The 144179-nt window shown below is 44.7% G+C and overlaps 3 protein-coding genes across 7 annotated transcripts in view; all 3 read right to left on the bottom strand.

Annotated features, from left to right (window-relative positions):
• LOC129822460 (rho guanine nucleotide exchange factor 17-like) overlaps positions 1 to 325 on the bottom strand; it is a 112297-nt gene extending 111972 nt beyond the window's left edge. Inside the window, exon 1 of one of the 2 annotated variants that reach the window (XM_055880754.1) lies at positions 1 to 325. This exon is cut by the window's left edge and continues 5119 nt beyond it. The gene's annotated coding sequence lies outside the window, so the exon portion shown is untranslated. The other variant, XM_055880752.1, reaches the window with a different exon arrangement.
• Positions 326 to 4730: 4405 nt separating this feature from the next.
• On the bottom strand, positions 4731 to 8279 carry LOC129822459 (P2Y purinoceptor 3-like). The gene is made up of 2 exons (XM_055880751.1): positions 7845 to 8279; positions 4731 to 7643 (listed from the first exon to the last, which is right to left on the bottom strand). The coding sequence occupies exons 1-2, from the start codon at positions 8264 to 8266 to the stop codon at positions 6929 to 6931; spliced, it is 1137 nt and encodes a 378-aa protein (XP_055736726.1). The 5' UTR covers positions 8267 to 8279; the 3' UTR covers positions 4731 to 6928.
• A 26535-nt stretch (positions 8280 to 34814) lies between these two features.
• Positions 34815 to 90496, bottom strand: LOC129822457 (protein FAM168A-like). 4 transcript variants are annotated; one of them, XM_055880748.1, is made up of 9 exons: positions 90321 to 90496; positions 61903 to 62010; positions 60630 to 60721; positions 50214 to 50294; positions 36067 to 36248; positions 35785 to 35829; positions 35509 to 35689; positions 35100 to 35231; positions 34815 to 35005 (listed from the first exon to the last, which is right to left on the bottom strand). In XM_055880748.1, the coding sequence occupies exons 2-8, from the start codon at positions 61962 to 61964 to the stop codon at positions 35116 to 35118; spliced, it is 759 nt and encodes a 252-aa protein (XP_055736723.1). In that variant the 5' UTR covers positions 61965 to 62010; positions 90321 to 90496; the 3' UTR covers positions 34815 to 35005; positions 35100 to 35115. The 4 variants fall into 4 exon arrangements, with proteins under 4 accessions (XP_055736723.1, XP_055736722.1, XP_055736724.1 ...); XM_055880747.1 differs by having other exon boundaries at positions 34815 to 34969; positions 90321 to 90495; XM_055880749.1 differs by lacking the exon at positions 35785 to 35829 and having other exon boundaries at positions 34815 to 34969; positions 90321 to 90495.
• Positions 90497 to 144179: the final 53683 nt, after the last annotated feature.

The following is a 144179-nucleotide window of genomic DNA, read 5'->3' as shown; positions in this document are numbered from 1 at the left end:
ACAATGAATTACACTACAACGCCAGTGAATTAAACAACGTGAGAGAGAACTCTCCTGCATTCTGACCTTACATGTCTTCTCGAATCGCATCCATGCACGAAGAAAAAGTGCTAAAGTTTCTCCAAACTTTTCTCCTTCAACTTGTTCAACTCTGCAGCTTTTCCATAGATTCCCCCATATTCCAGACTCTTTCCCATCGTTTTAGTCACGCGGTTTGCCCTAAACTCATAATTCACTAGAATCCCGAACTGTTGCTGTATTCCTTATTTTGACAGAATGTAGTTTTCTGTGATTTATGTTTTTACATGCAAATGCCTGAGAACGAGATAGACCAGGCGTGGGCGGGACTAGTCGGGGTATAAGTGCTGTCATAGCCCCTCGGGAATGGGCATAAAAAGCATTTCCTTTTCGATGGGAGAACACTGATATCGAGGACAGAAATATATAATTATAGCTCAGGGCCGTGTAAACCATTGGCGCGCTGAGAAATGTTACTTTTCACAAAGTTAAACAAGAACATGTAACAGTGTTTCCATTGCCAGTGTATTTAATGAAGCTACTATTAGTGCTGTCTCACACGGGGTTGTGTTTGTGAATTATGTGTCAACGTTAATTAAAGCATTTTCTCTCATGCAAAATGACTCTTGTGGTTTTTCCCATGACTGTCTGGTTATGTAGCTCTTTGTTCCAGCACGGATATTATCACACTGACCTCTGGGCGACAGAATGCTGACGGCAGCGCCATCTTACGGGCAATATATAAAAGGGCTTTATTGTTTTTGCTCAAAGGGTCGAGGCTATTGAAGAATTTGCATACTCCTTGCCTGGGCCGGTCCGCTCATTAGGCAGGATTAGGCAGCCGTATATGGAGGCAGATTGACGAGGGCGGCATTTTCTGAGATAAAATGACTAAAACGCACCTCCAACAACCTAACATAATAAATATAAAACCTAACATAATTCTGCCCAAAAACAATGAAACTTTCTCTCAACCGGTGGGATATAGGCTGTTTAGGTGAGCGCTGATGCCGCCCTGTGATAAGCAATGCCCACTTTGTTTAAGGCAGGGACACAAAATATTGATATTTTCCATTCTCAGTGCGACTCTCCAGGGTGCTGTTGGAGATACGCATCGCTGCGGCGCTCACCAACATTCCATCAAAAAAATGATCTAACATAAATCGTGGCTCCCGAGTGGCGCAGCGGTCTAAGGCACTGCACCTCAGTGCTAGAGGCGTCACTACAGACCCTTGTTCGATTCCCTGCTGTATCACAACCAGCTGTGATTGAGAATCTCATAGGGCGGCGCACAATTGGCCCAGTATCGTTAGGGTTTGGCCGGGGTAGTCCGTCATTGTAAATAAGAATTTGTTCTTAACTGACTTGCCCAGTTAAAAAGCGGAAATAAAATACTTCTGCATTTCCCGCTTTGTAAACACATTGCAAATAGGCTCAGGATAAATCCTGATCAAGTTGGGTAGCTGATATTCAGAACTTAAATAGCCAAATGTATTAGTCACAGGAATCAGGACTAATAAAACCAATGCAAAGGCCTTTTTTTTTTTACAAACGGTGGGACTACAAAATGAATGGGCATTCATCAAATTAAATTTCAGGAGACACTGTAGGCTATACCTCAGTATGCAGTATGCCGGACTGGATGTCTTTTTTGGTGCAGTCCTGCTTTGATTTCCACGTCTACTGACGTTGGTTTTTGGTCCGGTGCAGACCAAATCTGAACCAGTCATAGACGTCTATGTATGGTTCAGATTTTGTCCAGTCTGGACCAGCCTTGATTTGTCCCAAACATAGACATCTATAAATTACGTCTTTTCAACTTTCTTTCAGAACCCGAAAATGTACCTGATTTCAACGTCAGAAAAATATGTATTTTTCAAATTTAAATCAGAACCTAAATTGAGCCTAACTTCAACGTGTGGAAAATACGTATTTTTTCAAAGTAATTTTGCTTACTGGGACTGTTCTAGTCGGGTGGCAAGTTCAGAGGGGAAGGACCTCTGCCCTTCTCATCCAATGGGTTTTGAGGAGGTGGTGAGGAGAGAGGAGGTGGTGAGGAGAGAGGAGATAGGAGGTGGTGAGGAGAGAGGAGGTCTTTGTAGATGATGGGCGGTGTATGCGAGAACATTTTCTGGTAATATATTGCATTTATACCAGAATAAATACATTTCATTTTTATTGACAACTGACAATAGGCAGAGGTTCTTCCCCTCTGAACTTCTCCTCCAATGGGTTTTGAGAAGGAGGCAAGGAGAAAGGATGGCCACAAGGCACTACAGAGGGTAGTGTGTACGGCCCAGTACATCACCGGGGCCAAGCTTCCTGCCATCCATACAGAGGGTAGTGTGTACGGCCCAGTACATCACCGGGGCCAAGCTTCCTGCAATCCATACAGAGGGTAGTGTGTACGGCCCAGTACATCACCGGGGCCAAGCTTCCTGCCATCCATACAGAGGGTAGTGCGTACGGCCCAGTACATCACCGGGGCCAAGCTTCCTGCCATCCATACAGAGGGTAGTGTGTACGGCCCAGTACATCACCGGGGCCAAGCTTCCTGCCATCCATACAGAGGGTAGTGTGTACGGCCCAGTACATCACCGGGGCCAAGCTTCCTGCCATCAAACAGAGGGTAGTGCGTACGGCCCAGTACATCACCGGGGCCAAGCTTCCTGCCATCCATACAGAGGGTAGTGCGTACGGCCCAGTACATCACCGGGGCCAAGCTTCCTGCCATCCATACAGAGGGTAGTGTGTACGGCCCAGTACATCACCGGGGCCAAGCTTCCTGCCATCCATACAGAGGGTAGTGCGTACGGCCCAGTACATCACCGGGGCCAAGCTTCCTGCCATCCAGAACTTCTACACCAGGAGGTGTCAAAAATGGTCAAAGACTCCAGACTGTTCTCTCTGCTACCGCACGGCAAGCGGTACCGGAGCACCAAGTCTAGGTCCAAGAAGCTTCTAAACAGCTTCTACTCCCAAACCATAATACTCCTATACATCTAATCAAATGGCTTCCCAGACTATTTGCATTGCCCCCCCACATTCTTTTACGTCGCTGCTACTCTCTGTTGTTATCATCTATGCATAGCCACTTTAATAACTCTACCTACATGTACATATTACCTCAATTACCTCGACTAACCGGTGCCCCTGTACATTGACTCTGTACTGGTACCCCCCTGTATATAGTCTTGCTATTGTTATTTTACTGCTGCTCTTTAATTACTTGTAACTTTTATTTCTTATTCTTATTCATATTTTTTTAAACTGCATTGTTGGTTAGGGGCTCGTGAGTAAGCATTTCACTGTAAGGTCTACTACACCTGTTGTATTCGGCGCATGTGACTAATAACATTTGATTTGATTTGAATAGCAAGTTTATTACAGTGTCGACAGTCTCCTTAATTGGAGAGAAGGTAGGCAGAGGTAACTATGGACATGCATGAGTATGTATAAAACAGTACAACCTGTAAATGCATTTATACACAACTAATGAATTAAAACTAATTTATAACCAAAATATAATTCAGTTCTCTCCATGTTATAAAAATAAGTTGAACTGTAAAAAATGATATATTGACACAGAAACGTATCCGCTGCAACTAGAGCGGCTGGTGGCTACAGTGCCCTCCTTAATTATTGGGACAGTGGAGCATTTAGAAATGAATGGTAAATAATGTAGTGTCATTTTGGAGTCACTTTTATTGTAAATAAGAATATAATATCTTTCTAAACACTTCTACATTAATCAGGTACATTTTTGGTTCTGAACAAATACATTATTTACCATTAATTCATATTGGGCACAAAATAATCTGAAACACAACAAAAACAAACAGAAAATGCATCCAACAAGTTTGTAGAGTCACAAGCTTGATGTAATCATTGCGTACTAGGTATATGGGACCAACCACTAAACGTTAGGACTACTTTCATCCACATTTAAGTGAATTGGTCCCAATACTTTTGGTTCTCTAAAATGGGGAACTATGTACAAAAAGGTCTGTAATTTCTAAACGGTCCACCCGATACGGATTAAAATAACCTCAAATTAAAAGCTGTCAGTCTTCACTCTAACCTCCTAGTCATTGTATCATTTCAAAGTGCTGGAGAACAGAGCCAAAACAACAACAGCAACATTGCCAGTATCCCAATACTTCTGGATCTCACTGTATTTTGGCTCCTATCAGACATGTGCACACATATTAACCTTCATGTTATCACTTCATTAAGGACCTTAAGCTAAGGCAGAGGTTAAACATACACAAACACACACTCAGGCACACACAATCACACACACACACTCACTCAGGCGCACACAATCACACACACACACACACACACACACACACACACACACACACACACACACACACACACACACACACACACACACACACACACACACACACACACACACACACACACACACACACACAGGCACACACAGGCACACACAGGCACACACACCACATTCCCGGCAGATTTGGGAACAGAAACATCAGATGTCACACACATTTGACCAAAACAAGCCAATAATTTGTGTTATTGAGCAATCCAATCGTCTGCAGCTGATACACATTGGGACAACAGCAGATCTGTAAATCCAGGCCGATAGGTTTGGTGTGAGGAACTAGTCCTGTGATATTCTCTTGGAGACTTATGTATTTACAAGGACGTGGTTTGGGGGGGGGGGGGGGGGGGGTGGACAAACAAACCAAAAAAATACAACTATACCTTATTTTGTAATGGCAAAATAATAATATTCACATCACAGCCAAAACATCACAGCCAAAACATCACAGCCAAAACCCCACAGCCAAAACCCCACAGCCAAAACACCACAGTCAAAACACCACAGTCAAAACACCACAGCCAAAACACCACAGCCAAAACACCACAGCCAAAACACCACAGCCAAAACACCACAGCCAAAACACCACAGCCAAAACACCACAGCCAAAACATCACAGCCAAAACACCACAGCCAAAACACCACAGCCAAAACACCACAGCCAAAACAGACACAAGTCAATTTACAGTTTTTCTCGATTGCTTAAACACAAAAACTGGTACCTGTAGCACAAAAACCCATAACCTTAGGTCATTCCCAAAAACACACATTTCCCATAACCGTAAACACTATTCACCTGTTTCCACGTTTCAATATTCAAAACTCTTTCTGAAAAACCTTCACAAAAGTGGCCAAATAAATCATTCATTGCACTATATATTCATTCAGCAAACACATGCTCTCAATATAGTTAACTCAAGTCATCACAACCTAAACTCAAAGAGCATACCTTTCTCCATGTGCAAACACTAAGCCTCAAAACTGTTAACACACCAATCAGAATTGACGGATCAATAAATAGGGCCTAGAGGCATGTCCATGTGCTTGGATCCTAACAATGCCAAAGTTGCAAGACAAAAGAGAGGACGAGGACAACAACAAAGACAAGTAATCTCAGGTGAAACCCGTGCCACCCTAGTTCATCATGTGCTCATACATGGGAGGTCTATGAGAGAAGCTGGACAGCTGGTGCAACCCAACCAAAGCCGTTACACGGTTGCATCCATTGTCCGTACTTTCAGAAGGGAAAACAGGTCATTTGTCTTGTTTCTGTGATACATGTAATGTTGTAGTGGATGCCCATAGGTCAGTAATGGTCAAAATCAATTTCTGCAGAACTGAGAGGGGGCCATCTATTGGAGGTAGGCAGAGACTTCTCACAGCTGAGCAGGAGACTGCCCTGGTGAATATAGTGATTGCCAATAATGCCATCTGTCTGATGGCAGCTGTACCTCGTGCCTTTTGAAAGGAATTCAAACAGAGTTAAGGAGCAATGATTCCAATATGTTCAGGTAATTGCTGTACTGTACTGTATCGTCACTGTATATAGTGTGTTTTCTCCTTCAAGTATCATATGGCAATACTGTGTCTGTGGGAAACGTGGGAAAAAGTATACATTGCCATAGCAACATCCTCTGCTCTCGCTTGGTGAGAGAGCCTCCTAAATTGATAATGCAGTTTGTTTAGGTGATTTTTAAAGCTAGCTAGCTATTTTGCATGCTGATATTGATTTGGCTATTGTGTGTAGTTACGTTTTACAGATAGCCAGCCCAGAAAGAGCGCATCGCATTGTGGGTTTTCTAACGTTAGTTAACTTGAGCTGCAACAGATTTCCACAACGATTTTCAAACGTTGCTACCAACCTTGTTATAACGACAAAATGAAACGTGTTCACAAATATTGTTTTAACATATTTGTGTTATTTAACACTGTTATTATCAGGAATTAGTGGTTTGGGGTGGATTATCCCGCTAATGGATAATTTGCTACTATGCTGTGTTGTCATGTGTTGCTGCTATGCTATTGTAATGAAACAGCAGGGAGCAGGTCTCTAACCCTCGACCTTCTAGCCCGAAGTCCAGCGCGCTATCGACTGTGCCCCAAAAGCACGCTCGTGCGGCTGAGTCGATTTCCGCGCTTTGCCTTTTGATAGGCTTGTAAATAGGAATTTGTTCATAACTGACTTGCCTAGTTAAATAAAGGTTAAATAACAATAAATAAGGCCATGGGATATGTAGGTAATACACGCCACCTAGTGGCTCATATAGAAAACAACTAGCAGTGTGCTTGGACATACAGGATACATTACATAATACTATGGCAACCAAAAGCAGTGTTATGGCTGACTACTTCATGCATTTTAGTATACAGTCACAAGCAGACACAGTAGCAAACACACTGACTTGTTGCCATGCTGGCAGAGCAGAAGTCAATGAGGGTTCTGCATCGGTTCTAGCTACCCAGAACCCATGTATCTAGGTGTAATACAACTGTGGACTATGGTTGTTTTATATACTCCTTGGTTCCTTTGTCTCAAAGCGAGTTGACCCTTGATTAAACATGGGATCTAAATACTCTATGTGTTTTCAATTCCTCACACCTGGGTTCCCTGTCTCTGAGAGTGGTGATCTTGGTAATCAGTATTCTGGTGCTCCTGCGGAACCGTGGCTGTGTGAAGTAGAACAGTATAGGATCTAGAACACTGTTCATGCTGGCGAACGGCCTGGTGCACTTGTAGATCACGGAGAACAGGTTCCGTGTAGCACACGGAGCACCCGGTAAGGTTCGTACCAACAGGTACATGGTCTTAGTAAGGTGGAACGGCAGGAAGCTCACAGCGAACACCGTCACCACGATGACTATCATCTTCACCGCCTTGTCCCGTTTCTCCATTGAGGCTGCCATGGTAGCGCCCTGATAGGATGGCGGGCGGCAGAGGAGGCGACCCATGCGACAGTAGCACACCACGATGCCCATAAAAGGCAACAGGAAGCCCAGGCAGGTCAGAGCCATCCCATAGGGGTAGTAGTCAGCCGAGTGCTCCGGTCGACTCAGGTCGTAACAGACGGTGCGGTTACGCTGTGTTCCTGTGGAGGCGTAGTGGAAAGTGGGGGCACAGAGGAGGGCGACCACCAGCCACACACCCCCACAGACCACCCGTGCCAGCCTGCGACCCCCCTGCTTGTGCCAGCCGGCCATAGGCTGGCAGATGCCCACATAGCGCTGGAGGCTGATACAGGTCAGGAACAGGATACTGCCATGCAGGTTACTGTGGAAACAATAAATAACATCACTGATGTTATAATGACAGGTTTTTCTCTCTACAATCCACTCAAAGATCTGTCCACAGAAAGGTAACATTCAATATATGAGTTATTCCCTGTAGGACTGTAAGTATATGAGTTTGAGTATTTTAAGTAATCTATAGAACTATGCTATGAATATGTCAGTTAATGAGTAGCTATACTACCTGTAGAATTGAAAGCGGACCAGTTTGCAGGCCAGCTCTCCAAAGGGCCAGTAGTCATGACTGGCGTAGTTGTAGATGAGCAGAGGTAGTGACATCACATACAGGAAGTCAGCCGTGGCCAGATTGAGCATGTAGACGTTGCTCCGGGTCAAGTTGGGTCGTGACCTCCAGATCTTCAAGATGACTGCCCCATTCAGAGGCAGACCAATCAGGAAAACCACACTGTAGACGGCAGGAAGTAGGAAGCGTTTAAAATCCTCCTTATAAGTGCAGACTGGCCATGTGACATTGTTGTTGCCCACGGCGATGAGGTATTCCTCCGAGTGGGGTTCTGTGTAATGTCCAGAGGAGGAACCTTCTGCTGTGAACATTCCAATGAGGAAAGGTTCCGTAGAGAACACTTCTAGAGAGGATATCGACATGGCAACAGCTTCACATTCTGAAACAGAGAAGAGAGGAAATGTTGTATTTTTTTGGTTATTTAACAACTAATTGACTGACATCGGTTCAATTACTTGATTTCCATGTATTTCTTTGTTTTTGTGGTGTGAGACCAACGCTCTAGAGAGAAATCAAATAATTCACGAGAGAAATCAAGTCAAGAACTATGTGGGACGCTGGGCTGAAGGGAGTTGTAGTTTTCATTCTTGTTCAGTGCAGAAATGTGGTAAATAACTACAATGACCATAATCCATTGCGCCTGTTCTTTCTGGGTCGGACAGAGATGGATACGTTTTTACGCTTGCTACACACAGACCCAGGGGCATTATACACCCTGGAAATCTGGGAGAGCACAAAGTACGTGAGGATGGCTGGGGGTGGTTGGCTAGGCGCCCTGTCCGTAAATTGGAGAATTTCGCATTTTCAAACACCTGAAACACCCCTTTCCTGCAATCTAGAGCCATAATCATTATGCTTAGCTAATTCTATGTAAAATACATTTTATTTAAGCATACCTCTTGAGCTGTCTGTATCCTCCTGACTGGTGGTTATTTTGTTAAAGAAACGTAATATGTGAGAATGCTGTTCATTGACTACAGCTCAGCATTTAACACCATATAGTTACCTCAAAGCTCATCACTAAGCTAAGGACCCAGGGACTAAACACCTCCCTCTGCAACTGGATCCTGGACTTCCTGACGGCCGCCCCCAGGTGGTAAGGGTAGGCAGCAACACATGTGCTACGCTGATCCTCAACACAGGGGTCCCTCAGGGGTGTGTGCTTATTCCCCTCCTGTACTCCCTGTTCACCCACGACTGCGTGGCCAAACACGACTCCAACATCATCATTAAGTTTGCTGACAACACAATGGTGGGACAGCCTATAGGGAGGTCAGAGACCTGGCAATGTGGTGCCAGGACAACAACCTCTACCTCAACGCGAGCAAGACAAATGAGCTGATTGTGGACTACAGGAAAAGGAGGGCCATACTCGCTCCCATTCTCATCGTCGGGGTTGTAGTGGAGCGGGTTGAGAGCTTCAAGTTCCTTGGCGTCCACATCAACAACAAACTATCATGGTCCAAACACACCAAGACAGTCTTGAGGGCACAACAATGCCTATTCCCCCTCAGGAGACTGAAAAGTTTTGGCATGGGTCCTCAGATCCTCAAAAATTTCTACAGCTGCACCATCGAGAGCATACTGACCAGTTGCATCACCACCTAGTATGACAACTGCTCGGCACTCGACCGCAAGGTGCTACAGAGTTTAGTGCGTACGGCCCAGTATATCACTGGGGCCAAGCTTCCTGCCATCCAAGACTTTGATACCAGGCGGTGTCAGAGGAAGGCCCTAAAAATTGTCATAGACTCCAGCCACCCAAGTCATATAGACTGTTCTCTCTCCTACCGCACGGAAAGCGGTACCAGAGTACCAAGTCGGACTATTTGTATTGACCCCCTTTTTTACGCTGTTGCTACTCGCTGCTTATTATCTATGCAGAGTCACTTTACCCCTACCTACATGTACATATGACCTCAATTACCTCGACTAACCCGTACCCCCTGTATATAGCCTCGTTATTGTTATTTTAATGTGTTATTTATTTTCAATAATAAAAAAAGAAGTATATATGTAGGCTTTTCTTGCTATGCATTGTTGGTTAAGGGCTTGTAAGTAAGCATTTTTAACGTAAGATCTCGGGCACAGATCACGTGACAAATAAAAATGGATTTGATAATATGCTTCTCTGCATCTCTGCTCAAATCTGGGTAAGATTGAAAGGAATGTGAGTCTTAATCAGTACATTTAGTAAATGTTTGAATATTAGTAAATGTTTGAATATTTTTTAACTGAACAGACCTCAAAAAGCACTAATCGCTCAGCACTACCCCCCCCCCCCCCCCCCTCTACCGTCTATCCTCTTCATCTCAGTCTACCAGTACTCTCCACCAGGTGAGGTAGGAGAATAGAATGTTTTCATAGTAACTTGGTTTAACTATCTCTCATTTCTGGCTGTGTCCTACGGGACCATCCATACGTACAAAATGTATGCATGCATGTCTGTAAGTTGCTTTGGATGAAGTGTCTGCTAAATTGCATGTATATATTAGTGTACTGGTCCAAACCTGTGGACCAAACGCAGCCAAAAGTACAGTATTTTAGGAGTGGGAATGCCTGTCTCTCTGTCAGCCCCCCACTACCCACTCTGCGGTTGGACGTCTGTGGTTCAAGATGTTGCGTCATCAACATCAGTCTCTTATCATAGCTCCTTCATCATCAACATCAATCTCTTATCCTAGCCCCTTCATCATCAGTCTCTTATCATAGCCCCTTCTTCATCAACATCAGTCTAATATCATAGCCCCGTCATCATCAACATCAGTCTAATATCATAGCCCATTCATCATCAGTCTCTTATCCCAGCCCCTTCATCATCAGTCTCTTATCATAGCCCCTTCATCATCAACATCAGTCTCTAATCCCAGCCCCTTCATCATCAGTCTCTTATCCCAGCCCCTTCATGATCAACATCAGTCTCTTATCATAGCCCCTTCATCATCAACATCAGTCTCTTATCCTAGCTCCTTCATCATCAACATCAGTCTCTTATCCTAGCCCCTTCATCATCAACATCAGTCTCTTATCCTAGCCCCTTCATCATCAACATCAGTCTCTTATCCTAGCTCCTTCATCATCAACATCAGTCTCTTATCCTAGCCCCTTCATCATCAACATCAGTCTCTTATCATAGCTCCTTCATCATCATCAACATCAGTCTCTTATCCTAGCTCCTTCATCATCAACATCAGTCTCTTATCCTAGCCCCTTCATCATCAACATCAGTCTCTTATCATAGCTCCTTCATCATCATCAACATCAGTCTCTTATCCTAGCTCCTTCATCATCAACATCAATCTCTTATCCTAGCTCCTTCATCATCAACATCAGCCCCTTCATCATCAGTCTCTTATCATAGCCCCTTCATCATCAGTCTCTTATCCTATCCCCTTCATCATCAACATCAGTCTCTTATCCTAGCCCCTTCATCATCAACATCAGTCTCTTATCATAGCCCCTTCATCATCAACATCATGATCATAATTATCCGTCACGTCTCGCTGTCCAAACCACACGTCGGCGAGTATTAGATCGCTAGAGCTGACTTCCAAAGCCAATCTCCAACGCATACTAGGGCTCTATTGTCTGAACAGTGACGCATGGTTTCACAACACTTCATACCAGGAATGACTAAGTGAGGGGGAAGGAAAGGGAGTGCCAATATGCCATATCACTCTGTGTGTGTGTGTGTGTGTGTGTGTGTGTGTGTGTGTGTGTGTGTGTGTGTGTGTGTGTGTGTGTGTGTGTGTGTGTGTGTGTGTGTGTGTGTGTGTGTGTGTGTGTGTGCCTGTGTGCCTGTGTGCCTGTGTGTGCCTGTGTGTGTCTGTGTGCCTGTGTGTGTCTGTTTGTGTGTGTAAGATGGCTGAAGTACCAGTTTCCTGGCAGCTGATTAACCTCCACCCCCCCTTTCTCTTCCCCCATCTCTCTCTCCCCCAAGTCTCCCCCCATCTCTCTCTTCCCCATCTATTCCTGCTATTCCAGTTTCAACTGTTTCTGCCTGCGGTTACGAAACCCCTACCTGTCCCAGACCTGCTGTTTTCAACTCTTAATGATCGGCTATGAAAAGCCAACTGAGATTTATTCCTGATTATTATTTGACCATGTTTGTCATTTATGAACATTTTGAAAATCTTGGCTCTCTCTAATTTTCTCCTTCTCTCTTTCTCTCGGAGGACCTGAGCCCTAGGACCATACGTCGGGACTACCGGCCGTGGTGACTCCTTGCTGCCCCCAGTCCGCCTGGCCTTGCTGCTATTCCAGTTTCAACTCTTCTGCCTGCGGTTATGGAACCCCTACCTGTCCCAGACCTGCTGTTTTCAACTCTTAATGATCGGCTATGAAAAGCCAACTGAGATTTATTCCTGATTATTATTTGACCATGCTTGTCATTTATGAACATTTTGAAAATCTTGGCTCTCTCTAATTTTCTCCTTCTCTCTTTCTTTCTCTCGGAGGACCTGGGCCCTAGGACCATGCGTCGGGACTGCCGCCCGTGGTGACTCCTTGCTGTTCCCAGTCCGCCTGGCCTTGCTGCTATTCCAGTTTCAGCTGTTCTGCCTGCGGTTATGGAACCGCCACCTGTCCCAGACCTGTTGTTTTTCAACTCTTAATGATCAGCTATGAAAAGCCAACTGAAAATTATTCATGATTATTATTTGACCATGCTTGTCACTTATGAACATTTTTGAACATCTTGGCATAGTTCTGTTATAATCTCCACCCGGCACAGCCAGAAGAGGACTGGCCACCCCTCATAGCCTGGTTCCTCTCTAGGTTTCTTCCTAGGTTTTGGCCTTTCTAGGGAGTTTTTCCTAGCCACCGTGCTTCTACACCTGCATTCTAGCTGTTTGGGGTTTTAGGCTGGGTTTCTGTACAGCACTTCGAGATATTATCTGATGTACGAAGGGCTATATAAAATAAAATTGATTGATTGATTGATTGATCTACCTTCTCCCCCCTCTCTCTTTCTCTCCACCCCAATCTCTCTCCCTCGCACTCTGTGAATGTCTGTGATGTGTGTGTCATCACCAGAACCCTAAAGGGCTGCCATGGCCTTTAGGTGAAGTGTTTACACAAAGCCTCTCATTTTAATGGAAACATCCCTAGTTGTGAGCATTTGTAATAAAAAGCTCCAGATTTCCCAGCCAATGTGTGTGTGTTTCAGTGACTTCTCCTTCCAGCTCTCATGTACCCCACCAGACGTGCCACCAACAGTCTTTTCACAGTCCCCAGGTCCAGAGCAAATTCAAGGAAACGTACAGCATTATACAGAGCCGTGCATGGACCTCGCTTCCATATTATATAGCGCAAGTGGACAGAAAACCTGGTTTCATAAAACACATAAAGCAACACCTCACGGCACAACGCCTCTCCCCCATGTGACCTACTTGTTGTGTGTAGGTACTGACATGTACGTGGAGCTGATAGATGCACACACACTGTACATGTTAATGTCTGTAATGTATTTTTCGTTATGTGTCAGACCTCAGTAAGACTAGCTGTTGCCAGCTAATGGGGATCCTAATCAAGTTTAAGCCTTAGCTCCAATTTTTTAAGGTAATGGTTAACTTCAGGTGTTAACTTCAAATTCTTAAGGTTAGTCATTAACTCTGAAAGGTTAAAGTAAGGATCAGTGTTTGGGACAAGCTTACATTTTTTTTAATCAAAAACAACTTTCTATTGCTGGATTCAAACTTGCAACCTTTGGAATCCAAGGCAGATGCTTACGCCCTAGCAAAACCCAAACCTACTTGAAGGTAACAGCACACACCGTTGTCCCTAGTGGCCGGTTTTCACGTCATCTACCGACGTCCTCAGAGATGGATGGATGTCGAATACTGACTTGTATCCCGGGTGACCTGGCTGGAATTCTCAGCAAGCAGAGACAGGTGCAAACTCACACACAGTAGTAGCTGACACACACACACACACACACACACACACACACACACACACACACACACACACACACACACACACACACACACACACACACACACACACACACACAGCTGGGCAATGAGAGAGAGTTCTTCACATCACGTGTGTGTGTGTGTGTGCATGCCAAGATTACATGCTATCGCACAGGCAGTGTAACACACTTATTTATAAACCCCATGATCACATGACCCGAACCGGACACATCAGATAGTTCAACATATCATTAGCCTGCTCTTTCTCATGCACAGTGATTACACACACACACATCCCTTCCTTCCAGTCAAGTTTCATTACCAACCCACAACCACGGTCATTAGATTGTAGGAGAGAAAGCAGAGCCTGTTGAATTGAATGACACACACACACACACACACACACACACACACACACACTTGACATTTAAAGCCAAGGCCATATCTCATTCAATTAATTGAAATCATCAATCACTCTGGAGACAGACTTTGCAGCAATAGAAACAGCCCCCATCAATCAATCTCAAGACAGTCAAGGTATAACTCTAAAATATACATATGACATATGGGAAAAGTGGAAGATGCCAGGGTTTATTTTTAACCCAAATCTGACCCTCACCTAACCTAGCGGGGACACCAACGTTTCAAGATAACAAGTTGCTTCTAGATTTCTGTATGCTACAGTGGGTCAATGTTACAACAACACACATTATCCACCATTACAGATCACTGTCTTCAGAGCTGGCTTCTCCCCCAAGGGTGACACAGTTAGGGAACAGTTAAGAGAACGTAGAGTAACTGGAAAGAGGCTAAAAGCAGATCTGATGCAGACGGAGGCAGTACTTTGCCTGAGTGTCCTGGGACACAGGTCTGCTCTGCTAAGTGCAACATCAAGCTATAATGACTATCTGATGTCATGACGAGTAGACCAGCTTATTCAGCATGTAGCTCAATATCAATTCTTCAAACAACTTATTTTTGTCTCCGAAACCTTCAGTCTTACAGCTACGGATTTTCCGTTACACCCAAAAGGAGATCCTACAGTGGCGTTTAGGCACTTAAAGAACCCCCACTCTTGTGCATTGTTAAAGGGTTTGTATAGATACCTCTGTCACCGAGAAAGAAGTTGTCATGGTTTTGCAAGGCGAGGAGGAAGAAAATGTGCAGCTGTTGAAAGGGCCGTCGGTAAACTACAGAGACATGCAGGACAGTTCACAGCTGTTGAAAGGACCGTTGGTAAACTACAGAGACATGCAGGACAGTTCACAGCTGTTGAAAGGACCGTAGGTAAACTACAGAGACATGCAGGACAGTTCACAGCTGTTGAAAGGACCGTTGGTAAACTACAGAGACATGCAGGACAGTTCACAGCTGTTGAAAGGACCGTCGGTAAACTACAGAGACATGCAGGACAGTTCACAGCTGTTGAAAGGACCGTTGGTAAACTACAGAGACATGCAGGACAGTTCACAGCTGTTGAAAGGACCGTTGGTAAACTACAGAGACATGCAGCACAGTTCACGGCTGTTGAAAGGACCGTAGGTAAACTACAGAGACATGCAGGACAGTTCACAGCTGTTGAAAGGACCGTTGGTAAACTACAGAGACATGCAGGACAGTTCACAGCTGTTGAAAGGACCGTTGGTAAACTACAGAGACATGCAGGACAGTTCACAGCTGTTGAAAGGACCGTAGGTAAACTACAGAGACATGCAGGACAGTTCACAGCTGTTGAAAGGACCGTTGGTAAACTACAGAGACATGCAGGACAGTTCACAGCTGTTGAAAGGACCGTTGGTAAACTACAGAGACAGGCAGGACAGTTCACAGCTGTTGAAAGGACCGTTGGTAAACTACAGAGACATGCAGGACAGTTCACAGCTGTTGAAAGGACCGTTGGTAAACTACAGAGACATGCAGGACAGTTCACAGCTGTTGAAAGGACCGTTGGTAAACTACAGAGACATGCAGGACAGTTCACAGCTGTTGAAAGGACCGTTGGTAAACTACAGAGACATGCAGGACAGTTCACAGCTGTTGAAAGGACCGTAGGTAAACTACAGAGACATGCAGGACAGTTCACCCTGGACACTAAGAGACAATGTTAATTAATTGTATTTATATTCATCACCAGGTCTCAAAGCACTTTAATCTGTAGGTGAGGAACTCTCCAGATCCACCATCTGTAGCAATGGCACCAACCTGTATAGTCTGTCCATCCCTGACTTAACGTTAACCCTATCAGACCAGGAGAGAGTTAACATAGAATACACACTGCTTCTCAACCTCCCTCCATCCTCTATGTCAACTATATCTGTGCCAGTGGACCCAGAGAAAGCACCCACAGGACCCTGACTAATGTCTGGTGTGGTCCGACCCAACAGGACCTTTACTGCTGTAGTCACTATACACATATTGTGCTTTCCATCACAAAAGATGCACACACAGGTACACACTAACAGACACAGACACAGACACACTCTTTTGCTGCAGTGAGGTGTGAAGTAATTGTTATAGAGAACACTGCAATAATAATAGCAGCAACTGTATATCATTCATCAGCCATGTGTTTTATTCATAATTAAGTGTTTCTCCTAGGATTTATTTCAGCAGCGGTGGCAGAGTTAGCAGGGATCCACGACAAATGTCACTGCTAAATGCATATAGGGGAAATGGGAAACACTGAGTAGCCTAAACATGTCTCGGACAGAAGTTAGAGCTAGGGTGCTGGGGAGAACAGGCTCGTGGTAATGGCTGGAGGGAATTAGTGGATATGTATCAAATACATGTGTTTGATGCCATTGCATTCGCGCCATTCGGAGCCGTCCTCCACTCAGCAGCCTCCACTGAGCTAGAGGTATGGAGAACTGTAAAACGGACTGTTAAAACTGTGTTTATCTTGAGTGGGTTCTGCATGTCTCTGAGACACGCTATCGGGGTCGGTACAGCCACCTGGTTTCTTCACGCATCGCGCCGACAGAAACAAGCATCTTTCTGGTAAGAAAAGGGGCGGGGGTGTATGCCTTATGATTAACGAGACGTGGTGTGATCATAACAACATACAGGAACTCAAGTCCTTCTGTTCACCTGACTTAGAATTCCTCACAACCAATGTCGACCGCATTATCTACCAAGAGAATTCTCTTCGATTATAATCACAGCCGCATATATTCCCCCCAAAGCAGACACATCGATGACCCTGAACGAACTTCATTTGACTCTATGTAAACTGGAAACCACATATCCTGAGGCTGCATTCATTGTAGCTGGGGATTTTAACAAGGCTAATCTGACAACAAGACTCCCTAAATTCTATCAGAATATCGATTGTGCTACCAGGGCTGGTAAAACCCTGGATCATTGTTATACTAACTTCCGCGATGCATATAAGGCCCTCCCCCGCCCTCCTCTCGGAAGAGCTGACCACGACTCCATTTTGTTGCTCCCTGCCTATAGACAGAGACTAAAACAGGAAGCTCCCGCGCTCAGGTCTGTTCAACGCTGGTCCGACCAATCTGATTCCACGCTTCAAGATTGCTTCGGTCACGTGGATTGGGATATGTTCCGCATTGCGTCAAATAACAACATTGACGAATATGCTGATTCGGTGAGCCAGTTTATTAACAAGTGTATCGGCGAGGTCGTACCCACAGCAACTATTAAAACATTCCCAAACCAGAAACCGTGGATTGATGGCAGCATTCGTGCGAAACTGAAAGCGCGAACCACTGCTTTTAACCAGGGCAAGGTGACCGGAAACATACAAACAGTGAAGCTATTCCCTCCGCAAGGCAATCAAACAAGCTAAGCGTCAGTATAGAGACAAAGTAGAGTCGCAATTCAACGGCTCAGACACAAGAGGTATGTGGCAGGGTCTACAGTCAATCACGGATTACAAAAAGAACACCAGCCCCGTCGCGGACCAGTATGTCTTGCTCCCAGTCAGACTAAACAACTTCTTTGCTCGCTTTGAGGACAATACAGTGCCACTGACACGGCCCGCTACCAAAATCTGCGGACTCTCCTTCACTGCAGTCGATGTGAGTAAAACATTTAAACGTGTTAACCCTCGCAAGGCTGCAGGTCCAGACGGCATCCCCAGCCGCGTCCTCAGAGCATGCGCAGACCAGCTGGCTGGTGTGTTTATGGACATATTCAATCAACCCTTATCCCAGTCTGCTGTTCCCACATGCTTCAAGAGGGCCACCATTGTTCCTGTTCCCAAAAAAGCTAAGGTAACTGAGCTAAACGACTACCGCCCCGTAGCACTCACTTGCGTCATCATGAAGTGCTTTGAGAGACTAGTCAAAGACCATATCACCTCCACCCTACCTGACACCCTAGACCCACTCCAATTTGCTTACCGCCCCAATAGGTCCACAGACGACGCAATCGCAACCACACTGCACACTGTCTTAACCCATCTGGACAAGAGGAATACCTATGTGAGAATGCTGTTCATCGACTACAGCTCAGTATTTAACACCATAGTACCCTCTAAACTCGTCATCAAGCTCAAGACCATGGGTCTCGCTCCGCCCTGTGCAACTGGGTACTGGACTTCCTGACGGGCCGCCCCCAGGTGGTGAGGGTAGGTAACAACATCTCCACCCGCTGATCCTCAACACTGTGGCCCCACAAGGGTGCGTTCTGAGCCCTCTCCTGTACTCCCTGTTCACCCACGACTGCGTGGCCATGCACGCCTCCAACTCAATCATCAAGTTTGCAGACGACACTACAGTGGTAGGCTTGATGACCAACAACGACGAGACGGCCTACAGGGAGGAGGTGAGGGCCCTCGGAGTGTGGTGTCAGGAAAATAACCTCACACTCAACGTCAACAAAACAAAGGAGATGATTGTGGACTTCAGGAAACAGCAGAGGGAGCACCCCCCTATCCACATCGACGGGACAGTAGTGGAGAGGGTAGTAAGTTTTAAGTTCCTCGGCGTACACATCACGGACAAACTGAATTGGTCCACCCACACAGACAGCGTGGTGAAAAAGGCGCAGCAGCGCCTCTTCAACCTCAGGAGGCTGAAGAAATTCGGCTTGTCACCAAAAGCACTCACAAACTTTTACAGATGCACAGTCGAGAGCATCCTGTCGGGCTGTATCAACGCTTGGTACGTCAACTGCTCCGCCCACATCCGTAAGGCTCTCCAGAGGGTAGTGAGGTCTGCACAATGCATCACCGGGGGCAAACTACCTGCCCTCCAGGACACCTACACCACCCGATGTCACAGGAAGGCCATAAAGATCATCAAGGACAACAACCACCCGAGCCACTGCCTGTTCACCACGCTATCATCCAGAAGGCGAGGTCAGTACAGGTGCATCAAAACAGGGACCGAGAGACTGAAAAACAGCTTCTATCTCAAGGCCATCAGACTGTTAAACAGCCACCACTAACATTGAGTGGCTGGTGCCAACATACTGACTCAACTCCAGCTCACTTTAATAATGGAAAACTGTATGTTAAAAAAATGTTTCACTAGCCACTTTAAACAATGACACTTAATATAATGTTTACATACCCTACATTACTCATCTCATATGTATATACTGTACTCTATACCATCTACTGCATCTTGCCATCTTTATGTAATACATGTATCACTAGCCACTTTAAACAATGCCACTTTTATATGTTTACATAACCTACATTACTCATCTCATATGTTTATACTGTACTCAACACCATCTACTGCATCTTGCATCTGCTAACCATGTGTATGTGACAAATAAAATTTGATTTGATTTGATACTCCATATGTGTAACCGATGTGAAATGGCTAGCTAGTTAGCGGTGGTGCGTGCTAACAGGTTTTCAATCGGTGACGTCACTTGCTCTGAGACCTTGAAGTAGTTGTTCCCCTTGCTCTGCGGCTTTTGTGACGTGATGGGTAACGATGCTTCGTGGGTGTCAGTTGTCTGTGTGCAGAGGGTCACTGTTTCAAGCCCAGGTAGGGGCGTAGGAGAGGAACGGAAGCACGACATAGTTATTGAATCTCACACACGGTGTGTTCTTGAGAAAAGAGCAACTCGTGGGTTGGCTTCATCAATGTGCTGCTCTAAAGTGCACCACCAAAACAGTATTTACTGGTGATCAGAATTACAACAATAGGAGTACAAATTCCCCACCATTCATCATAGACTACTTCATGTTGTTGACAGGTTTAGACAGGTTAAAATAGCTGTGGTTTAAAGGAGGAATCAAACAGTAACATCGGAGACAGGTATGACAGTTGAACTAAACTGACGAGGCAGCTATAAATTATATTCTTCAAGAATCATTGGGTATATATCGTTAATTGAAACGTTTTTTTTATTTTTTTATCTACTACCTACGCATCGTAGAATTCTCCTTTAAGGTAGTTAACTAATACTATGCACCCTGCGCATTTAATTCGGAGGGCCATTGCCAAAATGATTATATATTCTATGGAAACATGTCCAGATTACTATGGTATAAAGACTATACATTGTGCCAATGAGGTTGTTTCGAGTCGTCTGCGTATAAAGTACAATTGTAAGACTGTTTTTTACCTCTGTGGCTGCGACAAAATAATGACTTTCTCTGCTGCTGTAAACAAGTGGGAGATCCAAACCTGCCTCGTGTTTTACCAGGCAGTCGCCTAGTAAGTAGCCCAAACAAATGAGTACTTTAGTGAGAAAAATCAGTAAACCAATCAATGGAGATCCTTCATAAAGTCCAACTGATTTGGATATGTTTTTTGGAGCACCAGAGCGCATGATATCGAAGATATTGGGCGGGTTCGATTATGCTGAGCCGCGGGGCACCGGTTTATGGCCGGTGACGTGAAAAGAGAGGAGCGCCCATCTCAAATCGAACAGCCTAATCTGCGCTGCTTGGTCATGTTGTCAACAAGGCAGCATGGTGAATCTTCCAGAAATATATAACATCTCTTTTCCATAAAATAAATGTTTGAATTTTCAAACGAGTTTTTATTGGAAAGGCAGATAAAGCGTTTTGTTTTATATATATTTTTTAAATCAAAAGCAATCATTACTCCACGTGCTAATTAGGTTGACTGGTGAGCTTAATGTGGCTCATTACAAAGTGGTTTCAGAGTCCTGCAATAAGAGCTTTGATGCTAATATGTGTATAAACTCTTTATTTGTGTTCTGTTGGTGTCACTGGGTAGAGACTGATACCCCATTTAATAGGTGCACACTAGAGGTGAGCAGGTCAGCTGTTTGTTCACCTGCATCTGCCTGCAATTTGCTAATCGACTGTGATAATGTGAAAATCGACTGTGATAATGTGAAAATCGACTGTGATAATGTGAAAATCGACTGTGATAATGTGAAAATCGACTGTGATAATGTGAAAATCGACTGTGATAATGTGAGGCCGGCACCCAACCCTAACCTGCATATTAACATGTGCTATAGGCTACCGTCAAAGACTGCAGAAAGATGTTTTGACAGGGGGTGCAGGATTTTGCTGCTGCCTGATTTAGTTATGTTTCTGCTTATCATTTCTGACATTTTGGTAGGCTATTTGTTAGTCAACTTGTCTATAATTAGATACATGCAGCTTCTCTTCTGTCATTATATGTTGACGTAGCAGACTAAATAAACCCTTGCTCAACAGAATAATGTCATACATGACAGAATGAATTCTTCAATCTATTTGACATCAAATTAAATCAAATTGTATTTCAAGGCCTACCTTCAAACTCAGTGCCTCTTTGCTTGACATCATGGGAAAATCAAAAGAAATCAGACAAGGCCTCAGAAAAAAAATTGTAGACCTCCACAAGTCTGGTTCATCCTTGGGAGCAAATTCAAAACGCCTGAAGGTACCACATTCATCTGGTCAAACAATAGTACGCAAGTATAAACACCATGGGACCACGCAGCCGCCATACCGCTCAGGAAGGAGACGTGTTCTGTCTCCTGGAGATAAACGTACTTTGGTGCGAAAAGTGCAAAACAACCCCAGAACAACAGCAAAGGACCTTGTGAAGATGCTGGATAAACAGGTACAAAAGTATCTATATCCACCGTCAAACAAGTCCTATATCGACATAACCTGAAAGGCCGCTCAGCAAGGAGGAAGCCACTGCTCCAAAACCGCCATAAAAAAGCCAGACTACGGTTTGCAACTGCACATGGGGACAAAGATCATACTTTTTGGAGAAATGTCCTGTGGTTTGATGAAACAAAAATAGAACTGTTTGGCCATAATGACCATCGTTATGTTTGGAGGAAAAAGGGGGAGGCTTGCAAGCCGAAGAACACCATCCCAACCGTGAAGCACGGGGCGGCAGCATCATGTTGTAGGATTGCTTTGCTGCAGGAGGGACTGGTGCAATTCACAAAATAGATGGTATCATGAGGGTGGAAAATGATGTGGATATATTGAAGCAACATCTCAAGACATCAGTCAGGAAGTTAAAGCTTAGTCTCAAATGGGTCTTCCAAATGGACAATGACCCCAAGCATACTTCCAAAGTTGTGGCAAAATGGCTTAAGGACTACAAAGTCAAGGTATTGGAGTGGGCATCACAAAGCCCCGACCTCAATTCTATTGAAAATTTGTGGGCAGAACTGAAAAAGCGTGTGCGAGCAAGGAGGCCCACAAACCTGACTCAGCTACACCAGCTCTGTCAGTAGGAATGGGCCAAGATTCACCCAACGTATTGTGGGAAGCTTGTGGAAGGCTACCTGAAAAGTTTGACTCAAGTTAAACAATTTAAAGGCAATGCTACCAAATACTAATTGAGTGTACGTAAACTTCTGACCCACTGGGAATTTGATGAAAGAAATAAAAGCTGAAATAAATAATTCTCTTTACATGACATTTCACATTCTTAAAATAAAGTGGTGATCCTAACTGACCTAAGACAGGGGATGTTTACCAGGATTAAATGTCAGGAATTGTGAAAAACTGAGTTTAAATGTATTTGGCTAACGTGTACGTAAACTTCCGACTTCAGCTGTAGTACAGTCACTGTGGGGATGACGTCATCGATGCACTTATTGATGAAGCCTGTGACTGATGTGGTGTACTCAATGCCATCGGAGGAATCCCGGAACATTTTCCAGTCTGTGCTAGCAAAACAGTCCTGTAGTTTAGCTTCTGCTTCATCTGACCACTTTTTTATTGACCGAGTCACTGGTGCTTCCTGCTTCAAAGTGTTTTCTGTCATCTTCTTTCACGATGTTTATGGACTGGGGAGAAAAGGCAATTAATGTTTATTGTCGAATAATTAATTATTGTATTTTTTTTGTAAGTGATATAAAAACATTCCGACCTTGTTAAGCATAATTTAGTCCAAATATGGCATTATTCCACTATTTGTATCTGTTTGGATCAGTTTTAATGCGTAACTTTTATTTTAAAGGCCAACAGCAAATTCCACTATTGTGTCTAATCCTTTTTGTGGCTAGCTTCACACAGGTGTGCTCTGCTTGTATCAAATTCTCCCGGTGAACGCGTATGTTTTACGTACACGCGCCCTTGTTCTCGCCGAATTAGAGACAAGAGGGTTCGCGCGTAAGGAGGGGGAGGGCCGCCATTTGGGGCCTCACCTGTGACACAGTAAAATATAATATATGTATTTTACAACGTTAATGCTGTAGATTGCACTGCAGACATTCTGCTGCCAGTATAATGCAGTACATTTACAGTACAGGATATGCTGGTTTACGATGATTGATATTCTTCATCCTGTTCTCTCCAGAGGGAAAAAACATTTAAATAATGAAACACGCCCCAGGCTCTGTCTCAACTTGTTTAGCCTTTTTATTGAATCTGTCAATACTGCAGCCTGCCTGCTGTTCAGGATCTGGTGGCCTTGAAAACAACATGTCCTCAACTGAAATATAGCTTAACCTATGTCCTCAATTAACACCATTCTGCGTCAAATCACATAATGTTTGAATAAAATGCACATTTCATGTCAGATAAATTAATGAAGGAATAATAAATAAATAAACAAACAAATGAATACATGAATACATACAGCATATTTTTTATTTAATGGTTTGCACCTACAATGGCATCAAGTCCGGCAAACCGTGAGTTATGGGAAAACACCTCGATAGAGATGGTTACAAATCAACTCAATGAGTCTGGTTCTGAGATGGATTTATTTTGTGCAATAGCTGCCTTGCATCAAGTGTGTGTGTGTGTTGAAGAATGCAATATCACCCAATATTGCTTGAGCAATGATGACTGTTAGTCAGAATGAAAACAAGAAGTTCCAAGGACTTGCTGCCTGCTTTGTGTTCCAGTTTACTGATTAAGGAATTGAGTATCTTAAATAATCCTACAAGACCCCCCTTGCACCCCCCACCCCACAAATAAATAAATCATAAGAAAAACTAAAACTTGCCCTTCGAGTGGAAAAATGTCCTTACTATGACTCTGGATCAGACCCCTTTTTTCAATTTTCGCCTAAAATTACACCCAAATCTAACTGCTCAGGACCTGAAGCAAGGATATAAATATTCTTGATACTATTAGAAAGGAAACACTTTGAAGTTTGTGGAAATGGGAAATGAATGTAGGAGAATATAACACATTAGATCTGGTAAAAGGTAATACAAAGAAAAGTAGTTTTCTATGATTTTTTTTTGTTCCATCATCTTTGAAATGCAAGAGAAAGGCCAATATATCGCTTAGGAGTCTAGGCGCAATTTAGATTTTGGCCACTAGATGGCAGCAGTGTATGTGCAAAGTTTTAGACTGATCCAAGGAACCATTGCATTACTGTTCAACATTTGTATCAAATGTGCCAAATTGGTCAGTTGATACATTTTCAAGTACATAACTATAGAGAACATACAAAAATTATATGGTATTAAAAAAAACAAGTTTACACACTCCCAGGAATGTCATCAAATATGAATAATTAGCTTCCCTACAGAAAATACACTAACCTTCACACATGTAGATGGGGAAGGAGGGGGGGGGGGGGGGTTCAAACTAGGGGTTCAAACTGTAGGGCCCAGTTCCTACATTTGAATAAAAAAATTGATTTTATCAAACATAACTATGCTACATTTTATCTCTGGGACCCTCAGGATGACAAATTAGAGCAAGATTACTGAATGTAAGGACATTATTTACCTTCAGAGGTGAATGTATCAAACCAGTTGCTATGATACAAGTGTTTTGTTGTTGTGCACTCTCCTCAAACACTCTCCTCAAACAATAGCACGGTATTTTTTTCACTGTTATAGCTACTGTAGATAGCTATTAGATAGTGCAGTTAGATTAACAAGAATTTAAGCTTTCTGCCCATATAAGACATGTCTATGTCCTGGGAAATGTTCTTGTTTCTTGTTACTTACAACGTCAGGCTAATCACATTAGCACACGTTAGCTCAATTGTCCCGCAGGGGGGGGAACACTGATCCTGTAGAGGTTGAATTTACTAACTGTATGTCACTTTGGATAAGAGCATCTGCTAAGTGACTAAAATGTAAATGTAAACATTTGAAAAGTTACATTACAGATACCATAACCTTTAACACATTACCTAACCAAGACATAACTAGCCCTTATCCATGACATTATAACAGCTCATTGTCATGACAATGTATCATGGTGGAATGGGTATTGTTGTGAAGGGTCATGGGATCCTTCAGAACCGGTATTACATAATGTACTGTATACCTGGTTAGTACTGTACATGCAGCTATTACCGTAACCATTTCTCTCCTACAGGGTGTGAGTGCTGGGATTTACACCAGTTTTTCCACAGTAACCATGTTCCAACTGGCTTCTTCTATCACCCTCAGGCCTGGAGCTGTATAACTACTGCATGTCAGTTATTTACCCGTGTGTGACCATTAATGAGACAGTTAGTCAAACAGGTGTGTAGTGGTGTGTGTAGTGGTGTGTGTAGTGGTGTGTGTAGTGGTATGTGTAGTGGTATGTGTAGTGGTATTTGTAGTGGTGTGTAGTGGTGTGTAGTGGTGTGTGTAGTGGTGTGTGTAGTGGTATGTGTAGTGGTATGTGTAGTGGTAAGTGTAGTGGTGTGTGTAGTGGTATGTGTAGTGGTGTGTATAGTGGTATTTGTAGTGGTGTGTGTAGTGGTGTGTGTAGTGGTGTGTGTAGTGGTATGTGTAGTGGTGTGTGTAGTGGTGTGTGTAGTGGTGTGTGTAGTGGTATGTGTAGTGGTGTGTGTAGTGGTAAGTGTAGTGGTGTGTGTAGTGGTGTGTGTAGTGGTGTGTGTAGTGGTGTGTGTAGTGGTATGTGTAGTGGTGTGTAGTGGTGTGTGTAGTGGTATGTGTAGTGGTATGTGTAGTGGTATGTGTAGTGGTATTTGTAGTGGTGTGTGTAGTGGTGTGTGTAGTGGTGTGTGTAGTGGTGTGTGTAGTGGTATGTGTAGTGGTGTGTGTAGTGGTGTGTGTAGTGGTGTGTGTAGTGGTAAGTGTAGTGGTGTGTGTAGTGGTAAGTGTAGTGGTGTGTGTAGTGGTGTGTGTAGTGGTAAGTGTAGTGGTGTGTGTAGTGGTGTGTGTAGTGGTATTTGTAGTGGTGTGTGTAGTGGTGTGTGTAGTGGTATGTGTAGTGGTATGTGTAGTGGTGTGTGTAGTGGTATGTGTAGTGGTATGTGTAGTGGTGTGTGTAGTGGTGTGTGTAGTGGTATGTGTAGTGGTATGTGTAGTGGTATTTGTAGTGGTGTGTGTAGTGGTGTGTGTAGTGGTGTGTGTAGTGGTGTGTGTAGTGGTGTGTGTAGTGGTGTGTGTAGTGGTGTGTGTAGTGGTAAGTGTAGTGGTGTGTGTAGTGGTAAGTGTAGTGGTGTGTGTAGTGGTGTGTGTAGTGGTAAGTGTAGTGGTGTGTGTAGTGGTGTGTGTAGTGGTATTTGTAGTGGTGTGTGTAGTGGTGTGTGTAGTGGTATGTGTAGTGGTGTGTGTAGTGGTGTGTGTAGTGGTGTGTGTAGTGGTGTGTAGTGGTGTGTGTAGTGGTATGTGTAGTGGTATGTGTAGTGGTGTGTGTAGTGGTGTGTGTAGTGGTATTTGTAGTGGTATGTGTAGTGGTGTGTGTAGTGGTGTGTGTAGTGGTATGTGTAGTGGTAAGTGTAGTGGTATGTGTAGTGGTGTGTAGTGGTGTGTGTAGTGGTATGTGTAGTGGTAAGTGTAGTGGTGTGTGTAGTGGTGTGTGTAGTGGTGTGTGTAGTGGTATGTGTAGTGGTGTGTGTAGTGGTGTGTGTAGTGGTGTGTGTAGTGGTAAGTGTAGTGGTGTGTGTAGTGGTGTGTGTAGTGGTAAGTGTAGTGGTAAGTGTTTTGTCAGGTATGCAGGGGAACACTTCACTGACTCTGAATGGTGTTATGATGACAGGGTGAAAGTACCTGGCAGGTATATATCTATGCTATCATGCACAATGTGACATCCTTCTGTTTTTTTAAACCTCTACCCACGTACGTTATTGAGACCTAGCGACAGAAAGAACATTAGCATAAGATAACAATCACTATGGTCCTTGTGATCTACTAGCTAGGTCTGGAAACTATGGTCCTTGTGATCTACTAGCTATCTACTTCACTCCTCCATCAGTCTGGGCTCTCAGCTTCACTCCTCCATCAGTCTGGGCTCTCAGCTTTACTCCATCAGTCTGGGCTCTCAGCTTCACTCCTCCACCAGTCTGGGCTCTCAGCTTCACTCCTCCACCAGTCTGGCTCTCAGCTTCACTCCTCCATCAGTCTGGGCTCTCAACTTCACTCCTCCATCAGTCTGGGCTCTCAGCTTCACTCCTCCACCAGTCTGGGCTCTCGACTTCACTCCTCCATCAGTCTGGGCTCTCAGCTTCACTCCTCCATCAGTCTGGGCTCTCAGCTTCAGTCCTCCATCAGTCTGGGCTCAGCTTCACTCCTCCATCAGTCTGGGCTCTCAGCTTCACTCCATCAGTCTGGGCTCTCAGCTTCACTCCTCCATCAGTCTGGGCTCTCAACTTCACCCTATCAGTCTGGCTCTCAGCTTCACTCCATCAGTCTGGGCTCTCAGCTTCACTCCTCCATCAGTCTGGGCTCTCAACTTCACCCTATCAGTCTGGGCTATCAACTTCACTCCTCCATCAGTCTGGGCTCTCAGCTTCACTCCATCAGTCTGGACTCTCAGCTTCACTCCATCAGTCTGGACTCTCAGCTTCATCCCATCAGTCTGGGCTCTCAGCTTCACTCCATCAGTCTGGACTCTCAGCTTCACTCCATCAGTCTGGACTCTCAGCTTCGTCCCATCAGTCTGGGCTCTCAGCTTCACTCCATCAGTCTGGACTCTCAGCTTCACTCCATCAGTCTGGGTTCTCAGCTTCATCCCATCAGTCTGGGCTCTCAGCTTCACTCCATCAGTCTGGACTCTCAGCTTCACTCCATCAGTCTGGGCTCTCAGCTTCATCCCATCAGTCTGGCTCTCAGCTTCACTCCTCCATCAGTCTGGGTTGCAGCTTCACTCCTCCATCAGTCTGGGGATGATGACAGCACTGACACAGGCCCTGATCATCTTGTCCTAATCTAGGCGCTTGTCATATCCCATCTGGACTACTGCAACTCTCTGTTGGCTGGGCTCACTGCTTGTGCCATCAGAGTGTGTGTGTTTGCATAGGGAGTGGTGTGTACTGCTAGAAGTGAAAGACCGACGTCTTTCTCAATAGGTTACGCCCACACACGTTCACGGTCTGTAGGATGAGCAGCAAGACCTCTACCATGTGTGCAATTGGACCTTAATGAAATCTGTAGGCTTAACCCATCACTATTGTCAGAGGCTGCGAATGCACCCACCTACCACTACTAATACTTAAAGTAGTTCTAATGTAACCTTCCTTACAGTACCCAGCCACTCCTCTGTCCACCCATCACTACTGGCTGTGTTAGTCATACCCCTGCTTCTAGTACACACCCACTTCTACTATATTTAATGGAAGGAAAAACTTGACAACGACAGAATTCCTTTTATAGGAATATTTTAATAGTTATTCAATGTTCTACATCTTACAGTACGTATTATACAATAACAAACTTGGCTTAGTTATGGTACGAAGATCACTAACTGATCTTCAAAAAAACAAACAAGAAAATGAACAAAAACATAAAAAAAGAAATTAAAAACAGATTTAAAAACAGATTTACACTTCATATCACAAGCCTGACATGGGTCCGCAACACTGGACCAATAGCTAACATACAATTCAGTTCACGCAACGTTGAGAAAACGTTGTGCCATGGTTTGCCACAACGGTATGGTAATGTTACCATTGTTTGTGCAAACTGGGTACAAAACTTCAAGGGGGTTGTTCCGAAACTCGCTCCAGGGATAAAAGTATTTTGGAAGACGAGGAATTTCCACTTTTTGCATCACATTTAGTGTTCAAATTATTATTTTAGAAATCTCCAACAAGTGAAATAAAAAGCTGCAGAACATTGAGGAAAACACACAAAAATAAGTGCACTATTCCTCCAATAGTAGTGTTTTAATTTGAGGAAACTGCTAAGACATGAAACTTGCTAAGACATGAAACTTGCTAAGACATGACCACAGAGGCAAAAGAAAGAGAGCCAGAAAAAGAGAAGTGGGGAGAGGTGGATGTTTGAGTGGGTATTTAAACATACAAACACCATTTTGATTTGACATAGTTGTGAAGAAATGAAGAGCAAAATACACAAAAACATCAACAACAAATAATCTTTTAACATCTTTGAAGGCTCTTTAACTTCTTTCACATTGAAAAAAAAACGTATTTAGAGATGGAATGATACAAAAGGTGAAGGACTCATAAGTTGATAGCGTACGAGTAAAAATACCTTCAAATATATCCTCCTTTGAGCTCTGCAGTTAAGTGTTAAAATTTAATTTCCACTCAGAATGAGTTGAAATTCAGTTCCCTTCCTGAAATGACAGCGTTGAAATGGAACTGACACGCACCCTTTTCATGACATCACTTCCATCCAAAACACAGGCATGCAAACAAGTGTGGGTGAGAAAGTCAGAAACAAGCCCCCTCAGAGTGTGTGTGGGATAGCGGACCCTCAGACTTGTGCTCTATGTATGAATAATAAACACCAAATTGCAGTTATACCTTAAATAACACTTATGGTAAAAAGCGCTCAACTTTACACGGCTCAGGAAGTCCAACATATTCTGTTTCCTATTTTAGGCTGAGGTGTAAAATACTGGAGGGAATTCCTTTGCCCGTTCCAAAATTATCCCGTTTTTAGTTGCTCTTAAAGCATCAGATGGGTTTAAGCAACATGGTAATAGCTCCACCTACAGTAGCCTTCTGGAAGGTTCAGTAGAGTTGAACAACCATCTTGCTTCAACACATCCAGACGTCTCAGATCAACATGGCGTGTGGAGGTAGAGGTTGATGTCAGACTGGGCACCAGACTGGTAGGTTAGTGACCCCACATCCAGAGCCCAACCTCTGATAGGATTAGATTGTATTACATGAGACAGTCCTGCTTACTGTCATCTACATGGTTCCAGTCTGCCATTACACTTCTCATGACCCGTGTCATCACTTTATCTCTGTTATGAAGAGGTACCAATGCTTAAAAGGAGGTGAGAGAGGGAGAGAAGAAGGGGGGGGGGGTGTGAAGAGACACAGAGAGGGAGAGAAGAAGGGGGGTGTGAAGAGACACAGAGAGGGAGAGAAGAAGGGGGGTGTGAAGAGACAGAGGGAGAGAAGAAGGGGGGGTGTGAAGAGACACAGAGAGGGAGAGAAGAAGGGGGGTGTGAAGAGACACAGAGAGGGAGAGAAGAAGGGGGGTGTGAAGAGACACAGAGAGGGAGAGAAGAAGGGGGGTGTGAAGAGACACAGAGAGGGAGAGAAGAAGGGGGGTGTGAAGAGACACAGAGAGGGAGAGAAGAAGGGGGGTGTGAAGAGACACAGAGAGGGAGAGAAGAAGGGGGGTGTGAAGAGACAGAGGGAGAGAAGAAGGGGGGTGTGAAGAGACAGAGAGGGAGAGAAGAAGGGGGTGTGAAGAAACACAGAGAGGGAGAGAATAGAAAGCTGGAAAACAGAAGCACAGACAGAGAGACAGCAGACAGACAGACAGACAGACAGACAGACAGACAGACAGACAGAGACAGACAGACAGACAGAGAGAAAGCTGGAACACAGAGAGAGAGAGAGAGCGGAGAGAGCTGGAACACAGAGAGAGAGAGAGAGAGAGAGAGAGGAAAGAGCTGGAACACAGAGAGAGCTGGAACACAGAGAGAGAGTGAGAGGAAAGAGCTGGAACACAGAGCCACAGAGAGAGCTGGAACACAGAGAGAGAGTGAGAGGAAAAGAGCTGGAACACAGAGCCACAGAGAGAGCTGGAACACAGAGAGAGAGAGAGGGGAAAGAGCTGGAACACAGAGCCACAGAGAGCTGGAACACAGAGAGAGAGAGAGGAAAGAGCTGGAACACAGAGCCACAGAGAGAGAGGAAAGAGCTGGAACACAGAGCCACAGAGAGAGCTGGAACACAGAGAGAGAGAGAGAGGAAAGAGCTGGAACACAGAGCCACAGAGAGAGTAAAATTGAGGAAGAGAGAGAGAATCAGACCAGCTCCAACCCGATGGCAGGATGTGGAGGTCATTAGTAACTAATTATTACACTTGAATTGAGGAACAGATTTTCAGACAGATCATGTTTGGAATAAACAAGTTACTACAATACACCAGCACAGAGTGATAGACAGAAATCAGACATTACTCTCCCCTGCTTCCTTCACACCCTCTGGTTTTAGATTCTAAAGGTGGTAGATATCTTCATGTTAATTCAAGCCTGCTTTGCAGTAACACACAACCACTCAGTGTATAAATAGACTGCATGGTGATGCATGATGCTCCATGCTACACCTGAATATGAACCATCCTTATGCTCAAAAGACCACGGAAGGAAAAACACGCCATCTTTTTCTTAACCTCAATGTGAAACAACAATGAAACAGTGGATGATTAAATAAATGCTCAGGAACAATAAGCCATTTTCTTTTGTTGATATTTATACTAACTAGTACAAACATTATCAGGACTAAGGAACTCTTACTGAGCGCTTGATATCTATTGGTTAGTTTTCTTAAATGACAGTTGAAACTGCCTCTGTTTCACTACAAAGCTACCTGGTACCTAGTAGAAATTATTTTTGTCAGGTTTTCTTTTTATTATTGTGCAACGCTTCCTCGTGAGATTATTACAATAACTCTGATATGTACGGCTGCCACCTCAGACTACAGTAACAGTGAACTCTGATATGTACTGCTGCCACCTCAGACTACAGTAACAGTGAACTCTGATATGTACTGCTGCCACCTCAGACTACAGTAACAGTGAACTCTGATATGTACTGCTGCCACCTCAGACTACAGTAACAGTGAACTCTGATATGTACTGCTGCCACCTCAGACTACAGTAACAGTGAACTCTGATATGTACGGCTGCCACCTCAGAATACAGTAACAGTGAACTCTGATATGTACTGCTGCCACCTCAGAATACAGTAACAGTGAACTCTGATATGTACTGCTGACACCTCAGAATACAGTAACAGTGAACTCTGATATGTACTGCTGCCACCTCAGAATACAGTAACAGTGAACTCTGATATGTACTGCTGACACCTCAGAATACAGTAACAGTGAACTCTGATATGTACTGCTGACACCTCAGAATACAGTAACAGTGATTCAAATGGATTGAGTCTGGATACACAGCCCATAATCCAGATTTAAGGATTACCAGAATAAGAATTTTAAAATGATTTTAATTCTAAATGACTATAAAATAATTACTGTGCGGTAACCGTATAACGAGGCATTTTATCTTATTATTGCAATTAACGTCTTGATCTACTTTGATACACTGTAAATGCTTTGTAATGACCCGTGCCCCACAGATTCTAACTGTGATTCATACTTATCTATTAAAACCCCGAAACATGGCATACACACTGTTCCCTGCTGTGCTCTCCTCTCCCCCTCCTGACCTCCCACTCCCCCTCCTGACCCACCACTCCCCCTCCTGACCCCCCACTCCCTCTCCTGACCCCCCACTCTCCCTCCTGACCCCCCACTCTCCCTCCTGACCCCCCACTCTCCCTCCTGACCCCCCACTCTCCCTCCTGACCCACCACTCTCCCTCCTGACCCACCACTCTCCCTCCTGACCCACCACTCTCCCTCCTGACCCACCACTCCCCCTCCTGACCCACCACTCTCCCTCCTGACCCACCACTCTCCCTCCTGACCCACCACTCTCCCTCCACTCCCCCTCCTGACCCACCACTCTCCCTCCTGACCCCCCACTCTCCCTCCTGACCCCCCACTCTCCCTCCTGACCCCCCACTCTCCCTCCTGACCCCCCACTCTCCCTCCTGACCCACCACTCCCCCTCCTGAACCACCACTCCCCCTCCTGACCCACCACTCTCCCTCCACTCTCCCTCCTGACCCCCCACTCTCCCTCCTGACCCACCACTCCCCCTCCTGACCCACCACTCCCCCTCCTGAACCACCACTCCCCCTCCTGAACCACCACTCTCGTTCCTGACCCACCACTCTCCCTCCTAACTCTCCCTCCTGATCCCCCACTCTCCCTCCTGATCCCCCACTCTCCCTCCTGACCCCCCACTCTCCCTCCTGACCCCCCACTCTCCCTCCTGAACCACCACTCTCCCTCCTGACCCCCCACTCTCCCTCCTGACCCCCCACTCTCCCTCCTGACCCCCCCTCCTGACCCACCACTCTCCCTCCTGAACCCCCACTCCCCTCCTGACCCCCCTCCTCTGCCACGTCACCATGCCAAGTGCTTCTATATCCCTTTAACTCCTAAACATGTTCCTCAATAAGCAATCAGTCCGAGTGGTGGTCTAATGTATTGTGTGTGTGTGTGTGTGTGTGTATATAGGTGTGTGTTTAACTGTGTTGGCACACGTTTGAATCCATGTATGATTATTTGATTGACATTAAGTGATCCTGCTTTAAGTATGACTTTGTGTGTATTTATGTCTGTATATGTATGTATGTGGGTGACTGTGTGCATGACCACACATCCTGTACACACAGCTATATAAATATATTCACATTTGATAATTTATCGGTTTAAGCTAAATGACAAATGGCCTCTATATTGAGATGAATTCAGTAACTGGTAAGTACTGTGACCTTGTGATGCTGCATACCATGTCTTTACAGCCACACAGCAGATCTAGTCGTTACAGATCTAGACAGACAGCGGATCTAGTCAGATAGCGGATCTAGACGTGACAGATCTAGTCAGACAGCGGATCTAGACAGATAGTGGATCTAGTCAGACAGTGGATCTAGACGTTACAGATCTAGTCAGATAGCGGATCTAGTCAGACAGCGGATCTGGTCAGACAGAGGATCTAGTCAGATAGTGGATCTAGATGTTGCGGATCTAGTCAGACAGCGGATCTAGTCAGATAGTGGATCTAGTCAGACAGTGGATCTAGACGTTACAGATCTAGTCAGATAGCGGATCTAGTCAGACAGCGGATCTAGTCAGACAGCGGATCTAGTCAGATAGTGGATCTAGATGTTGCGGATCTAGTCAGACAGCGGATCTAGTTGTTACAGATCTATGTAAGAAACAGCTAGAAGCTGGAAGATGAAGATCAGAAGGAGAACAGAGGTGAAACACAAGAGGTATGCTGTTCCAAGACAGAGCTTTGTTGGAAAGGAAAATGAAGGGATTAAAACAAATAGAAATGAATGAAAACCCTGTGCTGACATCTAATCGGTAGAACATTTGGCAGCATAAATTGATGATGATGAAGGTGGTGGAGGAAGTGTTCAGTACATTCCCACCATTGGATCTGGAACACACCAACAGAACACGGACCACAAGCAGAGCAACAGACACCCATGATTGGTCAATCACTCTGGAGTTCCAATGACAATGGAAAAATTGAAATGATGAAAAAATAAAAATGAAATAAATAAAACAAACAAAAGAAAACAATGTAATGCAATGACATATTGGCAAATCAAAGAAGAAAATAATCGTTGTGTAAAAAAAATAAAAAAGCAGCTTTTATAAAACACTACAGAATGCAGCAAGTGTCCGTTGCTCTTTAGTTTTGTTGTTGCAGACAGATGTGAGGTTGCCATGGTGACCATAAGAAGCCCGTGTAAGACTGGAGTAGTTGCATACGTTGGACTCCAGATCTGAAACGACAGAGACAGACACAGAGAAACAGAGATCTGAAATGACAGAGATAGACGCAGAGAAAGAGTGAGAAGACATTGGATTGATTGAGAGTGGAATGTGGACATTTGGAATTATAAGATGACTTACCTCTCGGGGGCGGTGTCTACCAGTGGGGAGGGACATAGCTGTAACCAGGTGTGCCCTGGGGCCGGTACTGTGGCATGGTGACGTGTTGGTGAGCACCCAGCTGAGCGTGCTGAGGCGTAGTCAACAAGGTTCCTACAGGACGACACACGCATCAGCAGTCTAACATGGCATTTTGTCACTATTGTTTTGACCGTAACATTAGGGTCTATATAACGCAGACCAAACTAATACAACTTACACTAAAAACACATAGCAGCAACACAATCATTTTAGCATAAGAATAATCCATTTTGCATAGGAAATTAAATAGAGTAATTGAAAAAAAGGTGTTTAATATGAAAATATATTTAATGTTCACGTGATGTCAACATGATGTAGCCACATCAGCTTCCTCAGTCACCCGTCCTACCTGCACTCATAGCCATGGTGGTCCCGGCAACCATCCCCATGGCAGCCATTCCGTTGTTTCTAGGGGCTTGGACCGGGGCGGGGTAGAGGGCTGAGGGCATGCTGTTTGGCTGAACCACTGTGGTGTGGTGGATTACATGTGGCTGAGGCTGAGCAGCATACACAGGCTGGGTGTAATACGCCTACAGACACAGAGACAGAGGTTAGAGTGTGTCTGTGTTAGTGTGTGTCTGTGTGTGTTGATGTGTGTGTGCATGTGAGTAGTGTGTTGATTTACATAGGGCTGGGCCGCATACACTGGCTGGCCATAATACGCTGCTGCCTACAGGGAGACAGAGAGAGAGGTTAGGGTGTGTATGTGCTTATCAGTACATAAAGGTTCTACTGAGGGTAGACGTTGAGGGAGTAGGGTGTGTGTGTATGCTGAGGTTAGGATTGTATATAGGTGTGTGTGTGTGTTTGTATAAAAGCTGCTGAGGGTAGGAGTAGGGTGTGTGTGTGTGTGTGTGTGTGTGTGTGTGTGTGTGTGTGTGTGTGTGTGAAGGGTATGTGTGCTTACCTGTGCATATAAGTTCTGCAGGTTCTGCATGCTCTGCAGGTTCTGCAGGTTCTGCTGGGGGTAGGCACTTCTGATGGGGTACATGGCTGTCTGGTAGGGGTTGGGGGAGGGGGAGTAGGGCGGGGGGGCTCCGTTCGTCTGGGTGGGGGGCACTTTATATGGAGTACCCGCTGTAGTGTATCCTACACACACACACACAAAGAGAGAGATAAAACAGATTCAGCGGCCAAGACGTGTATAAGAGTAACACATCTTTCCTCTCAGTCCTAATGTAATACCTCAGCAGTGTTCATTTCATCAACAACAATAGTGACACAAATATTTGTGAAACACCTATTTTTCAGTGGCAATTGACAAGACTTTAACTGACTAAATAGACCCAGAAAAAACAAACTAAATGAAAATTATTTCAGTTGACTAAAACGAGACAAAATCATCTCTGTGACAAAAATCAGACTACTAAATGGACTGGACAAGAGGTTTTGGAGAGATTGAGAGCTTTTCAGAAATTACCCATAATATTACCCATAATGACCCATAATATTACCCATAATGACCCATAATATTACCCATAATATTACCCATAATGACCCATAATAACCCATAATATTACCCATAATATTACCCATAATGACCCATAATGACCCATAATATTACCCATAATGACCCATAATATTACCCATAATGACCCATAATAACCCACTGGCTCTATGTTTTGTTTAGTTTTGTTCTATGGTCCATCCATGAAGCATATTGTGGTCCGCTCTAACACCAGGCCACTTGAGGACCGGACCATTAACCATATGTTCAGGATACACCTTGTTCAGTCATGTTACCTCATTAGCTAGCTATAGCTAACAACCTGCATTCAGCAGGATGCAACGTTCTGGAACGTTCAGATAGACATATGGTATGTAGAACAAACATGCTTCTGACATGTTGAATAAGGAATAAGGTTAGGTCTATTATCAGAATTTCTATCATCAAATATGCTGGTAGGACAAGGCTATGCATGTTTGTGCACATGGAAGTCAGTGATTTATGTTTACTATAGTTTAATGAGGCAATACAAATCTGATGTGACTAAAATGAAAGGGCATTTAGTTGACTAAAATGGCCCACTGTTTTTGTCATTTTGACAATAACTAGACTAAATCATTATTCAAATGACAAAACATGTGACTAAGACTTGATAATTTAGTCAAAATGACGACAACTAGAGTAAATAAAACAATAGTGCCAAAATGAACACTGCAATAGAATGCAATCCAGTCAGAGTATGACTAGTCAATGTCTCCTCCTAGTGGTAGAGTCTCATCATTACAGTTTCCTAGTGGTAGAGCCTCATCACTACAGTCTCCTAGTGGTAGAGCCTCATCACTACAGTTTCCTCCTAGTCTCATCACTACAGTCTCATCCTAGTGGTGGAGCCTCATCATTAGTCTCCTAGTGGTAAAGCCTCATCACTACAGTCTCATCCTAGTGGTAGAGCCTCATCACTACAGTCTCCTAGTGGTAAAGCCTCATCACTACAGTCTCCTCATAGCGGTGGAGCCTCGTCATTACAGTCTCCTAGTTGTAAAGCCACTTCATTACAATCTCCTAGTGGTAAAGCCTCATCACGACAGTCTCCTCCTAGTGGTAAAGCCTCATCACTACAGTCTCCTAGTGGTAGAGCCTCATCACTACAGTCTCCTAGTGGTAGAGCCTCATCACTACAGTCTCCTAGTGGTAGAGCCTCATCACGACAGTCTCCTCCTAGTGGTAAAGCCTCATCACGACAGTCTCCTCCTAGTGGTAAAGCCTCATCCCTACAGTCTCCTAGTGGTAGAGCCTCATCACTACAGTCTCCTAGTGGTAAAGCCTCATCACTACAGTCTCCTCATAGCGGTGGAGCCTCGTCATTACAGTCTCCTAGTTGTAAAGCCACTTCATTACAATCTCCTAGTGGTAAAGCCTCATCACGACAGTCTCCTCCTAGTGGTAAAGCCTCATCACTACAGTCTCCTAGTGGTAGAGCCTCATCACTACAGTCTCCTAGTGGTAGAGCCTCATCACTACAGTCTCCTAGTGGTAGAGCCTCATCACGACAGTCTCCTCCTAGTGGTAAAGCCTCATCACGACAGTCTCCTCCTAGTGGTAAAGCCTCATCCCTACAGTCTCCTAGTGGTAGAGCCTCATCACTAGTCTTCTAGTGGTAGAGCCTCATCACCAGTCTCCTAGTGGTAAAGCCTCATCACTACAGTTTCCTCCTAGTCTCATCACTACAGTCTCCTCCTAGTGGTAAAGCCTCATCCCTACCTACAGTCTCCTAGTGTTAGAGCCTCATCACTAGTCTCCTCCTAGTGAAAGTCACCCAGTAAAATACTACTTGAGTAAAAGTCAAAACGTTTTTGGTTTTAAATATACTTAAGCAAGTATCAAAAGTTAAAGTAAACATATAAACCAATTTTATTTTATTTTTTATTGACGAACAGTCAGGGGGCACATTCCAACACTCAGACATAATTTACAAACGAAGCATTTGTGTTTAGTGAGTGTCAGAGCAGAGGCAGTAGGGATGATCGGGGGTGTTCTCATGATCAGTGTGTGAATTGGACCGTTTTCCTGTCAAAATGTAACGAGTACTTTTGGGTGTCAGGGAAAATGTATGGAGTAAAAAGTACACTATTTTCTTCAGGAATGTAGTGAAGTAAAATTTGGCAAAAATATAAATACTAAAGTACATATACTCCAAAAAACTACTTAAGTAGTACTTTAATGTATTTTTACACCACTGAGTATAGGCATTAGACAGGCATCTAAAATATTACTTCCCCCGTCCAGTGTTTTCAGATTAGAACAGGGAAAGGAAATGAAGCCACTGACATGATTTAGATCCACCACATGAATTACACAATATCTTATTAGCTACTTATATTGCTTCATGCTACATACATTAAACTATTAGGCTATATATAGAGGGTTATTGTGATGTGCCCATAGTTATCCTAGGACTGCTCTATAGACCTCTTTCTGTGTTTGCAAACAGTGCCGTACGAGGTCGATGCGCGCAAATTGGAGGGAATAGAACGGCAGCAACAAAAGCCTCTATTTACATGTTGCTTTTGAGTGCATTTCGCCCTACTTTTGGATTACAATTGGATTTTAAGGCTCGTATGAATGTCCTGCTTAATATAATGTTTGTGTCATCATCGCAAATCAACTGCATTATACTCTAAAAACACTTCAAACACTTCAAGTAAAATGGATCTTTGGCTAGCTTTTGTTACAGCCTATATCAATCAGCGTTAGCATTCTAGCTAACAACTGCTGCATCCATAATAATAATTTAGAAAAGATCACAACCAAATATAATCTTCAAGCAGATATAATCTTTAAACAAGAAACAAAACATAATTGTAAGTGTTCGAGAACCCCAAAAAGTTATTTTGTTTTGAAGTAGTAGCACATAAATTTAGGCTATGGGCGCAGAAGGCGATGGCTTCTTACTGCCGCCATGAGTCGCACGCATCTGTGCATGACGTCAGTGTGTCGTGTGCTGGAAAAGCGTATCTTTGTGTAATACTCTGCTAGAACCACCAGGGGGAAGCTGACTCCTCTATACCAAGGGTCTCCGACCTATTCTAGCATGAGAGCTACTTTAAAATAATGAAACATGTTGCGAACTCATTTGAGCTTTCAAATAGGCACATTATTCTCTTCTCTTCGGGGTCCTTAGCGTACAAGAGAAAGTAGTGCAGTGTTTTTTTGTCAATATACCTGTTCAAATAATGGTTCATAAACAACTCCAAGGGGGTCCTATAAAATCTGACTTTTATATATTCCCAAATGATGTTGTTTTCTCAGTTTTACATTTCCTGGTTTTAGAACGTTTTTATATTTCACTCTCAAAATTACAATTGTTTACAGAGAAAATATGCAATTGGATGTTCTGAGTCCATGTCAATGCTTAAATAAAAGGAACACGTTTAGATTTGAGTGTAATTCCCCTTTAATTGCTCATCTAAGGAGTGAGGAATGTGCCGGACTAGCGATGTTTCAGTACTGCTGCTGCTCATTTCATGGCAAAGTTTACAAATAACAAATAATAGATAAATGATAAACACTGAACAAAAATATAAACGCAACATGTAAAGTGTTGGTCCCATGTTTCAGTAGCTGAAATAAAAGATTCCAGAAATGTTCCATATGCACAAAAAGTTTATTTCTCAAATTTGTGTGCACAAATTTGTTTCCTTCCCTGTTAGTGAGCATTTCTCCTTTGGCAAGATAATCCATCCACCTGACAGGTGTGGTATTTCAAGAAGCTGATTAAACAGCATGATCATTACACAGGTTCACCTTGTGCTGGGGACAATTAAAGGCCACTAAAATGTGCAGTTTTGTCACAACACAATGGCACAGATGTCTCAAGTTGAGGGAGCGTGACTGCAGGAATGCCCACGAGAGCTGTTGCCGGACAATTGAAGGTTAATTTCTCTACCATAAGCCATTGCCAATGTTGTTTTAGAGAATTTGGCAGTATGCCCAACTGGCCTCAAACCGCAGACCACGTGGATGGAGTCGTGTGGGCGAGCGGTTTGCTGATGTCAACGTTGTGAACAGAGTGCCCCATGGTGGCGTGGGAGTTATGGTATTGGCAGGCATAAGCTATGGACAACGAACACAATTGCATTTTATTGATGGCAATTTGAATGCACAGAGATACCGTGACGAGATCCTGAGGCCCATTGTCGTGCCATTCATCCGCCGCCATCACCTCATGTTTCAGCATGGTAATGCACGGCTCCATGTCGCAAGTATCTGTACACAATTCCAGGAAACTGAAAATGTCCCAGTTTTTCCATGGCCTGCATATGTAACGGATGTGAAATGGCTAGCTAGTTAGCGGGTACGCGCTAGTAGCATTTCAATCAGTTACGTCACTTGCTCTGAGACTTAAGTAGGGTTTTCCCTTGCTCTGCAAGGGCCGCGGCCTTTGTGGAGCGATGGGTAGCGATGCTTCGTGGGCGACCGTTGTTGATGTGTGCAGAGGTTCCCTGGTTCGCGCCCGTGTCGGGGCGAGGGGACGACGTAATGTTATGCTGTTACATTGATGCTGTTGACCCGGATCACTGGTTGCTGCGGAAAAGGAGGAGGTCGAAAGGGGGGTGAGTGTAACGGATGTGAAATGGCTAGCTAGTTAGCGGGTACGCGCTAGTAGCATTTCAATCAGTTACGTCACTTGCTCTGAGACTTAAGTAGGGTTTCCCCTTGCTCTGCAAGGGCCGCGGCCTTTGTGGAGCGATGGGTAACGATGCTTCGTGGGCAACCGTTGTTGATGTGTGCAGAGGTTCCCTGGTTCGCGCCCGTGTCGGGACGAGGGGACGACGTAAAGTTATATCTGTTACACATACTCACCAGACATGTCACCCATTGAGCATGTTTGGGATGCTCCGAATTGACGTGTACGACAGCGTGTTCCAGTTGCCGCCATTGAAGAGGAGTGGGAAACATTCCACAGGCCACAATCCCTATCTTTTTATAAGGTATCTGTGACCAACAGATGCATATCTGTATTCCCAGTTATGTGAAATCCATAGATTAGAGACTAATGCATTTATTTAAATTGACTAATTTCCTTATATGAACTGTGACCCAGTAAAATCTTTGTAATTGTTGCATGTTGCGTTTACATTTTTGTTCAGTACACTTATTATATACTTTTGCCAGGTAAGCCTACTTTGCAGTTAACATTTAATTGAGAAGATTTTGTGGAAAGTATTTCTATCAACCCACATCAACTGGCTACAGACAGACTGATACACAAACGTGTTTATCACAGACAGACACGGGCAATATTCATGGAAATTAATTGACAGATTTTGAGTAAAGTTTTTTTTTTTTAAGCAAATAGCGGCTAACCGGGAGTGGGATAAAGTCAATGTTGTGTTGATTAGATAAAAGCTGGAAGCTTGCATTGCCTGATACTTGTGAGATTTGATTGACAGTTTGCAGTGGAAAACATAAAAAATTGCATGTACTTTCAGAATTATGTCAACGTTGTGAGCTACTCATATGTGGGATGCGAGCTACTGGTGGTTACCGATTGACCTGTTGGGGACCCCTGCTCTATACGTTTGTGTAGTACTCTATTAGAACCACCAGGGGGCAGCTGACTTGTGTAATACTTTGTGTAGTAATCTGTTAGAACCACCAGGGGGAAGCTGAAGCTCATGCTACGCTGCTCAGAGGATTATAGAACACAAAGCCAAGGACACAGGAACAAAGAGAGCGAGAGATGCTGAGGAGCTCCACCGTGCATCACCATCAGCCAGCTCTGAATGGCAATTACACAAGCATCAGTGTGCAGCCGATATCAGTCTGTGTTATTGTGTCCAGTCTGAAGGACATGGGTGAATGAATATTATGTGGACAATATATTAATCAAGATGTTGCCCTCTAAATATGACTTGATGGGGGGGGGGGGGGGGGGGTAAGCCTATTCAGAACGTTGAATTCTAGTGCTGTAGAAGACAACACGTCGTCCTCAAGTAACCCACCAGAGAATCACTAGGGCCGGAAGGTGGAGATGAGACAAGGTTGTTAGCTACAGATTCCGGGAAAAGAAAATGAAAAGCCACTTGTAGCTCCGATGCAATCATTTATTCGCCAACGTTTCAACAGCAAGCTGTCTTCTCCAGGGGAGCTTTAGATTTCTTCCAAACAATGGAACATCCTTCACCAAACCTGAACTCTACACACACACACAATCACCTGAACTCTACACACACACACAATCCCCTGCACTCTACACACACACACAATCACCTGAACTCCACACACAATCCCCTGAACTCTACACACACACACAATCACCTGAACTCCACACACACACACACACACACACACACACACACACACACACACACACACACACACACACACACACACACACACACACACACACAGACACACACACACACCTGAACTCTACACACACACACAATCACCTGAACTCTACACACACACACAATCACCTGAACTCTACACACACACACACAATCACCTGAACTCTACACACACAATCACCTGAACTCTACACACACACACTGATGTCTTAGTCTAGTGGGCCTGCTGTTCCACTAACACAGTGTGTGTGGAGCATGAGGACCACTGCTAGCCCGTCTGCTGTGGACACAGACAGGGGGGACAGACAGACAAGAGCACAGACAGGGGGACAAACCCTCTCATCAGGGAAGCTGTCAGTCACTATCACTCAGACCTTCAGAATATATACTGGCCAGCAATGCCTTTCCCCTCCACCTTCTTGACCAGGGATGGGCATCTTTGAAGTGGGTGGGAGCCACAAACAAACAAAGCTGAACTCATCACCAGGGGCCACAGTTGCTCGCACGTCTGCGTACTCACATCCATTTGGTCTGCGTGCTCACATCCATTTGGTCTGCGTGCTCACATCCATTTGGTCTGCGTGCTCACATCCATTTGGTCTGCGTGCTCACATGCATTTGGTCTGCGTGCTCACATCCATTTGGCCTGCGTGCTCACATCCATTTGGTCTGCGTGCTCACATCCATTTGGTCTGCGTGCTCACATCCATTTGGTCTGCGTGCTCACATGCATTTGGTCTGCGTGCTCACATGCATTTGGTCTGCGTGCTCACATCCATTTGGCCTGCGTGCTTACATCCATTTGGCCTGCGTGCTCACATCCATTTGGTCTGCGTGCTCACATCCATTTGGTCTGCGTGCTCACATCCATTTGGTCTGCGTGCTCACATCCATTTGGTCTGCGTGCTCACATCCATTTGGTCTGCGTGCTCACATCCATTTGGTCTGCGTGCTCACATCCATTTGGTCTGCGTGCTCACATCCATTTGGTCTGCGTGCTCACATCCATTTGGTCTGCGTGCTCACATCCATTTGGTCTGCGTGCTCACATCCATTTGGTCTGCGTGCTCACATCCATTTGGTCTGCGTGCTCACATCCATTTGGTCTGCGTGCTCACATCCATTTGGTCTGCGTGCTCACATCCATTTGGTCTGCGTGCTCACATCCATTTGGTCTGCGTACTCACATCCATTTGGTCTGCGTACTCACATGCATTTGGTCTGCGTAAGTAGTAACTCTGCCTCCTAGAGCTAGCTGACAGCTACAGTAGTAACTCTGCCTCCTAGAGCTAGCTGACAGCTACAGTAGTAACTCTACCTCCTAGAGCTAGCTGACAGCTACAGTAGTAACTCTGCCTCCTAGAGCTAGCTGACAGCTACAGTAGTAACTCCTCTACCTCCTAGAGCTAGCAGACAGCTACAGTAGTAACTCTACCTCCTAGAGCTAGCTGACAGCTACAGTAGTAACTCTGCCTCCTAGAGCTAGCTGACAGCTACAGTAACTCCTCTACCTCCTAGAGCTAGCTGACAACTACAGTAGTAACTCTACCTCCTAGAGCTAGCTGACAGCTACAGTAGTAACTCTGCCTCCTAGAGCTAGCTGACAGCTACAGTAGTAACTAACTCCTAGAGCTAACTGACAGCTACAGTAGTAACTCTGCCTCCTAGAGCTAGCTGACAACTACAGTAGTAACTCTGCCTCATAGAGCTAGCTGACAGCTACAGTAGTAACTCTGCCTCCTAGAGCTAGCTGACAGCTACAGTAGTAACTCTACCTCCTAGAGCTAGCTGACAGCTACAGTAGTAACTCTGCCTCCTAGAGCTAGCTGACAGCTACAGTAGTAACTCCTCTACCTCCTAGAGCTAGCAGACAGCTACAGTAGTAACTCTACCTCCTAGAGCTAGCTGACAGCTAAAGTAGTAACTCTGCCTCCTAGAGCTAGCTGACAGCTACAGTAACTCCTCTACCTCCTAGAGCTAGCTGACAACTACAGTAGTAACTCTACCTCCTAGAGCTAGCTGACAGCTACAGTAGTAACTCTGCCTCCTAGAGCTAGCTGACAGCTACAGTAGTAACTCTGCCTCATAGAGCTAGCTGACAGCTACAGTAGTAACTCTACCTCCTAGAGCTAGCTGACAGCTACAGTAGTAACTCCTCTACCTCCTAGAGCTAGCTGACAGCTACAGTAGTAACTCCTCTACCTCCTAGAGCTAGCTGACAGCTACAGCAGTAACTCCTCTACCTCCTAGAGCTAGCTGACAGCTACAGTAGTAACTCCTCTGCCTCCTAGAGCTAGCTGACAGCTACAGCAGTAACTCCTCTACCTCCTAGAGCTAGCTGACAGCTACAGTAGTAACTCTGCCTCCTAGAGCTAGCTGACAGCTACAGTAGTAACTCCTCTGCCTCCTAGAGCTAGCTGACAGCTACAGCAGTAACTCCTCTACCTCCTAGAGCTAGCTGACAGCTACAGTAGTAACTCTGCCTCCTAGAGCTAGCTGACAGCTACAGTGGTAACTCTGCCTCCTAGAGCTAGCTGACAGCTACAGTAGTAACTCCTCTACCTCCTAGAGCTAGCTGACAGCTACAGTAGTAACTCCTCTACCTCCTAGAGCTAGCAGACAGCTACAGTAGTAACTCCTCTACCTCCTAGAGCTAGCAGACAGCTACAGTAGTAACTCTGCCTCCTAGAGCTAGCTGACAGCTACAGTAGTAACTCTGCCTCCTAGAGCTAGCTGACAGCTACAGTAGTAACTCTACCTCCTAGAGCTAGCTGACACCTACAGTAGTAACTCCTCTACCTCCTAGAGCTAGCTGACACCTACAGTAGTAACTCCTCTACCTCCTAGAGCTAGCTGACAGCTACAGTAGTAACTCTGCCTCCTAGAGCTAGCTGACAGCTACAGTAGTAACTCTGCCTCCTAGAGCTAGCTGACAACTACAGTAGTAACTCTGCCTCCTAGAGCTAGCTGACAGCTACAGTAGTAACTCTGCCCCCTAGAGTTAGCTGACAGCTACAGTAGTAACTCTGCCTCCTAGAGTTAGCTGACAGCTACAGTAGTAACTCTGCCTCCTAGAGCTAGCTGACAGCTACAGTAGTAACTCCTCTACCTCCTAGAGCTAGCTGACACCTACAGTAGTAACTCCTCTGCCTCCTAGAGCTAGCGGACAGCTACAGTAGTAACTCTGCCTCCTAGAGCTAGCTGACAGCTACAGTAGTAACTCCTCTGCCTCCTAGAGCTAGCAGACAGCTACAGTAGTAACTCCTCTACCTCCTAGAGCTAGCTGACAGCTACAGTAGTAACTCTGCCTCCTAGAGCTAGCTGACAGCTACAGTAGTAACTCTGCCTCCTAGAGCTAGCAGACAGCTACAGTAGTAACTCCTCTACCTCCTAGAGCTAGCTGACAGCTACAGTAGTAACTCTGCCTCCTAGAGCTAGCAGACAGCTACAGTAGTAACTCCTCTACCTCCTAGAGCTAGCTGACAGCTACAGTAGTAACTCTACCTCCTAGAGGTAACTGACAGCTACAGTAGTAACTCTGCCTCCTAGAGCTGGCTGACAGCTACAGTAGTAACTCTGCCTCCTAGAGCTAGCTGACAGCTACAGTAGTAACTCTGCCTCCTAGAGCTAGCTGACAGCTACAGTGGTAACTCTGCCTCCTAGAGCTAGCTGACAGCTACAGTAGTAACTCCTCTACCTCCTAGAGCTAGCTGACAGCTACAGTAGTAACTCCTCTACCTCCTAGAGCTAGCTGACAGCTACAGTAGTAACTCTGCCTCCTAGAGCTAGCCGACAGCTACAGTAGTAACTAACCCCTAGAGCTAACTGACAGCTACAGTAGTAACTCTACCTCCTAGAGCTAGCAGACAGCTACAGTAGTAACTCCTCTACCTCCTAGAGCTAGCTGACAGCTACAGTAGTAACTCCTCTACCTCCTAGAGCTAGCTGACAGCTACAGTAGTAACTCTGCCTCCTAGAGCTAACTGACAGCTAAAGTAGTAACTCCTCTACCTCCTAGAGCTAGCAGACAGCTACAGTAGTAAGTCTGCCTCCTAGAGCTAGCTGACAGCTACAGTAGTAACTCCTCTACCTCCTAGAGCTAGCTGACAGCTACAGTAGTAACTCTGCCTCCTAGAGCTAGCTGACAGCTACAGTAGTAACTCCTCTACCTCCTAGAGCTAGCTGACAGCTACAGTAGTAACTCTGCCTCCTAGAGCTAGCAGACAGCTACAGTGGTAACTCTGCCTCCTAGAGATAGCAGACAGCTACAGTGGTAACTCTGCCTCCTAGAGCTAACTGACAGCTACAGTAGTAACTCTACCTCCTAGAGCTAGCAGACAGCTACAGTAGTAACTCCTCTACCTCCTAGAGCTAGCTGACAGCTACAGTAGTAACTCTGCCTCCTAGAGCTAGCTGAGAGCTACAGTAGTAACTCCTCTACCTCATAGAGCTAGCTGACAGCTACAGTAGTAACTCCTCTACCTCCTAGAGCTAGCTGACAGCTACAGTAGTAACTCTGCCTCCTAGAGCTAGCTGACAGCTACAGTAGTAACTCTGCCTCCTAGAGCTAGCTGACAGCTACAGTGGTAACTCTGCCTCCTAGAGCTAGCTGACAGCTACAGTGGTAACTCTGCCTCCTAGAGCTAGCAGACAGCTACAGTAGTAACTCCTCTACCTCCTAGAGCTAGCTGACAGCTACAGTAGTAACTCTGCCTCCTAGAGCTAGCTGACAGCTACAGTAGTAACTAACTCCTAGAGCTAACTGACAGCTACAGTGGTAACTCTGCCTCCTAGAGCTAGCTGACAGCTACAGTAGTAACTCTGCCTCCTAGAGTTAGCTGACAGCTACAGTAGTAACTCTGCCTCCTAGAGCTAGCTGACAGCTACAGTAGTAACTCCTCTACCTCCTAGAGCTAGCTGACACCTACAGTAGTAACTCCTCTGCCTCCTAGAGCTAGCTGACAGCTACAGTAGTAACTCCTCTGCCTCCTAGAGCTAGCTGACAGCTACAGTAGTAACTCCTCTGCCTCCTAGAGCTAGCAGACAGCTACAGTAGTAACTCCTCTACCTCCTAGAGCTAGCTGACAGCTACAGTAGTAACTCTGCCTCCTAGAGTTAGCTGACAGCTACAGTAGTAACTCTGCCTCCTAGAGCTAGCTGACAGCTACAGTAGTAACTCCTCTACCTCCTAGAGCTAGCTGACACCTACAGTAGTAACTCCTCTGCCTCCTAGAGCTAGCTGACAGCTACAGTAGTAACTCCTCTGCCTCCTAGAGCTAGCTGACAGCTACAGTAGTAACTCCTCTGCCTCCTAGAGCTAGCAGACAGCTACAGTAGTAACTCCTCTACCTCCTAGAGCTAGCTGACAGCTACAGTAGTAACTCCTCTACCTCCTAGAGCTAGCAGACAGCTACAGTAGTAACTCTGCCTCCTAGAGCTAGCTGACAGCTACAGTAGTAACTCTGCCTCCTAGAGCTAGCTGACAGCTACAGTGGTAACTCTGCCTCCTAGAGCTAGCTGACAGCTACAGTAGTAACTCCTCTACCTCCTAGAGCTAGCTGACAGCTACAGTAGTAACTCTGCCTCCTAGAGCTAGCTGACAGCTACAGTAGTAACTCTGCCTCCTAGAGCTAGCAGACAGCTACAGTAGTAACTCTGCCTCCTAGAGCTAGCAGACAGCTACAGTGGTAACTCTGCCTCCTAGAGCTAGCAGACAGCTACAGTGGTAACTCTGCCTCCTAGAGCTAGCAGACAGCTACAGTAGTAACTCCTCTACCTCCTAGAGCTAGCTGACAGCTACAGTAGTAACTCCTCTACCTCCTAGAGCTAGCTGACAGCTACAGTAGTAACTCTGCCTCCTAGAGCTAGCCGACAGCTACAGTAGTAACTAACTCCTAGAGCTAACTGACAGCTACAGTAGTAACTCTACCTCCTAGAGCTAGCAGACAGCTACAGTAGTAACTCCTCTACCTCCTAGAGCTAGCTGACAGCTACAGTAGTAACTCCTCTACCTCCTAGAGCTAGCTGACAGCTACAGTAGTAACTCTGCCTCCTAGAGCTAGCTGACAGCTACAGTAGTAACTCCTCTACCTCCTAGAGCTAGCAGACAGCTACAGTAGTAAGTCTGCCTCCTAGAGCTAGCTGACAGCTACAGTAGTAACTCCTCTACCTCCTAGAGCTAGCTGACAGCTACAGTAGTAACTCTGCCTCCTAGAGCTAGCTGACAGCTACAGTAGTAACTCCTCTACCTCCTAGAGCTAGCTGACAGCTACAGTAGTAACTCTGCCTCCTAGAGCTAGCTGACAGCTACAGTAGTAACTCTGCCTCCTAGAGCTAGCAGACAGCTACAGTGGTAACTCTGCCTCCTAGAGCTAGCAGACAGCTACAGTGGTAACTCTGCCTCCTAGAGCTAGCAGACAGCTACAGTAGTAACTCCTCTACCTCCTAGAGCTAGCTGACAGCTACAGTAGTAACTCCTCTACCTCCTAGAGCTAGCTGACAGCTACAGTAGTAACTCCTCTACCTCCTAGAGCTAGCTGACAGCTACAGTAGTAACTCCTCTACCTCCTAGAGCTAGCTGACAGCTACAGTAGTAACTCTGCCTCCTAGAGCTAGCTGACAGCTACAGTAGTAACTCTGCCTCCTAGAGCTAGCTGACAGCTACAGTGGTAACTCTGCCTCCTAGAGCTAGCAGACAGCTACAGTAGTAACTCCTCTACCTCCTAGAGCTAGCTGACAGCTACAGTAGTAACTCTGCCTCCTAGAGCTAGCTGAGAGCTACAGTAGTAACTCCTCTACCTCATAGAGCTAGCTGACAGCTACAGTAGTAACTCCTCTACCTCCTAGAGCTAGCTGACAGCTACAGTAGTAACTCTGCCTCCTAGAGCTAGCTGACAGCTACAGTAGTAACTCCTCTACCTCCTAGAGCTAGCTGACAGCTACAGTAGTAACTCTGCCTCCTAGAGCTAGCTGACAGCTACAGTAGTAACTAACTCCTAGAGCTAACTGACAGCTACAGTGGTAACTCTGCCTCCTAGAGCTAGCTGACAGCTACAGTAGTAACTCTGCCTCCTAGAGCTAGCTGACAGCTACAGTAGTAACTCTACCTCCTAGAGTTTGGGTGTGTGAGTGTGTTCTTACCCGGTGGGTACCCTGGACTACCTGTTTGGTAGAGGTTGGGTGTGAGTGTGTTCTTACCCGGTGGGTACCCTGGACTACCTGTTTGGTAGAGGTTGGGTGTGAGTGTGTTCTTACCCGGTGGGTACCCTGGACTACCCGTTTGGTAGAGGTTGGGTGTGTAGGTGGGAGCAGCAGTGGGGTAACCTCCTGGGTAGCCTACAGACAGAGGACAAGAGAGAGTCTTAAGGCGCCCGCATGCTTCCCATCTCAAACAGTTTGTGCAAATATTTAGAAAATGTTTGTTTGTTTTGGTCTCCGGCAAGTTTTTTTCCGGCTGTTTGTGCACAAGCCAAAGTTCGGTAGCCGAAGTCCACGCCCTTTTGTCGATGATTGGTCACCAGTAGGGATTCTTCAGTTAAGTGTTTGTTGTCAGTCAACGAGAGACAACACATTTTTACACTTGAAAAATACGTCACCAAACACCTTAGAAGTAAAATCTTGTGATTCAGACCTCCCCAGCAAAAAACATCAACAATTAATCACATATTTCTTGATTTATCTTAGAATGAATCTAACTATTTTGAGGAAGTGCTCCTGGTTATGTTGTTGGTACGGCGTCTCAAGGAGGGACAAACAGTATTAGTACCCTTTTCTTCTTGTTTTTCAAGGGAACATATTTTAAGGGAGTATGAGAGCACAGACGTTCACTTGGCCTAGAAGACTTCTGCTAGGAGCAAACCCAACCTATGTATGTTGACTCCTTGAGAGAGCGAGAGACACCAGTAGGTAGAGAATGGGTAGTTACTGAGCAGGATGTGCACAGATGGTGATCATTACACATTGTCTGTCTCAATAACACACACTCGGATGAAGGCAACACACAGACACTGGCATTCAACACACTCTGGGGTGAATGTACAATTGTAAACGTTGACATAGGAATAGATGCCTACAAAGGAACCCCTCAACCTAGGACACACAGCTATGACCTGTAGGGAGGGTTGTGTGTGTATATAAGGCCTATATCTCGGTCTTAATGAATGTATGCATATGGCTCTAAAACACAGCAGGAGGGAGCGCTCTCATGCCGAGTTAACACCTGTGTCGGTCTCTGTGTGTGTGTGTGTGTGTGTCTGTGTGTGTGTGTGTGTGTGTCTCTGTGTGTGTGTGTCTCTGTGTGTGTGTGTGTGTCTCTGTGTGTCTGTGTGTGTGTGTGTGTCTCTGTGTGTGTGTGTGTGTGTGTGTCTCTGTGTGTGTGTGTCTCTGTGTGTGTGTCTCTGTGTGTGTGTGTCTCTGTGTGTGTGTGTGTGTGTGTCTCTGTGTGTGTGTGTGTGTGTGTGTGTGTCTCTGTGTGTGTGTGTGTGTGTGTGTGTCTCTCTGTGTGTGTGTGTGTGTGTGTGTCTCTGTGTGTGTGTGTGTGTGTGTGTGTCTCTGTGTGTGTGTGTGTGTGTGTGTGTCTCTGTGTGTGTGTGTGTGTGTAGACAGAACATAGTGCCTGTGTCACAAAGAAAAGAAAAGGAGAGCCGCACACACTAGGAGCTCAGACACAATAATTGAATAACCTAATATCCAGCTGGGCATTATACCCTGATGAAGACAGCTTGTTTGTCGGAACGTTGGATACTAGGTTATTCAACTATTGCATCTGAGCTCCTAGAGTCTGCGGCTCTCCTTTAATTTGTCAAGTGTTCTACTCCGCCAGCCAGCACTTCGCCTGAACAGGTGTGCCTCCAGATTAGCCTGTGATTTATTTTGCCTCCAGATTAGCCTGTGTCACAAAGAACACACTGCAAAGTGCACAAACACATGCAGATAGTATCCTGATGTTTTGTTCAGCAGTCTACAGCAGGTTGAATAGTGTCGGTTCTAACTGTTCATTACACACACAAACACATATGGTTAACACACTGTCTGGTCCCAGTTGTCTGGTTGTGTGAAACACCTAAGCGGAGACAGCTAATTGTCTCACCAATTAGCAGACATTACAACCCCCCACTCTAACCACTAACGAGACACTGTGTCGGAGGAGGGTGAGAAATGAGAGGGGGAAGAAGAGGGAACGATGAATAAGAGAGCGTAAATGAAGGAAGTAGACACAGAAGAACAGGAAGAGAGGAAGAGGATATATAGTATGTACACTATATATACACAGAGGTAGGTGGACACCCCTTCAAATTAGTGGATTCGGTTGTTTCAGCCACCTGTTGCTGACAGGTGTATAAAATCAAGCACACAGCCATGCAATCTCCATAGACAAACATTGGCAGTAGAATTGCCTTATTGAAGAGCTCAGTGGCTTTCAAAGTGGCACCGTCATAGGATGCCACCTTTCCAACAAGTCAGTTCGTCACATTTCTGCCCTGCTAGAGCTGCCCCGGTCAACTGTAAGTGCTGTTATTGTGAAGTGGAAACGTCTAGGAGCAACAACGGCTCAGCTGCAAAGTGGTAGGCCACACAAGCCCACAGAACGGGACCGCCGAGTGCTGAAGATCGTCCTTGGTTGCAGCACTCACTACCGAGTTCCAAACTGCCTCTGGAAGAAACGTCAGCACAAGAACTGTTCGTTGGGCGCTTCATGAAATGGATTTCCATGGCCGAGCAACCGCACACAAGCCTAATGCCAAGCGTCGGCTGGAGTGGTGTAAAGCTTGCTGCCATTGGACTCTGGAGCAGTGGAAACGCGTTCTCTGAAGTGATGAATCACGCCTCACCCTCTGGAATCTGGGTTTGGCGGATGCCAGAAGAACGCTACCTGCCCCAATGCATAGTGTCAACTGTGAAGTTTGATGGAGGAGGAATAATGATCTGGGGATGTTTTCATGGTTTGGGCCTCTTAGTTCCAGTGAAAGGAAATTGTAATCTTAATGCAAAACACCAGTCTCAACGGCAACAGTGAAGAGGCGACTCTGGGATGCTGGCCTTCTAGGCAGAGTTGCAAAGAAAAAGAAAAATATCTCAGACTGGCCAATAAAAATAAAAGATTAAGATGGGCAAATGAACACAGACACTGGACAGAGGAACTCTGCCTAGAAGGCCAGCATCCCGGAGTTGCCTCTTCACTGTTGACGTAGAGACTGGTGTTTTGCGGGTACTATATAATGAAGCTGCCAGTTGAGGACTTGTGAGGCGTCTGTTTCTCAAACTCCTTCTATTCTGGTTAGAGCCAGTTTGCGCTGTTCTGTGAATGGAGTAGTACACAGCATTATACGAGATATTCAGTTTCTTGACAATTTCTCGCATGGAATAGCCTTAATTTCTCCGAACAAGAATAGACTGAAGAGTTTCAGAAGAAAGATCTTTGTTTCTGGCCATTTTGACCTGTAATCGAACCCACAAATGCTGATGCTCCAGATACTGAACTAGTCTAAATAACAGTTTTATTGCTTCTTTTATTGCACGAATGTACCTAATCATAAACATCAATGCCTTTCTTAAAATCAATGCACATAAGTAAACCTGTATATTTAGCTAAAAGAAATCCAGGTTAGCAGGCAATATTAACCAGGTGAAATTGTGTCACTTCTCTTGCTTTCATTGCACGCAGAGTTAGGGTATATGCACAAGTTTGGGCCGCCTGGCTCGTCGCGAACAAATTTGCCAGATTTGTACGTAATTATGACATAACATTGACGGTTGTGCAATGTAACAGGAATATTTAGACTTATGGATGCCACCCGTTAGATAAAATACGGAACGGTTCCGTATTTCACTGAAAGAATAAACGTTTTGTTTTCGAAATTATAGTTTCCGGATTCGACCATATTAATGACCTTTTTATTTATTTTATTTATTTCACCTTTATTTAACCAGGTAGGCTAGTTGAGAACAAGTTCTCATTTGCAACTGCGACCTGGCCAAGATAAAGCATAGCAGTGTGAACAGACAACAACACAGAGTTACACATGGAGTAAACAATAAACAAGTCAATAACATGGTAGGAAAAAGAGAATCTATATACAATGTGTGCAAAAGGCATGAGGTAGGCAATAAATCAAATAATTACAATTTAGCAGATTAGCACTGGAGTGATAAATCATCAGATGATCATGTGCAAGAAGAGATACTGGTGTGCAAAAGAGCAGAAAAGTAAATAAATAAAAGCAGTATGGGGGTGAGGTAGGTAAATTGGGTGGGTAGTTTACAGATGGACTATGTACAGCTGCAGCGATCGGTTAGCTGCTCGGATAGCAGATTTTTAAAGTTGTTGAGGGAGATAAAAGTCTCCAACTTCAGAGATTTTTGCAATTCGTTCCAGTCGCAGGCAGCAGAGAACTGGAAGGAAAGGCATCCAAATGAGGTTTTGGCTTTAGGGATGATCAGTGAGATACACCTGCTGGAGCGCGTGCTACGGGTGGGTGTAGCCATCGTGACCAGTGAACTGAGATAAGGCGGCACTTTACCTACCATAGCCTTGTAGATGACCTGGAGCCAGTGGGTCTGACGACGAACATGTAGCGAGGGCCAGCCGACTAGGGCATACAGGTCGCAGTGGTGGGTCGTATAAGGTGCTTTAGTAACAAAACGGATGGCACTGTGATAAACTGCATCCATGACATCGCCGAAGTCGAGGATCGGTAGGATAGTCAGTTTTACTAGGGTAAGTTTGGCGGCGTGAGTGAAGGAGGCTTTGTTCCGGAATAGAAAGCCGACTCTAGATTTGATTTTGGATTGGAGATGTTTGATATGAGTCTGGAAGGAGAGTTTGCAGTCTAGCCAGACACCTAGGTACTTATAGATGTCCACATATTCTAGGTCGGAACCGTCCAGGGTGGTGATGCTAGTCGGGCGTGCGGGTGCAGGCAGCGAACGGTTGAAAAGCATGCATTTGGTTTTACTAGCATTTAAGAGCAGTTGGAGGCCACGGAAGGAGTGTTGTATGGCATTGAAGCTTGTTTGGAGGTTAGATAGCACAGTGTCCAGGGAAGGGCCGGAAGTATACAGAATGGTGTCGTCTGCGTAGAGGTGGATCAGGGAATCGCCCGCAGCAAGAGCAACATCATTGATGTATACAGAGAAAAGAGTCGGCCCGAGAATTGAACCCTGTGGTACCCCCATAGAGACTGCCAGAGGACCGGACAACATGCCCTCCGATTTGACACACTGAACTCTATCTGCAAAGTAGTTGGTGAACCAGGCAAGGCAGTCATTAGAAAAACCGAGGCTATTGAGTCTGCCGATAAGAATATGGTGATTGACAGAGTCGAAAGCCTTGGCCAGGTCGATGAAGACGGCTGCACAGTAATGTCTTTTATCGATGGCGGTTATGATATCGTTTAGTACCTTGAGCGTGGCTGAGGTGCGCCCGTGACCGGCTCGGAAACCGGATTGCACAGCGGAGAAGGTACGGTGGGATTCGAGATGGTCAGTGATCTGTTTGTTGACTTGGCTTTCGAAGACCTTAGCTAGGCAGGGCAGGATGGATATAGGTCTGTAACAGTTTGGGTCCAGGGTGTCTCCCCGTTTGAAGAGGGGGATGACAGCGGCAGCTTTCCAATCCTTGGGGATCTCAGATGATACGAAGGAGAGGTTGAACAGGCTGGTAATAGGGGGTGCGACAATGGCGGCGGACAGTTTCAGAAATAGGGGGTCCAGATTGTCAAGCCCAGCTGATTTGTATGGGTCCAGGTTTTCCAGCTCTTTCAGAACATCTGCTATCTGGATATGGGTAAAGGAGAAGCTGGGGAGGCTTGGGCGAGTAGCAGCGGGGGGGGCGGGGCTGTTGGCTAAGGTTGGAGTCGCCAGGTGGAAGGCATGGCCAGCCATTGAGAAATGTTTGTTGAAGTTTTCGATTATCACGGACTTATCAGTGGTGACCGTGTTATCTAGCCTCAGTGCAGTGGGCAGCTGGGAGGAGGTGCTCTTGTTTTCCATGGACTTTACAGTATCCCAGAACTTTTTGGAGTTAGAGCTACAGGATGCAAATTTCTGCTTGAAAAAGCTGGCCTTTGCTTTCCTGACTGACTGCGTGTATTGGTTCCTGACTTCCCTGAACAGTTGCATATCACGGGGGCTCTTCGATGCTATTGCAGTTCGCCACAGGATGTTTTTGTGCTGGTCGAGGGCAGTCAGGTCTGGAGTGAACCAAGGGCTATATCTGTTCTTGGTTCTGCATTTTTTGAACGGAGCATGCTTGTCTAATATGGTGAGGAAGTAACTTTTAAAGAATGACCAGGCATCCTCAACTGACGGGATGAGGTTAATATCCTTCCAGGGTACCCGGGCCAGGTCGATTAGAAAGGCCTGCTCGCAGAAGTGTTTCAGGGAGCGTTTGACAGTGATGAGGGGTGGTCGTTTGACCGTGGACCCGTGGCGGATACAGGCAATGAGGCAGTGATCGCTGAGATCTTGATTGAAGACAGCAGAGGTGTATTTGGAGGGCAAGTTGGTCAGGATAATGTCTATTAGGGTGCCCATGTTTACGGATTTAGGGTTGTACCTGGTGGGTTCCTTGATGATTTGTGTGAGATTGAGGGCATCAAGCTTAGATTGTAGGACTGCCGGGGTGTTAAGCATATCCCAGTTTAGGTCACCTAACAGAACAAACTCTGAAGCTAGATGGGGAGCGATCAATTCACAGATGGTGTCCAGGGCACAGCTGGGAGCTGAGGGGGGTCGGTAGCAGGCGGCAACAGTGAGAGACTTATTTCTGGAGAGATAATTTTTTTAAATTAGAAGTTCGAACTGTTTGGGCATAGACTTGGAAAGTATGACAGAACTTTGCAGGCTATCTCTGCAGTAGATTGCAACTCCTCCCCCTTTGGCAGTTCTATCTTGACGGAAAGTGTTATAGTTGGGTATGGAAATCTCAGAGTTTTTGGTGGCCTTCCTAAGCCACGATTCAGACACGGCAAGGACATCAGGGTTGGCAGAGTGTGCTAAAGCAGTGAGTAAGGCAAACTTAGGGAGGAGGCTTCTGATGTTGACATGCATGAGGCCAAGGCTTTTTCGATCACAGAAGTCAACAAATGAGGGTGACTGGGGACATGCAGGGCCTGGGTTTACATCCACATCACCCGAGGAACAGAGGAGTAGTAGGATGAGGGTGCGGCTAAAGGCTATCAAAACTGGTCGCCTAGAGCGTTGGGGACAAGGAATAAAAGGAGCAGATTTATGGGCGTGGTAGAATAGATTCTGGGCATAATGTGCAGACCAGGGTATGGTGGGGCACGGGTACAGCGGAGGCAAGCCCAGGCACTGGGTGATGATAAGAGAGGTTGTATCTCTGGACATGCTGGTCTCAATGGGTGAGGTCACCGCATGTGTGGGGGGTGGGACAAAGGAGGTATCAGAGGTACGGAGAGTGGAACTACGGGGTCCATTGCAAACCAAAACAATGATAACTAGCCTGAACAACAGTATGCAAGGCATATTGATATTTGAGAGAGACATACAATAAGGCATAAAGTGATTGCAGGTCATGATTGGGAGAGCTAGCTAAAACAGCAGGTGAGATAACAGCAGCTAGTCAGCTAACACAGCAACAGAAGGTAAAAATGGCGACGACTGGGCAGAGAGGGTCGGATTAACTACACACAGATCCTGAGTTAAGGCACAGAGCCGACAGATAAAACACAAATAAACAGAATGGAGTACTGTGAATTAATGGACAGTCAAGCAGGCATCAGCTATGTAGCCAAGTGATCATAGTGTCCAGGGGGCAGCCGTAGATGGAGTAGTGAGGCCTCCACTAAGCTAGCCCGCGGCGTTTAAAGTTAGTAGCCCGGGGGGGTGGTCTGCTCAGACGGAGGGGGTCTGCTCAGACGGAGGCCGGTTGAGGGCACAGCGGATGGGGTATTTGTCTGCAGACCAGACGTGGTCGTGTCGACAGAGAATCCAAGCCGGATGGCGGTGGCAAAAGAGAGGTTGTGAGTTGTAGAATTGTGTTTGCTAACTGGTGCTAGCTTCGTGATTCAGACAGCTAGTCATGGGTAGCAAGCTAGCAGAAGATGGAGGTCTGTTTTTAGCCACGCCGTGCAATTCCGTCGGTAGATTAGTGGGGTTCCGTGTGGTAGAGGGGACCAATCCAATTGTCAAAATAGTTATAGTGGCCTAAGAAGATTGTTTGATAGACCTGTTCAGATAGCAGCCGATATGCTCAAGACAGCTAACGATTAGCGGGCCGCAGTTAGTATATGGACTTTCAGGTTACGTCGCGATGGAGGGGCCGGTTGAAATACTCCCTCGGGCAGATAACGTCGGTATCCCAGTCGTGAAGGCCCGGTGGGGCTCCGCATCGGCAGTAAAACGGGTCCGGATAGGTGATTGTAGCCCAGGAGTGGCTGATGGAACTCTTCAGCTGGCTAGCTCCGGGATAATTGGTGTTTGCTCCGGAATTGATGTTAGCCGATAGTCACTCGGATAGCAGCTAGTTAGCTGCAAGATCCAGGTGTAAATGTCCAGAGCTTGAGGTAAAAATCCGGGGATATGGAGAGAAAATAGGTCTGGTATGCTCTGGTCTGAGTCGCGTTGTACAAAACTGGCAATAGTTTTCCGAGCTAAAGGATAGCTGATGAGCGCTAGCTGTGGTTAGCTGAACTACTAACGTTAGCTTGTGAGCTGGCTAACTTCTGGTTAGCTTCTGTTGTAGATTTCGGATACGAGGTGAATAATACTTTTGAGAAAAAAAAAAAAACAGATCCGCACCACATTTGGTGAGGTGGGTTGCAGGAGAGTGTTTTGAAGTTGAGTTTTTAAGAAGAAAAGAATATATATATAAAAAGATATGCGAAGAAAAATATATAAAATATATATACACGGGACAAGACGAGGACAAAGGACATCTGACTGCTACGCCATCTTGGATTCGAATTCGACCTAAGGCTCATATTTCTGTGTGCTTATTATGTTATAATTAAGTCTATGATTTGATAGAGCAGTCTGACTGAGCGGTGGTAGGGGGCGGCAGGCTGGTAATCATTCATTCAAACAACACTTTCCTGCGTTTACCAGCAGCTCTTCGCAATGCTTCAAGTATTGAGCTGTTTATGACTTCAAGCCTATCAACTCCCGAGATTAGGCTGGTGGAACCGATGTGAAATGGCTAGCTAGTTAGCGGGGTGCGCACTAATAGCGTTTCAAACATCACTCGCTCTGAGACTTGGAGTAGTTGTTCCGCTTGCTCTGCATGGGTAACGCTGCTTCGAGGGTGGCTGTTGTCGATGTGTTCCTCGTTCGAGCCCAGATAGGGGCGAGGAGAGGGACGGAAGCTATACTGTTACACTGGCAATACTAAAGTGCCTATAAGAACATCCAATAGTCAAAGGTATATGAAATAGAAATCGTATAGAGAGAAATAGTCCTATAATTCCTATAATAACTACAACCTAAAACTCCTTACCTGGGAATATTGAAGACTCATGTTAAAAGGAACCACCAGCTTTCATATGTTCTCATGTTCTGAGCAAGGAACTTAAACGTTAGCTTTTTTACATGGCACATATTGCACTTTTACTTTCTTCTCCAACACTTTGTTTTTGCATTATTTAAACCAAATTGAACATGTTTCATTTATTTGAGGCTAAATTGATTTTATTGATGTATTATATTAGGTTAAAATAAGTGTTCATTCAGTATTGTTGTAATTGTCATTATTACAAATAAACAATAATTTCCCCCCTCTCTTCTATGCTGCTGCTACTCTCTGTTATTATCTATGCATGGTCACTTTAATAACTCTACCTAAATGTGCATGTTACCTCAATTACGTCGACACCAGTGCCCCAGCACATTGACTCTGTACCGGTACCCCCTGTATATAGCCTCCACATTGATTGGATTACTACTTTGAAGAAAATCAAATATATTTTGATTTGTTTAGAACTTTTTGGGTTACTACATGATATGTATTATTTCATAGATTTGATGTCTTCACTATTATTCTACAATGAAGAAAATAGTAAAAATACAGAAAAACCCTGGAATGAGTAGGTGTGTCCAAACTTTTGACTGGTACTGTATATATATATTATTTAAAATGTAACTAGGCAAGTCGGCTAAGAACAAATTCTTATTTACAATGAAGGCCTACCCCGGGCCAAACCCGGACGACGCTGGGTCAATTGTGCGCCGCCCTTTGGGACTCCCAATCACGGCCGGATGTGATACAGCCTGGAATCGAACCAGGGACTGTAGTGACGCCTCTTGCATTGAGATGCAGTTCAGTGGCACAAAACAATCTTCAGAGGTTTCGTGTCGGCATTTAAAAAGCTATAGTGTCCCGTATAGACAAACAAACAAGCCGTAGCCTACGCGCTTTCAAGGGTAACTGGCAGATAGAACTGCCTTGTAAGGCCCTAGTGGTCATACATACGCAGCAGGACCAATATTCTTATCGTTTTAACAGAAAGACCATAATAAATGGCAGTTTAAAAGTTAAGCAAAATTCTGCATTTGCCACATTCCTAGTAAGGATCCAGCATGGCACATCTTAGACCAGACAGATCTGTTTCCTTCTGCCATTTCTGTCCACCGTTAGCTAGCCCAATCACGTCAGTTTGATTAGAGGGTGTTGATTGGTGTATGGGAGCAAGGTAATGCATGTGTGTGTCTCACCTGTGTAGGCCATGTTCTTGGGGTTACCGTAGGGGGCTCCAGGCTGAACAGGACTGTAGACAGGATTCATACTGCTGGATAATCTGTTCTTACTGGGGGGGGAGAGAGGGGGATGGGGTAGGGAGGGAGAGGGGTGGATAGAGGGAGAGAGACAGGGGACAGGGAAGGGGGGAGAGGACATATTAGAGCGTATAGAAGGAAAGGACAACAGGACAAGTACAGTCTCTTTCTCACACAATCTACATTGATAGAGAGGAGAAGAACAGAGTGAATCATACAGTTTATAACACCTCGTCATAATGTGTGTACTTACCTCTTTCTACTAGGTAGGTCTTACTGGTGTGTGTGTCTGGTTGGTAGGTGTCCATACCTTGTGTGTGTGTGTGTGTGTGTACTTACCTCTTTCTACTAGGTAGGTCTTACTGGTGTGTGTGTGTGTGTGTGTGTCTGGTTGGTAGGTGTCCATACCTTGTGTGTGTGTGTGTGTGTACTTACCTCTTTCTACTAGGTAGGTCTTACTGGTGTGTGTGTGTGTGTCTGGTTGGTAGGTGTCCATACCTTGTGTGTGTGTGTGTGTACTTACCTCTTTCTACTATGTAGGTCTTACTGGTGTGTGTGTGTGTGTGTCTGGTTGGTAGGTGTCCATACCTTGTGTGTGTGTGTGTGTACTTACCTCTTTCTACTATGTAGGTCTTACTGGTGTGTGTGTGTGTGTGTGTCTGGTTGGTAGGTGTCCATACCTTGTGTGTGTGTGTGTTTTACCTCTCGTACATGTTTGGTGTGTGTGTTTTACCTCTCGTACATGTCTGGTGTGTGTGTTTTACCTCTCGTACATGTCTGGTGTGTGTGTTTTACCTCTCGTACATGTCTGGTGTGTGTGTTTTACCTCTCGTACATGTCTGGTGTGTGTGTGTGTGTTTTACCTCTCGTACATGTCTGGTGTGTGTGTTTTACCTCTCGTACATGTCTGGTGTGTGTGTGTGTGTGTGTTTTACCTCTCGTACATGTCTGGTGTGTGTGTGTGTGTGTATTTTACCTCTAGTACATGTCTGGTGTGTGTGTGTGTGTGTTTTACCTCTCGTACATGTCTGGTGTGTGTGTGTGTGTTTTACCTCTAGTACATGTCTGGTGTGTGTGTGTGTGTGTGTGTGTGTGTGTGTGTGTGTGTGTGTGTGTGTGTGTGTGTGTGTATTTTACCTCTCGTACATGTCTGGTGTGTGTGTGTGTGTGTGTGTTTTTTACCTCTCGTACATGTCTGGTGTGTGTGTCGTACCTCTTGTGCGTGTCTGGTTGGTACATGAAACTGTATTTGTCAGTGGGGTGCCCGCTCGCCATTCTCGCTGTATGCAAATGAGGAAGAGGTGGGAGTGGATATGCAAATCTGAAATTAAAACAGCGACAGAACATGATTATAATGAACACAGCAAAGTAAACACATCAATCACAGTCATGGTAGAGGTACGTGTTTGTTTATGTTGAGGGATCTTATGCTGAACGGTTGTACTGATGTGTGTGTGACAGAGAAAGAGAGAGAGAGAGAAACAGAGAGAGAGAGACAGAGAGAGAGATACAGAGATAGAGAGAAAGAGAGATGCATGTTCATGCTTGTATGTGGTAGGAATGGTTGTCTTAATTGATGCGTGTGTACGTACACTTGAGTGTACAAAACATTAGGAACACCTGCTCTTCCAAGTCATAGACTGACCAGGTGAATCCAGGTGAAATCTATGATTACTTATTGATGTCCCTTGTTAAATCCACTTCAATCAGTGTAGATGAAGGGAGGAGGCAGGTTAAAGAAGGATTTTTAAGCCTCGAGACAAGTGAGACATGGATTGTGTATGTGTGTCATTCAGAGGGTGAATGGGCAAGACAAAAGATTTAAGTCCCTTTGTACGGGGTATGGAATTAGGTGCCAGACGCACTGGTTGTGTCAAGACCTGCAACGCTGCTGGGTTTTTCATGCTCAACACTTTCCTGTCTGTATCAAGAAGGGTTCCCCACCAAAAGGACATCTAGCCAACTTGACACAACTGTGGGAATCATTGGAGTCAACATGGGCCAGCATCCCTGTGGAACGTTTTCGACACCTTGTAGAGTCCATGTCGCTACAAATAGAGGCTGTTCTGAGGGCAAAAGGGGGTGCAGCTCAATATTAGGAAGGTGTTTTTAATGTTTTATACACGTGTGTGTGTGTGTATGTATATATATCCATGCAATGCACAGGAGGCAGCAAAGCAAACACACCACCAGCCGGTGAGAAGGCACAAAAACACAGAGAGAGACAGAGAGAAACAGACAGACAGAGAGAGACAGAAGGAGAGAGAATATAGGGGTTTGCCAAATCATCCACCAAGCAATGGATCAATACACAGATGAGCTAATCAAAGCAAATGTGTTGCGAGTCAAGTGTGTGTGTGTGCGCCTGTCAGTCAGTGTGGTGCTTTGTGTGTGCCCATCTGTATTTTACTGCATTGTGTAGACTGTGTAAATGTTATTTAGTGTTGAGTTATTGTGTGTGTTGTGTGCTATTCTGCTGTGTGTGTGTTGTTCCACTCTGTGTCTGATTAATCAGGCCTTGACAGGATCACCTTGTGCTGCTGATAGAAAATGAAGGTGCCCCGAGTGCTCTACATCCCTCCCTCCATGTCTCTCCCTCCCTCCCTCTCTCCCTCCCTCCATGTCTCTCCCTCCCTCTCTCTCTCCCTCCCTCTCTCCCTCCCTCCATGTCTCTCTCTCCCTCCCTCCATGTCTCTCTCTCCCTCCCTCCATGTCTCTCTCTCCCTCCCTCCATGTCTCTCTCTCCCTCCCTCCCTCCCTCCATGTCTCTCTCTCCCTCCCTCCCTCCCTCCCTCCATGTCTCTCCCTCCCTCCCTCCATGTCTCTCTCTCCCTCCCTCCATGTCTCTCTCTCCCTCCCTCCATGTCTCTCTCTCCCTCCCTCCATGTCTCTCTCTCCCTCCATGTCTCTCTCTCCCTCCCTCCATGTCTCTCTCTCCCTCCCTCCATGTCTCTCTCTCCCTCCCTCCCTCCCTCCCTCCATGTCTCTCCCTCCCTCCCTCCATGTCTCTCCCTCCCTCCCTCCATGTCTCTCCCTCCCTCCCTCCATGTCTCTCCCTCCCTCCCTCCCTCCCTCCATGTCTCTCCCTCCCTCCACATTTAAATCCTACCAGTCACACTTAAATCCTACCAGTCACACTTAAATCCTACCAGTCACACTTAAATCCTACCAGTCACACTTAAATCCTACCAGTCACACTTAAATCCTACCAGTCACACTTAAATCCTACCAGTCACACTTAAATCCTACCAGTCACACTTAAATCCTACCAGTCACACTTAAATCCTACCAGTCACACTTAAATCCTACCAGTCACACTTAAATCCTACTAGGCACACTTAAATCCTACTAGGCACACTTAAATCCTACCAGGCACACTTAAATCCTACCAGGCACACTTAAATCCTACCAGTCACACTTAAATCCTACCAGTCACACTTAAATCCTACCAGTCACACTTAAATCCTACCAGTCACACTTAAATCCTACCAGTCACACTTAAATCCTACCAGTCACACTTAAATCCTACCATTCACACTTAAATCCTACAAGTCACACTTAAATCCTACTAGTCACACTTAAATCCTACTAGTCACACTTAAATCCTACTAGTCACACTTAAATCCTACTAGTCACACTTAAATCCTACCAGTCACACTTAAATCCTACCAGTCACACTTAAATCCTACTAGTCACACTTAAATCCTACCATTCCGTAATAGATGAGCAGACCACCTTGTTAAGGAATGTGCTTTTCTGAAAATTGCTTGTAAAGTTTGTTTTTATTACATTGTATTTGTCTAGTAAATGTTTTACAATTTGTGTATGTGCAGGGTTTCCATTAGCCAGACAATTTTCAGAGAAGAAAAAAAATGTCTTGAATAATGTTATTTTTCCTAGTAATTGATGCAAATACCAGTTGATATAAATACATTTGACCGGTCACTCTTATCGGTCTACGGGTTAATTTGCATAATTTGTGTAATTAGATTGCCACGTGTATATATTCTTTAAGTATCATATTTATCACATGTGCATATCATACAGATACAGAGCCTTGGAGTGGGCATCTGTCAGACAGTGGTTTTAAGCCCAATCATTGGGCAACAATTCCAAATGCAATCGTGTGTTAAAAATAGTTTTTGGGCTACGATTAAAAATAACTATTCTTTTTATTTCTCAACTTGTAATTGAAGAGTGCTTGACATTCACCATTAAAATGCAGTCACCAGAAGACCGACTTCATCAGAGAGTCACACACCACTTTGCAATGAGCTGGAGGCAGTATACATTTTGAAAACATACAGTAACGCAACGTTTTAATACATATTATGAGGCATGTTTTACCTTGCTTCAAAATAAACTAGCCAAAATCAAACCAAATCCGTGGAGGCTATTGTTTATAAAAGACTTCCACATGCCATTGATACCAGCAGCCTATTGTTTTATAGAGACTTCCACATGCCATTGATACCAGCAGCCTATTACTCTCAGGATCTATGTTTTACCTGCTCACATTAGATATTGCTTCACAAGTAGCTTTTTTTAATCACTATGATTTATTAAAACGGTAATGTGCAACTGCCAAAAATAAATCACCTTTCTGAAGAGGTTCCAACGTGCGTCTGTGTGTGTCATGGCTCGGCATACAGTGAAGGTTCTGGAAACCCTCCGGGCCAGTCGATCATCCCCGTCAGTGGCCAGCTTCGGCCCCAAAATATTCTAATAATGCTATTTTACATCTAGGCTATATAAATGATTAAAAAAACTGATGGATTGCCGAAGCTGTTCGTTTGTTATGTTATTCATCACGCGCGCTGCACACATATAGCCTAGATAATGTCTGGCAGAGAGAATGCACTGCTCTCAAACAGCTGGTTGTTGCGTGGAGTGAAGTCCGACAGCGGTAGGGGTAGGAAAGCAGTAAGAAAGAGTTTCCAAGTTATGATATCTACCAGTAAATTCTAAGGCAAAAATGAGTATGTAAACCAGGTATTTAAAAAGTTCAAAGTCTTGGTTGAAAACGTGTGATCCTCAATTCAGTCATCATGGAATAGCTTACCTTGAAAATCCGACATTTCCTCTGGGCTCTTTGGTCCTTGAAAAGTCACTGAAGTTAAGATAGCCGCTTTTTAAGTTGCACTACTCCACTATAATTATCTGTGATTTCATTTCTGATCAATTTTTATGAGAGATGTAAGCGCTTTCATTTGTTTCCCGCCGCTTTTGTTGTGTTACTCTGTTGCTGTAAAACCGTGTCCCGTTATCATGACAGAGACAGCATCAAAATGTTGGCTTCCCATTCAAAGCTTTACATTACAAAAGGGAACCCGGTTTTTGGTCGCATTCCCATTTTAAAACATGATACAGAAACCCTCAATAACTCTTCAATATCTCAAAATGGTGAGACAGACTAGCTACCACATAAACGGACTTCATTAGTGTGCTTGTGTCAGGAGCATGTTGCCTATTTAGTCAGGCAAGGCCCACAATATTCAGACATATTTTAGAATGTGAAAATAATGTAGCGTGTCCCCGACCCCCCCAAAAATATTGGTCGACAACGTCGTCTGTTATTTCGACCAATCGATTGGCAGAATTATTTTTACGTGTATTTTTCCATATATAGACACACCCAATGTTTTAATAAAATCAACTATATGTAGGCTACTGAGATTGTCTGATGCTTTAAGCACTGATATTACAAATGAAGACACACAAATGACTAAAGAGGGAGCATGAGATCAATATAGCCTAACCAGAAGAAAAAAAGCCTGCTCCGTACCCTCCTCCCGCTGCTGCTAGTCTTTGCAGAGTTTGCCATTGAGCTCCTGAAGTTGCTGGTAATAGGCTACAACAGTGGTTGGCAACCTTTTCCATTTGGAGTGCCAAGTTATCCATTTCTACTGATCTGTGTTCCAGTTAGGATTTTCATATGCACATTTTCATGGAACAGCTTCATTTAATTTATAATAAAAAATATATTTTTAACTATGCAAGTCAGTTAAGAACAAATTCTTATTTACTGACTTGACTAGTTAAATAAATTTAACAAATAAAAAAGAAATACAAATACAAATAATTGCCTACATAAACCAACAAAATAAAAACGTAGGATCCTGCAGGTAGAAAAAATCCTGAAATAATAAATATCCTATAAATCACATTGGCTAAGCATGGCCTGTCCGCAAGGAACTTGAAACATTGTATCAACGATTAACTTGGTCCAGCTTGATTGTACTAGCAAACTTGCAACATTGTAGAAAATATTCTGGGCACTCAGAGTTTCCTGCGCCATTGAGCTTCGGACCGACGGACAGACACTGCTGTAGACTATTTGCGCAAGGGATAAGAAAAAATCAGGTAGGCCTATTTTATGACGTTTCCACTGGATCAGAGCATGACATTTTTCCCCCTTCATGATGACTGGTTATGGAAAGGGAGAGAGCTGGAAAGATTTTTCAAATAGGCTACGTTGAGGAACTATTGTCATTCTCAATGGTTGTAAAAACACACTTTGTTTGCTTGCCGAAATAAACCAAAACTGCCTCCCGAGTGGCACAGAGGTCTAAAGCACTGCATTGCAGTTCTTGAGGCGTCACTACAGACCCGGGTTTGATCCCAGGCTGTGTCACAACTGGCCGTGACCGGGAGTCCCATTGGAGGGCACACAATTGGCCCAGCGTCGTCCGGGTTAGGGGAGGGTTTGACCGGGGGGGCTTTACTTGGCTCATCGCGCTCTAGCGACTCCTTGTGGCGGGCGGGACGCCTGCAGGCTGATCTCGGTTGTCAGTTGAATGGCGTTTCCTCCAACACATTGGTGCAGCTGGCTTTCGGGTTAAGCGGGCAGGTGTTAAAAAGCGCGGTTTGGCGGGTCATGTTTCGGGAGACACATTAATTGACCTTCGCCTCCTGAGCCCGTTGGTGAGTTGCTGCTATGAGACAAGATCGAAATTGGGGAGAAAAAAGGGGATTTTTTTTTTATATAACAATAAAAAATACAAAAACGTTTCTCACAAGTGTAGCTTAGGTTGTGCACTCTGCAAACAAAGTGTCCACTCAGACAATAAAAACGGGATGACTGGAATAATAATATTGAATGCATTAACAGAAATTACTGAAACCAAACAAACATTGTAGATTAAAAATGATGGCAATTAACAGTAAATGTAGTACTGGTGAACCATCCTCGCAGTGTCCACAATGGATTAGTCCACTGAGACAGGTCTCCACAATGGATTAGTCCACTGAGACAGGTCCCCACAATGGATTAGTCCATGGAGACAGGCATGAATCAGACCGGTGTCTCGTGTGCCACATTTTTTAAATATATTTGCCACTTCTCGACCAACAGCCTATTGACCAAACAATCGACTAAATGGGGACGGCCTTTTTCAACTACTATCTACTACCTTGTGTAGCCGTTAGTGATGCAAATGATGGAATTGGTGTTTTCAGGTAGATGAAATGCAATGAAAAGGTAACTACAAAGTAGTCTATGCCTACCTGGCAGAGCCATGATTATTTGTATCAATCCAGTGGCCATTTGTTTTGAAACCTCCATCACAAGCAAGCTGCAGAAACACAGCAAGCCAAACACAACTGTCTGGCTGGCGTGCATCGGAATTAAAGGGTAACTATCTCAGATTTTCTCAAACAATGGTCCCTTGATGTGGTTTAAGCATTGTTGTGGACTTAGAACACCCAATTCCCTTCTTTTTTCTATTAAGTGTCTTTTCGAGAACAGAAACTTAAATACCGGGGATAAATCATAGTCCTTCTCCTCGTAATTGTTTTCTTCTTTTTGTGGTATCCTTTTGGTATCAAGCTTAATGCCCCCAATCTCACACAAATTATCAATGAACCTACCAGGTACAACCCCAAATCCGTAAACATGGGCACCCTCATAGATATCATCCTAACCAAACTGCCCTCCTCCTTCAACCAGAATCTCAGCAATCACTGCCTCATTGCCTGTGTCCGTAATGGGTCTGCGGTTAAACGACCACCCCTCATCACTGTCAAACGCTCCCTAAAAAATTGGACGTTCTCCCTAAAAGAGCAGGACGTTCTAATCGACCTGGCCCGGGTATCCTGGAAGGATATTGACCTCATTCCGTCAGTAGAGGATGCCTGGTTATTAATTAAAAGTGCTTTCCACACCATCTTAAATAAGCACGCCCCATTCAAAAAAAAAATTGGAACCAGGAACAGATATAGGCCTTGGTTCACTCCAGACCTGACTGCCCTTGACAAGCACAAAAACATCCTGTGGCGTACTGCTATAGCATCGAATAGCCCCTGTGATATGCAATGTTTCAGGGAAGTCAGGAACCAACATACACAGGCATTTAGGAAAGCAAAGGCTAGCATTTTCAAACAGAAATTTGCATCCTGTAGCACAAACTCCAAAAAGTTCGGGGACACTGAAGTCCATGGAGAATAAGAGCACCTCCTCCCAGCTGCCCACTGCACCGAGGCTAGGAAACACTGTCACCACCGATAAAGCCACGATAATTGAGAATTTCAATAAGCATTTCTCTACGGCTGGCCATGCTTTCCACCTGGCTACCCCTACCCTGGTCAACAGCCCTGCGCCCCCCACAGCAAGTTGCCCAAGACTCCCCCATTTCTCCTTCACCCAAATCCAGATAGTTGATGTTCTGAAAGAACTGTAAAAGCTGGACCCATACAAATTAGCTGGGCTAGACAATCTGGACCCTCTCTTTTAAAAATTATCCTCCGAAATTGTTGCAATTCCTATAGAGGTCGACAAATTATGATTTTTTTTAACGCCAATACTGATACCGATTATTGGAGGACTAAAATAAAGCCGATACCGATTAATCGGACAATTTTTTTATTTATTTGTAATAATGACAATTACAACAATACTGAATGAACACTTATTTTAACTTAATATAATACATCAATAAAATCAATTTAGCCTAAATTAAATAATGAAACATGTTCAATTTGGTTTAAATAATGCAAAAACAAAGTGTTGGAGAAGAAAGTAAAAGTGCAATATGTGCCATGTAAAAAAGCTAACGTTTAAGTTCCTTGCTCAGAACATGAGAACATATGAAAGCTGGTGGTTCCTTTTAACATGAGTCTTCAATATTCCCAGGTAAGAAGTTTTAGGTTGTAGTTATTATAGGAATTATAGGACTATTTCTCTCTATATGATTTGTATTTCATGTACCTTTAACTATTGGATGTTCTTATAGGCACTTTAGTATTGCCAGTGTAACAATATAGCATCTGTCCCTCTCCTCGCTCCTATCTGGGCTCGAACCAGGAACACATCGACAACAGCCACCCTCGAAGCAGCGTTACCCATGCAGAGCAAGGGGAACAACCATTCCAAGTCTCAGAGCAAGTGACGTTTGAAACACTATTAGCGCGCACCCCGCTAACTAGCTAGCCATTTCACATCGGTTCCACCAGCCTAATCTCGGGAGTTGATAGGCTTGAAGTCATAAACAGCGCAATGCTTGAAGAATTGCGAAGAGCTGCTGGCAAACGCAGGAAAGTGCTGTTTGAATGAATGCTTACTAGCCTACTGCTGCCTACCACCGCTCAGTCAGACTGCTCTATCAAATATCAAATCAGACTTAATTATAACATAATAACACACAGAAATACGAGCCTTTGGTCATTAATATGGTCGAATCCGGAAACTATCATTTCGAAAACAAAACGTTTATTCTTTCAGTGAAATACGGAACCGTTCCGTATTTTATCTAACGGATGGCATCACTAAGTCTAAATATTGCTGTTACATTGCACAACCTTCAATGGTATGTCATAATTATGTACAATTCTGGCAAATTAATTACGGCCTTTGTTAGGAAACAATAGACTTCACACAGTTCGCAATGAGCCAGGCGGCCCAACCTGCTGCATATAGCCTGACTGCTTGCACGGAACTCAAGAGAAGTGACACAATTTCCCTAGTTATAAGAAATTCATGTTAGCAGGCAATATTAACTAAATATGCAGGTTTAAAAATATATACTTGTGTATTGATTTTAAAATAAAGGCATTGATGTTTATGGTTAGGTACATTGGTGCAACGACAGTGCTTTTTTCACAAATGCGCTTGTTAAATCATCACCGTTTGGCGAAGTAGGCTGTGATTCGATGAGAAATTAACAGGCACCGCATCGATTATATGCAATGCAGGACACGCTAGATAAACTAGTAATATCATCAACCATGTGTAGTTAACTCATGATTATGTTAAGATTGATTGTTGTTTATAAGATAAGTTTAACCCGGAAGCACCAATGTGTCGGAGGAAACACCGTACAACTGGTGACAGTGTCAGCATTGCGCCCGGCCCGCCACAGGAGTCGCTAGAGCGCGATGGGACAAGGACAGCCCGGCCTGCCACAGGAGTCGCTAGAGGGCGATGGGACAAGGACATCCCGGCTGCCCAAAACCTCCCCTAACCCGGACGACGCTGGGCCAATTGTGCACCGCCTCATTGGTCTCCCCGTCTCAGCCGGCTGCGACACAGCCTGGGATCAAACCTGGATCTGTGGAGACGCCTTAGACCACTGTGCCACTCGGAAGGCCCCTCTGTGTTCTGTTAGACAGGTAACTGTTACCTGAAAGTTAAAGTTAAATATTTCGAAAAAATATATTTTGAATTTCGCGCTCTGCCTTTTCAGTGGAATGTGGGAGGAGTTCCGCTGGCGGATTGCCAGAGCCAGACAGGTTAATGCTAGCTAGCATCTTACCTTGGCTTCTTGCTGCCCTCGCGTAACAGGTAGTCAGCCTGCCACGCAGGCTCCTCGTGGAGTGCAATGTAAGGCAGGTGGTTAGAGCGTTGGACTAGTAACCGGAAGGTTTCAAAAACTAATCCCCGAGCTGACAAGGTAAAAAATCTGTCGTTCTGCCCCTGAACAAGGCAGTTAACCCACCATTCCTAGGCCGTCATTGAAAATAAGAATGTGTTCTTAACTGACTTGCCTAGTTAAATAAAGGTGTTAAAATTATTATTATATATATATATTTTTAAAATCGGCAAATCGGTGTCCAAATTACCGACTACCGATTGTTATGCAAACGTGAAATCGGCCCTAGGTAATCGGTCGACCTCTAAACCCCTATTACTAGCCTGTTCAACCTCTCTTTCGTATCGTCTGAGATCCCCAAAGATTGGAAAGCTGCCGCGGTCATCCCCCTCTTCAAAGGGGGAGACACTCTAGACCCAAACTGCTACAGACCTATATCTATCCTACCCTGCCGTTCTAAGGTCTTAGAAAGCCAAGTTAACAAACAGATCACTGATCATTTCGAATCCCACCGTAACTTCTCTGCTATGTAATCTGGTTTCCGAGCTGGTCATGGGTGCACCTCAGCCACGCTAAAGGTCCTAAACAAAATCATAACCGCCATCGATAAGAGACAATACTGTGCAACTGTATTCATCGACCTGGCCAAGGCTTTCGACTCTGTCAATCACCACATTCTTATCGGCAGACTCAACAGCTTTGGTTTCTCAAATGACTGCCTCGCCTGGTTCACCAACTACTTCTCAGGCAGAGTTCAGTGTGTCAAATAGGAGGGCCTGTTGTCCGGACCTCTGACAGTCTCTATGGGGGTGCCACAGGGTTCAATTTTTGGGCCGACACTTTTCTCTGTATACATCAATGTCGCTCTTGCTGCTGGTGATTCTCTGATCCACCTCTACACAGACGACACCATTCTGCATACTTCTGGCCCTTCTTTGGACACTGTGTTAACTAACCTCCAGACGAGCTTCAATGCCATACAACTCTCCTTCCATGGCCTCCAACTGCTCTTAAATGCAAGTAAAACTAAATGCATGCTCTTCAACCGATCGCTGCCCGCATCTGCCCGCCCGTCCAGCATCACTACTCTGGACGGTGCTGACTTAGAATATGTGGACAACTACAAATACCTAGGTGTCTGGTTAGACTGTAAACTCTCCTTCAAGACTCACATTAAGCATCTACAATCCAAAATTAAATTTAGAATCGGCTTCCTATTTCGCAACAAAGCATCCTTCACTGCCAAACATACCCTCGTAAAACTGACCATCCTACCGATCCTCGACTTTGGCGATGTCATTTACAAAATTGCCTTCAACGATCTACTCAGCAAATTGGATGCAGTCTATCACAGTGCCATCCGTTTTGTCACCAAAACCCCATATACTACCCACCACTGCGACCTGTATGCTCTCGTTGGCTGGCCCTCGCTTCATATTCGTCGCCAAACCCACTGGCTCCAGGTCATCTATAAGTCTTTGCTAGGTAAAGCCCCACCTTATCTCAGCTCACTGGTCACCATAGCAGCACCCACCCATAGCATGTGCTCCAGCAGGTATATTTCACTGGTCACCCCCAAAGCCAATTCCTCCTTCGGCCGCCTTTCCTTCCAGTTCTCTGCTGCCAATGACTGGAACGAATTGCAAAAATCACTGAAGCTGGAGACTCATATCTCCCTCACTAGCTTTAAGCACCAGCTGTCAGAGCAGCTCACAGATCACTGCACCTGTACATAGCTCATCTGTAAATAGCCCATCCAACTACCTCATCTCCATACTGTTATGTATCTTGCTCCTTTGCACCCCAGTATCTCTACTTGCACACTCATCTTCTGCACATCTATCACTCCAGTGTTCAATTGCTATATTTGTAATTGTTTCAACACTATGGCCTATTTATTGCCTTACCTCCCTTATCCTACCTCATTTGCACACACTGTATATAGACCTTTCCTACTGTATTATTGACTGCATGTTTGTTTACTCCATGTGTAACTCTGTGTTGTTGTTTGTGTCGCACTGCTTTTCTTTATCTTGGCCAGGTCACAGTTGTAAATGAGAACTTGTTCTCAACCAGCCTACCTGGTTAAATAAATAAAATAAAAATGTTGTTACGTTTTTTTCCAATTGTGCCCTCTAGAGGATTTCTCAGAAAATAACACCAACTACCAACTGGAGGTATATTAGTGGCAACAGTAATGGTAGCAGACTATCTGTGTGTATGTGTGTGGAGGTATATTAAAATCTGCAATAAGATAAAATAAACATTTTCTTTGCGATTACAGTAAATCTATCCAAATCAATGTAAGAACACAAGGACATGGTAATTTAAGAGATGGCTAGACATTACTAGCCAGGTTCTGTACGGAATGCAGGCACATTATGAGACACAGGCCAGGTCATTATAAATTATCACATTTTTATTAAAAAATGTTTACGGTTAAATTTGTATTGTTTATTTCACTTTTGTTTATTATCTATTTAATGTAAACATTTGTTTCCAATGCCAATAAAGCCCCTTAAATTGAGAGAGGGAGAGAGAATGAATAAGGCCAGGTATAAATTATTCATCTGCTGACTGCTGAGAGGAACACTGTAGCAGCATAGCAGGCCAGAAGAGTCTGTGTGTCACTCGGTGGGAACCCTGTGTGTTCCACTGTGCAGTCCCGCTGGTTAACTAGCTACCGCTGGCCAAAGGACAGGTTCAGAGGCAGCCGCTGACACACACACACACACAATTAGTTGACTCGTGTATTTTAATGCTGGGCTTGAACCTGCACACCGTCTGGTTCTCTAGAACCCAGGTTCCACACTAAGTGTCATTGATTGGAGTTGAAGGAGTGAGAGTGGAAGAAGAGAGATGACAGTGCTGAGTCACTGATTGGAACCCACTCAACCTCAATCAATCAGAGATATTCCGCCCTCTGTTTACCCCGTCCATACTCTCTCTCTCTCGGTTTCTCTCCTTCCCCCCCCCCGTATCCATGGTGACGGCTGGCTCACACTTGATAAAGGAGGTCGTCAGTACAATCTAATTGCAGTGTTTCTAATTCAATAACACAGTGGGAACCAACCACTGTGTTACCACTAATATACCTCCACACACATACACACAGATAGTCTGCTACCATTACTGTTGCCACTAATATACCTCCACACACATACACACAGATAGTCTGCTACCATTACTGTTGCCACTAATATACCTCCACACACATACACACAGATAGTCTGCTACCATTACTGTTGCCACTAATATACCTCCACACACATACACACAGATAGTCTGCTACCATTACTGTTACCACTAATATACCTCCACACACATACACACAGATAGTCTGCTACCATTACTGTTACCACTAATATACCTCCACACACATACACACAGATAGTCTGCTACCATTACTGTTACCACTAATATACCTCCACACACATACACACAGATAGTCTGCTACCATTACTGTTACCACTAATATACCTCCACACACATACACACAGATAGTCTGCTACCATTACTGTTACCACTAATATACCTCCACACACATACACACAGATAGTCTGCTACCATTACTGTTACCACTAATATACCTCCACACACAGATAGTCTGCTACCATTACTGTTACCACTAATATACCTCCACACACATACACACAGATAGTCTGCTACCATTACTGTTACCACTAATATACCTCCACACACATACACACAGATAGTCTGCTACCATTACTGTTACCACTAATATACCTCCACACACATACACACAGATAGTCTGCTACCATTACTGTTACCACTAATATACCTCCACACACATACACACAGATAGTCTGCTACCATTACTGTTACCACTAATATACCTCCACACACATACACACAGATAGTCTGCTACCATTACTGTTACCACTAATATACCTCCACACACATACACACAGATAGTCTGCTACCATTACTGTTACCACTAATATACCTCCACACACAGATAGTCTGCTACCATTACTGTTACCACTAATATACCTCCACACACATACACACAGATAGTCTGCTACCATTACTGTTACCACTAATATACCTCCACACACATACACACAGATAGTCTGCTACCATTACTGTTACCACTAATATACCTCCACACACATACACACAGATAGTCTGCTACCATTACTGTTACCACTAATATACCTCCACACACATACACACAGATAGTCTGCTACCATTACTGTTGCCTCTCCAATCCAACATTAAATACAGGGTTTTTTCTTTTCTCTCTGGTAGTTAGACTAATTGATAGTTTATTGTTCATTAATTGGCCAGAGATTCAGTAGTCAGGAAACAGGGGAAAACCTGTTGTAAAATGGAGTGAAACATCTACCCATCCTTCTACCATCACCTCCTCCTTATCAACACCACCTCCTTTCTCCTCCCCTCTTTCTGTCTACTATCCTCTTACTTAGTCATCCTCTCCCTCCCCCCTCCCTCCACCTCTCCTCTCACTTCTCCACAGAAACCTACCTCCACCTCTCCTCTCACTTCTCCACAGAAACCTACCTCCACCTCTCCTCTCACTTCTCCACAGAAACCTACCTCCACCTCTCCTCTCACTTCTCCACAGAAATCTACCTCCACCTCTCCTCTCACTTCTCCACAGAAACCTACCTCCACCTCTCACTTCTCCACAGAAACCTACCTCCACCTCTCACTTCTCCACAGAAACCTCCCTCCACCTCTCCTCTCTCCACAGAAACCTACCTCCACCTCTCCTCTCACTTCTCCACAGAAACCTACCTCCACCTCTCCTCTCACTTCTCCACAGAAACCTACCTCCACAGAAACCTACCTCCACCTCTCACTTCTCCACAGAAACCTACCTCCACCTCTCACTTCTCCACCTCTCACTTCTCCACAGAAACCTACCTCCACCTCTCCTCAGAAACCTACCTCCACCTCTCACTTCTCCACAGAAACCTACCTCCACCTCTCCTCAGAAACCTACCTCCACCTCTCACTTCTCCACAGAAACCTACCCCCACCTCTCACTTCTCCACAGAAACCTCCATCCACCTCTCCTCTCACTTCTCCACAGAAACCTCCATCCACCTCTCCTCTCACTTCTCCACAGAAACCTCCATCCACCTCTCCTCTCACTTCTCCACAGAAACCTCCATCCACCTCTCCTCTCACTTCTCCACAGAAACCTCCATCCACCTCTCCTCTCACTTCTCCACAGAAACCTTCATCCACCTCTCCTCTCACTTCTCCACAGAAACCTCCATCCACCTCTCCTCTCACTTCTCCACAGAAACCTCCATCCACCTCTCCTCTCACTTCTCCACAGAAACCTACCTCCACCTCTCCTCTCACTTCTCCACAGAAACCTACCTCCACCTTTCCTTTCACTCATTTAGTACACATGAACAGAACACACAATAATCATCCCTTCACACACACACACACACACACACACACACACACACACACACACACACACACACATGGACAGGACAGGTGGCTAAACTAGCTCTGGGGGTCCCATCCTAGGCCCCCATGGTACCTCCCAGCTGTCTGAACAGAAAGAAAGACAGGTGAAGTGTGTGTGTCAGAGTATGACTATGAGTGTGTGTGTGCCAGAGTATGACTGTGGTGTGTGTGTGTCTGTCAGAGTATGACTATGAGTGTGTGTGTGTGTGTGTGTGTGTGTGTGTGTGTGTGTGTGTGTGTGTGTGTGTGTGTGGAGTATGACTATGAGTGTGTGTGTGTCTGTCAGTGTGTGTGTGTGTGTGTGTGTGTGTGTGTGTGTGTGTGTGTGTGTGTGTGTGTGTGTGTGTGTGTGTGTGTGTGTGTGTGTGTGTGTGTGTGTGTGTGTGTGTGTGTGTGTGTGTGTGTATGACTATGAGTGTGTGTGTGTCTGGGGCAAGGGAAATGGGAGTGTCTTCACCGAACAGCCCTTAGTTTTAAAATGGTTGATGTTGAGTGTTTTTGGTCCCTTGGTTGTGAAAAGCCCATTCTTCCCCTAAGCCCTCCATTCAGCAGACCACTACCTCCATTTGTAAAGACTATTCTTCACAGGACAATCACACTGAACCAACACAGCAAAAACAGATGGAGATCTTTAAATTCCTACAGGCATCATGAGTGATCGACACCTTTCTTTGTGTCAGAGCTCTAATTCACACAACTACAATGTCACAGAACCACACGATTGGACATATGAGGGGGTCACGATTAAGTGTAACACACCTGATCCCAGACTCAGCAGTGCGGTGGCCCTCGGGGAACAACAATAACAGAGAGAGCAGCTGTTCCTAGCCTGGTGATGTGCATAGCTACATGCTAACAACTACCACTGGAAGAAAAGAAAAAAACACTTTGAGGTTAAGGTTTGTGTGTGTGTGTGTGTGTGTGTGTGTGTGTGTGTGTGTGTGTGTGTGTGTGTGTGTGTGCAGGAGCAGATGTTTTTTTTTGTTTAAACTGGCCTACGGTTCTCTAGTGGGCCTAGTTGGTAGCTATGGAAGGGGAGGGTGAAGAGGGTAGTTGGAAGGGGTGATTATGGTGAAAGGATATAAACCTATCACGTACAATTCTCCCCCCTCCTCCTCACCTCACCCAGCATCTGCTATCTGGGCACAATGACGTACTACTATTCACATCCACTCCTCCCTCTCAGAAATAACCCGAGAGCGTCAGTAGCACTGTACTACAGTTATGTTACAGACACACTTTCTTGTTCATCCATCAAGTGGATTAAGAGAGATGATTATTACAGACGTGATTACGTTTCTGATCCAGAGATAGATATTAACTTTATAGTCTAGCTGCTTACATTCTGTTCCAAGTTCCATGTTCAACAATATGTCCAAATGACAATAAGGTGCCGACAGTATTTTTGGGGTTTTGTTATTTCTTATATTATTTGCTAAGAACATTTCTTGTATTATTACCTACAGATGAAAACAACTTTTGGACATTAGATTGGCGGTCACTCACCAGTAATTCAAGCAGAAATTCAACTTCCCTGACCTGGATCCTGTTTGAACTACCCAAGCCAGCTCTATTCATCCAGGGGGCTGTACAAAATCGCTGACACCGGAGAAGAGGAAGAAGTGGGGCCCTAGTCAGACTCAGGCGATTTGCAAACCATCCACCGCATATTACTCGCTAAAGTTCAGTCCCTGGACAATAAAGTACACATGCTCAGGGCGAGGATCTACTTCCAGAGAGACATCAGAGACTGTAACATACTCTGTTTACGGAATCATGGTTCTCTCAGGATATTTCGTCCCTGTCCATTCAGATAGCCGGGTTCTCTGTCCATTGCGCAGAATACCTCACCATCAAATGCCGACCACATTACCTCACTAGAAAATGTTCTTAGGTCATTGCCACTACGTTGTAGATTTCCCAATCTGTGTGATTGAAGAGATGTTTCTGGTAGCCTCAGAATAGTATCGATGTATACACTGACCCGGTTCATCAGGAAGTGCATAGACTATGTTGTTCCCACTGAGGTTTAAAACTTACCCAAACCCAAAAATAATGGATAGATGGCAGCATTCATGCCACACAAAGTGCGAACCACGGCTTTTAACCATGGTAAGGTGACTGGAAACATGGACGTGCACAACAGACCAGCTATGTCCTCCAAATAGCAGAGGCAAAACGGCAGTACAGGGAAGTGGAGTCGCAATTCAAGGGCTCAGACACGGGACGTATGTGGGAGATGGTGGACTGCAGGAGACTGCAGAGAGAGCACGCCCCCATCCACGGGGCCGGAGGGGAGAGGGTCAAAGGATTCAAATTTCTTGGCATGCACATAACTGATGACCTAAAATGGTCACTTCACACACAGTGGAGACGGCGGCGCAACTCTAAGGACAATTCAAATAAAAAATCCTTCGACATCATGGCTTGGTTTTCGTTATAATGGGGTATTGTCTGTAGATTGATGAGGGGAAAAAATGGAATCCATTTTACAATAAGGCTGTAATGTAACAAAATGTGGGAAAAGAGAAGGGGTCTGAATACTTTCCAAATGCACTGTTTGTATGCATGTATGTAGAGTTGAAGTCGGAAGTTTACATACACCTTAGCCATATACATTTAAACTCAGTTTTTCACGATTCCAGACATTTAATCCTCGTAAAAGTTCCCCGTCTTAGGTCAGTTAGGATCACCACTTCATTTTAATAATGTTTAATGGGAGAATAATAGTAGAGATTTCTTTCATTACATTCCCAGTGGGTCAGAAGTTACATACACTCAATTAGTATTTGGTAGCATTGCCTTTAAATTATTTAACTTGGACGAAACGTTTTGGGTAGCCTTCCACAAGATTCCCACAATAAGTTGGGTGAATCTTGGCCCATTCCTCCTGACAGAGCTGGTGTAACTGAGTCAGGTTTGTGTGCCTCCTTGCTCGCACACGCTTTTACAGTTCTGCCCACAAATGTTCTATAGGATTGAGGTCAGGGCTTTGTGATGACCACTCCAATACCTTGACTTTGTTGTCCTTAAGCCATTTTGCCACAACTTTGGAAGTATGCTTGGGGTCATTGTCCATTTGGAAGACCCATTTGCGACCAAGCTTTCACTTCTTGACTGATGTCTTGAGATGTTGCTTCAATATATCCACATAATTTCCCTCCCTCATGATACCATCTACTTTGTGATGTGCACCAGTCCCTCCTGCAGCAAAGCACCCCCACAACATGATGCTGCCACCCCCGTGCTTCACGGTTGGGATGGTGTTCTTCGGCTTGCAAGCCTCCCACTTTTTCCTCCAAACAGAACGATGGCCATTATGGCCAAACAGTTCTATTTCTGTTTCATCAGACCAGAGGACATTTCTCCAAAAAGTACAATCTGTGTTCCCATGTGCGGTTGCAAACCATAGTCTGGCTTTTTTATGGCGGTTTTGGAGCAGTGGCTTCCTCCTTGCTGAGTGGCCTTTCAGGTTATGTTGATATAGGAGTCGTTTAACTGTGGATATAGATACTTTTGTACCCGTTTCCTCCAGCATCTTCACAAGGTCTTTTGCTGTTGTTCTAGGATTGATTTACACTTTTCGCACCAAAGTATGTTCATCTCTGGGAGACAGAATGCGTCTCCTTCCTGAGCGGTATGACGGCTGTGTAGTCCCATGGTGTTGATACTTGCGTACTATTGTTTGTACAGATAAACGTGGTACCTTCAGGCATTTGGGAATTGCTCCCAAGGATGAACCAGACTTGTAAAGGTCTATAATTTTTTTCCTGAGGTCTTGGCTGATTTCTTTTGATTTTCCATAATGTCAAGCAGAGGCACTGAGTTTGAAGGTAGGCCTTGAAATACATCCACAGGTACACCTCCAATTAACTAAAATGATGTCAATTAGCCTATCAGAAGCTTCTAAAGTTATGGCATAATCTTCTGGAATTTTCCAAGCTGTTTAAAGGCACTGTCAACTTAGTGTATGTAAACTTCTGACCCACTGGAATTGTGATACAGTGAATTATAAGTGAAATAATCTGTCTGTAAACAATTGTTGGAAAAATGACTTGTGTCATGCACAAAGTAGATGATATAGTAAACTATAGTTTGATAATTAACAAGAAATTTGTGGAGTGGTTGAAAAACGAGTTTTAATGACTCCAACCTAAGTGTATGTAAACTTCCGACTTAAACTGTATGCGCATATTTATAGGGTACCTGTCAAAAGTTGACACACCTACTCATTCAAGGTTTAAAAAAAATAATAATTAATATATTTTCTACATTGGAGAATAATAGTGAAGATATCAAAACTATAAAATAACACATATGGAATCATGTAGTAACCAATTCAAAATATATTTGCCTTGATGGCAGCTTTGCACACTCTTGGCATTCTCCCAACCAGCTTCATGAGGTAGTCACCTAGAATGCATGTCATTTAACAGGGTGTGTCTTGTTAAAAGTCTGTATGTCTGTACGCAGCTCTGTAAAAAATTAAGAGACCACTGCAAAATTACTATTTGGGTAAAATGAAATTTTTTGTTCATCCTCCACCAAATTTCACAGTGGGTGCGAGACACTGTGGCTTGTAGGCCTCTCCAGGTCTCACACCCACTGTGAAAGTTGGTGGAGGATCGGTGATAATCTGGGGGTGCTTCAGCAAGGCTGGAATCAGACAGATTTGTCTTTGTGAAGGACACATGAATCAAGCCACGTACAAGGTTGTCCTGGAAGAAAACTTGCTTCCTTCTGCTCTGACAATGTTCCCCAACTCTGAGGGTTGGGTTTTCCAGCAGGACAATGCTCCATGCCACACAGCCAAGTCAATCAAGGTGTGGATGGAGGACCACCAGATCAAGACCCTGTCATGGCCAGCCCAATCTCCAGACCATTGAAAACCTCTGGAATGTGATCAAGAGGAAGACGGATGGTCACAAGCCAACAAACAAAGCCGAGCTGCTTGATTTTTTTTTGCCAGGAGTGGCATGAAGTCACCCAACGTCAATGTGAAAGACTGGTAAAACCTGTGATTGAAAATCAGGGTTATTCCACCAAATATTTATTTCTGAACTCTTCCTCAGTTAAAAAAATAGTATTGTGTTGTTTAAAAATGAATATGAACTTATTGTCTTTGCATTATTTGAGGTTTGACAATGCATATTTTTGGTTATTCTGACCAGTTCTCATTTTCTGCAAATAAATGCTCTAAATTACAATATTTTTATTTGGAATTTGGGAGAAATGTTGTCAGTAGTTTATAGAACAAAACAAAAAATCTTAATTTTACCCAAACACAGACCTATAAATAGTAAAACCAGAAAATCTGATAATTTTGCAGTGGTCTCTTAATTTTTTCTAGAGCTGTATATATATTCCGGTGCTCACTCTGATATTTCTTAATTTCCTTCTTTTTACTTCCTTCTTGGATGATGTGCATATTGTTTTGTATTGCTAGGGTACAGCTAGAAGCAAGCATTTAGCTGCACCTGTGATAACATCTGCAAATGTGTGTACGCAACCAATAAACTTGGATTTGGTTTGATTCAAGAGGTGAGCTAATTTATTCCTGTTTGGAAAAGCAGGGAGCCTGAAGCTGTCATATTCTGGGAAGGACAGCTAAAGAAGATGACATGGAGCTGCACTAATCAATTATAAATCAAACAGGCCCCTAGATGGCTTCCACTTAGACCTGCCCAGGGCTGTGCCTGTGGGCCTGCAAAAAAAAATACTGGGAGCCAAAATGGCTCCACCAGGGAACCTGAATGAGGGTCGGACAGAAGCGTGTGAATCAATTATTAACTCTTGGGGTTCTTTAAAAACAGGGGTCTAGACTAACATCAATATTTATATTCTTTACGCTTATGGGGTGTCCTGATTCAGGGTTTCCGTTAGGCGGTAATTGACGGCCGTTAAATAAAAATGAACATTTGATCAATTGTATCCGGCCCGGGAGGAAAAACATCATTAGATAGGCCATCAGCGTTTCACCCAACACTTTACAATATGAGCTGGAGACAGTATGCATTTTGAAAACATACTTAATTGTTTGAATATCCGACCATAGAAAGGTGTACGCAATTATTTTATAAAGACTTCATAGGCGGCGGGTGAGTTTCAAGTTTGGGGAAGCATACAACTTATCCTACCATTTAGTTTCATCTCTTTCTGCGTGTCAGTTATGATTTTCATATGTGCATTTTTGTGGAACAGTTTCATTTCAATAATAACGTTTTTCGATCCTCAAATCATTGTCACGTGGTTAATCCTAAAAATCTTAATTAAATGATACCAATATAAACGCTAACAATCAACTAAAGCACCAGCCTCTGCCATATGGACACATTGATACGCCGTAATCATTGTTTATTTTAGTAGGCAAGTCAGTTAAAAACAAATTCTTATTTTCAATGACGGCCTACTAGGGAACAGTGGGTTAACTGCCTTGTTCCGTGGCAGAAGGACAGATTTTTACCTTGTCAGCTCAGGGATTCAATCTTGCAACCTTTCAGTTACAAGCCCAACGCTCTAACCACTAGGCTACCTGCCGCCCATTGGCGGGCTAAATAGCATAAATGAGCGCATGGTACTCAGAGATGGTACTCAGAGATGGTACTCAGAAATAGGTCTACTGTGAGGACCTTTTAGGAGGTCATTCGCAATGGATGTTAAAAAAACAGACTTCGTTGACTTTGTGAGGTGAAGAAATAATAAGTGAGAATCTCAGCTTATTAGTGGTGGATGTGGTGACTAAGCCAATCAGAAATCAAACATCCCAAAATGGGCACTTTCCTACATTTGTGAGCAGTAGGCCAGGTAGGCTATGCGTGCTCAGGGGCGTGCACTCATTATTCATCATTAACCAGACAGAGAAACCAGACTCATGCTCATATGGAGCTCTACAAACAAAAGACAAGGAGAAAATGGACAACTCGTAAATGATGGTATGAATAAATAAACCAAAACTCATGTTGTCACAAGTGTAGCAGGTTGTGAACTGTGCAAACAACGTTTCTGCTCCGAGAACACTACAATGACTGTAGGCCTAACTAATAATACAAATAAATTAACAAAAATGTATGCAACCAAATGACAGGGATTAACAGTACATTTACGACTGGTGACATATGTAATGGGGAATTGATCAAAAACAATAAAAGGGCTAAAAATTCACATGAAACAACAAATGCGCAAGAATTGGCGGGAGACAGCTGAGTGGATTCTGGAGAGCTGAGCTCATGCATTCTGCAACGAGACCCGCCTACAGGCTATCTTCGCCACACACCCCTCCCCTTCTTCTTGGGTCAACATTTTAAATTATACTCAAGACACATTATCTTCTCTGCAACTCAATAATCAGCTAGGCCTTTTGCCACGCGTCATCTTCAATTCATATTTTTGCAGGAATCTCCTTGCAAATGATTTTGCCAGAGATTGTATCTCTGACTTCCTCACATGCCATTCTCTCCTGTTAATTTATTTTCATACCAACTTTCTTTCGTTGTCCAGAAGCCAAATGCTAGAGCTGTCGCCGACAAAAAAATTATAATATTGGTCAACCAATAGTCTTCTGTTGTTTTCGACCAATCAACTGGTCGAAATTTTAAAACTTGTATTTTTCCCAAAAATAGACACCCTATGTTTTAATAAAATCAACAATTAGTAGGCTACTGAGATTGGCTGATGCTTTAAGCACTGCGATGACAAATTTAAACACACAAATTACAAAAGAGGGAACCAGAGATTAATATAGCCTAACCAGATTTATTTGTATTTTTAATTTCCTGTTCCCAAACCTCCTCCTTCCACTGCTGGTGGCCTTCACAGATTCTGCCAAGTTATCTTACCATTTCTACCTATCTACGTGCCAGTTATGACTTTCATATGAACATTTCCTGTTGAACAGTTTTAATTTATTTTATAAATGAAGTCTTCGTATATCATTGTCATGTGATTATTAAAAAATATATGTAAATCTAAATGAGAATTATACAAATCTAAAAGTAACTTCTATTGCCATTGCCAACTAAAAATAGCTTACACTTGTAAATGGAATGAAATAACCAAAATGTGTTTCTCACAAGTGTAGCCTAAGTTAATTTATGTATTTATTATGGATCCCCATTAACTGCTGCCTCTTCCTGGGGTTTGGCTAAATGAAGGCAGTTTTACAATTTTAAAAACATTAGAATACATTCATTACAGAATTCACAGCACACTATAAGTGTGTGCCCTCAGGCCCATACTCCACTACCACATATCTACAACACAAAATCCATGTTTACGTGTGTGTATAGTATGTATTTTATCATGTGTGTGTATGCATGTGTCTGTGCCTATGTTTGTGTTACTTCACAGTCCCTGCTGTTCTATAAGGTGTATTTTTACCTGCTTTTTAAATCTAGTTCTACTGCTTGCATCAGTTACCTGATGTGGAATAGAGTTCCATGTAGTCATGGCTCTATGTAGTACTGTGCGCCTCCCATAGTCTATTCTGGACTTGGGGACTGTGAAGAGACCTCTGGAGGCATGTCTTGTGGGGTATGCATGGGTACCTGAACTTTGTGCTAGTCGTTTAAACAGACAGCTTGGTGCTTTCAACATGTCAATACAAGATACAAGTAGTGATGAAGTTAATCTCTCCTCTACTTTGAGGCAGAAGAGATTGACATCCATCTTATTGTTTGCTCTCTGTGTACATCCAAGGGCCATCCGTGCTGCCCTGTTCTGAGCCAATTGTAAGGTGCCACACCTGAACAGTAGTCCAGGTAAGACAAAACTAGGGCCTGTAGGACCTGCCTTGTTGATAGTGCTGTTAAGAAGGTAGAGCAGCGCTTTATTACGGACAGACTTCTCCCCATCTTAGCTACTGTTGTATCAATATGTTTTAACCATGACAGTTTACAATCCAAGGTTACTCCAAGCAGTTTAGTTACCTCAACTTGCTTAATTTCCACATTATTTATTACAAGATTTAGTTGAGGTTTAGGGTTTAGTGAATGATTTGTCCCAAATACAATGCTTTTAGTTTTTGAAATATTTAGGACTAACTTATTCCTTGCCAGCCACTCTGAAACTAACTGCAGCTCTTTGTTAAGTGTTGCAGTCATTTCAGTTGCTGTAGTAGCTGTATAGTGTATAGTGTTGAGTCATCCGCATACATAGACATACCATCTTTACTCAGCCTAGACAGCAACCCTGGGGAATTCCTGATTCTACCGGGATTATGTTGGAGAGGCTTCCAATATATAACACCCTTTGAGTTCGTCTTATTTTTCACCCCTTTATCTCCCCAATTGGTAGTTATAGTCTTGTCCCACCGCTGCAACTCCCGTACAGACCCGGGAGAGGCTAAGGTCTAGAGCCATGCGTCCTCCAAAACGCACTGCTTCTTGTCACACTGCCCACTTAACCCGGAAGCACCAATGTGTCGGAGGAAACACCGTACACCTGGTGACAGTGTCAGCATGGCGTCCGGCCCGCCACAGGAGTCGCTAGAGCGCGATGGGACAAGGACATCCCGGCTGCCCAAACCCTCCCCTAAACCGGACGACGCTGGGCCAATTGTGCGCCGCCTCATTGGTCTCCCCGTCTCAGCCGGCTGCGACATAGCCTGGGATCAAACCCGGATCTGTAGAGACGCCTTAGACCACTGTGCCACTCGGAAGGCCCCTCTGTGTTCTGTTAGACAGGTAACTCTTTATCCACAATATAGCAGGGGGTCTAAAGCCATAACACAAGTTATTCCAGCAGCAGACTATAATCAATAATGTCAAAACCACACTGAAGTCTAACAGCCCCCCCACAATATTTGTATTGTCAATTTCTCTCAGCCAACCATCAGTGCTGTGCTTGTTCCCTATGAGCATGCTGTAAGTCTGTTGTCAATTAATTTGTTATAAAATAGCATTGTATCTAGGTTGTGCACTCTGCAAACACCATATCCACTCTGACAATGAGAACTGTAAAAGATTAATAATAATAATAATAATAATAATATATTGAATGATTCAACAGAAATTACAGTAACCAAATAAACATCGTAGATGAGAAATTATGGGAATGAACAGTACATCTACTACTGGTGATACTGGTGAACCATCCTCGCAGTCTCCACAATGGATTAGTCCACTCAGACGGGTCTCCACAATGGATTAGTCCACTCAGACGGGTCTCCACAATGGATTAGTCCACTGAGACAGGTCTCCACAATGGATTAGTCCACTCAGACAGGTCTCCACAATGGATTAGTCCACTGAGACAGGTCTCGACAATGGATTAGTCCACTGAGACAGGTCTCCACAATGGATTAGTTCACTCAGACAGGTCTCCACAATGGATTAGTCCACTCAGACGGCTCTCTACAATGGATTAGTCCACTCAGACGGGTCTCCACAATGGATTAGTCCACTGAGATGGGTCTCCACAATGGATTAGTCCACTCAGACGGGTCTCCACAATGGATTAGTCCACCGAGACAGGCATCACTCAAGACAGGCGTCAATCAAGACATGTGCCATACATTTTGTATAATTTTTGTGTCGTTGCAACTGCTCGACTAAAAATTGACTGGTCGACCAACAGCCAATCGACCAGTCAACTACACGGGGTCAGCCCTACCAAATGAGCAACCCATCCTAGTCGTTGCCTCCTTAGATCCACCATCTTTCTCTAACATCTACCGTGCTGTTTAGAATGGTGGTTTTCCCTGCCAATTACATTTTGGCAAATGTTTGAAAATGACGTTTCATTGGCTGCTTCATTACAGGAGTTGCATGTTTTTGGTCAGATTAATTACCATAATCTATATGTGATTTCTGTCATTGTGATCACTGTGGGTGGATGCACTAATGGGTTACACACCCGATGAATACGTGTCTGGTACATTTCTCAAATGGCCGGTAAATTAAAAATGTTCTCGTCATGTTGTCCAGCGCCACATTTTCCTAAGGGATGTACCAGAATGTAGATGGTGTTACTAGAGAAAATAGAGGGAGTCCCTAGACACACACCTCTCTATAGTAGTGTCTCAGAGAGCAGACTAAACAGATGACAAGCCAACTGGTCACAGCATGGTTGGACAGCATGACTGACTCACAGAACCTGGCCTTGGACTTCAGCACTTCTGTCCGTCTGGTCGGACAAGCTCACCTTTTGGGGATACCACAGAGAATATGGTCTAGGCCAGAACTAACCTCTCACAAGGTAAGAGGACATAGAGGAATTTTCCATTAAAACTCTGATTTGGCAGACACTACACAGGCCGATGAGTGATTGTCACCAAGAAGAAGCAGAAGCAGATCCAGGATCTGCTGTCAGGTAGGGAAAGAGATAACAAGGCACAGAGGTGGGCCAGCACACGTTGTGACACCTGACGGGACTAGCCATGGGTTTATTTACAGGTGTAAAAGGAATAACACAGGAAACAAATGATCCTGGATCAGAACTAGGGCCACACACACAGATTGTTGAGAGTGAGACCACAGAGAAATGCACTCATGGCCCAGCTTCCAGTTTCCACTCTGGCATCTCTGCCACGAGAACAGAAAGAAACACAGGATTGTTTGATCCTGTGTGTGTGTGTGTGCCAGGGAGAGATGTTTAACACACACAAACAACGAGTCAAGAAGCACACACATCTTGCACTACAACAAAGATGCTGAGGGCACTGACACCCAATGACAGCATCGTCTCACCTAAAGATTAACAAGCAGTCAAAGGACATAACTGAGATAAACTGGAATAACATTCTTTCAACACTTCTGTAAAATAACTTCTACAGATATTGATGATTTAGCCTATTTCAACATCGACCTGCCACTGTAATATCAAAACACACAACCCTAGAGATCAAAACAAGACATCAACAATAATGTTCTGAAGTCAGGAAGCTGTTCAAATACACATCTTTCAGTCCTTGACAGCTGAGCATTCATTCAATACACAAAGAGGACTAAGAGATGATGCTGCCTCTGACGGGATGATTCCTCCTGAATTGAGAGTAAATGGCCTGTACTGATCCACTGGTCCTATTCACAAGCAGAACGATCAGACAGCAGTGCAGTCTATTCCCTCTGCAGTCCTATAGGCCCGTATCCTTCTCCCTCCCTGTGACAGTTTTATGGCTGCATTGTTTGAGCTGCCTACCATTCAAGCACACAACAGTTTATAACTCACGCACACAAAGGTAGGCCTACACGTGGTTTCAGGCTTTATCGGGTTAAATCATTGTAGTTTGAGTGCAGTCCACTTTCTCTATAGCGCATATTTTAATGGCTGTTAATACATGGTCTTTACTTTGTGTCGAAGTATGCAGTTATGAATAAAAGGCACAATGACATTAATTGTCCCACTTACTTTGCGATAGCTAGACGCCTGTGTTGTCAATACTGCTTGGGCCATGAATGATTTTCAGTGTTAAGTAATACTGTTAAAACACGGCATAGTTATTAAACCATATATAGACAACATTTACATATCCTAATTATTATGACTGTCGTGATTGATTGCACAAATTCCCACACGGGTTATAACGCCAGCCAGTAGTCACAAAACCAGCGATAAATCCCTATTATAAACCGGATAATCCAAAATTCGCAGATTAGGCTCACATCAATAGAATAATCCAGAAAGGATTCGGGCTGTTAACGATTCTCTTTTAACACGCATCTGAAATTGCTGATTGCCTTGTTAAAGCTAAACAACACCAGGTTAAATGAGAACAACGCAATGGCCACTTCAGTTATTGCTGGTTTGAGAACGGTAAACAAAAATTACATTTCATTTTTGACAAAGCGCTTTGGGAAAGTGATTTAGCTTAAACCCACATCAACAGCAATGGTTTAAGCGAGTTACATTCCAACATTATTAAACAGAACAGAGATGGTTTGACAAAAATGGGCACATAAGCTTTAGACACCATTTTGAAAAACCACTCTGTTCTTTACTGCGCTGCGTGGAATGAAAAATGCGTGACTAGCGAGTTATTGAAAACTAGCTAGGCACTAGACAATTCCAACGCGATCATACTGTATCCCATCACGTTTACCAACATAGTTGCATCAGTCACACACTGTCCCTTCTCGTACAATCTGTCAATCGATAACTAGATTGACTAGCTATTTTATCTCAAACGATGGAGGAAATGCATTACATTTCGTCACACCAAGTAGCTAGCTATCAAGTCCATCACTGAAATGTTATTTTTGTCCACCAACTAGGCTAGCTAGCTCGCTAATGCTAGCTATCCTCCATCATCATTGTATTTTCCGAGTACCATGCCATATCCGTGTCGGACAATTGACAGGAAAAGGGGGAAAGAGTATAGATGACACAACAACAATATTTAGCGGGTGATCCTTACCAATGTCTGATTGACAAATGTGGCTCTCTAAATTCCTTATTTTGTTCAGGTATCTTCAAACTCGCTGGCACTGGCAATGTAAACGGTGTCGGCGCTCTAGCTTCTCACTACAGCGATTTCGAGCTTGCAGCGGCGTTGGGAACACCGCGGAATGGGGGATGGGGATGCCGAGAGAGGGAGGGATGGGGGAGCGAGGGGCCAGCAGCAGGCAAACATTGGACGTTGATGGGCTTTTCAGGCTCGCAAAATTACACCGCCTGTAGAACTACAACTTCAGCTTTAAAGTGAGTATAACTATATTAGTTTGAAAGTAACTAATTTTGAAGACAAGTTCAACCTGCCTCTCTCGCACAGGACATTTCTGATTCCCAGCCCCATGGGCACCCCTACAATTAACACATACCACTACTTTCCCCAATGCTACACATTCCTTTGTCTCATGCCCTTCTGCACACTTCCCACACCTAGGATCCTCCCTCCTACACATTACTGCCACATGCCCATAAACTTGACACTTGTCACAACATAATGTATTCGGCACAAAAGCTCATTTGGGCTAACTTATATATCCAAACAATTATCACAAGACCACTTCTGGTTAACCTCACCGATTCCACAACACCCAACTCTGTTTTCATCCACCCAGAAACCACAAATAGGTCAGTCAAAAGGCAAGGGTCCACTTTTTCCAAAAACTTCACTCCTACTGTCATAGACTCATCTTTATCCTGACCCCTGGTGCAAGCCTCGGGCTTGGAGCACTTCACCACACCTACCACCTCTGATACTTCGATATCATTCACTTCCATTTCTCCTCCTGTCTTCAGCTCCCTCTGCTTACACTTTCTACCATTCTTCTTTAGCAAACCATCTCCCTTTTTTCTGCCATTTTCCTCCCTCTCTCCCTTAGACCTCCTCTGCCTCACTTTTTTCCTCCATTCCTCCTCTGTATTCCAAATATACGTCTCCTTATGCTAATACTGCACTTCTCCTGACATACATCTTGTTCTTGCCTTCTCAAGGGATGCCATTTAACCGGCTGTCACAATCTCTGTACAATCAGCATGAACACCTCAGGATGTAGCGCTCAACAGTGCATCCTACTTATAAAGCAGCTGCTTCGTCTTGATGCTCTTCTTTTCCTGACCACGGTTCTTGCTTTCTTCTTCTTCTTCTTCCTTGGGTAGTTAGTTAGATAGCAGACACGTAATATACTGCCTGGCAAGTTTGATGTGTTAGTAGGCAACTAACGCTAGGTAACTAGCTAACATACCAAATAAAATTGGATTTGTCATATGTACCCAATACAACAGGTACCGTGAAATGTTTACTTACTAAGCCCTTAACCAACAATGCAGTTTTAAGAAAAGTAAGTGTTAAGTAAAAAATATAAGTAAAAAAATAAAAGTAACAAATAATGAAAGAGCAGCAGTAAAATAACAGTAACGAGACTATATACAGGGGGTACCGGTACAGAGTCAATGTGCGGGGGCACCGGTTAGTCAAGGTAATTGAGGTAATATGTACATGTAGGTAAAGTTAAAGTGACTATGCATAGATAATGAACAGAGAGTTTCAGCAACGTAAAAGAGGGGGGGGGGGAGCAATGCAAATAGTCCGGGTAGCCATTTGATTAGCTGTTCAGGAGTCTTATGGCTTGGGGGTAGAAGCTGGACCTAGACTTACCTTTTGGACCTAGACTTAGCGCTCCGGTACCACTTACCGTGTGATAGCAGAAAGAACATTCAATGACTGGGGTGGCTGGAGTCTTTGACAATTTTTACGGCCTTCCTCTGACACCGCCTGGTATAGAGGTCCTGGATGGCAGGAAGCTTGGCCCCGGTAAATGTACTGGGCCATATGCACTATCCTCTGTAGTGCCTTGCGGTCGGAGGCCTAGCAGTTGCTATACCAGGCAGTGATGCAACCAGTCAGGATGCTCTCAATGGTGCAGCTGTAGAACTTTTTGAGGATCTGAGGACCCATGCCAAATCTTTCAGTCTCCAGTTACATACTGCTGTAATGCTATGCAGTTCATAAAGATAGCGTAGCTAACAAATTGAAAACTTATTTGATAAGTCATTACTTTATTACAGTGCTCCACATTTTATTTTTTTTAATTTGTCATAATTAGTTAAAGCAATGCATTTGGATCCGCTCTCGTCAGACTTTAGCAGCATATTTTCTGCCATTTTCTTCAAATCTGAAAACGTTTTCTGGAGAATTGCATTATGGGCCCTAAAAGCACAGAAATAGTGTCCACTGCAAATATACTTCGTATTTTGGCGAATTTAGTACGACATCCGGGAACTTTTGGTACACTAACTATATCCATACTATGACCAATAAGCATAGTATATACTCAGTTCACATCACAAATAGTACAGTTAGTGCAGTTACTATGAGTATTTGAACACAGCTTTTATCTACTGTATGTGAATGATGGAAGAATCTTACCCCAGCGGTAGGTCTATTTGAGTGAGGGTGGTCACTTAGGCCTGCACATCAACCAGTACTGGGACCATTGGAGACTTGGGATACTTGTCGAGTGCTGCTTGAATGTCTTTGGGGTTGCATCTATAAAGGTCAATTACAAAATGGAGGAAGTTGACAATCTGTGATTGAATTCAAAGTTGACACAAATGATTAACTAAGCAATACGATGCAACAAACTACTACACAGTTGAAAGACTGTGCCACACAGGCCAGTACAATAGCCTACACATGGAGAGGAACCTAAAGGCATATACAGTACCAACCAATACTACTCACCCGACAGACAGGGCAGGTGTGGACCAGTGCTGCCTTGGCTGCAGTCTTGTGGTTCACAGCTGCTCCCTTCTTGGCAGCCGCTGCCATGTCATCAGTCAACAAGTTCAACTTTAACTTGAGAGTGGAGCAATGACATAAACAGGTGGATAACTCCAGATCTGAATGGCAGGAGCGTGTATAAACTTTAGTTCCAGCTTATACCGGATTACAAATAATAGTCCTTCGCTGTGATTCGGTATGTTGTTTATTTAAGTCAGGTGTTAGAGCTGGGCTGGGACAAAACCTTTCACACACTCCTGCTCTTCAGGACTTCCTGCAATGACTGACCAGACCAAAGGAGGAGAATAGTGCTCCAGGTTGAAACAGCTGACCTAGTTGAAAGGTGATAAGACTCGGGCACACCCATTGGTTCTGGAATAGAGAAGGTGCAAATAAATGTTGTAATTTGGCATCAATAACATGACAGTAATTCTACCTCAAAAACAAACCAATACCTCTGAATTTAAAACCCACTATAGTAGGTAGGACTAAATAAGGTTACATAACATTGCCTACTAGCTATAGCGGACTAAGGCACTGCATATCAGTGCTTGTGGCATCACTACAGACACCCTGGTTCGATTCCAGGCTGTATCACAACCGGCCGTGATTGGAAGTCCCATAGGGCGGCACACAATTGGCCCAGCGTCGTCCGGGTTTGGCCGTCATTGTAAATAAGAATTTGTTCTTAACTGACTTGCCTAGTTAAATAAATGTTAAATAAATAAATATAAAATACTATGGATCTGCTGTCAAGAGGGTAACAGCAAACTTATCAATGTTTTCCCACAGTAAAGTAAGCACACTGTTGACTCAAGAGAGGATGATAATCAGTCCATCTCTGAAACCTCTCAAAAAGCCAGACTGAAATAATACAGCTATCTAGGGTAGCTACAAGTCAAGTAGCTAGTACTTGAATTAGGCTACCCACCCCCCAACCACAGACACAAACAGACATTATCAAGAACACCTAGCCCTAGCTTCATCATCTAAGTTAGCTATCTAGTTAACTAGCAAGCTAGACTGTTAGTGTGTAAAAGGCAAAGAAAGTGAAACTAGTTTTTTTCTTCTTCTCATGCCTTTAAATGTCTAGAGACAAATAGATGGCTAATGTAGCCATCTAGCCAGGCTAATGCTGTTAACTAGCTAACCATGAGCTAGCTAGCTAGAAAACAGGCATTTTCAATTTAAAACTTGCCCAAGACAGTTCACACAATTGTCAATTTAAACAACTTTAGCCAATTTATTATTGACAAAATTTAGCTAACATTAGATAGTTAATCCAGAGATTCTTAAATTTGCCTCGATTCTGCAGTCTTGTCCAGATCATAATGGCCCTGGTGAGTGATGTGAATCTTGAGACAGGCATTTGTAGCTTTGCATGATAGCCACATTAGCACCTAATTAGCATTTCATTTTGGGGTGGGGGCTGGGGGGTAAATACAGGTGAAAATATTGATACAATTCACCTTGTCCTAGAGAGATATACATGGTTATCAAAACGTCACGCCAGGGTTAGCCTGCACGAAACACAGCCCTTATTTTAAGTGTTTCTAAAATCTACAATGGCTAAAATGAATGGTGTAAAAACGATTTGAACCATTTCTGTTTTTGACCGCTAGGTTTTATGGGTATTATGTCTCATACTGTGGTAGTCTATATTGCTAAGTAAGCTAGATCTCCTTCGGGTTTTCTAAAGCTAGCCAGCTTCAGTAAGCTTCTCATTCCAGCTCAGGTTTCATCCATACTGTTACGGTGGATATTGCTCTAGCAGGCTTGTAACTGTGTGTGCATGTCGCACATGGCTAGCATTGATGCTAAAACAATCCATGGGCAAGTCAGTGCCACATTTTAATTTGTTTCAAAATCTAAACTAAAGAATTATTGCAAATTCAACCAGTCAGACGAGGACGGTGAGGACCATCCTCCTCAGTGAATTTCATAACAAATAAATAGTATAACATTTAAAAAGTTATACTTTTTAGATAAAACTATACTAAATATAATCACGTCACCAAATAATTGATTAAAACACACTGTTTCGCAAACAAGGTCTACAGTAGCCTCAACAGCAATCTGTAGTGTAGCACCGTGGTGTAGCCGGAGGACAGTTAGCTTCCGTCCTCCTCTGGGTACATTGACTTCAATACAAAACCTAGGAGGCTCATAGTTCTCAACCCCTTCCATAGACTTACACAGTAATTATGTCAACTTCCGGAGGATGTCCTCCAGCCTATCAGAGCTCTTGAAACATGAACTGACATGTTGTCCACCCAATCAAAGGATCAGAGAATTAATCTAGTACTGAAAGCATAAGCTACAGCTAGCTAGCACTGCAGTGCATAACATGTGGTGAGTAGTTGACTCAAAGAGAGAGAAAGACAATAGTTGAACAGTTTTGAACAAATTAATTTCTTCCAAAATGATGGAGAAGCAAAAGAGAAATAGAGAGAGAGATTGTCGTTTTTCTCCACTTTCAGTTTCACTTAATTAGCTAGCAAATGCAGCGAGCTAGTTTAGCCTACTGAAACACCTCACTCAAACAGAGGGATGCTATGTTAGCTAGATGGCTATGACTTAGCAACAGAACACTGGAACTCTTCCAAGTCAAGGTATGCTTTTGGTATTGCTAATTTATTGCCACAGGGACACGCCGGTGTAACTGTTTACTGACTGTACACTGTAACCTTACTGCATTATTGTAGGGGGTTTACTAACGTGTTAGTTCTATTAGCTATGCTGACTATGACTAATTTGGTGACAACGATGTAGGATGTGTTTAGCGGTTTGGCTTGGAAAGTTTTTTTTGCCTGGTCACATACAGCTGATGTGTTGTGCATTGAAGTGGTGAGAGGAGGAGAGATGCGAGAAGGAATACAACTTGGCTGCTATGAAAGTGAACTGTGTTCATGTGTGATCAGGGGTGTATTCGTTTCGCTGATTCTGTCGAAAAACATTTCTTAAATTAAAGCATACTGAAACAAAACGGGGAAAAAATATAAATGAATTTGTCCAATAGAAACTCTCGTTGGCAACTGTTGGACTAGTGATTACAACCTATATCAGCTGGACACAGGCAAAAGTGTGCAAGGCGGTATTGAATGTCACTGTTTGTCCATGTGTCACTGTCTGTCACCTGAAATGTGTCTCTCGACCTGTGTGCACCTACGTTGTAAACTTTCATTCATGGCTAGGTTGTAGCAACCTCATGATGGGTATAGGGAAAAGCAGAGTATCATGTAGTAGCTAGCCTAAACCGATCAATGTTACATTGAACTGGGTGAATGGATTATGAATGACAGTTATCCAATATGCTGTAATAGCAATAAGGCCATGCAGGCCTCCCTAGTGGCTCAGTGGTCTAAGGCACAGCATCGTAGTGCTAGCTGTGTCACTAGAGATCCTGGTTTGAGTCCAGGCTCTGTCGCAGCCGGCCGTGACCGGGAGAGCCATGGGGCGGCGCACAATTGGCCCAGCGTCGTCTGAGTTAGGGGAGGGTTTGGCCGGCAGGGATGTTCTTGTCCCATTGTGCACTAGCGACTCTTGTGGCGGACCGGACGCGATGCACGCTGACACGGTTGCCAGGTGTACGGTGTTTCCTCCAACACATTGGTGCGGCTGGCTTCTGGGTTAAGCGAGCAGTGTGACAAGAAGCAGTGCGGCTTGACTGGGTTGTGTTTCGGAGGATGCATGGCTCTCGACCTTCGACCTCTCCCGAGACCGTACTGGAGTTGCAGCGATGGGACAAGACTGTAACTACCAATTAGATACCACGAAATTGGGGAGAAAAAGGGGATTTATTTTTTTAATAACAAATGTAGAAATAAGGCCATGCTCATGAAAAAAAAAAAATGATCCTCCTTCATCTTAAACGGCACTGACCGCCACTGAATTCAACAGACTATTGTGTGAAATAGACTTTCAGTGTGCTTTGGTGTGGTTACCTTTTCCCCACTCCTTTAAAATGATTTATTATTAAGTCAAAAGTTTTAGTGTGCGTGAGTTTTAAATGCATTTGACATTACCAAAAGTAATGTAATGTGATAGGAATTAACATAAAATACACGCAAAACAAATTTGATTAATAAAACATTTAATCAGTTGTCTTCCTCAAGTAAAGTGGAGGAGGATGCAAGCTTTGCAAGAAGGAGGGAATCTGATTTCGTTGTTCCTCAGCTCGCGGTTCAGACACTTCATTGACAATCTACAAATCATCTTGCGCCATAAATAACTACTCATTATTTTTTGTAGATCAGTCACCATTTACCCTCAACATCATAGCTTTGGTTGTCTCGAATACAGCTTATTATTTGTGTGAAGGCAACCATTTTGGGGACCATGCAGTCTACCCCATATGCACTTATGTCCTGACCAACTTAACATGCATGTTGTTTTTGCTGTTGACTTTACATTAAAAAGAGCAGGTTTCTTTTGGCGTAGGCTACGACCAAGAAGTAGCCTGTGGTTAACAAATAGTCTGTTTAATTTGAGAATTCTACAACACGTTCTGGACCTTCTTTAATTCCTGCGTTTATGGATTACTGAGGTCAATACAAGAATAAACATTTTTCTATGAGTCAGGTAATTCTTTCACATGAAATGATTGGATGGAAACCTGGTTATTGTTCCTTTTTAAATTGACAGTGGTTGTCATGGTAATGTCAGGTCATGTGCAAAAACACCACTTCAGAGCAAATAAATCTGATCTGAGCATCCAGAAAGAGGTTGCATATTGAAGATTGGGTTTGTATCAGGATTCAGATCCACAATGGCTGCGTTTACACAGGCAGCCCAATTCTGATATTTTTTCCTCTACTTGGCCTTTTACCAATCACATAATATTTTTTCACATCAGATCTTTTTCAGAGCTGATTGGTCAAAATACCAATTACTGAAAAAAATATAAGAATTGGGCAGCCTGTGTAAACGCAGCCGTATGGAAGTGGTATTAAACAGGAAGTTAATACAACATCAGATTCCCCATGTGTTTTTTTGCTGTTTACACATTAGGTATTAGATCAGATTGATTTCAGATATGCAAATAATTGGCAAAATATCTGAATTAGGTTGCCTGTGTAAAGGCAGCCGTTGTTACACAGTAGTTGAATTTATTTATATGCTGCACCATCTAGCGTATTAGGTATGACATGAGAAGTATTGCTATTGCGTGTGTCACTTCCTCCCTCTGGTGGATGTCAGCATTCATTTCAGAAATACATTTTCAAACAGGGAATCTGAGTGCTAAACAATTGTGTGTTGTTTGTGTGTGTGTGTGTGTGTGTGTGTGTGTGTGTGTGTGTGTGTTGTTTGTGTGTGTGAAGAAATACAAGCCTGTTTAGACTATTGAGGTGCACCACGAGTCTGCTGTTGAATGTAGTGATGAATCTGATACAGGAGCAGGTCTGTTGCTGCTTTGATGCAGAGTCTCCTCTAGAGGGCGATGTGACTCCACAGCACCTCAGACGGACAGACACATCTCCCTGGGGACCACCCTCTCAGTGAAGCCCGGAGGTTTGCATGGCATCAGTAACACTGACACACTCACAGCTGAGCATGCCCATGTGGGTGGGAGAGTTAGTCTTGACAAAGAACAGGTGTTCTCTCTCATAGTTTAAAGGGGCTCCCGAGTGGCACAGCGGTCTAAGGCACTGTGTCTCAGTGCTAGAGGCATCACTACAGACTCTGGTTTGATTCCAGGCTTTATCACAACCGGCCATGATTGGGAGTCCCATAGGGCGGTGCACAATTGTGTTAGGGTTTGGCCGGGGTAGGCCGTCATTGTAAATAAGAATTTGTTCTTAACCTACTTGCCTAGTTAACTAAACATTTGAGTCAGGACTCCAGAGAACTGTTGACTATCAGGTAAATGTACTTCATATGGGATAGTTGAAAAAGAAAGATCATGGATTTTCTCTGCTGTCCAGTTCTTTCATGACCATGCAGATGAAGGAGGCGAGACAAGGGAAGACTTTGTAGACTTTGTCTCCTTTCCTGACCAGTCTGTCTTTAGACAAGGGCAGATTTATCTAGCAGACACTCCGAGGAATCCCACAACCTCTGCACCTGTTGCACTGTGCTGCAATCCAGTAGTGAACTGCTACTCCACTCTGTGCACAAGGGGCACAGACGTATCTTCGTCTAGCCAAGGGGCACAGACGTATCTTCGTCTAGCCAAGGGGCACAGACGTATCTTCGTCTAACCAAGGGGCACAGACCTATCTTCGTCTAGCCAAGGGGCTCAGCCGTATCTTCGTCTAGCCAAGGGGCGCAGACGTATCTTCGTCTAGCCAAGGGGCTCAGCCGTATCTTCGTCTAGCCAAGGGGCGCAGACGTATCTTCGTCTAGCCAAGGGGCGCAGACGTATCTTCGTCTAGCCAAGGGGCGCAGACGTATCTTCGTCTAGCCAAGGGGCGCAGACGTATCTTCGTCTAGCCAAGGGGCGCAGACGTATCTTCGTCTAGCCAAGGGGCGCAGACGTATCTTCGTCTAGCCAAGGGGCGCAGATGAGTGTGTGTTCTGTCTTTGTGCTGTGATCTTGCTTGGCTCCCGTCTGAAAACTCAGTGTTGTTTCTGCTCATCATGGCATGGTAAATGTGACTGAGGCAAATGGAATGTGTGTTTCTATGGTGACCAGCTCACCATGGCATGGTAAATGTGACTGAGGCAAATGGAATGGGTGTTTCTATGGTGACCAGCTCACCATGGCATGGTAAATGTGACTGAGGCAAATGGAATGTGTGTTTCTATGGTGACCAGCTCATCATGGCACAGTAAATGTGACTGAGGCAAATGGAATGTGTGTTTCTATGGTGACCACCTCATCATGGCATGGTAAATGTGACTGAGGCAAATGGAATGTATGTTTCTATGGTGACCAGCTCATCATGTCTTCCACTCACGTCCCTCTTCTTGTCCCTCTCTCCTGGCTGACTGACACCCCAGGCACTTTGATCACTCTTCATGTTTGTACTGTTCTGTAGAGACTGGTAATGACAGTGTGGGGGAGAATGAGAGAGAGGCAGAAAAAGAGAAAAAACCCATCACTGCCTTTGTTTTCTGTGAGCGTCATGGCTCACAGAAAGGGGAATCTGATGTCTGCCAACCCTCGGGACCACCACAGTCTCTCTCTGACTTCTAAAAGTCCTCCAGCGGTCACACAGACACACACACACACACACACACACACACACACACACACACACACACACACACACACACACACACACACACACACACACACACACACACACACACACACACACACACACACACACACACACACACACACACCGCAGTGCTCTTAATCAGACATACACACCAAGCTACCAATGAAAAAGTAGAGGGGGAAAAACAAAGTGGGAAACCTAAGGATGAGAAGAGAGGGAAAACTTGAGAGGGGTGGGAGAGGAGAGAGAAAATAAAGGACAAGGAGAGGCAGAGATGGTGAGAGAAAGGGAGGGAGAGAGAGTGAAACCAAAGACAGAGGAGGATGGGGGGATAGAGAGGGGGAGAGAAAAAGAGAGATAATAAAGGGAGGATAGAGATGTACTTTGGAAGAACAAGACAGACATGAGACAGCTGTCAAGGTGACAACAAGTACAGATGGCAGCTCTCTTCAGAAATATGCGTGTGTTTGTCGTTTGACGTATGGCTGGGTTGAGACTGAAGTTAAACGCATTGGTAAGTAGAGGGAACAGCCACACTGTACGTGCCTCAGGTAGTTCCCGGAAACATCAAGGACTCATTGCTGCTTGCATCAGCAAAAGTCGCCTGCTTTAGAAGACATTACACAGATCTTAATGGTCTACAGTGGCTTCCTTGCCTCACTTCCTTTCCTTACTCTCCACTCACATGAAAACATAGGATAGGTGAAAGCAACATGGATGCCTACCAGTATTTGCTCCAGTCACCTGTTGAAAGATTTCACATTAGTAATGAAAAGAGAAGTTTCAAGGACTCTCAATGAGAGTAAGTCACCATATCCTACTGAGATTGTCACACCCTGATCTGTTTCACCTGTCTTTGTGATTGTCTCCACCCCCCCCCCCCCCCCCCCCCTCCTCCAGGTGTTGCCCATCTTCCCCATTATCCCCTGTGTATTTATACCTGTGTTCTCTGTTTGTCTGTTGCCAGTTTGTTTTGTTTTGTCGAGCCTACCAGTATTTTCCCCTCTGTTCCTGTCTCTCGATTGTTCCTGTTTTCCCAGTTTTGACCTTTTCTGCCTGCCTGCCTGCTGTCCTGTACCTTCACCCCACCTCTCTGGATTACTGATCCCTGTCTGCCCTGACCCTGACCCTGAGCCTGCCTGCTGTCCTGTACCTTCACCCCACCTCTCTGGATTACCGACCTCTGCCTGCCTTGACCTGTCTATTGCCTGCCCCTGTTGGATTAATAAACTGTTGTTAATTCGACGTTGTCTGCATCTTGGTCTTACCTGAAACGTGATAGAGATGCGTCATTAGTGTCCTGTCCTCCCAAACACAAACCCGTAGACTTTATCAGAAGTGTTAAGATACAACTGGGATTTGAACAGGCAACCTTTCTCCTGGTCTCCTCCTGTTAAAGAGGAGGATGTTGCTGGAGCAAACAACTCCAGTCAGCTAACCCGTTGCATCATTAAAGATGAAAGCCAGAAGGAATGCCCCCTTCCTGAGGGAACACACACACACACACACACACACACACACACACACACACACACACACACACACACACACACACACACACACACACACACACACACACACACACACACACACACACAGACGGAAACACCCCACTCACACTTCGACCCTCACATTTCTGATTGAAGCAGGGCGGTTCAGAAACAAGTGAAAGACCAAACTGATTTGTGTGTGTGTGTGTGTGGGAGGGGGGTTGGTTAGCATTGTGTATGGAAAACTTTAAGGTTGCGACCTGACTTGAAAAATTTGACACAGACACCATAAACTCTCTCTTATATAACACAATGAGACACTCACAGATCTGACAATCAAAAGAAATGAAGAGGTTCTGCTCTCTCTTTCTCCCTTTCACTTCCCCCATTTCTCTTTCTATTCTCTGTCTGTTGGTCTCTCTCCTCTGAGCGCAGGCGGGACATCAAAGGGGTCAGTCGAGAAATGAGAGCTATCTAAATGGAAAACATAAGAGCATTGAATGAAGCTGTACTGTCTGTCCCTGTCTCCCTGCACTGTAATGATGTGGTCAGAAGTGAGGAGATGGTGCTCTCAGAAAGAGCCATTTAAACAGATAAAAGAAGCTAGTGTGTCGGTAAAAATACATATTTTCTTTGTTCAAGCATGATGAAGACCTGCAGTGGTGGAAAACGCGACTTATATCATGACCAGGCATAGCCTTCACGGAGTACTAAGAGAGAGAACTTCAGACACCTCTACTGGGTTCTGAGAGAGACTGATAGAGAGAACTATGGACACCTCCACTGGGTTCTGAGAGAGACTGATAGAGATAACTATGGACACCTCCACTGGGTTCTGAGAGAGACTGAGAGAGAGAACTATGGACACCTCCACTGGGTTCTGAGAGAGACTGAGAGAGAGAACTATGGACACCTCCACTGGGTTCTGAGAGAGACTGATAGAGAGAACTATGGACTCCTCCACTGGGTTCTGAGAGACTGATAGAGAGAACTATGGACACCTCCACTGGGTTCTGAGAGAGACTGATAGAGAACTGTGGACACCTCCTCTGGGTTCTGAGAGAGACTGATAGAGAGAACTATGGACACCTCCTCTGGGTTCTGAGAGAGACTGATAGAGAGAACTATGGACACCTCCACTGGGTTCTGAGAGAGACAGAACTATGGACACCTCCACTGGGTTCTGAGAGAGACAGAGAGAGAGAACTATGGACACCTCCACTGGGTTCTGAGAGAGACTGATAGAGAGAACTATGGACTCCTCCACTGGGTTCTGAGAGAGACTGATAGAGAGAACTATGGACACCTCCTCTGGGTTCTGAGAGAGACTGATAGAGAGAACTATGGACTCCTCCACTGGGTTCTGAGAGAGACTGATAGAGAGAACTATGGACACCTCCTCTGGGTTCTGAGAGAGACTGATAGAGAGAACTATGGACTCTTCCACTGGGTTCTGAGAGAGACTGATAGAGAGAACTATGGACACCTCCTCTGGGTTCTGAGAGAGACTGATAGAGAGAACTATGGACACCTCCACTGGGTTCTGAGAGAGACTGATAGAGAGAACTATGGACACCACCACTGGGTTCTGAGAGAGACAGAACTATGGACACCTCCACTGGGTTCTGAGAGAGACAGAACTATGGACACCTCCACTGGGTTCTGGGAGAGACTGATAGAGAGAACTATGGACTCCTCCACTGGGTTCTGCCGTTCATCTCCCAATACACACACACACACACACACACACACACACACACACACACACACACACACACACACACACACACACACACACACACACACACACACACACACACACACACATACACACATACACACACACATACATACATACATACATAAATACAGGCATGCTTTCAAATTAACCTACACACCTTCCTCACCAAACTCCACAGCAGGAGACACAGCAGGAGACACCGCAGGGGACACCGCAGGAGACACCGCAGGAGACACCGCAGGAGACACCGCAGGAGACACCGCAGGGGACACCGCAGGGGACACCGCAGGGGACAAAGCAGGAGACACCGCAGGGGACACCGCAGGAGACACCGCAAGAGACACCGCAGGAGACACAGCAGGAGACACCGCAGAGGACACCGCAGGGGACACCGCAGGGGACAAAGCAGGAGACACCGCAGGGGACACCGCAGGAGACACCGCAGGAAACACCGCAGGGGACACCGCAGGAGACACCGCAGGAGACACCGCAGGAAACACCGCAGGAAACACCGCATGAGACACCGCATGAGACACCGCAGGAGACACCGCAGGAGACACAGCAGGAGACACAGCAGGAGACACCGCATGAGACACCGCATGAGACACCGCAGGAGACACCGCAGGGCACACAGCAGGAGACACCGCAGGAGACACAGCAGGGGACACAGCAGGGGACACAGCAGGAGACACAGCAGGGGACACAGCAGGGGACACAGCAGGAGACACAGCAGGAGACACAGCAGGGGACACAGCAGGGGACACAGCAGGAGACACTGCAGGAGACACAGCAGGAGCTGGGTAGCACTCATATTTGTCATCTCTGTCTGTTTTTTCCTCGCCTCATTTTTTATATTTCAAGGAGACAGGATTCAAGAGGCGACAGTCAGAGAACACCTCCTCTACGTTGAGAACTCTTTACAACGGTTTTGTGTTCATAACTGTTCATAACTGTTCATAAGTACAGTCGTACGTACAGTAGTGTCAGGGAATAGATCAGTGAATAATCTCCCTCATTCACTTTCTTTGCTTCCTCCCTTCCTCTTTTGCTCCATCGCACTCTTTCTCTGCTCCCTCTCTTCTTCCCTCTCTTCTTCCTTTCCTCCCTCCTCCTTTTTTCTAAAAGCTACAAATCTGAAACAACGTGAGCTAGGTCAAATCGTCTGTTTAATGAAGTCCGTTCATTTACTTTGTTAATGACTGCATTACACCGGCTACTGACACGCAGGCACAAAACACACACGCACGCACACACGCACGCACGCAATGCTCTTAGATCAGAAGGACATGGGGTCAGACAGCAATTAAAATGGTGTTTGTGCTCAGGGTGGTGAGACTACTGACATGTGTTACCCTGAACAGTTTATAATGAGGGCTAAAGATATTTTAAAAGACTGGGTCTAACCCTCTGGAACTTCCTGTTTGTAACTTATTAAGGGCCCACTAGGCTACCAAACACTACATGCATTTCATCAATGTGTTGTTTAACTGAGTCGATTCCTAAATGTTCTGTACTGTGACCCACCTAAAGGATTTAGAGTGTCATTGTGACCCACCTAAAGGATTTAGAGTTCTGTTGTGACCCACCTAAGGGATTTAGAGTTCTGTTGTGACCCACCTAAGGGATTTAGAGTTCTGTTGTGACCCACCTAAACGATTTAGAGTTCTGTTGTGACCCACCTAAAGGATTTAGAGTTCTGTTGTGACCCATCTAAAGGATTTAGAGTTCTGTTGTGACCCACCTAAAGGATTTAGAGTTCTGTTGTGACCCACCTAAGGGATTTAGAGTTCTGTTGTGACCCACCTAAAGGATTTAGAGTTCTGTTGTGACCCACCTAAAGGATTTAGAGTTCTGTTGTGACCCACCAAGGTAACAACTTGTACAGTATATGTTTCTAGTCAGGACACAGTCTGTAGCAGTGACATACAGCCTACTGAACAACAGGTGCCAACTATACCACAGTACAAAAACAGACTTCTGTCTCGACGAGACACTGGTCAAGTGAAGCTTAGAGCGAGAAAGTGACATTTTAATGATCCACCACCTTGAGAGTGTTTGGAAGGTGGGGAACACTGAATCATTTGTTTTTCCTAGATAGGGAAGGAAACGTGACAAGAGGGAACGGACTGATGGGATTTGACTTGGCAAGTAGGCATGGGTATCAGGCCAAACAACTGTGGCAACTGTGTGTGTGTGTGTGTGTGTGTGTGTGTGTGTGTGTGTGTGTGTGTGTGTGTGTGTGTGTGTGTGTGTGTGTGTGTGTGTGTGTGTGTGTGTGTGTGTGTGTGTTAATTAGTTCTGGAGTAATTCCGAGTGCCAATACTGTGCCCCATATTCACATGTCACTGGAGCAGATGCCATGTGTTCCTCCACACATGTCACTTTTACTTTCAGCTCCCTTTTAAAGGAGGGAGAGAAACATTGAAAAATGAACAGATTTTCCCCAAGACGTCTCTCCTCATGGGCCTCTGTATTCACAAGCCAAGAAAATGGAGTGAGGATTTGAAAGGGAAAAAATGAAGAAAAAACCCCAACATTTCTTTACAAATGTCAGAAGGACATTTTCTAAATGGATTCCCAAACACAATATTAACATTTTTTAACACTCTTTTCGCATCTCTTTCCAAGAGTGTATTTCCATATGAAGAAGGCTGGCTGCTGGCATACACACTTTAGTCTTTATAGCAAGCACACACAGACACAATTGGTTCTTGGCATCTTTTCAGCAGGCAAAAACCTGATTTTATATTTCTTTGTTTGCTGCATTGATTAAGATGCAGGTGCACATGTGTGAGATGGGGAGGGAAAGAGAGAGGAAGAGAGACAGTGACAGAAAGTGACACACACCATATGTCAGGGAAGACGGGGGTAGGCACAGCATCAGGTGCTAAAACAGAGACCATCCACTGCAAGAACAAGGACAAGACCATCCACTGCAAGACCAAGGACAAGACCATCCGCTGCAAGACCAAGGACGAAACCATCCGCTGCAAGACCAAGGACAAGACCATCCACAGCAAGACCAAGGACAAGACCACCCACTGCAAGACCAAGGACAAGACCACCCACTGCAAGACCAAGGACAAGACCATCCGCTTCAAGACCAAGGACAAGACCATCCGCTTCAAGACCAAGGACAAGACCATCCGCTTCAAGACCAAGGACAAGACCATCCGCTTCAAGACCAAGGACAAGACCATCCGCTTCAAGAACAAGGACAAGACCATCCGCTGCAAGACCAAGGACAAGACCATCCGCTTCAAGACCAAGGACAAGACCATCCGCTTCAAGACCAAGGACAAGACCATCCGCTTCAAGACCAAGGACAAGACCATCCGCTTCAAGACCAAGGACAAGACCATCTGCTTCAAGACCAAGGACAAGACCATCCGCTTCAAGACCAAGGACAAGACCATCTGCTTCAAGACCAAGGACAAGACCATCCGCTTCAAGACCAAGGACAAGACCACCCACTGCAAGACCAAGGACAAGACCATCCGCTTCAAGACCAAGGACAAGACCATCCGCTTCAAGACCAAGGACAAGACCATCCGCTTCAAGACCAAGGACAAGACCACCCACTGCAAGACCAAGGACAAGACCATCCGCTTCAAGACCAAGGACAAGACCATCCGCTTCAAGAACAAGGACAAGACCATCCGCTTCAAGAACAAGGACAAGACCATCCGCTTCAAGAACAAGGACAAGACCATCTGCTTCAAGACCAAGGACAAGACCATCCGCTGCAAGAACAAGGACAAGGCCATCCGCTTCAAGACCAAGGACAAGACCATCCGCTTCAAGACCAAGGACAAGACCATCCACTGCAAGACCAAGGACAAGACCGTCCGCAGCGTCATTAACCCCAGCAAGGAGAAGTGTAGCGGTGAAAGGTAAGGTGAAAGACATTGTGAGTAAGAAGGGCAGCAGGATTCTACCGTCTCTGGTAGACTAGGTAGTAGTGTGCTGTGGTCGGCAGCACTAACCCCTGGACCACACAGGCCACAGTTGCTAACAATTTTGCAATCAGCAATATGAGGGCACATGCACTCACAGGCAGCACACACACATGACCTGTACTTTCCTTCCTCTACTCCACAGGCATCCCGAACCTGGAGATCTGTCTAGCTCCTTGCATATGGCAGAGAAACAAGCAGATGTATCCATCTATAACGAGACGTCTTATTATTTCCAGTGTATGATTGATATATCTCTATTCTGTCAGCTGTTCTACAAACACATCAGTCTACTTTGGGCTTGGATGTTGGATGCTTGTCCTGAATCACATGCACATATATATACACATACTGTCATACTCTAGGCAGGTAGCCAAGAGGTTAGAGAGGCCGGCCAGCAAGTCAGCTTAAATCCTGGGTCTGTCATCATGTGAGTCAGCAACCAGAGGTATTGAATCCTACACGTCGTCTCCTGTCGTTGTGCTTTTGAGCAAGACACTTACCCCCTAAACTGCTCAAGGGGCGCTGTGCCATGGCTGATCCTGCTCCAGGGGTGCTGTGCCATGGCTGATCCTGCTCCAGGGGTGCTGTGCCATGGCTGATCCTGCTCCAGGGGTGCTGTGCCATGGCTGATCCTGCTCCAGGGGTGCTGTGCCATGGCTGATCCTGCTCCAGGGGCGCTGTGCCATGGCTGATCCTGCTCCAGGGGTGCTGTGCCATGGCTGATCCTGTGTTCTAACCTCTACAGCCTCAGTGTGTAGGTGGGGTTTGGGATGAAGCAGAAGACACATTTTCTCTTCCTCTGGATGATAAAATGATGTTCTTCATCTTCAGTCACATGGGGGAGTGGAGTTATGTTCTCTTTAGGTAATATTGTTACATCAACTGTGTGTACGTCATGAAATGAACATGAATATATTCCTGACAGTGTGTTTTATGTCATCTCCCCCACTATCCTAGCTCAGACTGGAAAGCTTGTCAACATTCATTCATTATCAATATGAGAACAAACAAATGATTTTGTCTGAGTGCCTGTGTGTATGTGTGTGTGTGCATGTGTGTGTATATGTGTGTGTCTGCAAGTGTGCATGGATGATGGTTTGTGTGAGATCAGGATGAATGAGTTCTGAATAGGAGAATAAAAAAGTGTTTGTTGGTGAGAGAGGGAAACCCTATGGGTGTTTCAGTGTGTATATATATGTGTGTGTGTGTGTGAGAGAGAGAGAGAAAGAGACAGACAGATTATGTGTATGTTCAGTATAAGTGTGTGGACACAAACATAACTTCCTTAGTATCGTGAGTGTGTTTATGTGTGTGCGTGTCGGTGCAAGTGTGTGTGCGTGTGTGCATTTGTGAGTGTGTGTGTGAATAGAGGAATTACATTGTAACCAGAAGCTGTCAGACACTCCTCTCTTAAGGCACTGGGCTCATTAGAGTGTCTGTCGGCATTACGTTACATTGTTAAATGTCAAATCCCAAATCCCATTCCAATCCTGCCTGACACTACACAGGGATTTACAGTTGATTGATTCAACTATGGGATAAGAGGAATGGGAATGTGTAGGAAATCCAGGACAATCCATGGGAATATGTGGGAGTTTCATATGATTTGAAGATTGCACGGGGAGCAACCTTGTTGATTGGCAATGCTAGACAGCAGTGAGATTTCACTGGATCTGTGGAGATGAGAGTGGAGGGGAGAGGACAGGAGAGAAGAAGAGTGGAGAGTAGGGTAGAGGAGAGGAGAGCAGGGTAGAGGAGAGGAGAGTAGGGTAGAGGAGAGGAGGGTAGAGGAGAGGAGAGTAGGGTAGAGGAGGGGAGAGGAGAGTAGGGTAGAGGAGGGGAGAGGAGAGTAGGGTAGAGGAGAGGAGAGTAGGGTAGAGGAGAGGAGAGTAGGGTAGAGGAGAGGAGAGTAGGGTAGAGGAGAGGAGAGTAGGGTAGAGGAGAGTAGGGTAGAGGAGAGTAGGGTTGAGGAGAGGAGAGCAGGGTAGAGGAGAGGAGAGTAGGGGAGAGGAGAGGATAGTAGGGTAGAGGAGAGGAGAGCAGGGTAGAGGAGAGGAGAGTAGGGTAGAGGAGAGGAGAGGAGAGTAGGGTAGAGGAGAGTAGGGTAGAGGAGAGGAGAGTAGGGTAGAGGAGAGGAGAGGAGAGTAGGGTTGAGGAGAGGAGAGTAGGGTAGAGGAGAGTAGGGTTGAGGAGAGGAGAGTAGGGTAGAGGAGAGGAGAGTAGAGGAGAGGAGAGTAGGGTAGAGGAGAGGAGAGTAGGGTAGAGGAGAGGAGAGTAGGGTAGAGGAGAGGAGAGTAGGGTAGAGGAGAGGAGAGTAGGGTAGAGGAGAGGAGAGTAGGGTAGAGGAGAGGAGAGGAGAGTAGGGTAGAGGAGAGTAGGGTAGAGGAGAGTAGGGTAGAGGAGAGTAGGGTAGAGGAGAGTAGGGTTGAGGAGAGGAGAGTAGGGTTGAGGAGAGGAGAGCAGGGTAGAGGAGAGAAGAGTAGAGGAGAGGAGAGTAGGGTAGAGGAGAGGAGAGTAGGGTTGAGGAGAGGAGAGTAGGGTAGAGGAGAGGAGAGGAGAGTAGGGTAGAGGAGAGCAGGGTAGAGGAGAGGAGAGTAGGGTAGAGGAGAGTAGGGTAGAGGAGAGGAGAGTAGGGTTGAGGAGAGGAGAGTAGGGTAGAGGAGAGGAGAGTAGGGTAGGGTAGAGGAGAGTAGGGTAGAGGAGTGGAGAGTAGGGTAGAGGAGAGGAGAGTAGGGTAGAGGAGAGGAGAGTAGGGTAGAGGAGAGGAGAGTAGGGTAGAGGAGGGGAGAGTAGGGTAGAGGAGAGGAGAGTAGGGGAGAGGAGAGGAGAGTAGGGTAGAGGAGAGGAGAGTAGGGTAGAGGAGAGGAGAGTAGGGTAGAGGAGAGGAGCGTAGGGGAGAGGAGAGGAGAGGAGAGTAGGGTAGAGGAGAGGAGAGTAGGGTAGAGGAGAGCAGGGTAGAGGAGAGTAGGGTAGAGGAGAGGAGAGTAGGGTAGAGGAGAGTAGGGTAGAGGAGAGGAGAGTAGGGTAGAGGAGAGTAGGGTAGAGGAGAGCAGGGTAGAGGAGAGTAGGGGAGAGGAGAGGAGAGCAGGGTAGAGGAGAGGAGAGCAGGGTAGAGGTGAGGAGAGTAGGGTAGAGGAGAGGAGAGGAGGGTAGACGAGAGGAGAGGAGTCGAGTCTACTGGGAGTAGTCCTGCATGGCTTATTTGGTAGAGCATGGCGCTTGTATCTCCAGGGCTGTGGGATTGATTCCCAGGGCTACCCGCTTTGGATAAAGGCGTCTGCTAAATGGCTTACACCGAGTATACAAAATATTAAGAACACCTGCTCTTTTCATGACATAGACTATCCAGGTGAAAGCTATGATCCCTTATTGATAACACTTCAATCAGTGTAGATGAAGGGGAGGAGACATGTTAAAGAAGGATTTTCAAGCCTTGAGACAATGGATTGTGTATGTGGGTCATTCAGAGGGTGAATGGGCAAGACAAAAGTTTTAAGTCCCTTTGAAGGGGGTATGGTAGTAGGGGCCAAGCAAACCAGTTTGAGTCAAGAACTGCAACGCTGCTTGGTTTTTCACTCTCAACAGTTTCCCGTGTGTATCAAGAATGGTCCACCACTCAAAGGACACTCAGACAACTTGACACAACTGTGGGAAGCATTGAAGTCAACATGTGCCAGCATCCCTGTTGAATGCTTTTGACACCATGGGCGGGGCAACTAAATGTAGACAAGATCCCACAAACACAAATGAGGAAATGGCTACCTAAATATGATCCCCAATCAGAGACAACGATAAACATCTGTCTCTGATTGGGAACCATATCAGGCCAACATAGACATACAAAAAACCTAGATGACCCACCCTAGTCACCATCACGCCCCAACCAACATAGAGAATAAACAGCTTACTATGGTCAGGGCGTGACAGTGGAGAGAGACAGCACAGTGTTGGGGGAAGCTACTCTGAAAATATAGTTTACCAAGCTATCAATTACTTCTCACTGGAAGAAGTTAATCTACACTAAAGTGACCCTTAAGAAAAATCTAGATAATTTAACTAAAGTTGCTTTGATAAATTATCCTATATAAATCTGAAATGTCATAGACTACAAATTGCAAGAACAGATCACTCTGGAGTCAAAAGTTAATAGCAAGAATAGAACACTCTGGAGTCAGATGTTAACAGAATGTGTAATTTAGCCTATTAAACAAAAACGTAATTAACTACACAGCAAATTGGCCAGTGTTAACAAGTGTTCATTTTCTTGGTGTTACATATTTAGTGTTAAGAGGTGTTGTTTTTACACCATCTGTGCTACTATAAGTCCCAGGTGAGAGTTCTGTACAGAGGCTGGGCGGTGGCACTGAGCAGTGTTGATTGAGCTTCCGTTTTTAACTTGCCACTTCCTTTTCATCTAATTGCAGACGGTGCAAAGGCAGCTGGAATTGCACAGCAGTGAACGGTAAGTAATATGTTCATGTTTTAATATATTTTTTAATAAGTTAGCTGGTGGCCAAACTTGTTATATCAGCTAAGTGAATGGTCGAGATCTTTATTTGTAGATATAGCTACATCTCTGAAGTTTAGATTAAGCAGGTTGCTAGCTAGCTAACTTGGGTAGTTAACGTTAGCGCTCGATTAATTAACTATCTAGCTAAATGTTAGTGGGAACTTTGTCTCAACTTCACTAGTTCGCTAAAATTAGCAACCAATTAGATTTGAGAAAATGAATTGAAATTCAAAAGGATCGAAGTTAGGTTTTACCATCAGGGGTTTTCAAACATGTGTGTGTTGAGTTCACGAGGCCAACTAACATTTGCGCTGCAGCTCGGTGTAAATTGGGGATGTGACCTAGTGTGATAAATTTGAGCCTCATTTGGTGCAGCATGTAGCTAGCCAGGAAGTGAAGGTAACATGGCTAATATCTACGAATTTGTTCTTCAAAACGCATATAACTAAGAATATTTGTCTGGCCAAAAATGGTTAGATACAGTTGGAGGTTTACATACACTATACAGCAGTTGGAGGTTTACATACACTAGGGTTGGAGTAATTAAAACTCGTTTTTCAACCACTAAACAAATGTCTTGTGAACAAACTATATTTTTGGCAAGTCGGTTAGGACATCTACTTTGTGCATGCCACAAGTAATTGTTCCAACAATTGTTTACAGACAGATTATGTCACTTATATTTCACTGTATCACAATTCCATACAGACACTAAATTGAATGTGCCTTTAAACAGCTTGGAAAATTCAAGGAAATTATGTAATGGCTTTAGAAGCTTCTGATAGGCTAATTGACATAATTTAGTCAATTGGAGGTGTACCTGTGGACGTATTTCAAGGCCTACCTTCAAACTCAGTGCCTCTTTGCTTGACATCATGGGAAAATCAAAAGAAATCAGCCAAGACCTCACAAAAAAAATTGTAGACCTCCAAGTCTGGTTCATCCTTGGGAGCAATTTCCAAAGGCCTGAAGGTACCACGTTCATCTGTACAAACAATAGTACGCAAGTATAAACACCATGGGACCACGCAGCCATCATACCGCTCAGGAAGGAGATGCGTTCTGTCTGCTAGAGATGAACGTACTTTGGTGCGAAAAGTGTAAATCAATCCCAGAACAGCAGCAAAGGACTTTGTGAAGATGCTGGAGGAAACAGGTACAAATGTATCTATATCCACAATAAAACGAGTACTATATCGACATAACCTGAAAGGCCGCTCAGCAAGGAAGAAGCCACTGCTCCAAAACCGCCATAAAAAAGCCAGACTACGGTTTGCAACTGCACATAGGTACAAAGATTGTACTTTTTGGAGAAATGTCCTCTGGGCTGATGAAACAAAAATAGAAATGTTTGACCATAATGACCATCGTTATGTTTGGAGGAAAAAGTGGGAGGCTTGCAAGCCGAAGAAAACCATCCCAACCGTGAAGCACGGGGCTGGCAGCATCATGTGGAAGGCAAATTATTTGGATATGTTGAAGCAACATCTTAAGACGTCAGTCAGGAAGTTTAAAAGCTTGGTCGCAAATGGGCTTTCCAAATGGACAATGACTCCAAGCATACTTCCAAAGTTGTGGCAAAATGGCTTAAGGACACCAAAGTCAAGGTATTGGAGGTGCCATCACAAAGCCCTGACCTCAACCCTATAGAAAATGTTGTGGGCAGAACTGAAAAAGCGTGTGCGAGCAAGGCCTACAAACCTGACTCAGTTACACCAGCTCTGTCAGGAGGAATGGGCCAAAATTCACCCAACTTATTGTGGGAAGCTTGTGGAAGGCTACCTGAAACGTTTGACCCAAGTTAAACAATTTAAAGGCAATGTTACCAAATACTAATTGAGTGTATGTGAACTTCTGACCCACTGGGAATGTGATGAAAGAAATAAAAGCTGAAAGAAATAAATCTTTCTACTATTATTCTGACATTTCACGTTCATAAAATAGAGTCAGGTCCTCTCCTTGTTCGGGCGGCGGTCGGCGTCGCCGGTCTTCTAGCCATCATTGATCCACTTTTAATTTTCCATGTGTTTTGTCTTGTTTTCCTCACACCTGGTTTCAATTCCCTCAATCATTTGTTGTGTATTTAACCCTCTGTTCCCCCCCATGTCTTTGTGTGGGATTATTTATTGCAAGTGCTTGTGCACGTGTTTGGTGCGCGATGGGTTTTTGTACCCAATTATTCTTGTTATTTTTATACCGTGAGTTTTGCTATTAAACTGTGCCATCACAAAGCCCTGACCTCAACCCTATAGAAAATGTTGTGGGCAGAACTGAAAAAGCGTGTGCGAGCAAGGCCGGTCTTCTAGCCATCATTGATCCACTTTTAATTTTCCATGTGTTTTGTCTTGTTTTCCTCACACCTGGTTTCAATTCCCTCAATCATTTGTTGTGTATTTAACCCTCTGTTCCCCCCCATGTCTTTGTGTGGGATTATTTATTGCAAGTGCTTGTGCACGTGTTTGGTGCGCGATGGGTTTTTGTACCCAATTATTCTTGTTATTTTTATACCGTGAGTTTTGCTATTAAACTGTGCCATCACAAAGCCCTGACCTCAACCCTATAGAAAATGTTGTGGGCAGAACTGAAAAAGCGTGTGCGAGCAAGGCCTACAAACCTGACTCAGTTACACCAGCTCTGTCAGGAGGAATGGGCCAAAATTCACCCAACTTATTGTGGGAAGCTTGTGGAAGGCTACCTGAAACGTTTGACCCAAGTTAAACAATTTAAAGGCAATGTTACCAAATACTAATTGAGTGTATGTGAACTTCTGACCCACTGGGAATGTGATGAAAGAAATAAAAGCTGAAAGAAATAAATCTTTCTACTATTATTCTGACATTTCACGTTCATAAAATAGAGTGGTGATCCTAACTGACTTAAGACAGGGAATTCTTACTAGGATTAAATGTCAGGAATTGTGAAACTGAGTTTAAATGTATATGGCTAAGGTGTATGTAAACTTCCAACTTCAACTGTAGCTAGCTAGCTAGCTATATATTTTGCTACAACACCAACCTCAACATCTTGTTGCTTAGCTCTAACGTTAGCTACCTAGCGCACATGGCCAGACGTGATAAGGTTGTCCTCAGTTATTTAGATTAACATGTCTATGGTGTGTGCTTGTTGTTGTTAATCACAGATCAGACATTGTGTCCAATGCCAATATGGCTTGAAATGTATTGGCCAGTTTCTTTCCAATTGTCACGACTTCCGCCGAAGTCAGGTCCTCTCCTTGTTCGGGCGGCGGTCGGCGTCGCCGGTCTTCTAGCCATCATTGATCCACTTTTAATTTTCCATGTGTTTTGTCTTGTTTTCCTCACACCTGGTTTCAATTCCCTCAATCATTTGTTGTGTATTTAACCCTCTGTTCCCCCCCATGTCTTTGTGTGGGATTATTTATTGCAAGTGCTTGTGCACGTGTTTGGTGCGCGATGGGTTTTTGTACCCAATTATTCTTGTTATTTTTATACCGTGAGTTTTGCTATTAAACTGCTCCGGCTATTAACAAGTTCTGCTCTCCTGCGTCTGACTTCCCTGCCACCGATTACGCACCCCTTACACCTATAGATTTGAGTGGTGGTTGTAACTGTTTGGAGCTCGTTAGAGAGATAGCTAGTTTGGTTGGTTGATTTCACTGGAATATTACCTTGCCAAGCCCCAGAACCGCAGGCAGACAGACACCTGTTATGTCATTAAAGTGGCAATTGGAACAAATGACTGACCCACTGCAGGGAAGACACAAGGGTAGAGGGTATAAGGGTCATTTTGTGTGATTCTTTCTATATGTACAGCTACACCATAAAATGTTTGCAACCAAATTTAACTTAAATATGACGTGCGTAATTGCAATTTGCAGGAGTGCAGTGCAACATGTTGTTGAAGGTCCAATACCAAAAATGCAAGAAGTTCATGAAGTTGCCGTTTTCTTATGGAGATTTAATCAATCACGGAGAATATATGAACTGATGTATTTTCTTAATTGAACCATTGGACTTGATTTGGGTCGGATTTGATTTGGGTCTGTTGCCCCCTAGGTGGCTTATCTCCCTATATTCTGGTTAGTCTCTCTTTTTTGTAGTCCAAAATAGGTTTGGACTGCTCACTACAGCACAAATACAATTTTTGAATATTCCCAAACTGAGGTGGAGGAGGATGTCCTGCTAGACCTGGTTGAGGCCAATCCAGACCTGTTCCTCACAATCAAGGATCTTAAGAAGGTATCTTTCTACAGTCTCACATAATGATGTCAAATAACATTAATGTATAGATTGGTTTGATCTGTTGTTTGTGCTCAGATGTTTCTCCTGCAGGCTGTTATACACCTAATTCGTGCACAGACACATTATCCCTCTCATCAAGTGATTTAGACCTGAGATCTCCAGAAAGACTGTCTAAAAAGGCCAACACAACCTCAGGAGATGAGGCCATCGACTCCTCAGCAGCAAAAGAGGTATGATGATAACTGATATTGGATGTTGATAATCCCATTTCTGTGTTCGCTCTTCATGGAGATTCCGACAGCATAAACCAACCCTAAATAGTTAAACTTTTCTCTTGTCTTAATAGATGCTTCTAGAGGACATGACTAGCAGACCTGGTGGGGCAAGACGTATTAGAAGAGCACCAGACAACCATCACATTGGACCACAGAACCAGGAGAGAGATGATTGCCATCTTAGTCAGCCACATGAAAGAGATGCGTGGGTAAGCGTCTCGTTAGCCAATCTGACCACCAACAATGGATCAAAACAATCAAACTATACATGAATGTAATTTGGCATCATTATGAGGCTGTAGACAGATACAGTACCTTCATCAACAAAACTTTGGTTAAACATGTTTGGCGTGTGTATGCTTTCTTGTTTTTGAGCGGGAAGCTTCCCACTCGACAGAGAGAACGTTATGCTCTTGGAATTGTGACCCTCTTTCCTTCGTTGAGAGATCATTTCCCCCCAAAGGCCATGTAAATGCTGGCAGATCACGCTTGCTTTAATATTTTGACATTTGTTCTGGGGCCTGAAAGGGGCATCAAACAGTCATAGAATCAAGTCTAAAAATAATTACCATTTGACTACCATGTTGGTCACCTTTTCCCATATCTAAATCAAATCAAATTATATTTGCACATTGCGCCAAATACAACAGATGTAGACCTTACAGTGAAATGCTTACTTACAATCCCTTAACCAACAAAGTAAGAATAAGAAATAAAAGTAACAAATAATTAAAGAGCAGCAGTAAAATAACAATAGCGAGGCTATATACAGGGGGTACCGGTGCAGAGTCAATGTGCGGGGGTTAGTCAAGGTAATTGAGGTAGTATGTACATGTAGGTCTAGTAATTAAACTGACTACGCATAGATAATAACAGAGTAGCAGCAGCGTAAAAGACGGAGGGGGGAGGGCAATGCAAATAGTCTGGGTAGCCATTTGATTAGACATTCAGTCTTATGGCTTGGGGGTAGAAGCTGTTTAGACTTGGCGCTCCAGTACCGCTTGCCGTGTGGAAGCAGAGAGAACAGTCTATGACTACGGTGGCTGGAGTCTTACACAATTTTTAGGGCCTTCCTCTGACACCGCCTGGTATAGACGTCCTGGATGGCAGGAAGCTTGGCCCCAGTGATGTACTGGGCCGTATGCACTACCCTCTGTAGTGCCTTGCGGTCGGAGGCCGAGCAGTTGCCATACCAGGCAGTGATGCAAACAGTCATGATGCTCTCAATGGAGCAGCTGTAGAAGCTTTGGAGGATCTGACCCATGCCAAATCTTTTCAGTCTCCTGAGGGGGAATAGGTTTTGTTGTGCCCTCTTCATGACTGTCTTGGTGTGCTTGGACCAACCTGCTCCACTACAGCCCCGTCGATGAGAATTGGGGCGTGCTCGGTCCTCCTTTTCCTGAGTCCACAATCATCTCCTTTCTCTTGAGGGAGAGCTTGTTGTCCTGGCTCCACGTGGCCAGGTCTCTGACCTTCTCCCTATAGTCTGTCTCGTTGTGATCAGGCCTACCACTGTTGTGTCATCGGCAAACTTAATGAAGGGGTTGGAGTCGTGCCTGGCAATGCAGTCATGAGTGAACAGGGAATACAGGAAGGGACTGAGCACGCACCCCTGAGGGGCCTCCGTGTTGAGGATCAGCGTAGCGGATGTGTTGTTACCTACCCTCACCACCTGGGGGCGGCCCGGAACACTTTAATGATCCTGACACGGGCAAAGGATATCGGAATTATTGCCTGAAGGCGGTATCAAGGAAGACCTCACGTCGACCCTTCAAGAGACTATTTCACCCCAGTGGACTTTGTTGTAGGTGAATCAGAACCTTTTGCTGATTTTCGACGATGAAATCCTCTAAGCTCCTTGAAAAGTGTGACACTGTATTGAAGCCTAAAGTCATGATATTGGCAAAATTCCTGACCACGACCACCGATATGCATTGCCTCCTGAAGTCTGCAGAAAAACTGCCAGAGAATGACAGCGAAAGTTGATTATCTCGTGGATCGTGCAATGTTTCAAACTCAGCAATATTGTTTTATGTGATTTGGGGGTTTACCTTTTATTGCCCTCAGCCTGGGACAACGATATGTCCTCTCTGTTGCTGCTGCTTCATCTCAGCCCACAACCAGCAGGAGGGAAGAGGATCAAGATCAGTGCCAGTAATGCTGTGGGGCAGACTAGTGCACTTTCATAAGGTAAGTGACTTTAAAAGAGTGACTTAAAAAAGATCCTTTGTGTGCTGTAGTCATGCTGCAGCATTAAAGACCATCGTGCTAGGAGCCATGGTTGACAGACATACCTCCTTGCCGTCGGAACTACTACATCGTGGTGGACAAGAGGCTTGTTCCCTGCCAGGCAACTAGTGGTTTGTGTGCATTTGATGAACTGTTCAAAGCTTTTTTCTTTAACCTGACGTATGATGATGCTCTTGTCAACTTCTACACATTTGTGCAGAAAACCTTCTACAACGTTGATGTAGGCAAAACAAGAGACGTCCCTAGCGGGATAGAGTAGAGGACAAAACGTCCTAACTAGATAAATGTATGTTACTGTGCACAGAAACAGCCAGTCATTGATATCTCATTTGAGAATAGAGCATAGCTTCCATCCCTCCCCCAGGAATAGATTGGTCTGTGCTCAAGATGTTTGTAGATGGCAGTTTTAAACATACTCAGGTTTCAGAAAACATTTGAATATTATTCATAAGGATGTTGGTCAAGTAGTTGATGCGTTAAGCTTAGAAGGGCCCGCTCATGTTGCTGATTTCTCCAGTCCAGTCAGAAGCTCCACAAATGGGTGGTGAAGTTGGTGTCCCACATGATAACCCTCAAAGTGATTGTTTTGAGAAGAGTCTTGCTAAAATATGTGTGCCTCCATAATTGCCAAGTTGCAAGCTAGTGGTGTTGCAAGTAGTGTTGTGGCAACAGTAGTGTGTGATTTAGAAGAGCTTACTACTGGGCTACAAATTAAACAAGATATTCTGTCAGTTATGCCTATGGATAAACCCTCTTTATCTGCTGTAAAGAATAGATTTGAGAACTTTGAAAACCCATTTGGCAGTTTTAACACAGAAACCAAGAAAACAAAGTACTTCAACCAAAAATGGTGTGTTGTGGAGCCAGTAGAAGTAGTGTTGGGAGTTAGATATGATAGCCAGCGAAATAAACAAACAGGCATGTATGATCAAGTCCCAGTGAAAGACACTTTTGTATATATTCCTATACTGGAAACATTGACGTTCACGTGTCGCAATTCTGAAATCTGTACGTTTTTGGAAAATGCACCTAGGGATACATCTGTGGAAGACACTTATGAAGACTTTTGTGATGGAAGTTACTTTAAGACTCGGCCCTTGTTCTCAAAACATAGTACAATTGGATCTGTAAAGTATTTCTATGATGACTTTGAAACTGCCAACCCGCTTGAATCGAAGCGAGGTGTTCACAAGATATGCACCATTTATTTTGTCCTCAGGAATCTGCCACCCAAGTTTTACTCTGCTGTGATGAATATTCATTTAGTGTCATTATTTCATCATCAAGATCTAAAGAAATATGACTTTGATGTCATTCTAGAGCCCTTGGTTAAGGAGGCTTTGATGCCATTCTAAAGCCCTTGGTTAATGAGGCTTTGATGCCATTCTAGAGCCCTTGGTTAATGAGGCTTTGATGCCATTCTAGAGCCCTTGGTTAATATGGCTTTGATGCCATTCTAGAGCCCTTGGTTAATAAGGCTTTGATGCCATTCTAGAGCCCTTGGTTAATGAGGCTTTGATGCCATTCCAGAGCCCTTGGTTAATATGGCTTTGATGCCATTCTAGAGCCCTTGGTTAATGAGGCTTTGATGCCATTCTAGAGCCCTTAGTTAATGAGGCTTTGATGCCATTCTAGAGCCCTTGGTTAATGAGGCTTTGATGCCATTCTAGAGCCCTTGGTTAATATGGCTTTGATGCCATTCTAGAGCCCTTGGTTAATGAGGCTTTGATGCCATTCTAGAGCCCTTGGTTTATATGGCTTTGATGCCATTCTAGAGCCCTTGGTTTATATGGCTTTGGTGCCATTCTAGAGCCCTTGGTTAATAAGGCTTTGATGCCATTCTAGAGCCCTTGGTTAATATGGCTTTGATGCCATTCTAGAGCCCTTGGTTAAAAAGGCTTTGATGCCATTCCAGAGCCCTTGGTTAATATGGCTTTGATGCCATTCTAGAGCCCTTGGTTAATGAGGCTTTGATGCCATTCTAGAGCCCTTAGTTAATGAGGCTTTGATGCCATTCTAGAGCCCTTAGTTAATGAGGCTTTGATGCCATTCTAGAGCCCTTGGTTAATGAGGCTTTGATGCCATTCTAGAGCCCTTGGTTTATATGGCTTTGATGCCATTCTAGAGCCCTTGGTTAATGAGGCTTTGATGCCATTCTAGAGCCCTTGGTTAATGAGGCTTTGATGCCATTCTAGAGCCCTTGGTTTATATGGCTTTGATGCCATTCTAGAGCCCTTGGTTAATGAGGCTTTGATGCCATTCTAGAGCCCTTGGTTTATATGGCTTTGATGCCATTCTAGAGCCCTTGGTTAATGAGGCTTTGATGCCATTCTAGAGCCCTTGGTTAATGATGTAAAAACCTGGAGAGTGATGGTGTAATCTTCCCTTTCCCACTGATAGAATTTATGGCACGATCTGCCAAATAACTGGAGACCATTTGGGGATGCATGCAGTCTGGTTTCACAGAGTACTTCAGTGGTCATTACTTTTGCCGGTTCTGTTTGATAGAAAAGTCTAATGCTCAGACGGTCTACAGTGAAGATGACCCTACGATTGTCTTGCGTGGTAAAGATACATTTGAAATGCATTTCAATCAGTTGTAATCAGAACCACAGCTCCCATCTGTGTAAGAAATTCTAAACTAAATAGTTTGCAGCACTTCCATGTTTGTAGTCATTTTTCTGTGGACATAATGCATGGCATTCTTGAAGCGGTGGCTAAGGTTGAGTTAAAATTGTTGTTTGAATATGTCTTCGAATAGTTTTTTTCTGAAACGTGCGCTTCTCTTTAGAATCTACTCGTTCGACGATGGGTACTTGGAGCGCAAAAAAGGTCCAACTGAAGTCATCCTAAAGAATGGTGGAAACAGCAGAGCACTCTCTTCAAGCTCTGTGTCTTGTGAGAAACATTCCCTTGATTTGAGGTGATGCTGCTCCAGCAGGAAATGAGAACTGGAATACGCTGCTCATCTTACTGCAAATAATCAACATAGTCCCCCCCCCCCCCCCCCCCCATTTTCTTAGCCAGGGCATGACTGTTTATATGAAGCGTTTGATAACTGAACATCACACACTTTTCAAACAGTTGTACCCACATAAAAACGTAATACCCAAACATAATTGTATGATATATTACCTGGCATGCATAAAACAAATCAGTCCTTTATTACATATGTGGAGCATGAGGTTTGAGGCAAAGCACACACTCTTTAAGGACACCCTCAACTTCAAGAACCTTACTAAGTCCCTTGCCAAAAAACACCAATTTGCTGTAGGCCATTACTGGGAGACATCACTGTTGGACCGATGAAAGCATTTTCCCTGAGTCATTTGACTGGTGGTAAGGAGTTGGCAGTGTCCCTTCAGGTCCCTATGCAGGAAGCCATTTACTCTACCAGCTGGGTTAAGATGGATGGCACGGAGTACAGAGAGGGACTGTTAGTCTTTTGTAAAATAACTAAGATCATTGTGGTTGACAATATTGTATACCTATTGCTAGACAAGTTGCATACAGATCATTTGAGTGGACATTACCATGCATTCATTGTGTTTGATGGTGTTGATGACAAAGTTGCTGTCGAAGTTGGTGATTTGAAATTTTATAAGCCTTTTATGTTCCTTTGTTTGACTGATTATCTGTTATCTGTTTGACAGAGAGAGGGGAGGACAGCTGACTGATTATCTGTTATCTGTTTGACAGAGAGAGGGGAGGACAGCTAACTGATTATCTGTTATCTGTTTGACAGAGAGAGGGGAGGACAGCTAACTGATTATCTGTTATCTGTTTGACAGAGAGAGGGGAGGACAGCTGACTGATTATCTGTTATCTGTTTGACGGAGTGAGGGGAGGACAGCTGATTATCTGTTATCTGTTTGACAGAGAGAGGGGAGGACAGCTGATTGTCTGTTATCTGTTTGACAGAGTGAGGGGAGGACAGCTGATTATCTGTTATCTGTTTGACAGAGAGAGGGGAGGACAGCTGACTGATTATCTGTTATCTGTTTGACGGAGTGAGGGGAGGACAGCTGATTATCTGTTATCTGTTTGACAGAGTGAGGGGAGGACAGCTGATTGTCAATCTGTTATCTGTTTGACAGAGTGAGGGGAGGACAGCTGATTATCTGTTATCTGTTTGACAGAGAGAGGGGAGGACAGCTGACTGATTATCTGTTATCTGTTTGACGGAGTGAGGGGAGGACAGCTGTTTATCTGTTATCTGTTTGACAGAGAGAGGGGAGGACAGCTGATTGTCTGTTATCTGTTTGACAGAGTGAGGGGAGGACAGCTGATTATCTGTTATCTGTTTGACAGAGAGAGGGGAGGACAGCTGATTGTCTGTTATCTGTTTGACAGAGTGAGGGGAGGACAGCTGATTGTCTGTAATCTGTTTGACAGAGTGAGGGGAGGACAGCTGATTGTCTGTAATCTGTTTGACAGAGTGAGGGGAGGACAGCTGATTATCTGTTATCTGTTTGACAGAGAGAGGGGAGGACAGCTGACTGATTATCTGTTATCTGTTTGACAGAGTGAGGGGAGGACAGCTGATTATCTGTTATCTGTTTGACAGAGAGAGGGGAGGACAGCTGATTATCTGTTATCTGTTTGACAGAGTGAGGGGAGGACAGCTGATTATCTGTTACCTGTTTGACGGAGAGAGGGGAGGACAGCTGATTATCTGTTATCTGTTTGACAGAGAGAGGGGAGGACAGCTGATTATCTGTTATCTGTTTGACACAGTAAGGGGAGGACAGCTGATTATCTGTTATCTGTTTGACAGAGTGAGGGGATGAAGGCTTGATTCTCTTGTCAGTTGAATGCTGTGAATTATTATTTGAGTCACTGCTGATGGCCCACACTCAAAGGTCTTATCAGCCATTCGCACATTCAGATGTGTTTTTCTCTGACAGGTTTTTAACATTGGCAATGAAGTGCTCAGCTCAATGCAGATTTAGATTAGGAACAGAAAGGTCAAGTAGGGTTCAATCTGAGCAAAGTCCTTCATTACAGAAGTTAAGCAGCCTCTAGTCTGCTCTCCCTGAAGGAGCCAGTATAAACAGGATAAGCCCCACCTACTCTGCTCCACATGAACCAATCCCTGAAGGAGCCAGTATAAACAGGATAAGCCGAACCTACTCTGCTCTACAGGAACCAATCCCTGAAGGAGCCAGTATAAACAGGATAAGCCCCACCTACTCTGCTCTACAGGAACCAATGCAGAAGATCATTGAAGGACTGAGCGTCAGCAGGCAATGATGAACCCTTTATGGCTCAATTTAATACAAATAAATAACTAACAGATATGTGTGTCGTGTCACAAAAAAATGGAAGATTCCTATAATGTTTTATCTGAACCAGAGTTAATCAGTCAGACTACATCGCTTAGGAACGTGTAAGAAATCAAGACATCCTTCTTCTCACCTCTCAAAACAACACCATTATAATGAGTGGGGGGAGCAAGAAAAAGTGAGAGAGAGAGCGAGGGGAAGAAAGAGGAGAGAGTGGGAGAGAGAGACATGTATAGACAGAGGGAGAGAGAGAGATAAAGAGAGAGAGATGTAGAGAGAGAGATTATCTACCTCACTTGCTTTGGCTATGTTAACATATGTTTCCCATGCCAATAAAGCCCATTGAATTGAATTGAATTGAGAGAGAGAGAGAGATATGTAGAGACGGAGGTAGAGAGATGTAGAGAGACGGAGGTAGAGAAAGAGAGAGATGTAGAGACAGAGGTAGAGAGAGAGGGGGGGAGAGGGATACAGTGATTTAGAGACAGTAGGGAGAGACTATGAGTTTGATTGAGTGTGGCATACTTAATAACTCATCTCAGTGAGTTAAATAATCTCTCAGGTAAATGGAAGAACACTGTCACACACAGCCTCTAGGAGTCACTGTCACACTGTGGGCCTGAGCATGGGTGGTGTGTTTGTTGTGTTTTGAGCCTGAAATAGTCTACACTCCTTTGGGAGTGAGGCAGCATAGTGTTACAACACAGGTACATCTCTTCTTTTAGACCCACAGGAGAGAGGGAGTGAAAGAGAGAGGGAGGGGAGAGACAGAGAGGAGGAGAGAGAACGAGAGGAGAGAGAAAGAGAGGAGAGAGAAAGAGAGGAGAGAGAAAGAGAGACAGAGAGAAGGAGGAGAGAGAAAGAGAGGAGAGAGAAAGAGAGACAGAGAGAAGGAGGAGAGAGAAAGAGAGACAGAGGAGGAGAGAGAAAGAGAGACAGAGAAGGAGGAGAGAGAAAGAGAGGAGAGAGAAGGAGAGAGAAAGAGAGGAGAGAGAAAGAGAGGAGAGAGAAAGAGAGAAGGAGTGAGAGAGAGAGAGAAGGAGGAGAGAGAGAGAGGGAGGGGAGAGAAAGAGAGACAGAGAGAAGGAGAGAGAAAGAGAGAAGGAGGGGAGAGAGACAGAGAAGGAGGAGAGAGAAAGAGAGACAGAGAAAAGGAGGGGAGAGAAAGAGAGACAGAGAAGGAGGAGAGAGAAAGCGAGAAGGAGGAGAGAGAAAGAGAGGAGGAGAGAGAAAGAGAGAGAGGCAGGGGTGAGGAAGAGAGGGAGAAGGAGGGGAGAGAAAGAGAGACAGAAGGAGGGGAGAGAAAGAGAGAGAGAGTGAGGGGAAAGAGAGTGTCATTGTATTCTCTCTTGAACTTTTATTCTAAGCACAGGAGCTCTTCCAAAAGCCAGTTGTTCTGTCATCTAAACACAGGCAGTACTAACCAGCTGATGAGGTGGTGGAGCATCGGTCCTATGGGGATTGACCAGGAAGCTGTACACACCAATCAGCAGAGCTGTGATGAAACAGTAGTTTGAAGAGAGGCTGACACAGCAGTGGATTACGGATGATGCATTAGCTATGTATTACTGTCTAATTCAGGGACTTACCTGTGGCATGCAGTAAAAGCTATGCTGTCATTGTTCTGTGAGTGGTCTACTGTTGGTCTGCTGTTGCCATGGCTCCCTGAACAATCCCACTGCTAGACTACATTTCATTTCAAAACAATGTTCTCTGTCCTCAGTGCATCTGGGACAGCTGGGTGAGCAGTAGATTCACTGTGGTTCTGACAGAATTTGAAAGGGAGTGATGAGCGGGGGTGGGGGCGAGGGGGGTTAATGTTTTGGATATAAATACAGCCCGGGTCTAAAAGTGCCACGCTGACTCATATCAAACTGGGGCAGTGGGGCTTTTAACAATGACATTTTGCCACAGAGCGCTTCACAGTGAGATCAGACTGCTAACTACAGTATACTTCTGGGAGCACCATAAGTATAATGGCCTTCTAAAATCGTTGCCACAACTAAGATGTAGCTAGCTTCGCCATGATGAGGAGGATGTGGCACATACTGCAGGATCCACATCAACCACATTGCTGCTGCCTTTTCATGTCAATCTTTACAAATGTTTAATCCTGATCAAAACTTTCCACCACTAACATCAGACAGGTACACTCACCATCAAAGACTGGACTATCTCTCCCTCTCTCTATCTCTCTGGTCTAATTTACACCATCAAAGACTGGACTATCTCTCCCTCTCTCTATCTCTCTATCTCTCTGGTCTAATTTACACCATCAAAGACTGGACTATCTCTCCCTCTCTCTATCTCTCTATCTCTCTGGTCTAATTTACACCATCAAAGACTGGACTATCTCTCTCTCTCTCTCTCTGGTCTAATTTACACCATCAAAGACTGGACTATCTCTCTCTCTCTCTCTCTGGTCTAATTTACACCATCATAGAATGGACTATCTCTCTTTATCTCGCTGGTCTAATTCACACCATCAAAGACTGGACTATCTCTCTCCCTCTCTATCTCTCTGGTCTAATTCACACCATCATAGACTGGACTATCTCTCTCTCTCTCGCTGGTCTAATTCACACCATCAAAGACTATCTCTCCCTCTCTCTCTCTGGTCTAATTCACACCATCAAAGACTGGACTATTTCTCCCTCTCTCTATCTCTCTATCTCTCTGGTCTAATTCACACCATCATAGACTGGACTATCTCTCTCTATCTCTCTGGTCTAATTCACACCATCAAAGACTGGACTATCTCTCTCTCTCTATCTCTCTGGTCTAATTCACACCATCAAAGACTGGACTATCTCTCTCTCTCTATCTCTCTGGTCTAATTTACACCATCAAAGACTGGACTATCCCTCCCTCTCTCTCTCTGGTCTAATTCACACCATCAAAGACTGGACTATCTCTCCCTCTCTCTCTCTGGTCTAATTCACACCATCAAAGACTGGACTATCTCTCCCTCTCTCTCTCTGGTCTAATTCTCACCATCAAAGACTGGACTATCTCTCCCTCTCTCTATCTCTCTGGTCTAATTCACACCATCAAAGACTATCTCTCCCTCTCTCTATCTTTCTGGTCTAAATCACACCGTCAAAGACTGGACTATCTCTCCCTCTCTATCTTTCTGGTCTAAATCACACCATCAAAAACTGGACTATCTCTCCCTCTCTCTATCTTTCTGGTCTAAATCACACCATCAAAGACTGGACTATCTCCCTCTCTCTATCTTTCTGGTCTAAATCACACCATCAAAGACTGGACTATCTCTCCCTCTCTCTCTCTGGTCTAATTCCCACCATGAAAGACTGGACTATCTCTCCCTCTCTCTCTCTGGTCTAAATCACACCATCAAAGACTGGACTATCTCTCCCCCTCTATCTCTGGTCTAAATCACACCTTGAAAAATGCATATGTTGAACCGCTATTACCTACTTTCACCTTATGTTGCCTTGGTAACAGGGTTGGGAGATGGTGGGGGTTGTGGGTAAGGGTTGCCGGCGTAGACCCAGCAGGAAGTTGTCAAAGAGCAGGATCAGTGTGTGGTGCTGTGAGGCTGGCGGAGATAGGACTGTTTTGTTGTTGTCGATAAAGATGTTCCTGTTTTGTATCTCATCATTTTTTAAAGGTTTTAGCAGTATAACCAGACACAGGACTCCTGTTGAGGGGAAACAAGGACTATAATTTTGGGGGAATTTTTTTGTCTCCCGTCTTCATGTCCATCCTCCGCATGTTGTGTGTAATCAGTGCCTGCTGTTAGGATGTGATCATGTCCCAGTGTGTCTGGTTACTGGCTGTATCAGACGATGCGCTCTTTCAGGAAGCAAACAACATCTACAGATTGCAGGCGTTCAGAATGGGATAGTGAATACATTACCTACACCCACATTGACCTCACCTCTTTCCACTGTTAACTTGACATGACTTTGACAACATGTATTTGACAGTGGTCTAAAGTACTTAAGGAAAAAATAATTTAAAGTACAACTTAAGTCATTTTTTGGGGTATCTGTACTTTACTATTTATATTTTTGACTACTTTTACTTCACTACATTAATAAAGAAAGTATTGTACTTTTTACTCCATACATTTTCCCTGACACCCAAAAGTACTCGGTACATTTGGAATGCTTAGCAGGACAGAAAAATGGTCTAATTCACACACTTATCAAGAGGACATCCCTGGTCATCCCTACTGCCTCTGCTCTGGAGGACTCACTAAGCACAACCTTTGTTTGTAAATGATGTCTGAGTGTTGGAGCGTAACCCTGACTATCCGTCAATAAAAAAAGAAAAGAAAATGGTGCTGTCTAGTTTGCTAAAAATAAGGAATAATAAATGATTTCTGCTTTTACTTTTGATACTTAAGTATATTTAGACCCAAATACTTTTAGACTTTTACTCAAGTAGGATTTTACTGGGTGACATTTACATTTACTTGAGGTTACATAAAAAACACACTACATTATGTTCTGCAGAGATCCAGATCTCTTGACAGGGGTACTTTAACTCTTGTTCTTTCCCACTGTTGGCACAGAGCACCACTCTTGACTGGAGGCACAGAGCACCACTCTTGACTGGAGGCACAGAGCACCACTCTTGACTGGAGGCACAGAGCACCACTCTTGACTGGAGGCACAGAGCACCACTCTTGACTGGAGGCACAGAGCACCACTCCTGACTGGAGGCACAGAGCACCACTCTTGACTGGAGGCACAGAGCACCACTCTTGACTGGAGGCACAGAGCACCGCTCCTGACTGGAGGCACAGAGCACCGCTCCTGACTGGAGGCACAGAGCACCGCTCCTGACTGGAGGCACAGAGCACCGCTCCTGACTGGAGGCACAGAGCACCGCTCCTGACTGGAGGCACAGAGCACCGCTCCTGACTGGAGGCACAGAGCACCGCTCTTGACTGGAGGCACAGAGCACCGCTCTTGACTGGAGGCACAGAGCACCGCTCTTGACTGGAGGCACAGAGCACCGCTCTTGACTGGAGGCACAGAGCACCGCTCTTGACTGGAGGCACAGAGCACCGCTCTTGACTGGAGGCACAGAGCACCGCTCTTGACTGGAGGCACAGAGCACCGCTCTTGACTGGAGGCACAGAGCACCGCTCTTGACTGGAGGCACAGAGCACCGCTCCTGACTGGAGGCACAGAGCACCGCTCCTGACTGGAGGCACAGAGCACCGCTCCTGACTGGAGGCACAGAGCACCGCTCCTGACTGGAGGCACAGAGCACCGCTCTTGACTGGAGGCACAGAGCACCGCTCTTGACTGGAGGCACAGAGCACCGCTCTTGACTGGAGGCACAGAGCACCAGTGCGTTCTGTGTTCTTTGTGGTGCATACATTGGGTTTTTTGGTATGCATCAACAGAAAAAGGTGAATGATGAATGCACACATATCCACAAACAATTTGGGATTACATAATGAAAATAGTTTGACTGCAGAATTTATTACATGGCTTCAACGCTGTCGGTCTGATCGAGGAATTTCATCTGGGTTCTGAAGCAGAGCGCACAAACACACTCTCCTCCTAATGGTGCTACTGGCATATGAGTGACATACACCGTTGGGAGTGACCCTCTGCCAGCTTGTCTCTGACATCACTACAGAGGTGGATCCTTTTAGTCGATGGCACTTCCTGTTTAAATCCATCTCATTTTAACTCAAGGACAAGCTGTACCATCGAGGGCGGATGCTGATGTTTTAGCAGATGCTTTTATCTAGAGTGACTCAGTAGTCAGAGTACAACATGTTTTGTGCTGGTCACCCGTGGGAATCAAACCCACAACCCTGGCATTGCAAGCTCCATGCTCTACCAACTGAGCCACATGGGATATCTTGACTGTATGCATCACTGCTAAGTTCGGCAACTTCAAGGCGCCCAACTGCAAGGCGCTACAGATAGTGGTGAGTACGGCTCAGTACATCACTGGGGCCGAGCTCCCTGCCACCCAGGACCTCTATATCAGACGGTGTTCGAGGAAGACTCCAGCCACACAAGCCATAGACTGCTCTCTTTGCTACCGCATGGCAAGCAGTACCACTGCACCAAGTCTGGAACCAACCGGACCCTGGAAAGCTTCTACCCCCCAAGCCTCAAGACTGCTAAACAAGACTTTTAAATAGCTCATCAAATGGTTACCCGGACTACCTGCATTGACCGCTTTTTTTACACCAACTCTCTTGCACTGAAATAGTGAAATCTACCCACAAACTCACACAACTTACACTGACACCCCAACACACACATACACACCTCAACACACACATACACACCTCAACACACACATACACACCTCAACACACATATACACACCTCAACACACATATACACACCTCAACACACACATACACACCTCAACACACACATACACACCTCAACACACACATACACACCTCAACACACACATACACACCTCAACACACACATACACACCTCAACACACATATACACACCTCAACACACATATACACACCTCAACACACACATACACACCTCAACACACACATACACACCTCAACACACACATACACACCCCAACACACAAATACACACCTCAACACACATATACACACCCCAACACACAAATACACACCTCAACACACACATACACACCTCAACACACACATACACACCCCAACACACACATACACACCCCAACACACAAATACACACCCCAACACACAAATACACACCTCAACACACAAATACACACCCCAACACACAAATACACACCTCAACACACCTCAACACACCCCAACACACAAATACACACCCCAACACACAAATACACACCCCAACACACAAATACACACCTCAACACACAAATACACACCTCAACATACACATACACACCCCAACACACAAATACACACCTCAACACACACATACACACCCCAACACACAACTACACACCTCAACACATAAATACACACCTCAACACACACATACACACCCCAACACACGAATACACACCTCAACACACACATACACACCCCAACACACAAATACACACCCCAACACACTAATACACACCTCAACACACTAATACACACCTCAACATACACATACACACCCCAACACACAAATACACACCTCAACACACACATACACACCCCAACACACAACTACACACCTCAACACACAAATACACACCTCAACACACACATACACACCCCAACACACGAATACACACCTCAACACACACATACACACCCCAACACACAAATACACACCCCAACACACTAATACACACCTCAACACACTAATACACACCTCAACACACAAATACACACCCCAACACACAAATACACACCTCAACGCACAAATACACACCTCAACACACACACACACACACACACACATACACACCTCAACACATACATACACATCCCAACACACACATACACACCCCAACACACACATGCACACCCCAACACATGCATACACTTTGTTCTACTAACTCTCCTGCGATGACTCTATGCACACACCCTGGACTCTATCCACACACTCACACACCCTGGACTCTATCCACACACTCACACACCCTGGACTCTACCCACACACTCACACACCCTGGACTCTACCCACACACTCACACATACTGGACTCTACCCACACACTCACACACCCTGGACTCTACCCACACACTCACACACCCTGGACTCTACCCACACACTCACACACCCTGGACTCTACCCACACACTCACACATACTGGACTCTACCCACACACTCACACACCCTGGACTCTACCCACACACTCACACACCCTGGACTCTACCCACACACCCTGGACTCTACCCACACACCCTGGACCCTACCCACACACTCACACATACTTACACTGACACCCCAACACACACACACACACACACACACACACACACACACACACACACACACACACACACACACACACACACACACACACACACACACACACACACACACACACACACACACACACACACACACACACAGACACACACACACACACACACTTTCACCTTCACCACATACACTGCTGCTACTATCTATTATCTATCCTGTTGTCTAGTCACTTTACCCCTACCTACAGTATACTGCGGTTACTGTCTATTATCTATCCTGTTGTCTAGTCACTTTACCCCTACCTACAGTATACTGCGGTTACTGTCTATTATCTATCCTGTTGTCTAGTCACTTTACCCCTACCTACAGTATACTGCTGTTACTGTCTATTATCTATCCTGTTGTCTAGTCACTTTACCCCTACCTACAGTATACTACTGTTACTGTCTATTATCTATCCTGTTGTCTAGTCACTTTACCCCTACCTACAGTATACTACTGTTACTGTCTATTATCTATCCTATTGTCTAGTCACTTTACCCCTACCTACAGTATATTACTGTTACTGTCTATTATCTATCCTGTTGTCTAGTCACTTTACCCCTACCTACAGTATACTGCTGTTACTGTCTATTATCTATCCTGTTGTCTAGTCACTTTACCCCTACCTACAGTATACTACTGTTACTGTCTATTATCTATCCTGTTGTCTAGTCACTTTACCCCTACCTACAGTATACTGCTGTTACTGTCTATTATCTATCCTGTTGTCTAGTCACTTTACCCCTACCTACAGTATACTGCTGTTACTGTCTATTATCTATCCTGTTGTCTAGTCACTTTACCCCTACCTACAGTATACTACTGTTACTGTCTATTATCTATCCTATTGTCTAGTCACTTTACCCCTACCTACAGTATACTACTGTTACTGTCTATTATCTATCCTGTTGTCTAGTCACTTTACCCCTACCTACAGTATACTGCTGTTACTGTCTATTATCTATCCTGTTGTCTAGTCACTTTACCCCTACCTACAGTATACTACTGTTACTGTCTATTATCTATCCTGTTGTCTAGTCACTTTACCCCTACCTACAGTATACTGCTGTTACTGTCTATTATCTATCCTGTTGTCTAGTCACTTTACCCCTACCTACAGTATACTGCTGTTACTGTCTATTGTCTATCCTGTTGTCTAGTCACTTTACCCCTACCTACAGTATACTACTGTTACTGTCTATTATCTATCCTGTTGTCTAGTCACTTTACCCCTACCTACAGTATACTGCTGTTACTGTCTATTATCTATCCTGTTGTCTAGTCACTTTACCCCTACCTACAGTATACTGCTGTTACTGTCTATTATCTATCCTGTTGTCTAGTCACTTTACCCCTACCTACAGTATACTACTGTTACTGTCTATTATCTATCCTGTTGTCTAGTCACTTTACCCCTACCTACAGTATACTGCTGTTACTGTCTATTATCTATCCTGTTGTCTAGTCACTTTACCCCTACCTACAGTATACTGCTGTTACTGTCTATTATCTATCCTGTTGTCTAGTCACTTTACCCCTACCTACAGTATACTACTGTTACTGTCTATTATCTATCCTATTGTCTAGTCACTTTACCCCTACCTACAGTATACTACTGTTACTGTCTATTATCTATCCTGTTGTCTAGTCACTTTACCCCTACCTACAGTATACTGCTGTTACTGTCTATTATCTATCCTGTTGTCTAGTCACTTTACCCCTACCTACAGTATACTACTGTTACTGTCTATTATCTATCCTGTTGTCTAGTCACTTTACCCCTACCTACAGTATACTGCTGTTACTGTCTATTATCTATCCTGTTGTCTAGTCACTTTACCCCTACCTACAGTATACTGCTGTTACTGTCTATTATCTATCCTGTTGTCTAGTCACTTTACCCCTACCTACAGTATACTACTGTTACTGTCTATTATCTATCCTGTTGTCTAGTCACTTTACCCCTACCTACAGTATACTGCGGTTACTGTCTATTATCTATCCTGTTGTCTAGTCACTTTACCCCTACCTACAGTATACTGCTGTTACTGTCTATTATCTATCCTGTTGTCTAGTCACTTTACCCCTACCTACAGTATACTACTGTTACTGTCTATTATCTATCCTGTTGTCTAGTCACTTTACCCCTACCTACAGTATACTACTGTTACTGTCTATTATCTATCCTATTGTCTAGTCACTTTACCCCTACCTACAGTATATTACTGTTACTGTCTATTATCTATCCTGTTGTCTAGTCACTTTACCCCTACCTACAGTATACTGCTGTTACTGTCTATTATCTATCCTGTTGTCTAGTCACTTTACCCCTACCTACAGTATACTGCTGTTACTGTCTATTATCTATCCTGTTGTCTAGTCACTTTACCCCTACCTACAGTATACTGCTGTTACTGTCTATTATCTATCCTGTTGTCTAGTCATTTTACCCCTACCTACAGTATACTACTGTTACTGTCTATTATCTATCCTGTTGTCTAGTCACTTTACCCCTACCTACAGTATACTGCTGTTACTGTCTATTATCTATCCTGTTGTCTAGTCACTTTACCCCTACCTACAGTATATGTACATATCTACCTCAATTACCTCGTACTCCTGCACATCGACTCGGTATTGGTACTCCCTGTATAAGGCCATGTTGTTTTTACTTGTTGTGAATGAATCAATGAATGAATTACATTTTTATTTTTGCTCGTTATGAATTAATCAATGAATGACATGTTATTTTTACTCATTATGAATGAATCAATGAATGACATTGTATTTTCATGTCAAATGGCCAGTTAGCAACCCATCCTTTATGGGATTAACTGACACAAAAACAAACATTACAATTCACTGTGGTAATTCAGTGATAATCCCTCTTCTGGTGTTCTCTGCAGTGCGCATCGCATAAAGGGTTCTTATTCGTTAATGTTAGGCATTTATTTAATTTAAAAATGTATATATACATTTAAAGAAAATCTTTATCCTTACCGCTGCATTGTTGGAACAGTAAGCATTTCAATGTTGGTCTACACTGTTAGTCTACACCTGTTGTTTACGAAGCATGTGACAAATCCAATTTAATTTAATTTGATTTGAAGCAAACCCACTCTCTCACAAACGCACCCAAAGCACACAGTGAAACCTCAGTCTTTGTGTTGGGGGAAATTGCTATTTTAATGTGTCAATGGATCTAAAGTGAAAGGTCAAGGTTGATATAAGTAATTAGAATGGGAAGCCTTTTCAGAACTGACTGAAGGGAAGATATGAGAAACACACACATATTCTTGCCACTCCAATTGTGTCTGTGTCTGTGTCTGTGTCTGTGTGTGTGTGTGCGAGTGCGCGTGCGTGCGTGTGCATGATGTGTGTCTTTGTCTGCATGACGGTGTCCAACCAGCTCTTACAGTCTCATATCAGAATTAAACATTCATCCGTGTTTCTCAAACATTACATTTGAAGTTGTTCCAACATCAAATTTCAAAGTGTTTGTGCATTAACTCTGAAAACGTAAGGTTTTTAACTCTGAATGGTTAAGGTGTTGGGGTTAAGGTGTTGGGGTTAAAACAAAAATACCAAAAACAACTTTCTATTGCTGGATTCGAGCGTACAACCTTTAGAATCCAAGGTAGATGCTTCTAATCTGTCATCCCCATCGAATCAAAGGCAGATGCTTCTAATCTGTCATCCCCATCGAATCAAAGGCAGATGCTTCTAATCTGTCATCCACATCGAATCCAAGGCAGATGCTTCTAATCTGCCATCCCCATCGAATCAAAGGCAGATGCTTACACTAATCTGTCATCCACATCGAATCAAAGGCAGATGCTTACACTAATCTGCCATCCACATCGAATCCAAGGCAGATGCTTCTAATCTGCCATCCCCATCGAATCAAAGGTAGATGCTTCTAATCTGTCATCCCCATTGAATCAAAGGCAGATGCTTACACTAATCTGCCATCCCCATCGAATCAAAGGCAGATGCTTCTAGTCTGTCATCCACATCGAATCAAAGGCAGATGCTTCTAATCTGTCATCCCCATCGAATCAAAGGCAGATGCTTCTATTCTGCCATCCCCATCGAATCAAAGGCAGATGCTTACACTAATCTGTCATCCACATCGAATCAAAGGCAGATGCTTCTATTCTGTCATCCACATAGAATCAAAGGCAGATGCTTCTAATCTGTCATCCACATAGAATCAAAGGCAGATGCTTACACTAATCTGCCATCCACATCGAATCAAAGGCAGATGCTTACACTAATCTGTCATCCACATCGAATCAAAGGCAGATGCTTACACTAATCTGCCATCCCCATCGAATCAAAGGCAGATGCTTACACTAATCTGTCATCCCCATCGAATCAAAGGCAGATGCTTACACTAATCTGTCATCCCCATCGAATCAAAGGCAGATGCTTACACTAATCTGTCATCCACATCGAATCAAAGGCAGATGCTTACACTAATCTGTCATCCCCATCGAATCAAAGGCAGATGCTTACACTAATCTGTCATCCACATCGAATCAAAGGCAGATGCTTACACTAATCTGCCATCCCCATCGAATCAAAGGCAGATGCGTACACTAATCTGCCATCCCCATCCACAACTCCTTAGCAAGAGCCAAACCTACATGAAGGTAACTTTGCTCACTGTTGCCTCTAGTGGCCAGTTTCCACGTCATCTCCCGACGTCCTCAGACATGGATAGACGTCTAATATGGACTTGTATCATGGGTGACCTGGCTGCATGTGTCACATATGCATGAAGACCTTTATTTCTCTGTGTGTGTGTCTGTGTGTGTGTGTGTCTGTGTGTGTGTGTGTGTGTGTGTGTGTGTGTGTGCCTGTGTGTTTACTGTGATAAGCTGAGCGGAACATTAGCTCTCATCTGAAGCAGTGTTTGGTGCCAACTCTCAAAGACACTCATTCTACCTGCTCCTGAGAACCAAGGAGAATTATCATGGCTGTACGGTGGATGTCAAACCAAGAACTTTAATTATTATTTTCCTTTGGTTACCGGCAACAGAATGCAAATAGAATTAGTCCAGTGTAATTATTGGGAGAGCAGCGGGAACTCTGAGATTCATTTGTCATTTTCTGACGGAGTGTTTTATCAGAGCAGTACTCAAAAACACAGTCACGCTTTTCTGTCCAAGGTGGCAAAGTCATCATCACTAGCATACTCTTTCACCATCCATTTTCTATTTCCTATGTATTATGGAAAACATTTCTGTGTGTGTCTGTGTGTGTATTTTAGTGAACATGTTTGTGTATCTCTGTAAACAGGAATGTGTCACTGTCCATGGCTAAGCTTCTGTGTATGTGTGTATATGTGTGGGTGTGTAGCAAAGCTGGTAAATTGTCCCATGCTGGGATAGATAAGCAGTAGCGGGGCTGTGCTCTGCGTGAGCTAGTGTTCCAGGGTCAGGGGTGAGGAGTGTGAGCTGAGATAACACACACGTGCATACACACACGATGGGGGGGGGTGAGACGTGAGCTTGCAGAGCTAAGCACAGACTACGGGGGTACCGTAATGACACTGATGTCATTAGAAGTGGCCTTTCTGTGCCCCTAAAAACAGTGTCTCAGGCTGATGCTGTCACTGAGGGTTCCTAGTGGGGGAGAGATCCTCTCAAACAATCTCCTCCTGTCACACCTTACAGCCCTGTTCTTCAATACTGGACCGACAGAGATACTACACTGGGTGTGCAGGCTTTTTCTCTGGCCCAGTATCAATCAATCAATCAAGTTTATTTTATATAGCCCTTCGTACATCAGCTAATATCTCGAAGTGCTGTACAGAAACCCAGCCTAAAACCCCAAACAGCAAGCAATGCAGGTGTAGAAGCACGGTGGCTAGGAAAAACTCCCTAGAAAGGCCAAAACCTAGGAAGAAACCTAGAGAGGAACCAGGCTATGAGGGGTGACCAGTCCTCTTCTGGCTGTGCCGGGTGGAGATTATAACAGAACATGGCCAAGATGTTCAAAAAGTACTAAAACACCTTAAATTAATCAAGGCCTTGATAATTAGTTATATTGTATTTTATTCGAATCTAGTCTATTAATTTGCAATGTTCTTCCGTGGGTTCTGTTGACACTTCCACAGAGTCAATGTTCTTCCGTGGGTTCTGTTGACACTTCCACAGAGTCATTGTTCTTCTGTGGGTTCTGTTGACACTTCCACAGAGTCAATGTTCTTCCGTGGCTTCTGTTGACACTTCCACAGAGTCAATGTTCTTCCATGGGTTCTGTTGACACTTCCACAGAGTCAATGTTCTTCCGTGGGTTCTGTTGACACTTCCACAGAGTCAATGTTCTTCCGTGGGTTCTGTTGACACTTCCACAGAGTCATTGTTTGTGCCAGTGTATTCCTTGCATCATCAGTGAGTATGTTTACATGCACAGTAATCGATTTTAAACAGATTATGGCAGTAGGCAGATTATGCAATAGTCACGTAGACACCTTCCTCTGATTATCTTAGTCAAAATTTAAGTAAGCATACATTGATTAAAACACCTGGTTTTCTAAACAATATTTCAAATGATTAGGACATGTAAACAGCTTAATGGGCGTTCCAGCTGTGTATGTGATCTGAGCATGTTCCAGCACCAGCCAAGAGAGCCTCCCTCTTTGTGAAGTGAAGTGACTTTGGAACAACTGAATGTATAGGTCTTAGAAGTAGTTTTCACGTACAAACTTTAGATGTCCGAACTCAGAATCAAATATGCTTCCCAAAAATAACATGTTCATTGTGGTAGAATGTTTATAAAGATAGGAGATGTTCTGCATTTATCAGAGTGACATCAGGTCTCCTGATCTCAGATGTGTCCATGTAAACAGGAAAAAGTTGGTGATCCGCCCCTTTTTTTTAAAAAATGTTCTCCTAAAATGACATACCCAAATCTAACTGCCTGTAGCTCAGGACCTGAAGCAAGGAAATGCATATTCTTGATACCATTTGAAAGGAAACACTTTGAAGTTTGTGGTAATGGGAAATTAATGTAGGAGAATATAACACAGTAGATCTGGTAAAAGATAATACAAAGAAAAAAACATGCGTTTTTTTGTATTTGTTTTGTACCATCATCTTTGAAATTCAAGAGAAAGGCCATGTATTATTCCAGCCCAAGCGCAATTTAGGACACTAGATGGCAGCAGTGTATGTGCAAGTTTTAGACTGATCCAATGAACCATTGCATTTCGGTTCAACATTTTGTATCATGATTGCCCTAATATCACTAATTGGTTAACTAAAAACTCTACAGGATCGTAGGCTAATGTGATTAGCATGAGGTTGTAAGTAACAAGAACATTTCCCAGGACATAGACATATCTGATATTGGCAGAAAGCTTAAATTCTTGTTAATGTAACTGCACTGTCCAATTTACAGTAACTATTACAGTGAAAGAATACCATGCTATTATTTGAGGAGAGTGCACAGTTATGAACTTGAAAAGTTATTAATCAAACTATTATATTAATCTGTCTATCCTCAATAATCACATTATTGTGTGCATGTGACAGTACCCATTGATATTGAATCTGGCTTATTTCAGTGGAAAAGCATCCAACCAAAGAGAGGAAAAGAAACACCCACTTTCAGAAGCACTCTCCTATGATGTCACCCTCTGAGGGAAAGACACCTGCTTTCAGAAGTATTCTCCTATGATGTCACCCTCTGAGGAGAAGAATGGAAGATGAGTATCTTGAAGACTGAGGGGTATGGAGGCGGAGTGAGAGAGCCAGAAAGAATTAGTTTGCTATCTGCACGTAAACGCACGTACGTGTGTGTGTGTGACCTAACACTCTGGTATGACTAGCTGACTGCAGGTTTCGTTGGTGTAGTACAGCTGTACATAATGCTTTTTATATCATCGCTTAATATGGCTGCAATCCCGTTAACGGGATGATATGACAACAGCCAGTGAAAGTGCAGGGTGCCAAATTCAAACAACAGAAATCTCTTAATTAAAATTCCTCAAACATACATGTATCTTATACCATTTTAAAGGTAATCTTGTTGTTAATCCCACCAAAGTGTCCGATTTCAAATAGGCTTTACAGCGAAAACACCACAAACGATTGCTAGGTCACCACCAACTCACAGAAAAATTCAGCCATTTTTCTAGCCAAAAAGAGGAGTCACAAAAAGCAGAAATAGAGATAAAGTTAATCACTAACCTTTGATCATCATCAGATGACACTCATAGGACTTCATGTTACACAATACATATGTTTTGTTCGATAAAGTTTATATTTATATCCAAAAACCTCAGTTTACATTGGCGCCATGTTCAGAAATGCCTCCAAAATATCCGGAGAAATTGCAGAGAGCCACGTCAAATAACATAAATACTCATAAACTTTGATGAAAGATACATGTTTTACATAGAATTAAAGATACACTTGTTCTAATGCAACCGCTGTGTCAGATTTCAAAAAGCTTTACGGCAAAAGCACAATATTCAATAATCTGAGAACAGAGTTCAGCCACAAAAGGAAGCCATACAGTTACCCGCCAAATTGTGCAGTCAACAAAACTCATAAATAGTATTATAAATCTTCACTTTGCTTATCTTCGTCTGAATGCACTCCCAGGACTCCCACTTCCACAACAAATGTTTGTTTTGTTCGGTAATGTCCATCATGTCCAAATAGCTATTTTTGTTAGCGTGTTTGGTAAACAAATCCAGGAAGCGCGTTCACTAAAAGCTGACGAAATGTCCAAAAGTTCCGTAACAGTCAGTAGAAACATGTCAAACGATGTATTGAATCAATCTTTAGAATGTTTTTAACATAAATCTTGAATAACGTTCCAACCGGAGAATACCATTGACTTCAGATGTGCGATGGAACAGAGCTCCCTCTCATGTGAACGTGCATGGTCAGAGCATGGTCAGGTCATGGTAGACCTGACTAATTCCTGTCTCCTTCGGCCCCACTTCACAGTAGAGGCAAGGTTCTACAGACTGGTGACATCTAGTGGAAGCCGTAGGAAGTGCAAACAGATCCATATCCCACTGTGTATTCAATAGGAGCTGGGTTGAAATTCGACCAACCTCAGATTTCTCACTTCCTGTTTGGATTTCTTCTCAGGTTTTTGCCTGCCATATGAGTTATGTTATACTCACAGACATCATTCAAACAGTTTTAGAAACTGCAGTGTGTTTTCTATCCAATACTAATAATAATATGCATATATTAGGAACCGGGACTGAGGAGCAGGCAGTTAACTATGGGCACCTTTCATTCAAGCTACTCAATTGTCACGTTCCTGACCTGTTTTCTGTTGTTTTGTATGTGTGTGATGGTCAGGGCGTGAGTTTTGGGTGGGCAGTCTATGTTTTCTGTTTCTATGTTGGTTTTGGGTTGCCTGGTATGGCTCTTAATTAGAGGCAGGTGTTTTGCGTTTTCCTCTAATTGAGAGTCATATTAAGGTAGGGTGTTCTCACTGTTTGTTTGTGGGTGATTGTCTCCTGTGTCCTTGTCGGTGTACCACACGGGACTGTAGCGTTTGTTCGGTATTTGTGTAGTCTGTTTTCCCTGTCCGTGCGTTCTTCGTGTTTTATGTAAGTACTCTCGTTCAGGTCTGTCTTCTTCGTTTTGTTGTTTGTAAAATATTCAAGTGTTCTTCGTGTGTTTAGTTTTGTCTTGTAAATAAAGTTTCATGATGTATTCACAACCCGCTGCACGTTGGTCAAATCCATGCTACTCCTCTTCTGATGAGGAGAAGGAGGAAGCGCGTTACAGAATCACCCACCAAACCCAGATCAAGCAGCGGGTTAATGGACAGCAACGACAGCTCACGAAGCAGGATTTATGGTTTTGGGAGGAGATCATGGAAGGAAAGGGACCATGGGCTAAAGTGGAGGTGAATCACCGCCCATGGGAACAGCGGGAGGCAGCTCGGAGAGCGGAGGAGACCGGAGAGAGGAACCGGCATTATGAGGGGACACTTCTAGCACGGAAGCCCGAAAAGCCCGTGAGTACTACCCAAAAATTTCTTGGGGGGCGGCTAAGAGGTAGTGGGCCGAGGGCAGGTAGGAGACCTGCGCCCACTTCCCAGGCTAACCGTGGAGAACGGGAGTACGGGCAGACACCGTGTTACGCAGTAGAGCGCACGGTGTCTCCTGTACGTGTACATAGCCCGGTGCGGGTTATTCCACCTCCCCGCACTGGTAGAGCTAGTTTGAGCATTGAGCCAAGTGCCATGAAGCCGGCTCTACATATCTGGCCACCAGTACGTCTCCTTGGGCCGGCTTACATGGCACCAGCCTTACGCATGGTGTTCCGGGTTCGCCTACATAGCCCGGTGCGGGTTATTCCACCTCCCCGCACTGGACGGGCTACGGGGAGCATGCAACCAGGTAAGGTTGGGCAGGCTCAGTGCTCAAGGGAGCCAGTACGCCTACACGGTCCGGTATTTCCGGCGCTACCTCCTCGCCCCAGCCCAGTACCACCAGTGCCTACACCACGCACCAGGCTTCCAGTGCGTTTTAAGAGCCCTGTTCCTCCTCCACGCACTCTCCCTATGGTGCGTGTCTCCAGCCCAGTGCCTCCAGGTCCGGCACCACGCACTAAGCCATCTGTGCGTCTCCAGAGCCCTGTACGCACTGTTCCTTCTCCCCGCACTCGCCCTGAGGTGCGTGCCCTCAGCTTGGTACCTCCAGTTCCGGTACCACGCACCAGGCCTATAGTGCGCTTCGAGAGGTCAGTGTGCCCTGTTCCTGCTCCCCGCACTAGCCTTGAGGTGCGTGCCGTCATCCCGGTACCTCCAGTTCCGGCACCACGCACCAGGCCTACTGTACGCCTCAGCAGGGCAGAGTCGGCCGTCTGCCCAACGCCTTCTGCACTGCCTGTCTGCCCAGCGCCGTCTGAGCCATCTGTCTGTCCAGCGCCGTCTGAGCCATCTGTCTGTCCAGCGCCGTCTGAGCCATCTATCTGCCCAGCACCGTCTGAGCCATCTGTCTGCCCAGCGCCGTCTGAGCCATCTGTCTGCCCAGCGCCGTCTGAGCCATCTGTCTGCCCAGCGCCGTCTGAGCCATCTGTCTGCCCAGCGCCGTCTGAGCCATCTGTCTGCCCAGCGCCGTCTGAGCCATCTGTCTGCCCAGCGCCGTCTGAGCCATCTGTCTGCACAGCGCCTTCTGAGCCATCCGTCTGCACAGCGCCTTCTGAGCCATCCGTCTGCCACGAGCCATTAGAGCCGCCCGTCTGTCCCGAGCCATTAGAGCCGTCCGTCAGTCAGGAGCCGCTAGAGCCGTCCGTCAGTCAGGAGCCGCTAGAGCCGTCTGTCAGTCAGGAGCTGCCAGAGCCGCCAGCCAGTCAGGAGCTGCCAGAGCCGCCAGCCAGTCAGGAGCTGCCAGAGCCGCCAGCCAGTCAGGAGCTGCCAGAGCCGCCAGCCAGTCAGGAGCTGCCAGAGCCGCCAGCCAGTCAGGAGCTGCCAGAGCCGCCCTACAGTCATGAGCTGCCCTACAGTCATGAGCTGCCCTACAGTCATGAGCTGCCCTACAGTCATGAGCTGCCTTACAGTCATGAGCTGCCTTACAGTCATGAGCTGCCCTACAGTCATGAGCTGCCCTACAGTCATGAGCTGCCCTACAGTCATGAGCTGCCCTACAGTCATGAGCTGCCCTACAGTCATGAGCTGCCCTACAGTCATGAGCTGCCCCACAGTCAGGAGCTGTCCCTCAGCCCGGACCTGCCAGAGTCCCTCAGCCCGGACCTGCCAGAGTCCCTCAGCCCGGACCTGCCAGAGTCCCTCAGCCCGGACCTGCCAGAGTCCCTCAGCCCGGACCTGCCAGAGTCCCTCAGCCCGGACCTGCCAGAGTCCCTCAGCCCGGACCTGCCAGAGTCCCTCAGCCCGGACCTGCCAGAGTCCCTCAGCCCGGACCTGCCAGAGTCCCTCAGCCCGGACCTGCCAGAGTCCCTCAGCCCGGACCTGCCAGAGTCCCTCAGCCCGGACCTGCCAGAGTCCCTCAGCCCGGACCTGCCAGAGTCCCTCAGCCAGGACCTGCCAGAGTCCCTCAGCCAGGACCTGCCAGAGTCCCTCAGCCAGGACCTGCCGCCCCTTATCCCGGTGCTGCCCCTTATCCCGGTGCTGCCCCTTATCCCGGTGCTGCCCCTTCATTTAGGTGGTTTTAGTTGGAGGGTGGTCATTGGGAGGGGAATACAGAAGCGGGGAGTGACTATGGTGGTGTGGGGACAGCGTCCGGAGCCTGAGCCACCACCGTGGTCAGATGCC

Source organism: Salvelinus fontinalis, chromosome 24 (assembly GCF_029448725.1).
Source record: "Salvelinus fontinalis isolate EN_2023a chromosome 24, ASM2944872v1, whole genome shotgun sequence".
Classification (NCBI taxonomy): Eukaryota; Metazoa; Chordata; class Actinopteri; order Salmoniformes; family Salmonidae; genus Salvelinus; species Salvelinus fontinalis.
The sequence above is the reverse complement of the archived record's forward strand: the minus strand, read 5'-3'. Positions and strand labels throughout refer to the sequence as shown.

Bases quoted from the DNA above. Each gene is read 5' to 3' on its own strand.
- LOC129822459 (XM_055880751.1), bottom strand. From the start codon at position 8,266: ATGTCGATATCCTCTCTAGAAGTGTTCTCTACGGAACCTTTCCTCATT. The intron at 7,644-7,844 runs GTAGTATAGCTA...TTGTTTCCACAG, and splicing joins GTCCGCTTTCAATTCTACAG to TAACCTGCATGGCAGTATCC.
- LOC129822457 (XM_055880748.1), bottom strand. From the start codon at position 61,964: ATGGCGAGCGGGCACCCCACTGACAAATACAGTTTCATGTACCAACCA. The intron at 36,249-50,213 runs GTAAGAACACAC...GTGTGTGTGTAG, and splicing joins TAGTCCAGGGTACCCACCGG to GATACACTACAGCGGGTACT. The intron at 35,690-35,784 runs GTAAATCAACAC...CTGTGTCTGTAG, and splicing joins TGTATGCGGCCCAGCCCTAT to GCGTATTACACCCAGCCTGT.